Here is a 140073-nt window from a genome sequence, read left to right on the forward strand (position 1 = left end):
ACAAGCGTAATTTCAAAATACAAAAAAGACTCTTAAAAGAATTATATACTTAAGTAAATGTTCTGTTCAATGCAATTTCTAAATTGAAAGAGGTTGTATCGAGATGTAAAGTACAACTCCGATCCAAATAATACCGTTTAAAGGTGGAATTTATAAACGTCGGACGCAACACAATTTAGTACAGGCAAAGGCAGGGCGTCGTGCGCAAAAGGCGGAAGTTTGCGCACGACGCCCTGCCTTTGCCTGTACTAAATTGCGTTGCGTCCGACGTTTATGAATTCCACCTTTAATGTTTATGTCTTTTACATAGATTGCGACTATCAACCATCATTTTATTAACGGTTGTTTGGTTACAGCAACCAGAAGTTAATTTTCGCGTTGCAAAGTACAAAAAGCAATAATTCGAGGATGAAAATCATCAAAGCAATTGCCAAACACAAAACGTATAAGAGAAAAGCGCCACTAATTGAAGCGACGTTTAAATTGTGAAATTCTTCTTGCGGGGTTTTCCATAACATGCGATCCAAGATGTAACCTTGATCTCTGTTCATGTAGGCGAACGGTTTGGTTTCGAAAACTCTCATGATCCTGCAAATAGACCTGTAAATTCTCTGTACGTTGCAATTACGAACTTAATGCCTTTACGGACTTACCCTTGAAGTATATTTTCAGTAGTATTTGAGGCGTTATCAAAGCGATGTATCTTAACTACTTCCAGGAACGTTTCAACACTGTTTGTTGATTTCCGAATTTTAACTTTAATGTTATTTTTGTCTTTCTTGACAAATTTATTGACGCTTTGTTTCAAATCACTGATATGAGTAAATAAAGCAATTTTTCGATATTGTAGTCCATCAAGAATTTGATTCTTTTCGTACTGGTCAACTTTAACCATTTTGTCGAACAAGGAGTCTTGAAAGTCTTTGCTGCTAATTCCTGGAATTCCATCCTTTAGAAACAAAAAAACGAACGTTTACCGCAATTCATAGTTCATTAACTTGATGAAAGTGAAACTCACTTTAGTCCAAAAGAACTTAGTTTCTGGGGAATATCTAACTAAATCCGGTGTTATGTTTGGATATTTCAAAAGATCACTAGCCGTTTCTAATACGTTATATGATTTGACTGAAAAGTCGCTCTTCATGTAACTGGAAACAAAGACGGTAATAACCAAAACTGATAACAACCAAGATGACCACACAATACGAAATGCAAAAATATTGGGTAGATCACTTTGAACTGCCACTGCAATTCATTAAATACAAGTCAAATGAAGATTATCACTCAGTTTCTAACTAATATGAAGCAAAGGCAAACAGAAAAAACAGGAAGTGTGCAGTAAGGAAAGCGTAGGCAATTTGTGATTCACCAACTAAAAAAACTATTGTTTTCATTGTCTTGTTTGAATATAAGCACTAGTACGCCGACAAACAACATTACATTAAACAAGCTGAGGAATGAAGTGTAATATCGATTTTCTTTCTATTTGAGTTACTTGGTAATTAAGCGGAATTGGACGCCTTTTTGCGTTTGGCCTGATTTGAGATCCATTAAATCTACAATAACCCTTACTTTGTTTGAGCAGCAATCCCAATGTCTGCCATACACAATTAAACCAAGTATAAAAGCAGAAGTGGATCATATTACAGCTCCCTAGAAGTACTGGACGATATAACATCGCTGTGCATCAGAATTGTCTCCTAGCACTGAAGAGGAAAGGGTATATGCGAAACGCAGCGGTGAATTTGTGAACTAAACCAGAGGAATGATTTTGCCGCGAAATAAATTTTTAAAAAGTGGGGCAAGCAAACGGAAGTAAGTGGTAGACAATGAGGAAAGGTTTGAGAGAGAAGACCGCGAAAGGAAACAAGTTGTTCCATGCAAAGTGTTGGGTTGTGAATATAATAGTAGAAGTCCACTTTATTTTTCCGATTTTAAAAAATAATTGGCGGACTATAGGTATTTCGCGCGATTTTTAAACGGTTTTGTTGAAAAGGAAATTAATACGAGTTCAAATGTTCAAAATAGCCTTCATCATGCTAGAACATTTATAATGCATCCCTAATACAGCACTGAGCTTCCACTGATTTTAAGGTTTTTAGCGGGGATAGTTAAACCAATTTATTACTAATTATAGGTATTAGGTAATGTGCGTCGACATGGAAATTTGTTTTCCTTTTTTTAAGTACGACAATTTTTTACAATTTTTTACAATACTTTAACGTTTTCCGTTTGCGAAAGATGCTGGTCAATATTTTTCAGTTTTACAAAACGTTTTAGTCGCGTACGGTTAAGTGCTTTTAATATCTTTCATTTGGGCATGCGACGATTGTAATTAGCTACATTGATCCTAGGCGTTTTTCCCAAATAGCAAAGAAACATAAGTCAATCTAAATCAAAATTATTACGCAATAACAAGCTTCACACTAATCACGACACTCACGGCGGTCTGACAGCAATGACCATCAACCGGAACTTTCGAAGGTTAAGGTAACTCCAGATCCAGGTTAATGGGCAAACTATGCCTTTAAAACTGAGCTAGATGGCGGGCTTGGATGTCTTGGAAGAAAACGCTGTTTACAAAAGCATAACCTACGTCCAGTACTTATGGGGAGCTGTAACATGATCCACTTATGACTGTACATAACATTAAAAGTTTTTAATTTAAAAGTGATCTAGATTATTTTGGCCCCTTTCGCCAAATCGTAGAACAAAGATTGCCCATTCTTCAAGAGAGCAGCTGGAGAGTTGAATTCCACAATTCGGCCCTGATCGAGAACTATCACCCTATGAAGAGTTGAGTAACATAAAATTAGCCAATCATTTTAAGCCGGTTTAATAGGTAGGTAAACCAACTTGTCGTAGTCCAAGATGGTGTTTATTCTGTGGGCGATGGTGATGATGGTAGAGTTGACGAATTCCTTCTTGATGGTCTCTTGAATGAGATCGTCGGTGTCCATGTTGACCGAGGCCGTCGCTTCATCCAAGATCAGGATCTTGGTGTTCCTCAACAAGGCTCGAGCCAAGCAGACCAACTGACGCTGACCACCTCCACGTTGTTACCTCCTTCGGCCACGGGGTGATCCAGTCCCTGCTCGAGTGACGTCACGAAGGATTTCAGGTGCGAGTATTCCAGGGCGGCCCACAGTTGCTGGTCATCTTTTTGCCCGAAAGGATCCAGGTTGAGTCTGAGCGTGCCCGAGAAGAGGACGGGCTCTTGGGGGATGATGGTCAGTCGCGAACGAAAATCGGACAAGCCCAATCCCTCCACGACGATCTAACCGTGCACCCCTTCGATGAGACGGAAGAGCGCCAGCGTCAGCGACGACTTTCCGGTACCTGTCCGCCCCAACACGCCCACCTTCCTTCAAGACCAAATCCAATCCTTTGCGGTATCTGGTGCTGTAGTTCTGGAATATGATTTGTCCTCGTTGAGGCTAGTCAGCAGGTGGTTGTGATTCTGGTTTCTCCCACTCGGCCTCGGACTCCAAACGACAGTATTCGTCAACTCTTTCTATGGAGACGAGATTTGATTCAAAAACCGTAGAGCCAGCGATGAAGAATTTCAGGTATTGCACAAGCTGTTAGATCAAAATATTAAATTAGTACTTAATTTGCAGAAAATGAATAATTAGCGCAATTTGGTGATTTAATACTCAAGGGAATTTTTCGTGAGACATTTAAATTAAAAAAAAAATAATATATTTCATTCATAAATATGACCTGATAAAGCCTTAAGTGTAATGATAATGATATTTCACCTAAAGCATACAAATTAAAACAAAAGTTCCGATCAAGTAGGGGATGGGGTACCTGGTCAAGCACGTTTCCTAAATTTCGTACCCTCTTTCCAGGAGGTGTTACCATCCTGACATTACACATACATTATAGTACCCCTCCGTGACGTTTACGTCACTCGGAAAAGTAATAAAGCTTGTCAATGCCATGTCATGAAATGACAATTAAACGGTTTCTTGAAAACGTATCAAAATGTTATCCAAACTATAGCTTCTACAATCTACAAAAATAAAGAAAAACATACAAAAATGCGGCCCTAGGTTTAAAATTACATTGTCGTCTGGTTGCTGTGATATTTTGCTCATTTAATCTGTCATTCAAACCCCCGCATGCAATTCCATCTCTTTGTTAATTAGTCCTTTTCATTCGTCCCACTTTTGAGATCTTTCACAATCAAGCTAGGTTCAAGAGTTAAAAGAAAAACCAGCTGATATTTTGTCATACTGGCTTCGTCTCCACTTACCCGATCGGCATTAGCCAAGATCAATCCTACAAAATCAGATGACAGAGTCTCTTTGCTCAAAATGATGAAAATTGCGGTGCAAAACATCAAGCAATTGCTCAAGATATTGTGTCGTACTGTCAGCCATCTGGAAAGAAATTGCATTTTATTGAATGTCCGAATTGCTTTGCATCCACATTAAGGTTTCAACCCAAAGGTAATAATGAAGTGTAGGTGCGGATAGCAGGCTGTCATCCCAAAACGAAAAAGACGCGATTGAAACCAGGCTTTATTGACGCAATTGCAAAATTACCTTTGTGCCATGTTCATCATGTAGTTAGTGGCAGTGCATTCGTCGATCAGTTTTAAAAAGTGTCCTTCGAAGTTCTGTCCGGCGTCACACGCTCTGATGACAGTGCTGCCAGCCACTGATCCTCCCACATGCGAAAACAAGAAGGAATTTCTCACGCTGGTTATCCGCTTGAATTGACGATTGCTCGACATCAAGAAACGCTGCCAAATATATGGGAAAAGCTTCGGTTTAAATGATATATTGTGAAGTAATTCATTCCAGAAGTGGGCTCGAGCACTCCGCGGTTAAGATGCGGGTGCCTTCTACAACATGTTGCAATAAAATACGTAAAAGACAAAACATTTTAAGATTTAATAATTCAAGGAATGTTATTTCGCTGGGTTAAGAAGTCGTGGCACCAAGTCATCTTTCCCGTCGCTTTGAGGGATTTTCTACGCTTAATAAAACTGTAATTGTAATGCCTATTAAGATCATTAAATGCCCAAAATAATATAGCCTTTTTTCAATGTTTATTTTTATGTTTTCTATTTTACCATAGCCTCCAATGCAACCAACGCCCAGATTACTAAAAATCAAAAGTGGCTACCCCATAATCGTTACGAATTCCGTGTTTAACCACAACAATTAATATTGAGGGTGATACTAGATAATTACTTATGACTGGAGACTAAAATCGAGTTCCTACCTGAAGTAAAAGGTATGCAACTAACACGACAATGCAGTTAATTATGAATAACGGTAAATATATTGCAATTGCTAAGGCGTAAACAACTAAAAATATCAATCCGACATTGGTTGCTCTTAACATCGCAGAAAATTGCTGGTCTAGGGCGTCGATATCTTGGGAGAAGCGATTGAGTATCCTTCCAAGGGGGGTCGTGTCGATGAAGAACATGGGAGAGCGAAATACTCTATCGAGCATTTTCCCATGTAGACAGTTTGCAGCTCGTAGACAGTTTGCAGCTCGTAGACAGCGAAGAACGCTGATGATAACGTACAAAAATGTTTGAATGGCTTGGGTTAGACCAAGAGCGACTAAGACCGCTATACGGGTTGCCTTCAAGTCTAGGTTTGCTTGAAAATCTTTCTTGGAGTCTGCGCACCACAAAGACAGCCAGTACACTGACGTGAAATTAAGGACTACAAAACCGGTGATTATTGCTTCGAAGATCGCGTACCATGTTATACCGTAGGCTTTAAAATATTGTTTGTATTTTGATACGGATATCTGCAAATGCGCAATAACCTTATCAGGAGGAAAAATATGTGTGTAGAGAGTTTTAGTTCTCAAATAGACAAGAAACGTCCAAACTCTCCTCGTATATTATAGAGCGCATAAGTTTCCTTCTTTGAGTGTCTCTTTAGTCATGAGCTTTGCCTCATCTTCATGTGAGGATTTTCCATGGGTTGCACGAAGACTCCTTTTTCACTAAAAAAAGGGGGGAAGGGGGAAATATACGCACGCGCCTTATCATATTTGTATCATTCGACGCAGACTTGTAAATATTGATAATTTCTTCGGGAGCCCTGCGGGTTCCCGACCCCCCCCCCCAAAGCCCAATTTTCTTGGGTACCCGGGGCTCCCTAGTGGACAACTGAGCCTTGAACTCTTGATCCTAGAAACTGCGTCACATCTCGCCTGGGGAAGGGAACAGAGGCTAAGGAGTAAGGGAGCAAGCCCAAAAAAAATTTGAGGGAGAGATGGATGCATTCCGGCTACAAATTTGAGGGTAAATATTCGCCAATTTATTTTCACCCTTTTTTGAGCGCTGTTTTGGTCTGAAGTTATGGGGGAGAGTTCTCATCGCACCGAATTTTTCAGGGTACCCGGGTGGTACCCGACCCCCCATAAAATATTTTTTCAGGGTGTCCTGTGAATTGTCTTGGGTGTCACAGGCTCCCTGGTACCCCCTATTTACAAGTCTGATTCGACGGTACGTTTTGAAATGGCACCAGCTTTTTCCCATGGGATATTGTTCGTCGTTACTTTAAACAGGGATAAGGGAGTCAGATGGATTGGAAAGGATGATGGGCGACCTGCGGCACCATATCTCTCCCAGTGTACCTCGCGCACGCCCCTACCCTTCCGTAGGCGATTGCTAAGTGCTGCCGCGTAGCGCCATTTTATTTGAATGAGAACTAGCTTCTATTTTTGAGATAGAGGGAGCGTCCTTTACAATTTCGTCTGGCACGACCCTACCTAACCGCTGGGGATGATGGGAGGACTATGGTGCCGTAGGTGGGGGTACAAAGGCAACGCTTAAGGTATGGGGGTTTCCACTCCATTACTCTCTCCTTCAAGCTTTAAACCATTAAAAGGTTAATTCTAGGAGAGCGGTCGCTCTCTTAGATAAGACTTGATACTGCCTCTAATGCTAAAGGAGGGTTCTTTGATTGGCCGTAACTTTTTCGTATTGTGTTTGCTGCTTTGAAATTTTGCAAGTGAACTAAAATTTGGACCCTAATTATGAGGTTAAAATTTCAAAGAGATCCAATTAATAGTTAATTCTATAAAGAAAAAAGTTGTTAAGAGTGGTTTTAGAATACATAAAATGAATCCGACATTTTGTGAAAAATACTATATTTTTCCATAGAGATAACATGGGATTTTTTTGAAATATGACCTTAATTGCGCTAGTGTATAAAGAATGCTAATCATTCGTTACGTTTGGGAACCATCTTAAATGAAAGATAATAGTCCATAGATGTGCCTTTCCTTAGTTTCATTAAGATAAATTAAGTTTAAGTATTTATTTTTATCATTGTTAACACATACTTTGACTTACGTTGTTTTGGGTTTTGGAATTACGGCGTTTTACCACTGTTAGAGACACGCATATTAGCCCTAATTTTTTATATTGGACTTACGGCGTTTTTGTCGTGATTCACGCCGTTAGAGGGATATTAAGCAAGAAAAACATGGCGTTTGAGCTCGGGTGCTTGTACTTGTGGGTGTTTTTAGGTACTTGTGGGTGCTTGAAGGTACTTGTGGGTACTTGTAGGTACTTGTGGGTGCTTTTAGGTACTTGTAGGTACTTGTGGGTGTTTTTAGGTACTTGTGGGTGCTGGTAGGTACTTGTGGGTACTTGTAGGTACTTGTGGGTACTTGTAGGTACTTGTGGGTACTTGTGGGTGTTTTTATGTACTTGTGGGTGCTTGTAGGTACTTGTGGGTACTTGTAGGTACTTGTGGGTACTTGTAGGTACTTGTGGGTACTTGTAGGTACTTGTGGGTGCTTGTAGGTACTTGTGGGTGCTTGTAGGTACTTGTGGGTGCTTGTAGGTACTTGTGGGTGCTTGTAGGTACTTGTGGGTGCTTTTAGGTACTTGTAGGTACTTGTGGGTGCTTGTAGGTACTTGTGAGTGCTTGTAGGTACTTGTGGGTACTTGTGGGTACTTGTGAGTGCTTGTAGGTACTTGTGAGTGCTTGTGGGTGCTTGTAGGTACTTGTGGGTGCTTGTGGGTACTTGTGGGTGCTTGTAGGTACTTGTGGGTGCTTGTAGGTACTTGTGGGTGCTTGTAGGTACTTGTGGGTGCTTGTAGGTACTTGTGGGTGCTTGTAGGTACTTGTGGGTGCTTGTAGGTACTTGTGGGTGCTTGTGGGTGCTTGCAGGTACTTGTGGGTACTTGTGGTTGCTTGAAGGTGCCTGTAGGCACTTGTGGATGCTTGTAGGTACTTGCGCCAGGTGCTTGTAGGTACTTGCTCCGGGTACTTGTTGGTACTTGCTCCGGGTACTTGTTGGTACTTGCTCCGGGTGCTTGTAGGTACTTGCTCCGGGTGCTTGTAGGTACTTGTCCCGGGTGCTTGTAGGTACTTGTCCCGGGTACTTGTAGGTACTTGCTCCGGGTACTTGTTGGTACTTGCTCCGGGTACTTGTTGGTACTTGCTCCGGGTGCTTGTAGGTACTTGCTCCGGGTGCTTGTAGGTACTTGCTCCGGGTACTTGTAGGTACTTGCCCCGGGTACTTGTAGGTACTTGCCCCGGGTACTTGTAGGTACTTGCCCCGGGTACTTGTAGGTACTTGCCCGGGTACTTGTAGGTACTTGCCCCGGGTGCTTGTAGGTACTTGCTCCGGGTGCTTGTAGGTACTTACTCCGGGTGCTTGTAGGTACTTGCTCCGGGTGCTTGTAGGTACTTGCCCCGGGTACTTGTAGGTACTTGCTCCGGGTGCTTGTAGGTACTTGCCCCGGGTACTTGTAGGTGCTTGTGAGTGCTTGTAGGTACTTGCCCCGGGTACTTGTAGGTGCTTGTGAGTGCTTGTAGGTACTTGCCCCGGGTGTTTGTAGGTACTTTGCCTCCTCCATAGGATTAACATTACACTAAGTTTTGGAAGCTCGTAACTCTGGTTATATTAGAGATACGGGGATATCCTTTGATTATGTAATAGTCCTATTTGCCCCTTCCCTCCTTCGTTAACATTTGCTCCATAGGATACTCCATATACGGGAAAAACCTGGAAAAACTCAGGGAAGTATATGGGGAAAAGCCTGGAAATCTCAGGGAAATTTGTTTTCCAAAAGTTGTATGAACCTTGTTATGGAACATATCTTATAAACTTATGGTTTTAGTTATATAAAGTTTTACCAAGGAGCGATATCTAGTTTACTAGGGAGAAGGTATAAGATGCCTAAGTATTCGCGCGCCATAGACCCAGTCACACTTTCAAAATACAAGGGGGACTTAAAATGAGGCCGGGCTATTTCGCCTCTCCTCAGTCGGAAAATACTTAGTTTTCGTCATTCGCGTCGCGTTTACGTGAGTTTTCTGGTCCGTGACCAAATAAGGATTTTTTAAACTGGACATTAGGCCAGCGACTTTCCTGACTTGGAATAAATTGGTCTGTGACCATTGACCAGAGCACGTCGTCTGCTAAACTAAAGAAGTGGATAATTAAAATATTAGAATTTTAATGTGTGGAGTCTGGTTACCCTTGAATTTTCTTAGTAGTCTCGTGGACCACTGACCCCCCCCCCCCCTCCGATTTAATTTTTGAACTGGACCAGGCAATTTTTAAACTGGCCATTTGCCCTGTGTCACCGCCTTATTTCCCACGCTGGCGCGAGTTGCTTTGCGTTGTCGAGTGCGTGATGGAGTCGGCTATGCCTGGAGTCTTAACCACCGCGACTTCCAATCACTACCATAGCCCACTCGATCACGCTCTCTTTTCCATGGCTACATATTTTGAAGATGGCACTTTTTAGCCGTATTAACAATCTTGGATCATCTTAGTGAACTTTTAGGGTAGCCCTGACTATATTTTGTTTAAGGTTTTAAGCTAAATATCAAACAGACGTTAGTTTAAGCTACAAAAAAGTTTGAAATTGACAATCTCGGATCGTCTTTGTGAAGTTTTAAGGATATCCGAATTTCATATTGGGCTTATGAAAATTTTGAGCTAAAGCTTAAACGGACATAAATCAGCATTTTTAAAAATTTTCTAAAATTGTCAATTTGGTCCTATTTCTAGGGTAAAAAATTGTATTATGTTAATTACAATAAGAATACAAACTTTTATTGATTTACGTTTTTTAAGTATCATTATAAATAAATGTCTAATCGAGCTAAATTTATGGTCCCCTTTATATATGTTTCTGCTTAGTACAGATTTTAAAAATGTAAAACAGTTTCTTAACATTCTTAAATAAAATGAAGACTGAAGGAACAGATATTAATCAAAAATATCTTGATTAGAATCAAGACCTAAAAAGTATCGATAAGACTGAGGTTTTCACTTGTCTGAAGGATCAGATATTAATTTTTCTTTTTAATTGAAACTTAAATGCATGCTTAAGAAAAAACAACGTTCCATTACCGTTTTCCGTTGAAATAAATTATTTTACTGGTAATCAATTTTAAAAATTTACTTATCTCAGCTTTTCGACCACAATTCCATTCCTTGAAAACATTTTATCATTACATTAATTACTTTTGGGAGATAACGTGTCAAAATAACCTATAAAACAATAAAAAACTGTAATAGCGGTCTGTTTAGCCATGACAAGAACCTTTTAAAAGTTTCAAGCACTATATTACCCTTTCGAGACTAACAGAACCTGAGCAAACTATAGCTTAACCTGCTACTAGTACGACCAGGGAGAATTGATGTAAACTGGAGTTGAAATTTCATCATGTGTGACCTGCGGCCCTGAAACTCTCCCATAGTCCCAATGTGTGTAGAACATAATTTTTTCGCTGTTATCTGCCAAAATCAATCTTTCTTGGTAGTGCCGCCTCCTCACATAAATTTTTCATGATATATTAAGGTTTGAACGAACAAAATTCTAGATTACCATTTTCACTACCATGTCCCTCTGCTAACTTGAAGCAAACTTTCCTCTCTTTTCGCTGCTCATTACCGGTGCCATTCCCTTGACTTTCTGTTCGTTATAACTACTATCATGAATTTATTTATTTCAAACCAAAATATAAAAAAAAATTGGATTTTTTTCCTTTTGTGCTACTTAGAATTAACAAATGTATATAACGTTGTGCCGTGCCATATCAAATAGTCTCTAACCATTGTTAGAAACTAGAGAGAGAAATTGGGCAGTAACACTGATCATGCCCTGAACTATGAGAAAGAACAATACGACGGTTGACTAAAGTACACTTGATATTACATCATTTTGCAAAACCGCGAGTAAAAATCTTACTGTCCCTATTGAATTTGGCGCCATTGGTTTTAGAATAATTAAAATGGTCCACTGCGAAGCGTGCCGGTCACGAATGGGGATGTTACGTCTTTAGGAACAATTTAAAACGCAAAACCATATACGTACTCTCCCAAAAGTAATTAATGTAATGATAAAATGTTTTCGGGGAATGGATTTGTGGTCGAAAAGCCGAGATAAGTAAATTTTTGAAATTGATTACCAATAAAATAAATTATTTCAACGGAAAACGGTAATGGAACGTTGTTATTTCTTAAGCATGCATTTAAGTTTCAATAAAAAAGTTAATATCTGATCCTTTAGACAAGTGATAACCTCAGTCTTATCGATGCTTTTTAGGTCTTGATTCTAATCAAGACATTTTTGATTAATTTATTTTGGTGTCATAAGATCTTCATATATGACTCGTACCCCTTGCGGGAAAATATATCTTAATTGGTTCCAAGTCGGGATAGAGTATGGATGTCCCTGTAAACTTTAAATTGTAGGGTTAGGTACTCCCTCAAAATAAGATCAAAACTAGGCTCGTGATTGATTACCGATAGACATTTTTCTTTTGGGTCTATTGAATTAAATTCCCCTTTAAATTTAATTTACATTATAGGTGCTCACTCAAACCTGTTGCTCCGAAATGCGCTTTAGTTATACTGAAATTATTTTTCACAAAGAACACAATTTTTTTAAATACATTTTAGATACATTGATATTGTTTTTCACTGTGCGTAATACGTGCTAACATAAGAAAATAATATATAGCTCCCTATAAGTATGAAACGTCGTACATTTTCATACTACAGCCGTTGCTCCCAAATTTGGCGCGCATACGCTTTTACGCCCCGTGAGAGAAGCTTCGGTACTACGAGTAAAAAGGGGGCGAAATCACCGCCGCCACCTAAGGCGTAGGCACGATGGGCCGGGGAAATATCGCTGCGCCCGCAGAGACTCAAGATACATCTTACCTCGTACCAGTGTAGGCGCCAACTATTAATTTATTATGATAATTTTGCAATGTACTTAATCAGTTATAATTATCATAATAATAATTTCAAGACTTTTAACTATTTAATTACGATATAAAATTTGAAAATTTTCTAAACAAATATTTCAACTTTTTAACGCCAAAGCTCTTAGAAACTTTTTACAAATTGCAATGGAAGAAAATGCTTTTTACATGGCTTAAATGGAGAGTTTCATACTTATAGGGAGCTATATATTATTTTCTTATACTTAAAATAACGAAATTTGAAATGTTTAGTATTGATCGGTAGGTAGTCGGATATGTCGACCCCTCAACCCTTGTTGTAAATTTGATAAAAACCCATGTTAGTTGGTATGGCGTTGAGCAGCCGACCTAATCCTTCCATACACCAACCAACTTAAAATGTATCTATAAGCCAACTCTATTTGTTTGTTGTCAAGTCCAATTTCAAAGCGGAGCTAGTAACTGAAGTTGGATAAGAGTCGGACTTTAGTTGTAAGTACCGACTAGACCATAAACCGACGAATCTACCTCGAACCGACTCAAACGCGGAAGAAGCTTCATTACAATGAAATCTGAAATGTTCAGTGTGATCGGTAGGCCGTCGGATATGTCGACCTTTAGACCCTTATTGTTTTCTTTTATTTGATAGAAACGCATGTTAGTTGGTAACGAGTCGAGCAGCCGACCTAATCCTTCATTACATTAACCGACTTAAAATACAACTATCAGCCAACTCTATTTTATTGTTCTCACGGCCGACTGCAAAGCGGAGTTGGCAACTGAAGTTGGATAAGAGTCGGAATTTAGTCGTAACTAACGACTAGACAATAAACCGACGAATCTACCTCGAACCGACTCGAACGCGGAACACTCGTGTTACTAGGGAAGTAATTTTTGGCCAATATTAGGAGCAATCTCAACGATACCAAACTCGAAGCCTTTTATTATCGGACTATATCATGGATTGAGTAAACCTCATAGCTGTGTTCAGTTTTTATCTTCATTAGTGACCGAAGCCTCATATCTGGTAGAAAACGGTTTTATTTTAAATGGTGCAACAAAATCAGTCGAGATATTTGGATTTGTATGTGACACTCCAGCGAGGGCATTTATAAGGAAAGTTAAGGGTCACAATGAGTACTATGGTTGCGATAAGTGCACCTAGGCAGGCGTAAGGCGTAGGAAAAGGCTATGTTTCCCGTTAGTTGAGTTTGAGTTACGAACAGACGCTAACTTTAGCAAAAAAAGCTCAACCAGGTCACCACCACGGAACCAGTATTTTGGAAACATTAACAAACATTGATATAGTCGATGACTTCCCATTAGATTATATGCACCTTGTTTGTTTAGGAGTAGTTAAGAAAATTTTGAAATTATGGATGGGTGCTGAGGGCAAAAACTCACTTTATAAACTGAGACCAGATCAGATATTAGAGGTATCCTCTCGATTGGAATCTTTAGCTCCTGTGACATGTTCAGAATTTGTGAGGAAGCCTCGGTCATTGAAAGACTTAGACAGATTTAAAGCTACCGATTTTCGTCAATTTTTGCTTTATTCTGGAATCATAACTTTGCATAATATACTTCCTAAAGTTCATTATGAATTGTTTAGAACTCTACATGTGGCCATTCGTATTATGGCAATGCCCGAGCAAAACATTGAAATGCTTAATTTTTCTGCAGAGCTATTGAAGTATTTCGTGCAAACCTTTGGTATTCTTTATGGCAAACATCTTATTTCTTATAATGCGCATGGCTTACTCCATTTAGCTAGAGACTGTACAAAGTATGGCAATTTAGATTCTTTTAGTGCTTATCAGTTCGAGAAATATCTCTTTACTTTGAAAAATAAAATAGCCAACACAGGTCACGCTTTAAAACAGGCCATTAATCGTATAAGCGAGGAAAGAAGAATTCATAGCCGAAGTGTAAACAAAACAATGTCACTACACATGTTGCACGAGACTGGGCCACTTTTAGAGGGATGCTGTAATCCTCAGTACAAGAAGATTATGCAGCAAGACTATCAACTGTCAACCTCATAGCGAGTTCACAGCTGTATATTGAAAGATTCTTCAATCGTAATAATTGAAAACATCACTTCCGATGAAAATGACACCTCAAAAACACTAATAGTCGGAAGAAAATTCTTGACAGTTCAAGAGTATTTTACATCTCTGTGTGAATCATCCAGAGTCGGTGTCTACCGTGTAACCCAAACATTTGCTCTGATGAAGTGGACTCTTTGTCAAGTAATGGCCAAAGCCATTAAATACCCGATAGATGGCTCAAATGCGTTCGTCGTAAGGAGACTTTTACATAGCTGTACTGAATGAAAGGTAGGGCGGATATTTTATAAAAATGTAAACGTCCCACAACTATCACTTTGAAAAGTTAAAACTTGCAATTTTAAAATTTAATCGATGCATGTATGCATAAGTTTGTTCCTCTAAACCTTTTCAGTTGCTACGAATTTTAGGCACTTATGGGCGGTAACTTTAAACTTGTTGAGTTCGTTCATGGTGGCGTGGCTGTCGTACCGCACTCTTGGGATCCCAAAACGAAATGTTACTGGCCAGGTGATAAGGTTGCGTCACGTCAAGCGATGAAAGAAACTCCGCCATCTATAGACGATGACGATTGGGAAACTTTCAAAATCACCATTATAATAACTTTTGGTTACTATTTTAAGTTAAAGGTTCTCGTGGTACATAATGTTCGTTATTTCAATTATTTGAGAAACCTTTGACGAATCGTGGAAACAATGGACAAATATGTTAAGGGGACGCTTATTTCTACAACTGAAAATAAAACTGGACGCGGCAAAAGGAAAAAGAGAAATCATAGAAGTGTTGCGAGAACTGAAACTGACACAGAATCTGAGAATGGCGATCACTCATAATCTCCTGAAAAAATTCCACTAATTCCAGTTCTAAACTCTGTTCTCACCCCTTTAACAGCTACCAAAGGTATATGGATTTTGAGAATTATTTCTTAACTATTTGTGACATTGAACACCATTTTTATAGGCGATGTATAAAAACGAAATTCAGTTATTTACGTAAGTGAGCCATAAGTAAGAATGACACAGTGAAATCACATAATGGAGTTGTGTTTATGGTAATGGAATGTGCCAATCATATTGCTATTTTGTTACTTATGGGGGCGGGATTTCAAGTTTAAATGAATAAATTCATGGTGCAGCCGCCTAGCACCATTGTATTTGCATGCGAGGCTAACTTCTTTTCTAGAGACGACCCTACCGAAACGCAGCGATGATGGCCGGGTTATTTGTTTTTTTCTTCATACTTATACATTGTTCAGAAACTCAAAAGTAATAGAACAATTCCCTTGCCCAATTTGTCCTAATTTTGTGACCGATTCAGTAAGTCGAAGCTGTGGCAGCACTTTTGCCAAAGTTGTCTTAACAAGCAATTAATAGAAGAAAAAGAGAAGTGCGTCCATAGCATACAAGTTCTTAAGAACGACTTCCAGTAGTATTTAAGACCAAGGCATGGTTTTTTATTTTTTCTTCATACTTATACATTGTTCAGAAATCATAAGTAACAGAACAATTCCCGTGCCCAATTTGTCCTAATTTTGTGACCAATTCAGTAAGTTGAAGCTGTGGCAGCACTTTTGCCAAAGTTGGCTTAACAAGCAATAAATAGTAGAAAAAAAGAAGTTCGTCCATTGCATACAAGTTCTTAAGGACGACTTCCGGTCATGTCATGGTTTTTTGTTTTTTCTTCATACTTATACATTGTTCAGAAATTCAAGAAAAAAGTAATAGAACAATTCACTTGCCCAATTTGTCATAATTTTGTGACCGATTCAGTAAGTCTAAGATGTGGCAGCACATTTGCCAAAGTTGTCTTAACAAGCAATAAATAGTAGAAAAAAGAAGTGCATCCATTGCATACAAGTACTTAAGAACGACTTCCGGTCGTATTTTAAACTATGGCCTGGTTTTTTGTTTTTTTTTCATACTTTTACATTGTTCAGAAATTTAGGAAAAAGTAATAGAACAATTCACTTGCCCAATTTGTCATAATTTTGTGACCGATTCAGTTAGTCTGAGATGTGGCAGCACTTTTGCCAAAGTTATCTTAAGAAGCAATAAATAGTAGAAAAAAGAAGTGCGTCCATTACATACAAGTTCTTAAGAACGACTTCCAGTCGTATTTAAGACCATGGCATGGTTTTTTTGTTTTTTCTTCATACTTATACATTCAAAAGTAATAGAACAATTCCCTTTCCCAATTTGTCATAATTGTGTGGCCGATTCAGTAAGTCTAAGACGTGGCAGCAGTTTTGCCAAAGTTGTCTTAACAAGCAATAAATAGTAGAAAAAAAGAAGTGCGTCCATTGCATACAAGTTCTTAAGAACGACTTCCAGTCATATTTAAGACCATGGCATGGTTTTTTTGTTTTATCTTCATACTTATACATTCTAAAGTAATAGAACAATTCCCTTGCCCAATTTGTCATAATTTTGTGACCGATTCAGTAAGTCTAAGATGTGGTAGCACTTTTGCCCAAGTTGTCTTAAGAAGCAATAAATAGTAGAAAAAAGAAGTGCGTCCATTGCATACAAGTTCTTAAGAACGACTTCCGGTCGTATTTTAAACTATGGCCTGGTTTTTTGTTTTTTCTTCATACTTATACATTCAAAAGTAATAGAACAATTCCCTTGCCCAATTTGTCATAATTTTGTGACCGATTCAGTAAGTCTGTGGCAGCACTTTTGCCTTGATTAACTTTAGGTAAATTCATTTTTAAATTTAATTTTTCTGCTATGAAGTACAACCGTTATGTTAAAGATTTTCAGTGGACGACATACATAGATTATATAAAAACGTCTTGGTTTGGACCAAAGCCGAAAAAACAAACGATATGTGTGAGGTTTATCAATTGACTGAAGTTCAGATATTGAAATTTTTTTCTAGTTCTTTTTATCCACTCAATCCTTAATCAATATTTAATTCAATCAACTGATTTTACTGTTAATCGATCTAGTCCCTCTAAATTAATTGAAAAAATTACATATCTACGCCTTTTCAAGAAAAATTACATTTTCCGAAAACATTTTATCATGAAATTAATTGTTTTGAAGGGAGTACGTGTTTAGGGTATAGTATTGAGTATTTGAAATGTTCTACTGGATGTCTAAAAAGAGCAAGCGAGCTTTGGCATAACTCGAAAGGAAAATGTAAATATTTAATCGTGGATGCCAAACAAGGGTGTTGCGCGAATTTATACATTTAATTTCGTATATCGAAATGCTATATTTTTATTGTCGCCTCTATGATGGTAAAGTTGCACTGGAACTTCCATTTCCGTACGTAAGAACTTCTTGGTCATAACTCAGTCTAAGGTAATATTGGCTGAGTGTGTTACAAAGGCTCAGATGACCCATACACTGAAACCACTGGTGATTATAAAATGCCATATATTGGGAAAATAGAGGAAGGGAGGGGGTGTCGGAGTTAAATGTGACTTTCTTGGCATACCTAGTAATGAATGATGTGTTTCACCATATTATTTCCGCGGGAAATGAATATAACAAGTACTGAGGAGTATTTCTGTTTATGTGATCTTTACCCTTTACCACACAGGATAAACTTTGTTGCTTTGCCTTAAGTAGACGACATTCACTGTAAACGACAGTCTTATCAACAACTTAAAACAGATTTAAACTTCTTTTGGTGCAAACTTGAAAATTTGTCAAGCCAGCGACAATTAAAACTATGTCGGTCAAGGTGCTCACAAGTTAGTGAGCATCGACACGAAATCCCTTCAAAATAATTAATTTTATGATAAAACGCTTTCGGAAAATGTAATTGTTCTTGAAAAAGCGTAGATATGTAATTTTTCAATTAATTTAGAGGGACTAGATCCATTAACAGTAAAATCAGTTGATTGAATTTAATATTGATTAAGGATTAAATGGATAAAAATAACTAAAACAATTGCAATATCTGAAACTTCAGTCAAATGATAAACCTCACACATATCGTTTGTTTTTTCGGCCTTGGTCCAAACCAAGACGTTTTTTATAATATCTGTCACTTCAGTCTTATTGTAATTAAATTTTAATAATTTTATTTTTGCTTTACCGTAATACATTTGGGGTTGATCTATTTCTAATTGCTCAAAGAAGTACTTAAGTATCGTTAATTACATTTAACTTATATTCAAAAACATTGATTTCGATAAGCATATAATGTTGTACCATAAGTCTATTATGGGGACCTAACATAATAGACTTATGGTTGTACTTTATTTATGAAAGAAGTTTAAAAACGACGGTATTTGAAATATGGAAGAAAAATATTTGTTTCGTAACACTGTATACACATACAGTATTGTCGAGATCAGACCAACAGCATTGAATGTTGCCAGATTAAATTGTTGCTGGTGATTTTGCGAACTATGTTAATGATATATTAAAATTTAAATGGGAAAGTTACATTTTGACACATTCCTAACCCTAAAATTTTGTATTTGGAGCCTATTAAATGCATTATAGTGATAATGTAATTAATTTCAGTGTTTAATAGGAAAACGTTTAGGCTGAAAGAACAACTCGCGTAGTTTAATCTTATTTTCTTATTTCAGTTAAAGGTTATCTATAGTTACCCAAAAAACCTATTGTTTTGGGTTAATTTCACATTAATTATACTTAAGTTTAATTTAACGGCTTATCTTGTTTATCTAGCGTGGATTTAGTTTATAATACAAGTTTCAATAAAATATTAACTTTAATTGCAATCACCCTAAAATTTTAATGCATGCGCTTTTGATGTATTTTAACGATCATTTAAATTAATTTGAAAGTGAAATAGGAAACTACTGTGGCTGTACGAAAAACTTGTGATGTTTTAATCTTAATTTGAGCGTGGTTCGTGAGAGTGGATTAAGCTTAAAATTTATTTGAATTTTTTACCCTAATTGCAATGTTTAGTGCAGTTTAATATTTTTTCCGCAAATTCATTTTTTAACCCAAAACTTTTGAATTTCGCGCCAATTATTGTACTTTAAAATAGTTTAAATTAACTTAAGTGTCAAATAGAAAATATTCCACTTTACCAATGGCTCGGGTAGTTTTAATCAAAATTAAAGAGTTTATTTAAAAGTTATTTGAGCCTCTATCCAAAAAGTGTATATTTTGGTTTAATTTCACGTTAATTATATTTAATTAACGTAGGACTGTGTTTTGGCACTATACATTTAGGTTATAAAATGAGTTTAAATGTATACTTCACCTTAATAGCAATTTTTAGTGGAGTTTTCGATTCTCATTTTACGCTAAAGTTTGGAATTTCGCGCCTATTAAGGTACTTTGGAGATAATTTAAATTAGTTTGAGTGTGAGAGAGAAAACATGGGGCTTTCCCAACGGCTTGGGTAGATACAATCTTAATCAAGAACATCATTTAAGAGTTATTTGACTTTTCATCCAAAAAAATGTATATTTTGGTTTAATTTTACCTTAATTACAGTTAATTACGTTGAAATTAACTTGTTGTCAGTGCTCATTAAGCTTATAAAATGACTTTTAATAAATAATTCACCTTAACTCTAATGTTTAGAGGACTTTTTGATTATTTCCAAAACATTGCGTTCAATTTTTATCATATCCTGTGCTAGGTTTGTGGTAAGGTAAAGATTATCTATACAATATGTTAATGAATGATGTTATTCTATAGTTTAGCTTGAATACCAGTAATTAAATCAAATACCTATACTATTCATAGCAATTTAAACCAATAAACAAACGGCAATGTGGACTGTGGAAATAGCAAACAACGTAACCCTCCGTTTCTAACGTGGTTACGTTGAGAGAATCTGTGATGTAAACATGAAAATTATTTGCCTAATTAAAATATATAACGATACTGTCCTACTGCATTAACCAGCACAACTGTTATTGTTATTGTTATTGTTGAAGGGGGTGGCGCGTCGCCGCGCCGAGCACCGATACCAAGGGTATATTGTGCGCCCCGAGCTTGTTAGACTACGAAGAGTCCTGTCGCCTCGATGAATCGGAGAATCCGATTGGCCGAGACAGTAGAGAACTGGTGAGGTTCCATAGTATGCATGTCGAAATGCTCGAACCTCATGGCCGCGAGGTAGTCGCAGCTACAGAGGATATGGGAGGAGGTTTCCTCTACCTCCCGGCAGAACCTACAGAGTGGGTCATCAACGATGCCCAATAAGTGCAGGTGTCTATTCAGCCGGCAGTGTCCAGTGAGGAGACTGGTGACCAGCCTAATTTTGTTTTTGGTGAGGGCAAGCAGTTCCTTTGCCCTAGTGATAGAAGGACCCGGGACAAACTCCTTGGCCTGTCTCTGTCCATCCATGTCAAGCCAGAGCTGCAGTTGAAGTGCAGACATCCGGCAAGCACAACTGTTACTTATGAATTAAACAATCCACTGCTGGTAACAAATAGTTTATAAAATGATAACGTAACATCACAGTACGACTGATTCACTAGGATCAAAATTGTTTTAACGAATAATCTGGTCCTCTACATTGGTTTAGTTTCAGGAATTATACCACACACCTTCACAATTAGTAGAATTTTAGTGAGATTAACAAATAATGAAACCGTTTATACCTGTCCTCAAATGAGAATGTTGACTTAACTGCGTGCTAACATTAACACCACTCTTTTAACTGCCGTAGGGAAAACACATTGAAAATTTTGTCATCTTTCCTGTAATATTTTGAAGTTGAATTCTTCACAGGGTGAAAACACTACCGTTGATTTCTAAACCATAATAATTTCGATATATATGCCATTTTTTACTTAAAACTAGAAGCGCCAACAAACTGTCATAGATACAGTATTAAGTAACAAGTAGCGTAAAACCTAGGCCCTAGGGTTGGGATTTGTAGCATGAATCGAAGCAGACTACGTATTTTGTAATTCCAAACAGAGCTGGAAATTAGCTTTCTTATAATCTTTAAAAGGAAAGACACTATAATCTATAAGCACTATATTACATAGACAAACTAACATACAACTTAAGCCTTGGCCGTAAAGAACGTCGAAAAGCTTACTTTAAATGATATAAAAACCTCTATTAACTGTAATTATTTACCTGAATTACTTTTCTAGACGAAAATTCGACCTGATAACGACGTATTTCTTATTAAGGGTGCTACAGTTAATTAGAAAATACATATAAAGGTGCTCTTGGCCTTCCGGGCCTCCTTCGGATAGGCGCTGGTTCACGGACGGCAGCTGGCCCTCTGGCATGCTCCGGAATTTGTTCTTTGACGGCAACTGGCCCTCTGGCAGGCTCAACAACTTCTACGACTGCAGCATTAACCCGGGCAGGAGCAGGATTAGCAGAACGCGGGGGACGGGGGACGGGGGACGGGGGGCAGGAGGTGGATTTGCTGGTCGGGGGCCACGGGGGGCAGGAGGTGGATTTGCCCGTCGGGGGCCACGGGGGGCAGGAGGTGGATTTGCTGGTCGGGGGCCACGGGGGGCTCGTGGGGGATTAAAATTTTGTGGGCCATTACCAACACGTTGAACCCTCCGTGCCGCTGGGGCTCTCCCTCCATTGAAAACATTCACCGTAAACGTGCAGTTGTTAGCAACAGACACAAATTGTTCCATTTCGTTAACTAGATTTTGAAATAAAGACATTTCTTATTTTGGTAATAGCCTTTTACTTAAGGACTATTTCCACATTAATGGAGGCTGATTTTAATAGAGAAAAATATACATAGTTTACAGGCGTGGAGGGTTCATACCATTTGCACATGGAGACCTGGCAACTTAGAGTGTAAAATAGCAGACGATTTTACACTCTAAGTCGCTTGGTCTCCTGGTGTTAGTGGTAGGAATCTTCTACGCCTCTAAACTATGTATTAAAGGGACCAGGGTGGGAAAAAAGGATTTTTTTAAAACTGGACATTGGGCCAGCAACCCCCCTTGCCTGGAATAAATAAACTGGTCCATGACCATTGACCAGGGCGCGTCGTCTGCTAAACTAAAGAAGTGGGTAATTAAAATAGTTCAGATATTGTCTGGACCCTGGTTACCCTAGAATTTTCTTAGTGGTCCCGTGGACCACTGACCCCCCTCCGATTTAATTTTTAAACTGGTCCAGGCAATTTTTAAACTGGTCATTTGCCCTGTGCCAGCGCCTTATTTCCCACGCTGAAAGGGACTAATCTGAAAAACAGGCTGAAGAAAAGGGTAAGAATCAAACGGCAGCTTTTGAACAAATAATGAGGGAAGTTATGGGAGCGACGAGTATTAATTCTAATTATCTTTCGCGATTTTAATAGAAATAATCGTGGGAAAATCCCCCTGTCGAAAAGGCCAAGGCTTAGTTGCCTCCCCCTTTGGTTGGCTAACACTTGGCTTTAAAGTATGAGAAAAAGCGCAAAATAGTAAGCCTTTGTTGCAAAGACTGTAGTCGATAAAACAACAAGGTTAGCCTGTACTAAGGGGGGGGGGGGCAATATATAGTATTTCACTAAATCGTAACTTACGTTTTTATTTTCGTTTTTTTGGTCCTTTTTCTTAGCTGTTTTACTCGTTTTGTTTTTGTAAAACAATACAATAGCTGAAAATAATAATTAGAACGTTAATTGCTTAGAAAGTCAAAAAAAATAGTCCCTAAAAAAATCACAACTTACTTTTAGATTCAAAATGCTCAAACTAAGCGCGAGATTTGTATTTAAACTTTAAAGTCGCACGTGCCGGCGCGTGATGCTTGGTGGACAAATTCGCGAATTTTTCGATCATTCTCCGAATTTTCCCTTGCTTGGTAGTACAACGTCATTCGCGATTTGCCCAACACTGGATGCTAGTCCGTGAAACGTCCACGTTTACGTCGCTATTATAATTAATTTCAAATAATAGGGGCCTAGCTAGTTTACCTTAATTTTAAAAACATCTAGAATTTTCAACCATTATTTAAAACCAAATTAAAATGCGTGGAAGAAGCGAGAGTTGTCCGAAATTGGACTATAGCCGTTTAACCGGCGATATTGGATTGTGTTTATAAATGCCGAGGCATTCGGAAAATCTACCTTAATTTTTTATATTAATTTGTTTTAATATATATTTCGGTTTCGTGTTCGTTTGTGACTTAAAAGTTTAATTTTAATTTTAAATACGTTTAGATCTAATGAGAGATGTATTTTAAAAATTACGTGATATATCCCAAAACCAAAGTGAGTCATCATCATAATTTATAATTTTTTAACTAAGGAAAAACGTAATTATTATAATTAAAAATCGGACTGCGGATTAAAATAAAATAAAAACAACTAAGAATATTCAAAGAACCGTTACATAAATTTAGACGTATAGAAGAAAAAAAAGCTATTTTAGATGAGAATTTCCCTCAAGTTTTAAATAACTACTCCGAGCCGCTAAGTAATTCAGAAAACCAGCAAAAAGATTAAAAACAAACAAACAAAAATACAAGAAACAACTTTTCTCAAAACACATAGTTTACAGGCGTGGAGGATTCATACCATTTGCACAAGGAGACCTGGCAACTTAGAGTGTAAAATAGCAGACGATTTTACACTCTAAGTCGCTTGGTCTCCTGGTGTTAATGGTAGGAATCCTCTACGCCTGTAAACTATGTATACAACTTCGTAGAAACTAAATAGAAATACATAGATAACTGCATCCGTTCAATAAGATTCTGTCCCTTGTAAAGTCAATCGGATACCATAACCAAAAGAAGCCATAGGAAATGGTATGAACAAGGTAAGATTATGTTTTAATTATATTCCATTAGATTGCAGATAAAGGGTTGGAAATTAACAAAAAGGTTTCTTCATATAATAAAATGCATTGTACTTTATTAAAACTCAGCAACTATTTAGTTATGCCTCAATTCAAATAAACGCTAACTCCAACTGACAGTTGGCAATTTTCATTGATTTCATTTGAGACTTATCAATTCTTCCTTCACTCGTTACCGATACCTTTCATCCGTACGGGATTAAGTACATAGTATCCTTCCGCGGATGGGTTTCACCTACAGACATATCAAGGTGTACAAATAGGTTTATCGCGTCCACCTTAACTATAAAAAATTCAGCACAATTTAAGTTTAAGTCGACAACGAAGGTGTAGTCCGCCTAAATACTGAAAAACTCATTTTTTCAAAATTATGTTCAAAAATGTTTGGGTGTGTGAATACGTTTGTTAGGCTTAAGTAAACACAATCAGAAATCGATTATACATCAGTGATAAACGTATTCCTGAAATAACTATCAAACTAACCCTGGAAAATATCTTATTTCATAGATCCTCCTATGTTAGATAAACAAACAAGCCCGCATAACTGCATTTCTATAAAATTCATAATATATAGTTAATCTAAAACATGTGGCACGCGCGCTATGTCCCATTATGGAATCTACCCGTACCCTAACTGTCTCTCTTCATGTCCCTGCTTCCCTGGTCTGGTCTCTCTTAGTTTTTGGGTGAAAAATGAACGAATCCAGCCCCTGGCGCTTAGCCCCTCTTATTCCGCAATGCAGCAGCCAAGTGGGGGTCTTGAATTTCCCGATCAGAAATTCGGGATTCCCTTCACTGGAGTGGAACCTTGGCTCGCTCCATCTCGCATTCCCGAGTAGCTAGCTACCATCACCGGGACACGGTTAGGGTACAGGGGGAGAATGGGGGATGAGATACACAGGCAACCGATTGCTAATTATAAAAGACATTCGACTGACATTTATTCATTGAAAGCAGCGCTCTCCCGTGTTTGGATCATGCTCTATCGAAAGATCTTTTTACCTCTCCGAGTGACGTATGTCACGGAGAGGTTCTAATTTCGACGTGTCTGTGTGTCTGTCTGTCCGTTGTTACACCCACGTGACCGCGTTCGCAGTTTTCAAATCGGAGCAAACGTGTATTCAATTTCCAGACCGCATTTACTGTCCCGGAAATTGAATTCCACTTACAGGCTATTACTCCATTGCCTGTCTAACAACTCTGTTCATTTGTCCACCCCTCATTGACACCAGTCTGAACTTAATGGCTTCTAAACACCACCATCTTCTAGTCTTTCGCCCATTCCACATGGACACCAGTCTGTACTTACTGGCTTCTAAACACCACCACCTACTCGTCTTTGTCCATTCTACATGGACACCAGTCTGTACACCTGGCTTCTAACACCACCATCTTCTGGTCTTTGTTTTTGTCCATCCCACATGGACACCAGCCTGTACACCTGGCTGCTAACACCACCATCTTCTGGTCTTTGTTTTTGTCCATCCCACCTGGACACCAGTCTGTACACCTGGCTTCTAACACCACCATCATCCTTAAGGTTAAGACATACGCGGCGATCGGCTAGGGTTAGGAGAAACGTTTAGCCTTCCAATGAAGGGGTCTTCCTCCAAGGTTCACGCAATTGCGATGTTCTTATCTACAGCTGCGATTCGAATCCTTTATATACTACCTATTTGAGTAAGGCGAAACAACAGTTATATCCTTCAATTCAAACGTCAATATTAGTCAAGTCTCTCAAGTTTGTTTAATTATTCTTTTTTAAAACGATGTAACGCTCAATAAGGCGAACAACTAACGAAGACAATATTAAATATTAATTATATTTATTTTAATATTTAAGCTAATCTCTTTTCTCAATTCAAAATTAATACGGAAAGAGTTAAAAAGCAGTCTCTTTTTTTGTCTGTGTGTGTCTGTCCATTGTCACACTAGTGCACCGAGTTAGCAGTTCGCTTTGTTTTAATGTGTTAAGAAATCCTACAGAACCTTAATATTCACTTTTTCCATAATATAAAGTGAATATGTGGAAATCTCTTTCGTAATTACGATGCATTTAATACTTTTGTAGCTTTACAGCTCTGTTTCATTTTGATATTCCAAGGATGTTTTTTAATATTATTATTTGAAATGTATGTTTATATATTACTTAAGCTATACTACATCTGTTTATAGGATAATCCTTTCTAAAGTGATTACAAGAAGAACTCTACTTTATTGGTCAAATGAACTTTTATTTGTCAATAGGCTTAGGGAACCAAAAAGTAAACGCTTGGGTTTGGATTTCGTTTCTGTAATGCAGAGACATTAACGGTTCAGAGTGAGCCGAAAGTTAAATACACTTTTAAATAATTAGGCTTAGATTTTATAATCATGGTTGAAATCTGGGCCGCGTTCAGCAGAGCCAAGCGCTGTTAGCATTGTCCTACATAACGGGATTTTGTTTTTGAATTTTGACGTCACGGTGCTTAGCGCTGAGCTAGCGCGGTCTTCAAAGAAAATAGTCGGCTTTTTGGATAACGTGACGTAAAACGCGTAGTTCTCAGCTTGGCGAAAAAACCATGGAGGAATTAATACAAATAGCTCTATGGGACTATAGCTATTTAATTGGCGTGGAACCAGTTGATCACTCGAGAATTTTAAGAGATATGTTAGTTTCTAGTTTTAATTATAAAAGTTGTTCTCTATCTCTATAAATATGTTATCATACAATTTTTGTTAAGCCTTGGTACCTTGCACGCTTTATTGCGCTAGCGTCATTTGTAAAACGCCGATGACCGGAGAAAAGCTATGACGACAGAGCTCACCGGTAAACATTTCCAAAATCCGCTGTCTTTTTTGGTGAGCTCTGCTGAACGCAGCCGACCAGTGAAAGGTATGATCGTAATCGGATAATAGTTTCGTGTTTTCATGCTTTTTATGGTACGCATTTACTTTCAGTGTGTGTAGCCACAAATAAGCTTTGGTGTTATGTAACGTTAACAGTCATGTTGACAAACTAAGAAAGTCGTTGAGGTGAAACGAGAGGATAGTGTTTATATGGCAACCCTGTTGTGAATATGGCTTTGAACATAGAGGGCATACAGTTGAGGAGTAGAAAATTGGGCCTTTACAAACTCGTAAAGGTAATATCCCTCCAAAGTTTTATCTCTTCATTTCCCGTTTTTCCCCCAACGGATGATTTTATTGTGTACAAGTATATCATTATTGGATGTAAAATGTCGTCTGATTTATGGAACTTGCCCGTACGAAATGTTTTAACGACTTGTATTTTCTTTAACCATATATACTGCTTTAATATTTCATAAATTTTAACTTAAGAAACATTTCCAAATCTGGGTAAATAAGTTTGTAAGTAGTCGTCTTGACTCGGAGAGGTAATATTTTGGTTTTCCCAACTTGTATTTAGTACAATTCAAACCTGCAGTAATAAGGCACTGCTTTGTAGTTTCAACAATTTAACTGGAATTTACACTAAAGAGCTGATTTAACTTTTACACGTAATTTGCCTATAATGTTTGCTATTATACAGCAATGCGCATCACACATGGCCCTTTTGTCAGTTCCGCATGAACAGCATAAATTAGAGGCGCTCGGAAGTGGTTTAGCTTTTTAACTCCACCCTACTTTCATCATGGACTTAACACCTACGTCAATTTGCGCCCAGAGCTCTTCCATTGGCTTGACCTTTCAGCATAATGAGACGCCTCTAGACTATAAAAGCTGTAGGGAGGTAACAGGACTGACCTTGAAACGTCACACCCTTCTATCTCTTAGTGGAGTTTCATCCCCCCCTAACGTTTGGAAACAGTATTTTACATGCAAAAATGCCAGCCAGAAGGGGGCTGCGTGACGTCAGACTATCTCTTCCCCGTAGCCAGTTGTTAGCTCCCTAATCAATACACAGAATCTCACGAGAAAAACTATATATCAATATGTTTGTTTCCTTTTATGGAATTTTCAATCTCCCTTTTCTTATTCCCTGATTATTCATTTCATCTGAATATTTTATCAGTTTCAAAGTATCTATTATTAAAAATTGATATGGATTTTAATAAGAAGTAAAATAAAAAAATTATGAAATGTTCTTATTAACTTTGGTTAATTATCACTACCTCGAGACGCGACTTGAAATAATCTGTATATCAAACTTGGAACATCTTAAGATTTTCAATAGACAAATTCGGAAATTACAAAAAGAACAAGTTGGGAAAACCAAAATATTACCTCTCCGTGTCGAGAAGATTATATAAACTTAAGTATCCAATGGAAACGTCGACCTTTTTGCCCTCATCCTTTCCCGCGCTTTGCGCTTCCGCATTTCATCCTTACTTTCAAAATTATCTTCCTCCATTTTACATACAAAAATCAAATACTCACAAAAAGAAGCGGCAAAAACCTGCTGGCTCTTTACAACCACTTAATTTGACTTAATATCCAATTCCCAACAACAATAATATACCGGTAGTTTAATTGACAACCTACTAGCATCGAAATTCTCATTAAGAATGGCTCCCGCGGATAAAAAAGGGCAATTTTCAACTAGGTGGGCGTTATCTCATTAGATTTGAAAAATATCATTTGTCTTTTTTACCAATGCCTAACCGCTTGGATTTTTTTAAAGCAATCTTAGCACCAAAAATATTTTTTGATACAAAATAAATGTTTTATATTCTTATTAAGAATAAAACAAGAGGATAAAAAAGGTCTGTCCTCTCGTAATTTTTTAAGCTTTTATCATGATTACTCTATACAACAGTAACAAGGAGTATAAACCCATTAGTGGAAGCAGTATTTTCTTTCCGAAACAATCTCGCTTATGTTTATCCTCTCTAGACTTCGCTAAAAACGTATTACTCCTACGTAAAATATTAATAGACAGGCAAGGATTCATACCATTAAAGAAGGAGCGCAATATTATCCATATTTTCATTTCATAAACAGAGAAAAGAAATTATTATGTTTCTGAGAGGAGCTTCCCATTTTTGTTGTTGTTTTGAAAAATATATCGCAATGCACGGGCCTTGATAGATATAGGACGCAATGAATGAATTATTTCACAATGCACGCGCCTTGATAGATATAGGAGGCAATGAATGAAATATATCACAATGCACGGGTCTTGATAGATATAGGAGGCGATGATAATCTCTCTCTTTGCACGAGAGGTTTATCTTTAATATTTAAGTAAATATAATTATTTTTAATTATTTTAATCTTCAATAATTAACATTAATAATAGTTAAATCGTTTAACATAAACTTATACCTATTATCATCTCAAACTTTGCTAATATTGACGTTTAAAGTGAAGGGTACCCCTCTTGCCCGCTTTCTTCAAATTTTGGGGTATATATACGATTCGTTTCCTTTATAATAGTAAGGAAAAAGCGAAATTGCGAAAACCTTTGGTGGCCGATCTCACCTTAAGGAGGCTAGACGTTTCTCGTAACCCTAGCTGATCGCCGCGTATATCCTAAAACCAAACGATGATAATGGAATAGAAGCCAATGATACAGATTGGTGTCTATATGGAATAGACGGAAGACCAGTGGATGGTGGTGTTAGAAGCCAGTGTAAGTGCAGACGGGTGTCAATGTGGGATTGACAAAGAACAGAAGATGGTGGTGATTAGAAGCCAGTATGTACAGACTGGTGTCCACGTGGAATGGACGAAGACCAGAAGATGGTGGTGATTAGAAGCCAGTAAGAACAGACTAGTGTCCGTGTGGGATGGACAAAGACCAGAAGATGGTGGTGTGAGAACTCAAGTAGAGGAGCCATTTCCGTGACTGTGAAAGCAGTTCGGAAATGGCGAACACGTTTGCTCCGATACGCAAACTGCGAACGCGGTCACGTGGGTGTAACAAAGGACAGACAGACACGGCCGTTACAGAACCTCTCCTGGACTACGTCACACGGAGAGGTAAAAAGAGTAATTAAGGTATATGCCAATGTATTTATTTTCCAAAAAAAATTTAAACCGGTTACATTCACTTTACATAATGTAAATTAAGGCCAACATAATCGAGAAGTTGTAGGGCAATTTTGGAATGGTCTACATTAGGTTGAAGGCAGTTAGCTTGATAGTTAGTTACCGCTACCTTATATCTTTCATTAAGTTCAACGTATTTAGTGTTAGGAACGGTAACGCGTTTGCCAAGATCAATATCAATTTTCTTGCTGCTGTACTCGATTTGGAGATTTTTCAATTCAAGCAAAAACTTCCGGAAAGTCGGCATAGATGCCAACTTAGAGTTTAACTTATGGTGAAATCCTTCGAGATGATTGTTAGTTCCCATTTGGAAATTGCCATAATGATTCCACATAGCAGGGGGACGAAGGCTATTATCGCACAAGTTCTCCACAAAATAGTCCTTGAAGTCGGTTACTCCAGGAACGTCATCAGGAAAGCTCTCTTGTATTGTACACCAAAGATCTCCCTGTCTTTCAATCGGAACCAGAGCTAGGCTCATAATGCGTCGAACCATTTGCCGTACGTCAGGATTACTCCTGTAAGTTGTGGTTAAACCTCTTGAACTTACAGCTCGCCATATGGCTTGCGTAAAATGAAAGAGACAACCCTTGAGTGTAGCAGACGGGTAAATCTCTCTTATTGTGGTTATCGTGGCAGACTCAAAGTCTATTTGGAACATCGCAGGTGAAAATACCAATCCCCTTAGCAACGCAGCTTCTTCAATTGCATGAAACAGACGAGAATAGACCTCTCTGGAATGACTTGGTAGTAAGGCGTAAAGTAAAGGAAGCATATATAATTTGTAGACGACGTGCAGAACGTAGAGCTGATTGAACTGTTTCGGGCATGCAAAATGCGTACCGTCCATGAAAACACAAGGCGCTTTGCAAAGAATTTCTAAGAACTCGTTAGTGCAAAACGCGAGAATTTTATCGTCTTCACCGTCATTTATGATCAAAAGGTTTTCCTTGTTGTCTCCTACTAACTTTCCATTCTCCGTCAATAAATACTTCTCTTCGTGTCTTAGGATTGGCTGGTAAATGTTTACTTTGATTTCTATATAGAGCTGAACGTACAGACTTGAAATCGGGAACCATTGCTTGAGCTTCGACCTCATCAACACCTAAAAACGGACAATTTTCAGTAAATTACTACTATACTATACTATTAGACCCAAAATTAATGTAAATATATATACCTGAGGCCACAGCTCTTTGTTTTTCGGCTACAACGACATCCGTATAAATATACCTGACTCGTTTCGAACATCTTTCAGAATTTACTCTCAACATCATTTCTTCTTTAGCCCGCAAGTGCAAAATGTACTTCGTATCAGGTTCATGGGCTGAGTGCGTTTCCGGAACGTTGCTGACAACAATACCGCGACGCGTTGTAATTTTAACTTGACAACTCTTATTTCTACAAACATAATAGGCCAACTCTTTATTTCTCCTATTCAGACGAAACAAATAGTCATTTTTAACGTATAAAAATCTTCCTTTGTTAGCTACACGCTCCATACTGATACACTAACTTCTTTCTTACGATGTTTGCTTCGAGATGATAAGGTGAAAAATATACCAAGACTTATATAGCTTGTACTTGATTTTTTAAGATTTCAAACCCGGAACATAATATTTTTTAAGCATGTGAAGCAATTTATAACTATAGTTTTAAGCGCGTAAAGTGCAAACCCACTAATAGATGAATTCATTAAGTACAAGAAGAGAAACCAACCGTATATGGGGCAAGCAGCCATTCTCGTTCTGCCAAGAGCCAACGCTAGAGGTAGTGAACGATGACAGGCGTAGCTTTTAAGCCCAAGCTTGAAGCTGCTGTTAACGAGAATTCCGGCTTATTTGTGGAATAAATGAATTCGTCTATATCCGATGCCACACACCGAACCGAACCGAACCTAAACTAACCTAACCTAACCTAACCTAACCTAGAAAATAAGAATATTTTGGAAAAGGCCCATGTTTATTTTTCAAGGACCTTAATAAATATAGCATTATAAAATGCGAAATCGCGCCAATGGGAAATTCGCTCCATCGAGACTTCTGTCCAACAGGAATGGGAAGTCTGTTCAATGGGAATTAGGTCCATTGGGAAAAGCCGGCTAGCTTCGGTCAATTAGAACAACTTATTTTTTATTTCGGTCCAATGGAATTTCGTTCCAATGGAACTCTGTTTTATACCCCTCAGAATAGGGCTCCAACTTCCTGTGGAGCATTTTTTGTGTGAAGGATTGCTAGCCTCGCCATTCGCGCAGCATTTCTTTGTTGGAAAGAATTAAAATGTCACCAGTCTTGCAGGCTTTTTTTGTGGGAAAGGTCGCAAATCTTGCCATTCTTGCAGTATTGTTTTGAGAGAATTGTCGCCAAAGTCGCCATTCTTGCCTGTATCTCTCGCCTGTATCCAGAATTGGTAAGAAAGTTTTTTGATCAAAACTTCATTAAATTGGTAATAATAGTATTATTTAGTTATGAAAAGAAAATTGCCCGAATTTCTAATACATAAAACGATTGTTTTTGTCAATTTTGGAGTGATGAAAAATAAGACATTCTTTTAAGAGCTCGAGCAGTTTCCACGTATAGCTTGTATATATTATGGTGACCATGTTAAGATTATTATTTGGACCTTATACCGGTTGAAACCAAAATTATTCAGTTAAATACCAAATTAGCGGAGAGGAAAAGCAACGGCATCTAGCTCATAAAATCTTAATTATGTAGTAGAGAATAGACTTAACGGCAGTTAACGGTCTCCTACAGCGGCAGCGCTGGTTAAATACCAAATAGTTTTGTCCAAATTGTGCTATGGAGGCCCTAAAAGTCGAAAAATGCCTGGTTTTAAATACTATTTTGCCAGCCTGAATCAATTAAACATAACTTGTTTCACCACTTTAAGAAAGTTGAATTTGTAGAACGCTATTTTACGCCTAATACTGTCGAACACAAAAATCAACTAGGATGTTGTAGGTTTAATTAATGTCTCTGCACTTCGAATTCTCTCAAGTAAAAATTCGTTGTCTCATCACTTCACTTTCTATTTAATCTCGGGATAGGAAAAGCCTTATATATTTATATATTATTATACAACGAAAATGTAAATTTTGGGTTATATTTGATACAATTATTATCAGCAGGTATTCTAAACATATTGAGTGAAATCTCGTATGTAATTAAAAAAGTACTTACATTCAAGTAAATATAAATTTATCTTAATTCTTTTTATAAAATATGTATAGTGTCATTTTAGGAAAAAGGCCTCGGAAAAACGGGTTTGCGAAATGTTTTGGGATATTAGATTTTATTTACATAAACCAAAATACAAAAACAAAACAAGAAGAGTAGTGTTATGTTTGGTAAAAGAGGAAGAATATCCCTTTAACATTTTGCTTTTAAAAACCGGAAATGACCATATCATTCATCCCTTAAACTATGATTAATATGGAGGGAACTTGAAATTTTTCTCTAGTACACAAGAAGCGATAACTAGTTTTCTAGGGAGAAGATATAAATTCGCTACATTTCTAGCTTCATCTCCAGTCCAAACGTAGGTCTGGAGTTAAGCCCCGCCTCTAAATTACAACCAGCATCTCATTGGTTCTTGAAAACTCACGTCAGCGCGAATAACGAAAATTACGTATTTTCCGACTGAGCAGGGGCGAAATAGCTCGGCCTCCTTTTACGTCCCCCCCTTGTATTTTTAAAGGGGGACTGGGACTATGGCGCGCGAATACTTAGGCATCTTATACCTTCTCCCTAATAAACTAGATATCCCTTCTTGAGTACACCAATGAAACCTATAATTTTATGTTGGCCATGACATTCTTTGTGTGTACAATATGTGGACTGAAGCGTTTCACACCTTTGAATTGGCTAAACCACACGAGACTGCTTCACTCTAACGAACCAAATCGACAATTCAAATGCTGTTTTACTGCTTGCTTAAAAATGTTCAATAGTTACGTGTCTCTTAAAAGTCATGCATACAGAATGCATATGGAGAAAAATTTGATTACCCAAGTAAATTTGCACTATGATGATGGGAATGATATCAAGAATGATGCAAGTTCATTTTTAAATAAAAAGTACGCGGATATTAAAAAGAAGCATACAATAATTAAAAAAACTGACCAACTGGCTCTTGTCACAATATAAATTTTTGTAATTTTTTTTTTAAGGTTGTTTTTGGTAACAACTTATTTTTAAACGTCTTTAAAAACCTTGTACACGAATTCTTTGGCGGAGTTGTAGTTTTCGATGCCCTTTAAAAAAACGTTTCATCCTTTCGGTTGAAGTATTGTCTTGTTTCAAAAGATGTTTATGACGATCACTCAACCTTTTCACCTATTGACTGAAACTGTGAAACACTTACTTTTCGTCAATCAAGGTGTCCAATAACACCACATTCTCTTGCTGACAAATCTTTAAACATTTTTGTTCGGACGTCGTTTTTAGGAATGAGGACTGTTCACGAGCTCGAGCCAGCTTGGGCTCGTGACGAGCGAGCCGAGCCGCCACTAAGGCGGCTCTATTAATTAACGAGCGAGCTTTTTATGGTCGAGCCGAGCCGAGCTGACAGTCATCGAGCCACTACGACTCGCGAGAGTGCTTTCCTTTTAGACTTTATTCTCTCCACCAATAGCGTTCCGTTGTGTTTTTACATGAAATAAAGCGTGGGAAAAATCTCTCGTCTCTAACCTTGAGCATATTTTACCGAGCGGGTTTTAACGAACCACTACATTCCTAAACATGGGATGGCATTTATAGTTGTTCTCAAGTTTGACGTTGGTAGTAGCATTTTCTTTTAAATTGTATATATTAATCGAGCCAGCTCGGCTCGATCATTTTCGAGCCGAGCCGAGCTAGAGCCGATCCAAGACCCAGCTCGGCTCGAGTCGAGCCGAGCCGCCGTTTTTTTGACTCGAGCCGAGCCGAGCTTTTAAAAAGCTCGCTCAGCTCGGCTCGTGAACAGTCCTACAAGGAATATGTCCCACACATCTTTATACTAAAATATGGAAATAAAATGTTTTTTCAAATGGAAACGAAGGGTTAGACAGGATTTCATAGGCTCATGATACAAATTCTTACATTCATTTCAGAGGAAGAAGGCTCATTCATCTCAACCTGAAACAAGATTAATTTAATATATTACATAACCAAATTCAGTCAAGTTTACCCGTTGTTAAACTAACCTTGGATTGTTTACCACCTTTTTCCAAATCCATAGCAGTACCATCGACTACCACATCTTGGTCCGCTTGAAAACAAAACAAACCTCATAAGCAATCTTTCGATTACAGTAAATAAATACTGGTTTCTCATTACCAATGGTCGCATCCCCAGACGGGTCAATGGTTGCATCCTCAAAACTGTTATTGGATGCTTCGCTTTCAATTGAATTCTCTTCATTTAATAATTCCATAAACATTGTTCTAAGTCCTTTTTCTTTAAATTCACTACTCTTGTAATTGGATACAAATCGCCTGCGAAACATACGAGCCGCGTTTTCTTGGCTTCTTAAACTTACACCGATTTCTCTCGCAATTTCGCGAAAGTGAACTATTTTATCCATTTCGTCGAGGGGTATTTGTAAATTACGGTGCCGTTCAAACATGCACTTTGCTAAAACGCTTTTGCTTATTTTCGTGTGTTGGGCTTCGAAAACCATTGTAAAATATCCTTGCGTCTATCAGCGGAGAAAAGTGAGACAACCTTCTCGAAATGGCCTAGCAGCAAAAATAACTTGATAACATAAGAAACGCCTTAAATTTCAAGTCGGTTAAAGGGATAATGAAGTGGTCAGACAATCATTTTTATCGCATTATATCTATATATAAAAAGGACTTGGTTTGACCAAGCCTTAAAAACAAAATGATAAGAGTTTTTTCAGTTGACTGAAGCGCGGATATTTTTTTTCCATATTATTTTAAAGACAATCCGTATTTTACTACACTTTAGAATTTAATTCAATCTCCTGATTTTACTGGTAATGGATTTATTTCCAATAAATTAATTGAAATTAAAAATTACTTATCTCAGATTTTTCAACAACAATTCTATTTTCCAAAAACATTTTATCATGTAATTTATTTTTTTCAAGGGAGAAGGGGTCTAACTTTCAAATAATTCTCTCATTAAAAACATATTATAAGCGGTCTATTCGACTACAAAAGGGAGGACTTTTATAACCTTTAATATATTTGAGAAAGGGTTTTGTTTCTTCTTTATGCACAGGCACAATTATTGGATGGTTTAGGGAAGATTTTAGAAGTGTTGGTTGAGTTGCATAAAGCAACACAGGGTAGCTTAGTTAATTCATCATAATGGTGAAACAAAAAGAGTAAAGCACAAATGAATTAAAATAGAGTTTTGTAGTTGCGGGGTCAAAGATGACTAGAAATCAAACTTTAGTAGCCAAACAATATTTATTTTCAAGAGACCTGGGTTAATTACAGTTGAATAGTCAGAAAATACATAAGATCCAATATTTTATATTGTTTAACCTTGAGGTACGAAATATAAAAGTTCGTGTTTATGAAAATTTCTTGAGTTTGAAATCTTTCGAGAGGAAAATCCTCAGAAATTAGAAAAGAATGTGTCAATTAGATAAATTAAATTTACACGATATCCCTTGAAAATAAATTTCATGATAAAATGTTTTAGGAAAATGGAATTGTTGTTGAAAAATCTGAGATAAGTAATTTTTTATTTCAATTAATATATAGGAAATAAATCCATTACCAGTAAAATCAGGAGAATGAATTAAATTCTAAAGAGTAGTAAAATACGGATTGTCTTTAAAATTATATGAAAATAAAAATATCCGCGCTTCAGTCAACTGAAAAAACTCTTATCATTTTGTTTTTAAGGCTTGAGCAAACCAAGTCCTTTTTATATAATATCTGTTCCTTCAGTCTTTATTCGTTTTAATCTATTAAATAATAATTTTTTGCCTCTATAACGTCATTCATTCGAGGATTCAGTAAGATGTTCGTGAGCATATTGGCTCAAACCAAGTGTTAGAAATAATTTTATGGAAATTTTAAATAATTTGGTAGGCGATTGGTAACTTAATTCACCATTGATAGGCTAGTGGTAAATTAACTCCTCATTGGTAGGCGTCTGCTAAACTAAAGAAGTGGATAATTAAAATATTTGAATTAATGTCTTGACTCTGGTTACCCTTAAATATGTCCTTCAAAGCTTTTACAATCGCCCATTACATAGACTCACCATGGATTAACTAACGCCATTTTTAAAGAGAAGAATTAAGTAAAGATACAATTGGAATGGAGGGGCCTGCTATAAGGGGGTCTCGTACATAATCCCCCTGGACATAATCCCCCCGGACAAAATCCCCCTATTTTGGATTTGCCAAGACTTTTTCCCCCCGATTTTAGACGTGTTTGTACAAAATCCCCCCAGAGAAAACGTCCAGGACAAAATCCCCCAAAAGGAAAACTGTTCATCAAAATCCTACCGAAAGGATCATTTTATTGAAAATCCCCCAGATAATAGGCATTTAGAAGTAAAGCCCAAATCCAAAGATTATCTTTAATAATAATGCAAAAGTATAATTCACAAGAGTGAAAGGTATTGCAAACAATGTTCCTAAACCAAAAGAAGTAAACTACTGATTTTGTTTTAACTTATTTCCAAAATTCCAATATTTTGGAAAAGGCGGCATTTTATGGTTAGTCAGCAATATTTTGGAAAAGGCGGAAATTTATGGTTAGTCAGCGATATTTTGGAAAAGGCGGAAATTTATGGTTAGTCAGCGATATTTTGGAAAAGGCGGAAATTTGTGGTTAGTCAAAAATATTTTGGAAAAGGCGGAAATTTATGGTTAGTCAGCGATATTTTGGAAAAGGCGGAAATTTATGGTTAGTCAGCGATATTTTGGAAAAGGCGGAAATTTATGGCTAGTCAGCGATATTTTGGAAAAGGCGAAAATTTATGGTTAGTCAGCAATATTTTGGAAAAGGCGAAAATTTATGGTTAGTCGGCAATTCATACTATTTTCTCCATCATTGGTTCCGCTTTTCCTCGTAGGGGGAATACTACTATTTTTACTACTATCCTACTAGAAATATTTCCACTGTGGAAAACGACCTCTAAAATAGGAATGACCCCTGAAGGGTTCGTCTCCAAGGTGGGGATTTCGTTCCGTAAGCGGGGGATTTTGTCTCCAATTTGGGAGGGATTTTGTCTCCAGTTTGGGGGGATTTTGTCTGCAAATGGGGAATTTTGTCTTATGCCCATTTGGACGGGGGGGGGAATTTTTGGGGGGATTATGTCCAGGGGGATTATGGGAGTCACCCGCTATAAGGGGAGGCAAGTATGGCGAAACAAACGATCAAGAAACTAAGCTAAGTTAAAGACTTAAAATACTCGGATAATTTACGGCGAAATTGGGACTTATTGGTAATAGTAACGAGATCAGGGGGTATAGAGTTCCAGTCATCAATGACGGCAGTAGTAAAATGAGTTTGACGATAGGTAGTTAGAGCCCTAGGCTTAAATAATTTGTGAGAGTGACCACGGGTGCGAGTGCTTGAATTACGGGTAAAATAGTCGGAGAAGGCGGAGGCAAGGTGACCACGAATAAAGTCGTGAACGAGGCAGAGATTATTAATTTTGAGGCGGGTGGGGACAGGGTCAAGGTGTAGTAATGAGAGCCTGAGCGGGGCTGGGCGATTGCAGATTTGATTGGGGAGCTTCGAGTGCGCATTTTGAGCCAATTGTAGTGTGTGAAGGTTAGTAGAGAGGTGGGGTGACCAAATTGGGGAGCCAAAGTCAAATATAGGGAGAACAAGGGAAGAATAAAGCGTTTGTATTAGGGGTAAGGAGCGGAAATGAAGATTGCGTCGTATCATGCCCGTGAAGCTCCGCACCCGTTTAGCTACCTTTGAGCAGTGGGCTGACATTTTAAGCAGGGGGTCTATAAGGACGCCCAGATCGCGTTCGCTGGTGGACATAGATAGAGCCTCATTATTTATCGTGTAATCAAATAGTGGATTTTTACGGCCAAGGTGGAGAATCTTGCATTTCGCAATGTTAAATGTTAGCCCGTGAACCCTACCCCAATAAACAACCGCGTCGAGGTCGCTTTGGAGGGCTGCGCAGTCTGCTGAATTATCGATGAGATGGTAGAGTTTGGCATCGTCAGCAAATAGGACTAAGGAAGAGCTAGCAACAACTGAGGGCATTGGGTTAATAAGCACATTGAAAAGTAATGGTCCTATAATGGAGCCCTGTGGGACCCCTTTTTCAATGCACTGCCAATCAGTTGTGAATCCGTTGAGAACTACGCGCTGCTTGCGGCCAGTAAGGTATTGGGAAAGTAGGATATTAGTTAGTGGGACAAATTAATTAGTTCATATGGCCATTAAATAGTTTAAAAATGGATTTTTGTAAGTGGTATTAGATTGGGTCGGGTACACATTATTGATAAGTTATACAAAGAAAAGGTTATATTAATAAATAATATTTAAACACAAAATCTTCGCTACAGGGGGTTGAAATTAAAACAGTATAATATTAGATTAAATTAATTTAGTTTATAAAATCGCGTGGATTATTTTGAACGGTTTGAAATTGCTAATGCAAAAAATTTATGGGCGTATTAATGTAAAAAAATATAGCGCGCTTAAAAGAGAAAAAAATGGAAGATGCGAAACTGATATTTAGAAAACTCTTCGAATATATTAAGTTTAATCAGTATTTATTTAAAATTTGGATACGAGTGTCTAAATCTCAGTTCTTAAAATCTGTTCAATGTTAACTAATAATATGAGTTTGTCTCAATAGTATCACCAGCTTATTAAAAAATTATATTTAATCACATAGCATTACCAACAGGGGCTACGTTTTTAACTTATTTTACATAAAATACCATTGGGGCAAGACTAATACAGAGTATTAAAAACCCTTCACTAGAAAATTTACAAATTAATGCAAGAATCATCGCCTTTTTTCATAACAATAGCATGGCCCTACAATCCTCCCTCCTCTCCCATTCACGGTTTTTATAGTCTGGGCAACATCAAAATTAATCTCAAACCATTGTAAACCTTACACATGCTCTAGGGCCACCAATCTTACCCAGCATAAATTACTTTAAAGTGAATATGAAACTATTAGTATATCTTTGACAGATATGATGCTCCTTTCTGGTACGAATATTGAAATTTTAAGCTTTACCCGGGGTAAATTTGATGTGGATTCTTCAATCACGTTAGATCCTTTAATGTGTCTGGACTCTTTCCAAGAGCAGAACAGTGACGTCAGTCAAGTTACTGACGAATCTCTCCCTTTTTCTGATCATTGCATCACTGACCTCGTACCAGCCGTTGTCTTTTCTCTCAAAGTTCACATAATGTCCCTCGGCCAACGATTGACCTTTGTGAATAATCACCCCTTTAGTTTTAAAAAGCATCTTGCTCAAAGTGACATTTTGATTTTCAAAACTTGATATTTTGGTCTAAATCTTAACTGGACGACCATCTTTGTAATCGCCACGGAGAAGACACAAAAATACGTACTTCCCGCTGGATATCAATACATCACGCTCTTGTATTTTTGGGTTGTTACAAAATACGCATGGCACCTCTGTTAATCTCATCCTTTTTTCTAGAGATTTCCAATCAATTTTATCTTGGTTTTCTAGTGGAAGATTGAAAATGTTGCTTTCAACAATATTTTCCGAATTTTGTTCAACTTGACATTTGGGGCATTTGGTAAAGTTTCGCGACTTTGACCAAAAAAGATCTTTTAGAGCCTTAGAGTAATTGGCTTCCATTTCTTGGCTTAGTATCGTCAAGAGCACCATCAAAAATTCACTGGTGTCTTGTTGATCATTTTGCGTAAAATGATTTCCAACAGCCATTCTCAGTTCCAACCCTTTACGACTGAAACTTCCTTGAGAACTCTCGATGTCGTTTATTCTAGGAGAGCGATAGCTCTCTTAGATAAGACCTCATACTGCTCTTAATGTATAAGCAGGGTTTTTTGTTTGGATGTAGTTTTTTTGTATTGTATTAATTGTTTTGAAAAAAATCCACTGAACTAAAATTCGGACCCTGAATATGTGGTTAAAATTTCAAAGAGATCCCTCCATTAGTTTTTTTATAGAATCTAAAGTTGCTAAGGGTGGTTTTCATTTGCATAAAATGATTCAGCCCTTTTGGTGAAAAAATAAATTTTCCCATAGAAATAACATGGAGTTTTTCTCCATTTCACCCATTTTGTCGCAAACCCTTTGCAATGAAATATACGTTTGGGAACGGTTTTATATCAAAATTTAAACCTTTTTCTATGACCATTTCTAAGGTTTTTGAGAAAAATTAAGTTTAAGTGCTAAATTTCATGTTTTTTAATCATGCTTTGACTTACGTTATGCAGGCTACGTCATTTATGACGTAGGTATGAAAACTATGTATAGAGGGAGAAACGATATGTTTTGGGCAATGGCCGCGTTTTGTCACCTTAAAGATTATTTTTAAACTTTGAGAACGTTGTTGAGCTTTAAAAGATCTGATTTTAATATTTTTCGTAAGTAAAACTTTATTTTGATTCAATACAAAAGAAATTTAAGGGTACGATTTAGTCAATAATTTATGAAATGAATTTCATTTATTATTGCTAAGCCTCGGTCTTAGCAATAGTAGTTTTCGGCTGTAGGTAGTACGGTAAGTAGGAGATATTAGAGATGGGCCGATACCAGTTTAAACCGATACCGATATGATCCGATACTTGGGAAACCGATACGTACCGATACCGATATTTTACCCGATCCTTCGATTAAACCGATATCAAACCGATAACGATATGGTATCGGTATCGGCCCATCTCTATTGATGATTCTCGATCCAATTTCGGTACTTGAAACTATAAAACTGGCTTATCATACGAAAAACCCATTTTAGACACTAGTTACGTTATCCAAAAATAGATGAAAAACTGTGCTGTCTCAGAGTTTAGGTCTTATGACGTCATCTACTCTCAACATAAGTATTTATTTTCTTCAGAAAATATCGGGTAGAAATATCGGTTCATTTTTAACCGATACCGATTTATCGGTTAAGGCCAAATATCGGTACCGATACCGATATGGCATCGGTATCGGCCCATCTCTAGGAGATATACAGCTATAGACATTTTTTGTATAGGCAATACGTCGTCCGACCCATAGTCCGCTCTGCCTATCGCTCGAGCTTGAGCCTTAAGGGAAATATTTCCACTTTTTATGTAAAAGAAGGGGCTAATTAGGTCTAATTTTATTTTTTTCGTAAGTAGAACTTAAATATAATTTATTTCAAAAAAATTTAAAGTTAGGTTTTAGCCGATAATTTATAAATTCACTAGCTGTTACCCGCGGCGTCGCTCGCGTGTAATAAGAACTTCCATCTAAAATGATATAAAGAATGGGTAGATTTTACTTATGACTTATATTTTTGTTACACCCTAGGAGCGAAGGCACTCGGCACAGTCCGTCAGCCCGTCGGGATAATTTTTATTACTTTTCACGCGAACATTATTCCATAATGAAGGGTTTTTAAGTTTTGGCCGCCATTTAAAAAGATGGCAACAAATCGAACCCAAAAGACCTTTCAGCCCGTCTATAGGTTAAAGGAAACCATTGTACTTAATATTTGTGAAATCGGTTGAAACGCGCGGACTTTATTGCATAGAGAATATTTTCTTGCATTTCTGGGCGCCATTTTAAAAGATGGTGAAAAATCGAACCCGAAAGACCATTCAGCCCGTCTATAGGTTAAAGCAAACCAGTGTACTAAATATTTGTGAAATCGGTTGAAACGCGCGTACTTAATTGCATAGAGAATATTTTTTACATTTCTGGGCGCCATTTTTTAAGATGGCGGCGGATTGGAAAAATCTTTCTTAGTACGCGCCTACTACTTATGAGTAACGTTCCTGCAAATTTTCAGCCTTCTAGGGCAAGCGGTTTGGGCTGGGCGTTGATTATCAGTCAGTCAGGACTTTGATTTATATTTATAAATTCATTGATTTTAGTAAGTATCGGTCAATGGTTCAAGACAGCTGTCTGCTGTCAGTGTCAGCTGGTTGTTGTAGTTAGAAGACCAATTGGCCGTATAGGGTTCGTTTTTAGGTGTCTCACCCAGTGCCCTCGGCCAACGATAACCGCTGATTAGGATTAATTTTTTGCTTAAATTAAATAAATGTTTGGTGTTTAAAGTAGATTATTGCAAACTCTAGGCATAAGGGTTCGTTACCAGGTTTCTTAACTGGTGCTACGTAGATCATTTTGTTCGTTTAAATTGCTGGTAAATTAATCGATAGATCACACGATCACTAAACCCTGTCAACAAACCAAATAATATTTTTTATTCGGCTCTTCCAATCATTTTTGTTGGGTAACTATTAAATTTTAATTAATTATTTTTAAGTGCTTATTTTTAAGTTACCTAAGAAAAAATTAAACGATGGCCAGTTTATTTATATAATGCTTATTTTAACATTGCCCAAGAAAACAATAAGCAATAGCCGGTTTTTTAATTCTCACCAGGTGCCAATGATAACCGCTACCAAGATAAATTGTTTGTTAAATTGCTGGTAGAATAAATGATTGCTTAAATCACACGATCACAAAACCCTGTCACCAAACAAACCAGAGCTGTGCTAATTAACTGGGAAATAATTGAATGGGAATTAGCAATTGGGAATTATGACTTAATTAGCAATTAGGCATAGAGGCTAATTAAATCCCTTAACACACTGATAAACAAATAAGCCCTGTCAACTCCGCTCTTTGACTACGGGAGAATCTAGTGGCTGAAATAAACTCTCACAATTAAATGTGTGGGAGACGCTAATTATGACCTTATGATTTTATTTCGTGAACAACAGAAAATGCATTTTAACAAAATTTACGCTGCGTCTTTACATCGCGGACACATCTTGATACTAGTTTATTTTTTCTCTCCTTTTCTTCTATTCCCCCTTTTAGGGACTCTTCTTTTCTCTTCTTCCCCCTTTTAGGGTAGGTCCGATAGGGTGGTCGCAAGTTCCCGACCTTCGGACGGCTAAAGCCCCCGCGACACCACTCCTTTTTCCAAGTAAAACTCGCTCCTTAGTTCAAAAAAACTTAAATCTAACAAATGATTTCAAAATTATTGTAAATCCAACTTTTTATTCAACTCCTAGGTATTTTTCCCAACACTCTCCCCATGAACGTTTACGTTCATCCTTAACAATCATAATTATTATTATATAATTAATTTCGAGGGGGATAGATTAAGTTTATGGCAGTCTAAATACACTGCCATTTCCTAACTGAAGTGTACATGAGCGTACTTTCCCGTCTCTGCCGGGAAAGAGCTCCTTAATCCGCGCTAATTTCCACAATTGTCGTGGGGTGTTCGTATCACTTAAAAGAACTACCTTGCCTTCTTTAATTATTTCTTTTACATCGCTAATATTATTGGTATGAACTTTATGCGTTGTCGGAATATATAATTTTACATAATCCTCTCCTTGAAATGAAGCGTCTTAAGGCCATAAGAAAGGATTCTGTGCTTACGCTGGTTACCAATTCCAGGTGTATTGCTCTGGTTATTGTACAGGTAAATAAGCATATGTAAGCCTTTTCTGTCCCTTTAGCACCCCTTTCCTCTCGCACATAAAAAAGGCCCGCAAAATCTACCCCCGTGATTTCAAAAGGGGGTGCTATGAACACCCTATCTTCAGGTAAAGGGGCGGTAACCTTCTTTAACGGTTTTGAGTTCCACAATTTACAGGTGATACATTTGATTAATCTTTTTTTAATTACTTGTCGGCCGCTTAAAATCCAATATTCGGACCAAAGTTCCGCTAGGGTGCTCGCTAATCCCGAATGAAACAATTTATTATGCACTTGATCAATCAGTAAGTCCGTGATGCTATGATTCGGGAGGATGACGGGGTGCTTTTCTTCTCTAGATAACGTAGCTTTTTGCAATCTCCCGTCTAACCTTAACAATGCATTCTCATCAAGAAATGGATTAAGCTCCGCTATTTTCGATGATTTTTCTATTTTTCCCCTTTTTTTAAGTCTCGAATTTCCGAGTAAAATACTTCCCCCTGCACCTGACGCAACCAATATCTCTTTCCATCTTTAAGTTCTTTCGCTGATAAATGGGAAGTGTCTCTTTCTGATTTTGTTTTAATTCACGCATTTTTTGCAAAACGCATCACCCATGCCGTTACTCTAAGTACCTTTTCAAGGGAACTATGATCTTCTAATTTTAAAAACGGCTGAGTTTTCTCTATTGCGCACGCTAACTGACTTATCTCTAAATGTGATTTTCTCGTGGCCGCTGTCATTGAATTTTTCTCTGTTTCATTTAACTCTCGCTCAAAATTTAAAGGCCAATCTTCTTTTTCCCTTGTCAACCACCAAATATCGCTACTTGCCAAATTCGTTACCGAAATACGGCGCGAAAGCAAATCCGCAGGGTTATCTTTACCCGAGCAATGATGCCAACTTTTCGGCTCGCTTAATTTTTGAATTTCCGATAGCCGGTTTGCCACGAATGGTTTTCGTTTTCTCGCAACGTCGCGAATCCCGTAGATGGTCACTAATGAGTCCGACCACATGTAAATCTTGTCGTCATCGAAGGGTTGTATTATTCGAACGCGGTGTACTAATCTAGCACCGAGTAAGCCGGCCATTGTCTCTAATTCCGGTACCGATCTTTTGTTTACAGGCGCGGCCCTTACTTTAGAGATCAACATCTGACTTTTAATTTTACCGCATATAGCAAGGATTCTGACGTATAATACCGCACCATACGCGCTTTCACTGGCATCACAATAACAGTACAACTCGCTCTCTAGAATCTCCCCGTTTTCGAAGGGACCGATAACAGAACGTGGAACCTCTATTTTTTCCAAATCATTCTTCGCTACACCAGTTTTGCCAGATTGCCAGCAGCTCACTATTTAATTTGTCATCCCATTCCTTTCCACTTAATAAAATTAATTGGTACAAGATTTTTACGCGTATGGTATACGGCGTTATTAAACCGAGTGGATCATACAACCTGCTGGATAATTTCAAGACGCCGCGTTTTGAATTTTGAATTTTGCGAATATCGCTAATTACTTGACCGACGTCGTACATGAAAATGTCATTTCTGGGAATCCATTTCATCCCAAGTATTTTTAAACTTTTATGTTCGCTGGAGATAATCATTAGTTCAGGGTTTTCTTCGGCCCAAGGAAGGGTGACCTGGTATCTTCCATCGACAAATTGAATGTCATCTTCAAATTTCTTCCTCTCGAACTCTTCAAGAGGATCCTCGTTTTCTTTTGCAGGTTCTTTAATACCTAGGTTCTCTAATTCCGAAAATGCCTTAACACGAGCATCTAAGGACTCTTCTGAATCTACCAAGGTAACTTTCATAACCTGAACTGAATCTCTAGGGCTATCCTTTTCCTCATTAATTATTGTCATATTTGTGATGGTACTTGACGGCCCTTGAACTACCCATCCAAATAAACTATTCGTTGCAACAACAGAAGGACTTAATCTTTCATATTCAGTGAACATTATTTTCCAATAATAATCAGAGCCTATCATGATCGTAATTTGGTCATCTTCTAAGCCCTCGCTATCATCATCCGCTAATTTTAGGTTTTTCTCATTTAATTTCTCTCTAATCGTTAAATTTGGAATTCTTATTTTTGCTACGCTAATAACAGGTGTGGTGATGGCCTCCACACAAATACTGTTCTCATTGTGCAAGCTTGTCAGTTCAAGTTTCACCCTTTTCGATTGTAAAACGGTTGGGTCGCTGCTGCCAAATGTGTTAACTTTTATATTCTCCCTACCCGTTTCTTCTAACTCTAGTTTTTGGGACAGATCTTGTCTAACAAAGGTAGCCTCACTCCCACCATCCAATAAAACTCTTGCCGGTACCCACCCATTTTTCGCTTTAACTCTAACTCTAGCTGTTTGCAGGAGAATGCCCTTGTTCTCCCCCCGTTTCCCCGTCGCCATGTTAACATGAACCTCTTGGTTCTCAACGGATGGTCGCGTTTCGTTAGCGTTTTCAGGGTCACTATTGGGCCTTTTATCGCTTTCCTTCTCGTATATTGACGAGTAAGGCGCCTCCCTATACACCCACTGCAAACTATTCTTGACCAACAATCTCTTGACGTATGATTTCCTTTCAGGCAACGAAAGCACCGACGTTTTGTTCTAAGAATTTCTTTTCTCTCCTCTAGGCTAAATTTCGAACAATCTACCGTTTTATGTCCCTCCTTTTCGCAGTAAAGACAAGATGGCTGTCTTTCTACTACTGCTGTTGTTAACGTTGAAGCCGAAAAAGGCTTGTTTCTGTAGTTCTTTGAACGCTCGAAACTTTTACCCCGATGCCCTTCTCGTTCTTTTTCGCGCTCTTTCTGTTTGCTTGTTGAGTCTTGAAATTGCAATTTCGACAACGCGGCGCACCTTTCACGGCTGCGTAGCTCTCCTCCTATGAAATCTAAGACATATCGGACATCATAATTCTTGCTTGATTTATTTAGCTTTGTATACGTTAATCGGATTTCATTCGGTAGAAGCTTAAGTAGCAGTGGGCATAAGAAATTCTGGAAGGTATTAGGGTTGACGCCCATATTCTCTAAACATCTGACTTCTACTTCGCATGACGAATATAATTTTCTTAATCCAACAAGATCTTGGGGTGATTTCACCTCTCTTAACATCAACAGTTTGTCAATATGCGCATTAATTAGGACGTCTTCCTCCCCATAATTCTCTTGTAGCGTTTTTATGGTGGAGTCATAATTTGACTCAGTTGGGGTGTACCCAGATATGTCTATCGCTGCGCTTCCTCCAAGGTAACTCTTAAGGAAATTAAATTTATTTACATTGGATAAAGTTTCCCTTTTGTGAATAACTGATTCAAACTGTGTCCAAAATTGAGCCATTTTGAGCTATCTCCATCGAATCTTTCAATTTGGAGTTGGGGTAGGGTCACTTGAATCTCGCTTTGGGTGTGGTTGCCACTTGATCCGCTTGATACGGAAGCTTGACTAAGCTGATTTTGACTCGCTATTTCATCTTTAATTCCGCTCTCCAACGACATTGTTAGGATGATTATTCTCTCTTCAAAATCCTCTACGCTTTGTAACTCATCTTGCAGATCCGCTATTGGTGTTAAAGGTTCGATTTCGTCATTCATTCTTTTAAGGCTCCCATGTTTTTGCTTGACAATCGCTAAAGTGGTCTCCAATTCTGATAGATTGACTGGGCTTTTGTTGAGTAGTCGCCCCGTAGCAATTTCTAAATTCTCCAACGCTACTCTTAGAAGATCTCTCTTCAGTGTTGCTCGGGCGAGGTTTTCCGCGTCGGTGGCCATGTTTCTCTTAACTTCGCTAACTTTTAACTTTTTAAATCGCTATTATTGTTGTTCACTTTCCGCTAAACTATCTAAAGGTCCCTGGTTTCGGCACCATGAAATAAACTCTCACAGTTAAATGTGTGGGAGACGCTAATTATGACCTTATGATTTAATTTCATGAACAACAGAAAATACATTTTAACAAAATTTACGCTGCGTCTTTACATCGCGGACACATCTTGATACTAGTTTATTTTTTCTCTCCTTTTCTTCGATTCCCCTTTTTAGGGACTCTTCTTTTCTTCTTCTTCTCCCTTTTAGGGAAGGTCCGATAAGGTGGTCGCGAGTTCCCGACCTTCGGACGGCTAAGGCCCCCGGGACATCACTCCATTTCCCAAGTAAAACTCGTTCCTTAGTTCAAAAAAAACAAAAATATAACAACTGATTTCAAAATTATTGTAAATCCAACTTTTTATTCAACTCCTATGCATTTTTCTTAACAATATCAAAATGACAACGAAATAAAACCCACTGAACTTTTCTCCCTTAAAGAAAAATGGTGGCGAAAAAAGGAGTTTAAAAGGCGAAAAGAGCTATCCAAATGACGGTTTGGCCGGTCATCTGGCTGCCCGAATGTTTGGATAGAGTTTGAACCAAATGAAAACGGATTTGGAGTTACAGAATACCGATTAGTGTCATTTGGGAATGAATCGACCCCAAATCCAAATCATTTGGATTAGGAACCATTCAAATGTAGTTAGAGAATAAGGTCCCAGATCCTGAAGACAGGGAAAGGGAGCGAGCTGTCAAAGTGGAAAAAAAGCAGATCCTGAATTGAATACCCAATTAGATGTATTCTGCTTTTCGAAATCGCTAAAAAGCGATTATATCGTCTTGCCTGCCAATTCGTCCTTTTTCACTAACCCGATCTTTGGTGAAAATTACGAGAAAGGGTAATTGATATGCGCTCCTTTCATAAATTTTTCAGCGCAAACTAATTTGGTTTTAAATTTTATTTAGAATGCTCGTCTTTTTCGAGACGAAAGCGTTTAGTTACTATGATTTCCCAAGCGATTACGCCATGGATTTCAGAAAATGGGAACGTCCAATAAAGACCACGTGAGACCTGACGTTATTAGCCGTTTGAAGCGTCTTTTACCTCACTTTATCGGCTTTATCCGTTTACGTCGCCATGTTGTTTGATGAAATAATCCTCGATTGGAAGAAATATAGAATCAATTAAAGGGAAAATTGATTTCGAAATAATGGCAAATATTTGCAACGACATAAAGTCCTACAACTTTTAACTGAAAATTAAATTTTTTTATTGTTGTTGTTCTAACAATTCTACATTATTTAATTATATTAAACCATTTTTCAAATGGCTTGTAGATTTCATATCAACAATAAAACGTAACCTTAAGTACGATGACGTAATTAGTAAAGACCAAGCAATCTCTCGAAAAATGTAGGAATTGAAACAATACGTTAGAATAAAAATGCTTCTATATCCATAATTGTGTTTAACGATTTTCGAAAAAAAACAAAACTCTATTCATTAAGGACATTGAGAGGAATTGAATATGCTTTGGAGGTATATTATTACTTCAAAGGCAATCACACGACGTTGTCCTCTATTGTTTCGTTTTGGCTACGAAAACTAGTCAGGTCAAGCGCAAAAGTAAGCGAAACGCGAAGTGAGTAAATACACATAATGTAAGATGTTATCTGCAAAACATTTCTTGTCATAGTAATGATTTCGGGTAATAGGAGTTATTGCTATAAAAAATAACGCCTACGTAAAAAAACCTTATTTACTTGGCGCTTGGTTCACAAGAAGGCCAAATAACGCTTTGTCGCTTTAGCAAAAATCACTTCATCTACAGATTCTACACAGTGTAGAATCTGTAGATGAAGTGATTTTTGCAGTTAGTTAAAGCATGGCTAAAGGGAAGATAATCTCTCCGTAGTCTTGTTTGGGTCTGGTTTCTAGGGAAAGGCAGACTCCTGCCTTTGACTGTATAAAGAGTCTATGGGAAGATAACAATGGAGTGTCAACTCCCTCCCTACGGGCCGAATTTTTTAATTTAGCATTACTCAATAAAGACTTATAGTTTTTAATTTAAGACTCCAATATTTTTAAATACCCATAACTATAAAAAGTAACCTACTAAGCCTACGCCCTAGCAAATATTGTCCTGAATAGATAATGTGGTCCTAAATTACGAAAGCCTGATTTTTAAAATATTTTGGCTCTACTGGCCACAGGTCCAGTTTTAAAAGAACCTTATATCCCACACTGCTGTTCGACCGCCTGTAAGATCACGTGGGGTTGCAGCCTGTTTTCCGCTTCACGATGGTCAAATGGGTAAGCTACTTAGTAAGCAGACGATTCATTTTTTAATTATTTTTTCTAAGATAGAAAAATGCGGGTTGTTTAACTTGTTTAGTTCGCGGTTCCGGCTTCGCATATATTTAAATTTAATTGAATAGATTTAATCTACATTACGGAAGATGGCAAACTAATGAGAAACATACGACCTGGCAGGGCGCTCAAAGTTTCACGCAATGCACAGCGTGTCTAATCGACCCATGAACCCAATGATCCACCGAATACATTCTCAAAATTTCCTTTTCAAAATAGGTCCGGGTCAAAAAGTCAAGTCAACAAAAAATTGGGCACGGTTGATCAATTTTAAATTCGGTGATCCAACTTCCGTTGGCGAGACCCAACTAGTTTCCTCACTCAAGTTGACTCAACTAAATGAGTCAAAAAGTTCTATGGTCCGAAAAGGCCTCAAGGCGATGAAATTGTTTTTTGATTTGCTGATAAAAGATACTAAATAAAAGGCCTAACACAAACTAAGGACCGAGGTAATGAAAATAAGGACTTACCATTTCAATAAGGCGCGTCAATTTAAACACTTTTTAAATCTCCGCCGCGACTAGAGAGTGACTGAGAGAGAGTTGAGGAAGGAGACTCGAAATGACTTTGTCTGGCGAAAGCGAGCTATTCGTGACGTAATAGATCATCACGTGACACGTGTCGGTGCCTTATCTTATCTATATCGCGTGTCCACCAAGGTCTATTGTAGACCACTTTTACGTAACGAGGAGGGAAATACAAGGGGGTGAAACTTTGCCTTCCGTAGCGCGTTTTAGCGCCTGCGCCGCGGGTATTGGGAATTTGCGCTATTGTAACCTTCCGCCGCCGCCTTATTTATGGATACTCGCGAGTTTCCGCTCAAGGAATGTCAGGTAGAATAGAGGATTAACACCCCGCGCGTTACCTTTGACCTTTCCCTAACTATAAAAGGTTCTCTCTCTGTTAACTAATCATTCAGTATCTCACCACTTTCCTGATGGCTTGGACCTTCTTCTATTGGATGTAGTCGTAATTAGCAATTATTATGCAGTTCTTTTGTTTGAAGAAAACCTAGATTCAGTACAAACCAAAGTTTAGTTTACCAGGATAAGCGCGTTGAGTCGGAGCTCAAAATCTTTCTTTTAAACTTTTATTTACTTTTATGATCACGGTGTTCCATTTAACTTCTTCAAGGGCGAGTTAAATGACTCAATACACGCATCTCTTGGGGAGCTGAGCAAAATTCGGCCCACCATCTCCGACTACGGCATCATTCCGAACGCGTAGAAACTGGAAGAAGAGCAAACACTGGCCTGCTTTCATTAATCTTGCACCGTATTTATCCGCATTATTGTAATTATCATTTATGTAATTTAAAATTATATTAAGTAAAACTGCTGTACAATTTTTGCGTTTCCAGTTTGTCGTGGTAAAATTCAATGTGGGGGGGGGGGAAATAACCATCAGAGGAACTCTTCTTTTTTACCCGCCCGCTATGCTCAGCTCACTAACTTATTCTCACTGACGGTACCGCACTTGTGGGTCTTACCTTAAGCTTATTGATAGCGTCGAACTTATTTAAAAGTTATGTCAAATCTAAGTAAACCTTACTTTGTTGAGAGTTTAAACTCTTCTGAGTCCAAAAATATGCTTAATAAATTTTAAATCTGAGGGAAAACACAGAAAAACACTTCGAAAACATGAAATTTGGGGGCAATAGTTTCATTGAAACATTAGTGGAACTATTGAGTTTTCAATAAGCCCAAATAAGGCCCCATTAAGAAATTTTAAATGTTTTTCCTGCATGGAAAAAAGTAATGAAATTTCCTACGTCCATAGTCTTTGGTCTCCAATTTATTTCCCGCACATATTAACCTTTCCAGTTTACCTTAAAAACATAACGATAATAGCATTCAAGTAAGCATTCGTGGCAATTTTGCTTAAATTATCAGTATATAAAGTGATTTGACTCTTTGGCTCATTTTAGTCAGAGTTTTTACTGAATCTTGCGTAATCCAAATTCAAAATATTAGTGAGTGGGAAACTATTTTATTTATTACTTCCAATTTAAATAATTTTGAGCTTTCGTACATAATAAAGGTATATTTATAGGAATAATAGGGTGTTTCCAGAACAACACTGGTAATAATTGATGTCGAAATTATAATTGTTTTCCAGCAAATAAGTTAGTATGGTATTTATTGGTAGCGTAACATGATAAATCTTTGTTTTATACATGTATACTTTAAAATTGTGTATTCCCATATAAATCTAATTCCTTTACTATTCTAAATCCTTATTTTAAATACTACCTGTTCTAGATCCTGGATTTTACCCTTTATAGGATCTGTCAAATACTATAGGTGTGTGTTTCGTCAACGATTTCGAGTCGAAAATATTCAATAACATTTTGTCCAAAGGGACACAGTTTCCAAGTTACGATTGGGGTGTTTTACGGATGATCCCTTAAATTTGATTTGAATTGTCTTTCGGTTTCTTAAATAAGGAGTCATCCGTAAAACACTACAATTATAGCTTGAATATGGTGGTTCGGTCTGGAAAATTTCATATAACATTTTATATTCAAAGTCGCCCAAAAAACCACCCCCACCACAATTTCTGACGGACTTTTCAGAAGTTTCCTGTATAATACATGAACCGTGGCCATCCGTTTTTGATGCCACTGATCTTTTTGCGTTTCTATCCAAAATGTGACTCTAAACGAACATGCAGTAACAGCAAAACCTCTCGCGTGTCAAGGGCCTTGAAATGACAAAGAAACGCGCTCTTATAGACGACTTTGAGGGGAGAAGATTACTGAACAAAACCCGCGCAGGCAATAGAGGAGAGTTATTATTCATAGAAAAATTATATGTACCCCTGGTAGCAATAAATGCTACAGAAGGAGAGAAACGCGTCAAATTTTCAGACTGAACCAAGTAACAGTGGCAAAACCCTCAACTCAGTCGTTACTTATTTGTTTTTGACAAAGTAGACCCTTCTAGTCCAGTTAATTTCTATTTTATACAAAATACAAATCCAAATTCAATAAGTCACGTTATGAGGAAAACCAAACCTTAAATTTTCGTCACGTTCCTAATTTCCGTTGACCTCCCCACGGATAGAGATTGCATGGGTAGTTTCGCTTAGTTTCCTACGGTTTAGACATGTCTAATACTGCAGTATTATTACTATGAAACAGACGATAGGTTTTGATAATGCAAAACAAGTTAAATAGCCATAAGATTATTTATCCTAGAGGGAGATGGGAAGAATTCTTACGTAAAAAAGAGATGGGGCAGTTTCTCTTTTGGGTTGGTTTTTTTTTGTTTCGAGGTACCATAGTTCCTTGTTGTGACGCTCTTCAATTTTTTTATAATGGTCTTTAGTCAGAAAATTCCAAGTCAAATTGGTATGTCTTGGTATTACGCATATAATTTACTTCATTTCAATGAGAATGGATTTAACCCAAGCAAATATAAGCCTAAAAAATCCATAAAATTGATCTTTCCTTACTTGTTACGATAATCAATGTAAAATGGAATTTAAACACGACTAATTTGCATTAGGATTGAATCTTAGATTGAATATAATTTTAGTCTTGTAATTTACTCTACTTGTATGAACGGTAAGTGGAGTGAATTCTGTTGGGTACCTCTATCATAATCAGTTATTGGGGAAATAGTATAAAAGTATTAAAAGAAGGCAGTTAGCCTTTAAACTGAAAAATAATATAAGAGTCGTATTTCTTCAAGGTAGCAGCAAAGGTCCATTACTTTATACCATATAGAATAAAGTAATGGACTTATGGTAGCAGTAGTAACAAATTTTAAATTGTTATTGTCAATTGAAATTGAACCAAGTTATTAAAATGACGGAACCAGTGTCACCAAGCTCAAAAGGTGAGCACAATCCACCTTTGACTGTAAAAAGGGATTACACTTAATATTAAATGCTCTATCATTGAACGCGTTAAAGAATGACCAATTAAAGGGAGGGTGGAAAAAAATTAAGTGATTTTTTTTATCAATTCTTCTGTTAATTATAACAGTAATCTGCCTAGTATAACATCCAGAAAATATCTCCAATTGTTTTTAAAATTATTTGAAATCAGCACATCCGTCCATAAGCGTAAAGCCCTGCCTTCTTGTTAACAAAATGTACGAGACGCTCTATATGGAATAAAATTTAGCGAGATTTGATAAAAATTGAGAGCCATGTGACAATAGTAGTGCGAGATATATAGTCACTCTATATCTTGTGCCACTGAAAATTTTGTTAAGAAAAAGGTAGAGGGTTACGCGGTTGGTCGGAGGTGCAAATTGAAAATTTTCCAACTAATTTGAATTTTAAAATCATTCCGAGATATTTCCTCGTTGTTTCACTATGCAGATTGGCCTTATGATTAGTAGAAGAATCTATTAAAAAACTACTTCATCTAACTATTCACCCTCCCTTTAAGAAGTTTTATTCGAAAAAATTTTGCCGGGAGTAGTGCTTTAAACTGAACATGAATATCCGATTTCTGATCCGAACAGATCAGATATAATTCCTTCCTTTCAGCTATCGGTTATAAAATTGAAAGCCAGTATCGACTCAGATCAGATGCATTTTTTTAGATAAACATTCAGATTACATCGTATCTGACATCAATACGAAGTTGTTGGCATTTCTATCGGTTATCTGTGGTATCTGACGTAAAATCGGATTACGTCACGTTTCGCTTGTATCCTGGATAGGTGAAACTCTAATAGGCATTGAGGTGTTCGTTTTTTCATAAAGAAAGGTTTTGAAGGCCCCTTTTTTTCAATTAACTAAAATACGCGGTATAGGCCAATATTAGGAAAACGGCTGCGTCCCTAAAAAACTTACGCTCATTGTTATATAGGGCCGTGTTTAGCAGAATCACCATTTAGTTTTCAACGGCGCGTTTGAACGTGAAGTGTAGGTCTCTGTACCTTAGGTATTTGCACCTCCTAAACGTATTTCGGAACGTTAATGTTAATGGCGTGCGTTAGGAGTGATATTATTGACGTGCCGGAACTTGCTCCAGCCTCTGCGCGATGCTACAGAAGTTATGTGTGGAAGCATTTCAGACTCGAACGCGTAGTTCTTATAGACGGTGTTACCAAAGACTTTGCAAAATGTCTATATTGTGACAAGTAAGTATGGCTTGTTTCCATTTGTTTTTAATTCTTCTTTAGTTAGACATGTAGCCCTTCGGTGAGATTGACAAAATAGATATCCAATTTGTTAATATGGTGTTTATGGTAAATTGGTTTCAAGTTTTTTAGATAATTTTATGAAGTGGCGTTAAACATTTTATCATTGTGTCTTTGTCAAAACAAAACAATTTAAGAATGTAAACGCTTTGTTCAGGGGAAAGTATGTTCAGGATAAGAAATCTAACCAAAGTACTGGTAACATGCGAACCCATTTACTTAAAAACATCCAGACAAATTGTATATTTGTTGGGGATTGGACGTCGAGGGAAACTATGAAGGTCCTGCCATATCTGCGAGGATTGTCCCGACGTCAAACCAAGTATAGGCCTACCGTTGCAGAATCGTAGACCTAGGCATTGTTTAATTACTCACTCTTATCTTCTACATACAGGATTCGGTCCCTAACTTACATTATCCTCGGTCTAAATTATTACGTTTTATCATATTAACTCACCAACCATTTCAAGTTGTCGAGGACGAGAGTTTTAGAGATTTACTTAGATGTTTAAATCCCGTAATGTTTGACTCTTGCTTAAAGGTCACAGGACCTACTATTAAGACTGATATACTAAAAGCGTATTCGGTCGAGACGGAAAATATTAAACGTCTTCTTCAAGTAGGTCTTATCAATACCTTCTTCTCAGACCTATTTCCGATAGCCACCTTTAATGTCGATTGCAGAAAACCACTGGCGTATTGTCTTTTACACATGACTGCTGGACATCTAAAAATATGTTGCCCTTTATAGCTTATCGCTTAGCTGCATATACTTTGAAAAATAATCGCTAGGTTTCTTTGAAACATAGTCTGTGATTCCAAGTAACAGTCGTTGGTGTCCAAGTTGAATTTCAAAATCATTAGGACAGTCTACATAATTTCCGTAATAGTCTTCTGGGTTTTCGCCGTCCTTGATAAACTTTACAATTTTCGTTTTGACAAACTGTTCCATTCTTGTTATATCTTCGCTTGTCAGTGTTCTCATGGACAATTGGTTGTCAAACCCCATTATTCTTAAAAGATTTTTTAAATAAACTGGTAGTTCTATAGAGAGATCTGAACAAACTATGGACCAAAATCTATCTCCTGGTTTAGGTGATGCCATATCTGACCCGATCTGACCCTAAAATCACCAACAGGAACGATATAAAGATTAGAACAATGCTGCGCAATGTCAGATAATACGCGAGTTCGAATGGAGAAACCGAGGGTCTTTACTTAAATTTAGAATGAAATGGACAAACAGTTTTATAATCGATTTAGATAGGTATCAAAACCAATGAAAAATCTTACCAAATAGTTTTGGTTAGTTTTATATAAATTTTCAATGTCTCCAAATATCAAGTGCAAAGTTTTTTAGTTGAAATAGTGACCAACTACTTTGAAAAAGTGACTAAATAGCAACTAAATTATAACTAAAAATCAACTTAATATTAAATCTTTAACTAGGAAACTTGAAAGAAAACATTGACAAGGCTTAGCATAAAAAACCGCCTGACTGACAATTAAAAATTCCACAACCAAACGAGTTAATAATGTAAAGAAATTTACAGTTTGTCTAACCGACTCAATATAATTTAAGGTCATTTACAATATTTCTGATTTAAATTACCAGTTTAATCTAGAAATAGTTAAGAGAAACTGACCTGTAAGCTTTCTAAAACTAGAACCTCTCTCCAAAAAATAGCATACTGCGCGAAAAGCGTACTCTATTACGCGGCGCTTTAGCCCACTCAATCATGCTGGCAGCGCAACCGAAAATACCGCGAAAACCAGTGTGAAAGAGATTTTTTTTTCATTTAAGGACTATCTTTTTTACTAATACAAGAAAACTTTGGAATATTGCCCTATTACACCCGTTTTTTGTAATAATATACCATAATACGTGAGACTTGAGAAATTTCCGATACTACATTGTATTATAAAAAAACAACACCGTATTACAGAAAATACATAGTATTACAAAATAATACACCGTAATACAAAAAATACACCGTAATACATGAATCTTTTCAAAAATTACTTCGTATTACAAAATATTTCCTTGTATTACACGAATCCCAGCATATTACCTAGTAATACATAGTATGACAGGGAATACATTATACTACTTCGTATTACTTAAATATTACAAATATTATTTCGTACTACAATCTAAAGCGTACACCTAATACACAAAGTGGTTTCCCCCTCGATGAAAGGGTTCACACAGACACATTTATATTTACTCTATTTTCGAAGATATTTAATTTGGAAGAATTCCATTTAACTGTTTCTACTACTATACTTTTTTTTGTCAAGATTGCCTTGAGCATGACGAAGGCGAGACTTGATTCCATCCTCCACTTCTTTCTTTGTGCATGAAAATGCATAGGTCTGTTGACATAGATGCCGCTATTTTAATAAAGTTTATCGTACATTTACTTAGTTATTGAAATGCGATAACATTTTGGGGATTAAAATTGGACTCGCCGATTATTTGGGAAGTCATAATAAAATGTTTAAACCTTTTTTGGCTATTCTACCCTCCCAATTAAGCAAAACCAAAACTTCGTCTGTCAATATTTGCAAAAAAATTCTTTTGACAAAGCTCTTGACTTTGGACCCTCTAATACTTTTCAAATATTGAAGCTAGATGTGCAAAATAGATAATTTGTTAATATCTAAATCAATCCCGGCGAGAAAAAGAGAAAGAATGAAGTCTTATTTCACTTTTACCTCAAAGATTTGTGATATAGTTCGGACGGTTCATAAACTACAACACTCAATTATTTAGGATTGGGCTATTGGTTTTTGTTACATCACTTAATGGGAAGGAGCAGGTTAAAATTTCTTTAAAATTGATGACCCAGCTTTTGAATGGTCCCTTGTTGAAATATGCATCATCAAATAGTAATTCGCATATTAGAAAATATGTCAAGTTTTGATCTGTTTCATATACTTACAAATTGTCCCCTTGACTCTGTTGATTCGAACTTTTCTTCAAGCTTTTCAAGCTCGTAAAGTGTTTGAATCGTTAAAAGATGAAACGTTGGAAGGTTCTCCATAATGTGTCGGCATTGTGGACTGGACATTGAATTAGTGCAGCTGAAATCCGGCTTGACAGGAATTGTTTGAACCGGAACGTTTTCGTTTGAAAAACAACCCGTACTTGCATTTCACTATTGGTACCGGTGTCTAACACATTTTCTGGGATGATTGAAAGATCGTCGTGACCTGGTGACTGAACGGAAGCTCTGCTGTAAGCTGATGAGGAAAGGTAGATTCATTATCCCGCGGCAGTTTATGTCAGGGAACAAACGGGTTTTCCGTGAGATCCATGACGAGCCCCGAAGGGCCAAAGCCGGGAGAAAGGGAAACTCCGCGTACTTTTCTGCGCAAACTAAAGCCGAAGAGAGAATTCCGGTAAATTAAACTAAGTTTTTTAAGACGATAATTACTAAGTTTAAAACACTACAAGATAATTAAGGATAAAACTATACGACGAGAGAGCTTTAAAATGCGACCGCTCGCGAGGAAAAAATTATTTTATCAAAAAATTTAATTCATGGACATTTTCTACAAAATTGTTTTCTATTACAAAGGAATACTTTCTCGTTATGTCTAAAGCACGCTTCTGTGATGAAGAAGTCTTCATTGCGAATTCAGAGATCCCTGTTTGGCGACGCTTTGTAGCATTGAATTTTCCAGCATAATCTTGGTCCAAAATCTATAGGTGATGGAGTCTCAGTTCTTGCATCACTCAAACTGCTTGAAGGCCGTGAGTGAAAAGAGGACTGTGATTGCGTTGAATCAATGTCAAGATTAAAAAGTATGACCCCATCATTAGGCGAGTCTAAAATGTTGCTTGAAATTTGTTTCTTGGGACATTTCGACAAATGTGTTTTAATACGTTCTGGTCTTGCACTAACTTCACATGAACAGTATTTACATTTAACCTTAGTTGATGTTGATGAGGATGATCCAATCCTTAAAACTTCACTCCAAACAGGATCTTCTTTCCTTCCGCTTGAACTAGTTTTCGGCATCTTTTATCTTCTTTAATTCTTTATTTCATTATTTTATTGAATTTAATCTGATATTCATATGTAAACTTATGAAGTAATAGTCTAACGCTAAGTAGAAACTTCAAAAATAGTCTCAGAAATTTGTAGCAGATGATTTCTCACTTCGAAAAAGTGCGTGACACAAGAAAAATCGGTTGTTTTTATTTTAGCCGGTTATAACCAATAAAAGCCAGTTATAACCAATAAAAACCACTGGCCTGGCTTTTTTTAAAAAAAATCCGGCTTTTTTCCAACCCTGCCCCAAGGCCTCTAATCATTCGCTTTGCCGGATGAGACTGCATTCTCCTAGTGCCAGCTATCCTGAATGAAACTTTGGAGGGAACCAGCTACTAGATGGTTCGATTAGTCTTTTGCCCCTATACCCAGGTCTGACGATCGATTTGCACGTCAGAATCGCAGCGGACCTACACCAGAGTTGCCTCTGGCTTCGTCCTGCCCAGGCATATATCACCATCTTTCGGGTCCCAACGTGTACGTTCTTGCTCCGCCCCGTAAACGAGGCGATCGGGACGGGCCCTTGGTGCGCCCACGAACGCGAGGCTCGCGGGATCTCAAGGCAACCGGCCGAACCGGTGTTCACTTTCATTTCGCCTTTGGGCCTATTCAAGACCCAATGACTCGCGCACATGTTAGAATCCTTGGTCCGGGTTTCAAGACGGGTCGGGTGGGTTAGCGACCTACTCGCTGCTGACCACTTGAGCATCGACGAGTGCGAACGGAAACCAGCGGAGATCGTCGGCAGCCGCCCACGCAAAGGTGAAACGACAAACCAAACGACATCACCTGTCCCGCCGCTTCGTTCCCGGTAAAGGGAGTGCTCGGTGTAGCCCGCACAGGGCTAAAATCGTCCCCGGTCTGGCGAAGGCTCACTCGTGAAACGAGCTCGCTAAAACACTGGTGGAAACTCCGCGATGGAGAAACCACCCACCACCTTCCGGCGCCCGCTTTCAAAGACGGACAAATTTCAGTGATCAGCGTAGTTCGAACGGAAGGAAATGCGCCAAACGGCCCGCAGCTATCGCCCGCCTGGCCGACCGAGGTCCGCACCGTTAGAGACGAACGACGCACGCGGCCACGTCCGACTGAACCCCTCCGACGATGACCTTGGAGGGCCCACCCGTTTACCTGTAAACGGTTTCACGCACTCTTGAACTCTCTCTTCAAAGTTCTTTACAACTTTCCTTCACGGTACTTGTTCGCTATCGGTTTCGTTGACGAATTTAGCTATAGATTGAGTTTATTACCCACCTAAGGCTGTATTCTCAATCAATTCGACTCCAAGGAGTTTTGCTTGACTATGGGTCTTGCACCCTCTATGGGCGAGAGCCCCAGTCAGGGGGACTTGCGCTTAGGTCAACCTTCGGTCGCGCTACTCCTAAACACCAAATAGCACTCCCACCCCATTCGAACGGGTGCTTGGGTGCTGGGCTTCTCCCTGTTCGCTCGCCACTACTAAGGGAATCTCTGTTAATTTCTTTTCTTCCGCTTATTTATATGCTTAAATTCAGCGGGTTATCTCGTCTGATCTGAGGTCGACAGTTTTAATAAATCGTGGTGGCTAGCGTAACTTCCTATTAACCCGCCCGCAGAATCCTTCGGAGAGAACCCTAGGGCGCGCTTTCGAAAGCATCGAGACGCGTAGCCGAACGCCATTTCATACGAAAACAAGCGTAAAACCGACCACGTCGAACGAATTAGATCGAGGACCGAAATCGTTCGAATGGCCCGGACCATCGCGAGACGAACTTGCAGAGAAAATGTTATAGAGCATTACTCGGAAGCCGCTCTGGTTCTTATGGTTTTTAAGGCATAGCACGAATCGAACGTGCGACAACGCCACGGCGAGTCGACGAACAAGACGAAACACGAGATTTAAACCGATCTCGATTCCCGAAAGGTAAACTTTCGTGAACAAAGAAACACGGTCACGTTAGAACCGACTAATCGTCTTCGAATTACTGAGTACGAAAAGCGGTCGCAGTGGTCAGTAATCCGACCCTCAGACAGGAGAAACCTCGGGAAAGACCCGAGGTCGCAATGTGCGTTTGAAAGATAAGTGCTCAATGTGTCCACCAATTCGCACCAAGTCTCGCAGCTGGCTGCGTTCTTCATCGACCCACTAATCGAGTGATCCACCGCTTAGAGTTGTATATTTTTATATTTTTCAAAAATACAAACCCTTGATATGAAGCACTTTCTGTCAAGAAAGGCGGAGGCTTGGTACGCCCTATGATAGAGGTTATACGGATAGTGCCGGGAATTCACCGCGGAAAAAGGTTAAACTCCCAAAAATGGAATCGAGCTGCGGCGGATTTGACTTCCGCGGCCCGAGACCTCTATTTTCCATGCCCTCAAACACTAAAGATTCCGCACTCGAATAGTCTGGTCCGCCGAGATTTTCTTGATTCCACCGGAGAGCGATTTCTACCCGTCGCGACCCGTTCGACGGAAATAACGACGCGACTAAGCCAGCCAGGGACTTTCGAAGGGAGCACCACGATGGTGAATCCAAACTTCGGTCTGTACACCCGTTAATCACTCGTCGACGCCGTAAGAAAAGTTTACGGCGCTTCTCGTGTCGTGAAGGCACTGCTATGTCGCGAAGGAAATTGCATCGTGAACAGATCAACCGTCGAAACCTTGCCGGTGGGGGTTTTGGGTAAAGAACGCGACGAAACGTTCTTTACGGTGACGAAACCCTTCTTCCCAAGAAGATTAAAAAAATTTTGAAAAGTTATTTCGCCGAGTAACTCGTTTTAATAAAAACTCGTACCCATACAATGGCGCCGGTTAAACCTTTTCGGAACGGCAATTTTTCGATAATGATCCTTCCGCAGGTTCACCTACGGAAACCTTGCTACGACTTTTAATTCCTCTAAATGATTAAGTTTGGTCATTTTTCCGGTACGTTGGGGCCACTCGAAAGTCGCTCCGAGCACCAGTCCGAAGACCTCACTAAATCATTCAATGGGTAGTAGCGACGGGCGGTGTGTGCAAAGGGCAGGGACGTAATCAACACGAGCTTATGACTCGCGCTTACTGGGAATTCCTGGTTCAAGGGGGACAATTACAAGCCCCTATACCTATCACGAAGGAGGTTCATCGGGTTACCCAGTCCTGCCGGACAGGGGTAAACACACACTGATTCCTTCAGTGTAGCGCGCGTGCGGCCCCGGACATCTAAGGGCATCACAGACCTGTTATTGCTCTGCTTCGTGCGGCTAAACGCCGCTTGTCCCTCTGGGAATTCCTGGTTCAAGGGGGACAATTACAAGCCCCTATACCTATCACGAAGGAGGTTCATCGGGTTACCCAGTCCTGCCGGACAGGGGTAAACACACACTGATTCCTTCAGTGTAGCGCGCGTGCGGCCCCGGACATCTAAGGGCATCACAGACCTGTTATTGCTCTGCTTCGTGCGGCTAAACGCCGCTTGCCCCTCTAAGAAGGAAGACCGACACAATTGATCGGTCGCCTATTTAGTAGGCTAGAGTCTCGTTCGTTATCGGAATTAACCAGAAAAATCGATCCACCAATTAAGAACTGCCATGCACCACCACCCACCGAATCACGAAAGAGCTCTTAATCTGTCAATCCTTCCAGTGTCCGGGCCGGGTAAGTTTTCCCGTGTTTAGTCAAATTAAGCCGCAGGCTCCACTCCTGGTGGTGCTTTCCGGCAATTCCTTTAAGTTTACTTCTGCAAAAGCTCGGGTCCGTCCGGGATTTGAACCCGGGACCACTCGCACCCTAAGCGAGTATCATACCCCTAGACCAACGGACGAAGTATCACACTGAAACATGCTTAACTCGTAGGCCTACAATTTAACTAGTTGCATTTAAATAGTCACCAAATTACTTTTGCAAAACTCGGGTCCGTCCGGGATTTGAACCCGGGACCACTCACACCCGAAGCGAGTATCATACCCCTAGACCAACTGACCATGTATGACACCGAAACATGCTCAACTCGTAGGCCTACAATTTAACTAGTTGCATTTAAATAGTCACCAAATTACTTCTGCAAAAATTCGGGTCCGTCCGGGATTTGAACCCGGGACCACTCACACCCGAAGCGAATATCATACACCTAGACCAACGGACCATGTATGACAGTGAGACATGCTCAACTCGTAGGCCTAAAATTTAACTAGTTGCATTTAAATAGTCGCTAAATTACATCTGCAAAACTCGGGTCCGTCCGGGATTTGAACCCGGGACCACTTGCACCCAAAGCGAGTATCATACCCCTAGATCAACGGACCATGTGAGCAACAAAAACATGCTCAACTCAAAGGCCAACCCTGTAGTTAAATGCATTTAAATAGTCGCTAAATTACAACTGCAAAAACTCGGGTCCGTTCGGGATTTGAACCCGGGACCACTCACACCCGAAGCAAATATCTTATCCCTAGACCAACGGACGAAGTATGACACTGAAACATGCTCAACTCGTAGTCCTACTATTTAACTAGTTGCATTTAAATAGTCACTAAATTACTTCTGCAAAAACTCGGATCCGTCAGGGATTTGAACCCGGGACCACTCGAACCCTAAGCGAGTATCATACCCCTAGACCAACGGACCATGTGCGTAACAAAAACATGCTCAACTCAAACGCCAACCCTGTAGTTAAATGCATTTAAATAGTCGCTAAATTACAACTGCAAAAACTTGGGTCCGTCCGGGATTTGAACCCGGGACCACTTGCACCCAAAGCAAGTATCTTACCCCTAGATCAACTGACCATGTGAGCAACTAAAACATGCTCAACTCAAAGGCCAACCCTGTCGTTAAATGCATTTAAATAGTCACTAAATTACTTCTGCAAAAACTTGGGTCCGTCCGGGATTTGAACCCGGAACCACTTGCACCCGAAGCGAGTATCATACCTATAGACCAACTGACAATGTACGACCCTGAAACATGCTCAACTCGTAGGTCTACAATTTAACTAGTTGCATTGAAATAGTCGCTAAATTACTTCTGCAAAAGCTCGGGTCCGTCCGGGATTTGAACCCGGGACCACTCACACCCGAAGCGAATATCTTACCCCTAGACCAACGGACGAAGTATGACACTGAAACATGCTCAACTCGTAGGCCTACAATTTAACTAGTTGCATTTAAATAGTCACCAAATTACTTCTGCAAAAACTTAGGTCCGTCCGGGATTTGAACCCGGGACCACTCGCACCCGAAGCGAGTATCATACCCCTATACCAACGGACCATGTGAGCAACTAAAACATGCTCAACTCAAACGCCAACCCTGTAGTTAAATGCATTTAAATAGTCGCTAAATTACTTCTGCAAAACTCGGGTCCGTCCGGGATTTGAACCCGGGACCACTCACACCCGAAGCGAATATCATACACCTAGACCAACGGACCATGTATGACAGTGAGACATGCTCAACTCGTAGGCCTACAATTTAACTAGTTGCATTTAAATAGTCGCTAAATTACATCTGCAAAACTCGGGTCCGTCCGGGATTTGAACCCGGGACCACTTGCACCCAAAGCGAGTATCATACCCCTAGATCAACGGACCCTGTGAGCAACAAAAACATGCTCAACTCAAAGGCCAACCCTGTAGTTAAATGCATTTAAATAGTCGCTAAATTACAACTGCAAAAACTCGGGTCCATTCGGGATTTGAACCCGGGACCACTCACACCCGAAGCAAATATCTTACCCCTAGACCAACGGACGAAGTATGACACTGAAACATGCTCAACTCGTAGTCCTACTATTTAACTAGTTGCATTTAAATAGTCACTAAATTACTTCTGCAAAAACTCGGGTCCGTCAGGGATTTGAACCCGGGACCACTCGAACCCTAAGCGAGTATCATACCCCTAGACCAACGGACCATGTGCGTAACAAAAACATGCTCAACTCAAACGCCAACCCTGTAGTTAAATGCATTTAAATAGTCGCTAAATTACAACTGCAAAAACTTGGGTCCGTCCGGGATTTGAACCCGGGACCACTTGCACCCAAAGCGAGTATCTTACCCCTAGATCAACTGACCATGTGAGCAACTAAAACATGCTCAACTCAAAGGCCAAACCTGTAGTTAAATGCATTTAAATAGTCACTAAATTACTTCTGCAAAAACTTGGGTCCGTCCGGGATTTGAACCCGGAACCACTCGCACCCGAAGCGAGTATCATACCCGTAGACCAACTGACAATGTACGACCCTGAAACATGCTCAACTCGTAGGTCTACAATTTAACTAGTTGCATTTAAATAGTCACCAAATTACTTCTGCAAAAACTTGGGTCCGTCCGGGATTTAAACCCGGGACCACTCACACCCTAAGCGAGTATCATACCCCTAGACCAACGGACGAAGTATGACACTGAAACATGCTTAACTCGTAGGCCTACAATTTAACTAGTTGCATTTAAATAGTCACCAAATTACTTTTGCAAAACTCGGGTCCGTCCGGGATTTGAACCCGGGACCACTCACACCCGAAGCGAGTATCATACCCCTAGACCAACTGACCATGTATGACACTGAAACATGCTCAACTCGTAGGCCTACAATTTAACTAGTTGCATTTAAATAGTCACCAAATTACTTCTGCAAAGACTTAGGTCCGTCCGGGATTTGAACCCGGGACCACTCGCACCCGAAGCGAGTATCATACCCCTATAAAAACGGACCATGTGAGCAACTAAAACATGCTCAACTCAAACGCCAACCCTGTAGTTAAATGCATTTAAATAGTCGCTAAATTACTTCTGCAAAACTCGGGTCCGTCCGGGATTTGAACCCGGGACCACCCACACCCGAAGCGAATATCATACACCTAGACCAACGGACCATGTATGACAGTGAGACATGCTCAACTCGTAGGCCTACAATTTAACTAGTTGCATTTAAATAGTCGCTAAATTACATCTGCAAAACTCGGGTCCGTCCGGGATTTGAACCCGGGACCACTTGCACCCAAAGCGAGTATCATACCCCTAGATCAACGGACCATGTGCGTAACAAAAACATGCTCAACTCAAACGCCAACCCTGTAGTTAAATGCATTTAAATAGTCACTAAATTACTTCTGCAAAAACTCGGGTCCGTCAGGGATTTCAACCCGGAACCACTCGAACCCTAAGCGAGTATCATACCCCTAGACCAACGGACCATGTGCGTAACTAAAACTTGCTCAATTCATAGGCCTACCCTGTAGTTAGTTGCATTTAAATAGTCACTAAATTACTTCTGCAAAAACTCGGGTCCGTCACGGAATTGAACCCGGGACCACTCGAACCCTAAGCGAGTATCATACCCCTAGACCAACGGTCCATGTGCGTAACTAAAACATGCTCAACTCATAGGCCTACCCTGTAGTTAGTTGCATTTAAATAGTCACTAAATTACTTCTGCAAAAACTTGGGTCCGTCCGGGATTTGAACCCGGAACCACTCGCACCCGAAGTGAGTATCATACCCCTAGACCAACTGACCATGTGAGCAACTAAAACATGCTCAACTCAAAGGCCAACCCTGTAGTTAGATGCATTTAAATAGACACTAAATTACTTCTGCAAAAACTGGGATCCGTCCGGGATTTGAACCCGGGACCACTCGCACCCTAAGCGAGTATCATACCCTTAGACCAACGGACGAAGTATGACACTGAAACATGCTCAACTCGGAGTCCTACAATTTAACTAGTTGCATTTAAATAGTCACCAAATTACTTCTGCAAAACTCGGGTCCGTCCGGGATTTGAACCCGGGACCACTCGAACCCTAAGCGAGTATCATACCTACAGACCAACATAACGTGTGCGTAACTAAAACATGGTCAACTCATAGGCCTACCCTGTAGTTAGTTGCATTTAAATATTCACTAAATTACTTCTGCAAAAACTTGTGTCCGTTCGGGATTTGAACCCAGGACCACTCACACCCGAAGCGAATATCATACCCCTAGACCAACGGACCTTGTATGACACTGAGACATGCTCAACTCGTAATCCTACAATTTAACTAGTTGCATTTATATAGTCACTAAATTACTTCTGCAAAAACTCGGGTCCGTCAGGGATTTGAACCCGGGACCACTCGAACCCTAAGCGAGTATCATACCTATAGACCAACAGAACGTGTGCGTAACTAAAACATGCTCAACTCATAGGCCTACCCTGTAGTTAGTTGCATTTAAATATTCACTAAATTACTTCTGCAAAAACTTGGGTCCGTCCGAGATTTGAACCCGGAACCACTCGCACCCGAAGCGAGTATCATACCCCTAGACCAACGGTCGAATTATGACACTGAAACATGCTCAACTCGAGGCCTACAATTTAACTAGTTGCATTTAAATAGTCACCAAATTACTTCTTCAAAACTCGGGTCCGTCCGGGATTTGAACCCGGGACCACTCGCACCCAAAGCGAGTATCATACCCTTAGACCAACGGACGAAGTATGACACTGAAACATGCTCAACTCGGAGTCCTACAATTTAACTAGTTGCATTTAAATAGTCACCAAATTACTTCTGCAAAACTCGGGTCCGTCCGGGATTTGAACCCGGGACCACTCGAACCCTAAGCGAGTATCATACCTACAGACCAACATAACGTGTGCGTAACTAAAACATGCTCAACTCATAGGCCTACCCTGTAGTTAGTTGCATTTAAATATTCACTAAATTACTTCTGCAAAAACTTGTGTCCGTTCGGGATTTGAACCCAGGACCACTCACACCCGAAGCGAATATCATACCCCTAGACCAACGGACCTTGTATGACACTGAGACATGCTCAACTCGTAATCCTACAATTTAACTAGTTGCATTTATATAGTCACTAAATTACTTCTGCAAAAACTCGGGTCCGTCAGGGATTTGAACCCGGGACCACTCGAACCCTAAGCGAGTATCATACCTATAGACCAACAGAACGTGTGCGTAACTAAAACATGCTCAACTCATAGGCCTACCCTGTAGTTAGTTGCATTTAAATATTCACTAAATTACTTCTGCAAAAACTTGGGTCCGTCCGAGATTTGAACCCGGAACCACTCGCACCCGAAGCGAGTATCATACCCCTAGACCAACGGTCGAATTATGACACTGAAACATGCTCAACTCGAGGCCTACAATTTAACTAGTTGCATTTAAATAGTCACCAAATTACTTCTTCAAAACTCGGGTCCGTCCGGGATTTGAACCCGGGACCACTCGCACCCAAAGCGAGTATCATACCGCTAGACCAACGGACCATGTGCGTAACTAAAACATGCTCAACTCATAGGCCTACCCTGTAGTTAGTTGCATTTAAATAGTCACTAAATTACTTCTGCAAAAACTTGGGTCCGTCCGGGATTTGAACCCGGGACCACTCGCACCCGAAGCGAGTATCATACCCCTATACCAACTGACCATGTATGACACTGAAACATGCTCAACTCGTGTTCCTACAATTTAACTAGTTGCTTTGAAATAGACGCTAAATTACTTCTGCAAAACTCGGGTTCGTCCGGGATTTAAACCCGGGACCACTCACACCCGAAGCGAGTATCATACCTCTACACCAACGGACCATGTATGACACTGAAACATGCTCAACTCGTAGGCCTACAATTTAACTAGTTGCATTTAAATAGTCGCTAATTTACTTCTGCAAAACTCGGGTCCGTCCGGGATTTGAACCCGGGACCACTCACACCCGAAGCGAGTATCATACCTCTACACCAACGGACGAAGTATGACGCTGAAACATGCTCAACTCATAGGCCTACAATTTAACTAGTTGCATTTAAATAGTCACCAAATTACTTCTGCAAAAACTCTGGTCCGTCCGGGAATTGAACCCGGGACCACTCGTACCCTAAGCGAGCATCATACCCCTAGATCAACGGACCCTGTGAGTAACTAAAACATGCTCAACTCAAAGGCCAACCTTGTAGTTAAATGCATTTAAATAGTCACTAAATTGCTTCTGCAAAAACTCGGGTCCGTTCGGGATTTGAACCCGTGACCACTCACACCCGAAGCGAGAATCATACCCCTAGACCAACTGACCATGTATGACACTGAAACATGCTCAACTCGTAGGTCTACAATTTAACTAGTTGCATTTAAATAGTCACCAAATTACTTCTGCAAAACTCGGGTCCGTCAGCGATTTGAACCGGGGACCACTCACACCCGAAGCGAGTATCATACCCCTAGACCAACGGACCATGTATGACACTGAGACATGCTAAACCCGTAGGCCTACAATTAAACTCGTTGCATTTAAATAGTCACTAAATTACTTCTGAAAAAACTCGGGTCCGTCCGAGATTTGAACCCGGGACCACTCACATCCGAAGCGAGTATCATACCCCTATACCAACTGATTATGTATGACACTGAAACATGCTCAACTCGTAGGCCTACAATTTAACTAGTTGCATTTAAATAGTCGCTAATTTACTTCTGCAAAACTCGGGTCCGTCCGGGATTTGAACCCGGGACCACTCACACCCGAAGCGAGTATCATACCTCTACACCAACGGACGAAGTATGACGCTGAAACATGCTCAACTCATAGGCCTACAATTTAACTAGTTGCATTTAAATAGTCACCAAATTACTTCTGCAAAAACTCTGGTCCGTCCGGGAATTGAACTCGGGACCACTCGTACCCTAAGCGAGCATCATACCCCTAGATCAACGGACCCTGTGAGTAACTAAAACATGCTCAACTCAAAGGCCAACCTTGTAGTTAAATGCATTTAAATAGTCACTAAATTGCTTCTGCAAAAACTCGGGTCCGTTCGGGATTTGAACCCGTGACCACTCACACCCGAAGCGAGAATCATACCCCTAGACCAACTGACCATGTATGACACTGAAACATGCTCAACTCGTAGGTCTACAATTTAACTAGTTGCATTTAAATAGTCACCAAATTACTTCTGCAAAACTCGGGTCCGTCAGCGATTTGAACCGGGGACCACTCACACCCGAAGCGAGTATCATACCCCTAGACCAACGGACCATGTATGACACTGAGACATGCTAAACCCGTAGGCCTACAATTAAACTCGTTGCATTTAAATAGTCACTAAATTACTTCTGAAAAAACTCGGGTCCGTCCGAGATTTGAACCCGGGACCACTCACATCCGAAGCGAGTATCATACCCCTATACCAACTGATTATGTATGACACTGAAACATGCTCAACTCGTGTTCCTACAATTTAACTTGTTGCATTGAAATAGTCGCTAAATTACTTCTGCAAAACTCGGGTTCGTCCGGGATTTAAACCCGGGACCACTCACACCCGAAGCGAGTATCATACCTCTACACCAACGGACCATGTATGACACTGAAACATGCTCAACTCGTAGGCCTACAATTTAACTAGTTGCATTTAAATAGTCGCTAATTTACTTCTGCAAAACTCGGGTCCGTCCGGGATTTGAACCCGGGACCACTCACACCCGAAGCGAGTATCATACCCTTAGACCAACGGACGAAGTATGTCACTGAAACATGCTCAACTCGTAGTCCTACAATTTAACTAGTTGCATTTAAATAGTCACTAAATTACTTCTGCAAAAACTCGGGTCCGTTAGGGATTTGAACCCGGGACCACTCGAACCCTAAGCGAGTATCATACCCCTAGACCAACGGACCATGTGCGTAACAAAAACATGCTCAACTCAAACGCCAACCCTGTAGTTAAATGCATTTAAATAGTCGCTAAATTACAACTGCAAAAACTTGGGTCCGTCCGGGATTTGAACCCGGGACCACTTGCACCCGAAGCGAGTATCATACCCCTAGACCAACGGACGAAGTATGACACTGAAACATGCTCAACTCGTAGGCCTACAATTTAACTAGTTGCATTTAAATAGTCACCAAATTACTTCTGCAAAACTCGGGTCCGTCCGGGATTTGAACCCGGGACCACTCGAACCCTAAGCGAGTATCATACCTACAGACCAACATAACGTGTGCGTAACTAAAACATGCTCAACTCATAGGCCTACCCTGTAGTTAGTTGCATTTAAATATTCACTAAATTACTTCTGCAAAAACTTGTGTCCGTTCGGGATTTGAACCCAGGACCACTCACACCCGAAGCGAATATCATACCCCTAGACCAACGGACCTTGTATGACACTGAGACATGCTCAACTCGTAATCCTACAATTTAACTAGTTGCATTTATATAGTCACTAAATTACTTCTGCAAAAACTCGGGTCCGTCAGGGATTTGAACCCGGGACCACTCGAACCCTAAGCGAGTATCATACCTATAGACCAACAGAACGTGTGCGTAACTAAAACATGCTCAACTCATAGGCCTACCCTGTAGTTAGTTGCATTTAAATATTCACTAAATTACTTCTGCAAAAACTTGGGTCCGTCCGAGATTTGAACCCGGAACCACTCGCACCCGAAGCGAGTATCATACCCCTAGACCAACGGTCGAATTATGACACTGAAACATGCTCAACTCGAGGCCTACAATTTAACTAGTTGCATTTAAATAGTCACCAAATTACTTCTTCAAAACTCGGGTCCGTCCGGGATTTGAACCCGGGACCACTCGCACCCAAAGCGAGTATCATACCGCTAGACCAACGGACCATGTGCGTAACTAAAACATGCTCAACTCATAGGCCTACCCTGTAGTTAGTTGCATTTAAATAGTCACTAAATTACTTCTGCAAAAACTTGGGTCCGTCCGGGATTTGAACCCGGGACCACTCGCACCCGAAGCGAGTATCATACCCCTATACCAACTGACCATGTATGACACTGAAACATGCTCAACTCGTGTTCCTACAATTTAACTAGTTGCTTTGAAATAGACGCTAAATTACTTCTGCAAAACTCGGGTTCGTCCGGGATTTAAACCCGGGACCACTCACACCCGAATCGAGTATCATACCTCTACACCAACGGACCATGTATGACACTGAAACATGCTCAACTCGTAGGCCTACAATTTAACTAGTTGCATTTAAATAGTCGCTAATTTACTTCTGCAAAACTCGGGTCCGTCCGGGATTTGAACCCGGGACCACTCACACCCGAAGCGAGTATCATACCTCTACACCAACGGACGAAGTATGACGCTGAAACATGCTCAACTCATAGGCCTACAATTTAACTAGTTGCATTTAAATAGTCACCAAATTACTTCTGCAAAAACTCTGGTCCGTCCGGGAATTGAACCCGGGACCACTCGTACCCTAAGCGAGCATCATACCCCTAGATCAACGGACCCTGTGAGTAACTAAAACATGCTCAACTCAAAGGCCAACCTTGTAGTTAAATGCATTTAAATAGTCACTAAATTGCTTCTGCAAAAACTCGGGTCCGTTCGGGATTTGAACCCGTGACCACTCACACCCGAAGCGAGAATCATACCCCTAGACCAACTGACCATGTATGACACTGAAACATGCTCAACTCGTAGGTCTACAATTTAACTAGTTGCATTTAAATAGTCACCAAATTACTTCTGCAAAACTCGGGTCCGTCAGCGATTTGAACCGGGGACCACTCACACCCGAAGCGAGTATCATACCCCTAGACCAACGGACCATGTATGACACTGAGACATGCTAAACCCGTAGGCCTACAATTAAACTCGTTGCATTTAAATAGTCACTAAATTACTTCTGAAAAAACTCGGGTCCGTCCGGGATTTGAACCCGGGACCACTCACATCCGAAGCGAGTATCATACCCCTATACCAACTGATTATGTATGACACTGAAACATGCTCAACTCGTGTTCCTACAATTTAACTTGTTGCATTGAAATAGTCGCTAAATTACTTCTGCAAAACTTGGGTCCGTCCGGGATTTGAACCCGGGACTACTTGCACCCAAAGCGAGTATCATACCCCTAGATCAACGGACCATGCGAGCAACTAAAACATGCTCAACTCAAAGGCCAACCTGTAGTTAAATGCATTTAAATAGTCGCTAAATTACAACAGTAAAAACTCGGGTCCGTTCGGGATTTGAACCCGGGACCACTCACACCCGAAGCAAATATCTTACCCTTAGACCAACGGACGAAGTATGTCACTGAAACATGCTCAACTCGTAGTCCTACAATTTAACTAGTTGCATTTAAATAGTCACTAAATTACTTCTGCAAAAACTCGGGTCCGTTAGGGATTTGAACCCGGGACCACTCGAACCCTAAGCGAGTATCATACCCCTAGACCAACGGACCATGTGCGTAACAAAAACATGCTCAACTCAAACGCCAACCCTGTAGTTAAATGCATTTAAATAGTCGCTAAATTACAACTGCAAAAACTTGGGTCCGTCCGGGATTTGAACCCGGGACCACTTGCACCCGAAGCGAGTATCATACCCCTAGACCAACGGACGAAGTATGACACTGAAACATGCTCAACTCGTAGGCCTACAATTTAACTAGTTGCATTTAAATAGTCACCAAATTACTTCTGCAAAACTCGGGTCCGTCCGGGATTTGAACCCGGGACCACTCGAACCCTAAGCGAGTATCATACCTACAGACCAACATAACGTGTGCGTAACTAAAACATGCTCAACTCATAGGCCTACCCTGTAGTTAGTTGCATTTAAATATTCACTAAATTACTTCTGCAAAAACTTGTGTCCGTTCGGGATTTGAACCCAGGACCACTCACACCCGAAGCGAATATCATACCCCTAGACCAACGGACCTTGTATGACACTGAGACATGCTCAACTCGTAATCCTACAATTTAACTAGTTGCATTTATATAGTCACTAAATTACTTCTGCAAAAACTCGGGTCCGTCCGGGATTTGAACCCGGGACCACTCGAACCCTAAGCGAGTATCATACCTACAGACCAACATAACGTGTGCGTAACTAAAACATGCTCAACTCATAGGCCTACCCTGTAGTTAGTTGCATTTAAATATTCACTAAATTACTTCTGCAAAAACTTGTGTCCGTTCGGGATTTGAACCCGGGACCACTCACACCCGAAGCAAATATCTTACCCTTAGACCAACGGACGAAGTATGTCACTGAAACATGCTCAACTCGTAGTCCTACAATTTAACTAGTTGCATTTAAATAGTCACTAAATTACTTCTGCAAAAACTCGGGTCCGTTAGGGATTTGAACCCGGGACCACTCGAACCCTAAGCGAGTATCATACCCCTAGACCAACGGACCATGTGCGTAACAAAAACATGCTCAACTCAAACGCCAACCCTGTAGTTAAATGCATTTAAATAGTCGCTAAATTACAACTGCAAAAACTTGGGTCCGTCCGGGATTTGAACCCGGGACCACTTGCACCCGAAGCGAGTATCATACCCCTAGACCAACGGACGAAGTATGACACTGAAACATGCTCAACTCGTAGGCCTACAATTTAACTAGTTGCATTTAAATAGTCACCAAATTACTTCTGCAAAACTCGGGTCCGTCCGGGATTTGAACCCGGGACCACTCGAACCCTAAGCGAGTATCATACCTACAGACCAACATAACGTGTGCGTAACTAAAACATGCTCAACTCATAGGCCTACCCTGTAGTTAGTTGCATTTAAATATTCACTAAATTACTTCTGCAAAAACTTGTGTCCGTTCGGGATTTGAACCCAGGACCACTCACACCCGAAGCGAATATCATACCCCTAGACCAACGGACCTTGTATGACACTGAGACATGCTCAACTCGTAATCCTACAATTTAACTAGTTGCATTTATATAGTCACTAAATTACTTCTGCAAAAACTCGGGTCCGTCAGGGATTTGAACCCGGGACCACTCGAACCCTAAGCGAGTATCATACCTATAGACCAACAGAACGTGTGCGTAACTAAAACATGCTCAACTCATAGGCCTACCCTGTAGTTAGTTGCATTTAAATATTCACTAAATTACTTCTGCAAAAACTTGGGTCCGTCCGAGATTTGAACCCGGAACCACTCGCACCCGAAGCGAGTATCATACCCCTAGACCAACGGTCGAATTATGACACTGAAACATGCTCAACTCGAGGCCTACAATTTAACTAGTTGCATTTAAATAGTCACCAAATTACTTCTTCAAAACTCGGGTCCGTCCGGGATTTGAACCCGGGACCACTCGCACCCAAAGCGAGTATCATACCGCTAGACCAACGGACCATGTATGACACTGAAACATGCTCAACTCGTGTTCCTACAATTTAACTAGTTGCTTTGAAATAGACGCTAAATTACTTCTGCAAAAACTTGGGTCCGTCCGAGATTTGAACCCGGAACCACTCGCACCCGAAGCGAGTATCATACCCCTAGACCAACGGTCGAATTATGACACTGAAACATGCTCAACTCGAGGCCTACAATTTAACTAGTTGCATTTAAATAGTCACCAAATTACTTCTTCAAAACTTGGGTCCGTCCGGGATTTGAACCCGGGACCACTCGCACCCGAAGCGAGTATCATACCCCTATACCAACTGACCATGTATGACACTGAAACATGCTCAACTCGTGTTCCTACAATTTAACTAGTTGCTTTGAAATAGACGCTAAATTACTTCTGCAAAACTCGGGTTCGTCCGGGATTTAAACCCGGGACCACTCACACCCGAAGCGAGTATCATACCTCTACACCAACGGACCATGTATGACACTGAAACATGCTCAACTCGTAGGCCTACAATTTAACTAGTTGCATTTAAATAGTCGCTAATTTACTTCTGCAAAACTCGGGTCCGTCCGGGATTTGAACCCGGGACCACTCACACCCGAAGCGAGTATCATACCTCTACACCAACGGACGAAGTATGACGCTGAAACATGCTCAACTCATAGGCCTACAATTTAACTAGTTGCATTTAAATAGTCACCAAATTACTTCTGCAAAAACTCTGGTCCGTCCGGGAATTGAACCCGGGACCACTCGTACCCTAAGCGAGCATCATACCCCTAGATCAACGGACCCTGTGAGTAACTAAAACATGCTCAACTCAAAGGCCAACCTTGTAGTTAAATGCATTTAAATAGTCACTAAATTGCTTCTGCAAAAACTCGGGTCCGTTCGGGATTTGAACCCGTGACCACTCACACCCGAAGCGAGAATCATACCCCTAGACCAACTGACCATGTATGACACTGAAACATGCTCAACTCGTAGGTCTACAATTTAACTAGTTGCATTTAAATAGTCACCAAATTACTTCTGCAAAACTCGGGTCCGTCAGCGATTTGAACCGGGGACCACTCACACCCGAAGCGAGTATCATACCCCTAGACCAACGGTCGAATTATGACACTGAAACATGCTCAACTCGAGGCCTACAATTTAACTAGTTGCATTTAAATAGTCACCAAATTACTTCTTCAAAACTCGGGTCCGTCCGGGATTTGAACCCGGGACCACTCGCACCCAAAGCGAGTATCATACCGCTAGACCAACGGACCATGTATGACACTGAAACATGCTCAACTCGTGTTCCTACAATTTAACTAGTTGCTTTGAAATAGACGCTAAATTACTTCTGCAAAAACTTGGGTCCGTCCGAGATTTGAACCCGGAACCACTCGCACCCGAAGCGAGTATCATACCCCTAGACCAACGGTCGAATTATGACACTGAAACATGCTCAACTCGAGGCCTACAATTTAACTAGTTGCATTTAAATAGTCACCAAATTACTTCTTCAAAACTTGGGTCCGTCCGGGATTTGAACCCGGGACCACTCGCACCCGAAGCGAGTATCATACCCCTATACCAACTGACCATGTATGACACTGAAACATGCTCAACTCGTGTTCCTACAATTTAACTAGTTGCTTTGAAATAGACGCTAAATTACTTCTGCAAAACTCGGGTTCGTCCGGGATTTAAACCCGGGACCACTCACACCCGAAGCGAGTATCATACCTCTACACCAACGGACCATGTATGACACTGAAACATGCTCAACTCGTAGGCCTACAATTTAACTAGTTGCATTTAAATAGTCGCTAATTTACTTCTGCAAAACTCGGGTCCGTCCGGGATTTGAACCCGGGACCACTCACACCCGAAGCGAATATCATACCCCTAGACCAACTGACCATGTATGACACTGAAACATGCTCAACTCGTAGGTCTACAATTTAACTAGTTGCATTTAAATAGTCACCAAATTACTTCTGCAAAACTCGGGTCCGTCAGCGATTTGAACCGGGGACCACTCACACCCGAAGCGAGTATCATACCCCTAGACCAACGGACCATGTATGACACTGAGACATGCTAAACCCGTAGGCCTACAATTAAACTCGTTGCATTTAAATAGTCACTAAATTACTTCTGAAAAAACTCGGGTCCGTCCGGGATTTGAACCCGGGACCACTCGCACCCCAAGCGAGTATCATACCCCTAGACCAACTGACCATGTATTACACTGAAACATGCTCAACTCGTAGGTCTACAATTTAACTAGTTGCATTTAAATAGTCACCAAATTACTTCTGCAAAAACTTGGGTCCGTCCGAGATTTGAACCCGGAACCACTCGCACCCGAAGCGAGTATCATACCCCTAGACAAACGGTCGAATTATGACACTGAAACATGCTCAACTCGTAGGCCTACAATTTAACTAGTTGCATTTAAATAGTCACCAAATTACTTCTTCAAAACTCGGGTCCGTCCGGGATTTGAACCCGGGACCACTCACACCCAAAGCGAGTATCATACCGCTAGACCAACGGACCATGTGCGTAACTAAAACATGCTCAACTCATAGGCCTACCCTGTAGTTAGTTGCATTTAAATAGTCACTAAATTACTTCTGCAAAAACTTGGGTCCGTCCGGGATTTGAACCCGGGACCACTCGCACCCGAAGCGAGTATCATACCCCTATACCAACTGACCATGTATGACACTGAAACATGCTCAACTCGTGTTCCTACAATTTAACTAGTTGCTTTGAAATAGTCGCTAAATTACTTCTGCAAAACTCGGGTTCGTCCGGGATTTGAACCCGGGACCACTCACACCCGAAGCGAGTATCATACCTCTACACCAACGGACCATGTATGACACTGAAACATGCTCAACTCGTAGGCCTACAATTTAACTAGTTGCATTTAAATAGTCGCTAATTTACTTCTGCAAAACTCGGGTCCGTCCGGGATTTGAACCCGGGACCACTCACACCCGAAGCGAGTATCATACCTCTACACCAACGGACGAAGTATGACGCTGAAACATGCTCAACTCATAGGCCTACAATTTAACTAGTTGCATTTAAATAGTCACCAAATTACTTCTGCAAAAACTCTGGTCCGTCCGGGAATTGAACCCGGGACCACTCGTACCCTAAGCGAGCATCATACCCCTAGATCAACGGACCCTGTGAGTAACTAAAACATGCTCAACTCAAAGGCCAACCTTGTAGTTAAATGCATTTAAATAGTCACTAAATTGCTTCTGCAAAAACTCGGGTCCGTTCGGGATTTGAACCCGTGACCACTCACACCCGAAGCGAGAATCATACCCCTAGACCAACTGACCATGTATGACACTGAAACATGCTCAACTCGTAGGTCTACAATTTAACTAGTTGCATTTAAATAGTCACCAAATTACTTCTGCAAAACTCGGGTCCGTCAGCGATTTGAACCGGGGACCACTCACACCCGAAGCGAGTATCATACCCCTAGACCAACGGTCGAATTATGACACTGAAACATGCTCAACTCGAGGCCTACAATTTAACTAGTTGCATTTAAATAGTCACCAAATTACTTCTTCAAAACTCGGGTCCGTCCGGGATTTGAACCCGGGACCACTCGCACCCAAAGCGAGTATCATACCGCTAGACCAACGGACCATGTATGACACTGAAACATGCTCAACTCGTGTTCCTACAATTTAACTAGTTGCTTTGAAATAGACGCTAAATTACTTCTGCAAAAACTTGGGTCCGTCCGAGATTTGAACCCGGAACCACTCGCACCCGAAGCGAGTATCATACCCCTAGACCAACGGTCGAATTATGACACTGAAACATGCTCAACTCGAGGCCTACAATTTAACTAGTTGCATTTAAATAGTCACCAAATTACTTCTTCAAAACTTGGGTCCGTCCGGGATTTGAACCCGGGACCACTCGCACCCGAAGCGAGTATCATACCCCTATACCAACTGACCATGTATGACACTGAAACATGCTCAACTCGTGTTCCTACAATTTAACTAGTTGCTTTGAAATAGACGCTAAATTACTTCTGCAAAACTCGGGTTCGTCCGGGATTTAAACCCGGGACCACTCACACCCGAAGCGAGTATCATACCTCTACACCAACGGACCATGTATGACACTGAAACATGCTCAACTCGTAGGCCTACAATTTAACTAGTTGCATTTAAATAGTCGCTAATTTACTTCTGCAAAACTCGGGTCCGTCCGGGATTTGAACCCGGGACCACTCACACCCGAAGCGAATATCATACCCCTAGACCAACTGACCATGTATGACACTGAAACATGCTCAACTCGTAGGTCTACAATTTAACTAGTTGCATTTAAATAGTCACCAAATTACTTCTGCAAAACTCGGGTCCGTCAGCGATTTGAACCGGGGACCACTCACACCCGAAGCGAGTATCATACCCCTAGACCAACGGACCATGTATGACACTGAGACATGCTAAACCCGTAGGCCTACAATTAAACTCGTTGCATTTAAATAGTCACTAAATTACTTCTGAAAAAACTCGGGTCCGTCCGGGATTTGAACCCGGGACCACTCGCACCCCAAGCGAGTATCATACCCCTAGACCAACTGACCATGTATTACACTGAAACATGCTCAACTCGTAGGTCTACAATTTAACTAGTTGCATTTAAATAGTCACCAAATTACTTCTGCAAAAACTTGGGTCCGTCCGAGATTTGAACCCGGAACCACTCGCACCCGAAGCGAGTATCATACCCCTAGACAAACGGTCGAATTATGACACTGAAACATGCTCAACTCGTAGGCCTACAATTTAACTAGTTGCATTTAAATAGTCACCAAATTACTTCTTCAAAACTCGGGTCCGTCCGGGATTTGAACCCGGGACCACTCACACCCAAAGCGAGTATCATACCGCTAGACCAACGGACCATGTGCGTAACTAAAACATGCTCAACTCATAGGCCTACCCTGTAGTTAGTTGCATTTAAATAGTCACTAAATTACTTCTGCAAAAACTTGGGTCCGTCCGGGATTTGAACCCGGGACCACTCGCACCCGAAGCGAGTATCATACCCCTATACCAACTGACCATGTATGACACTGAAACATGCTCAACTCGTGTTCCTACAATTTAACTAGTTGCTTTGAAATAGTCGCTAAATTACTTCTGCAAAACTCGGGTTCGTCCGGGATTTGAACCCGGGACCACTCACACCCGAAGCGAGTATCATACCTCTACACCAACGGACCATGTATGACACTGAAACATGCTCAACTCGTAGGCCTACAATTTAACTAGTTGCATTTAAATAGTCGCTAATTTACTTCTGCAAAACTCGGGTCCGTCCGGGATTTGAACCCGGGACCACTCACACCCGAAGCGAGTATCATACCTCTACACCAACGGACGAAGTATGACGCTGAAACATGCTCAACTCATAGGCCTACAATTTAACTAGTTGCATTTAAATAGTCACCAAATTACTTCTGCAAAAACTCTGGTCCGTCCGGGAATTGAACCCGGGACCACTCGTACCCTAAGCGAGCATCATACCCCTAGATCAACGGACCCTGTGAGTAACTAAAACATGCTCAACTCAAAGGCCAACCTTGTAGTTAAATGCATTTAAATAGTCACTAAATTGCTTCTGCAAAAACTCGGGTCCGTTCGGGATTTGAACCCGTGACCACTCACACCCGAAGCGAGAATCATACCCCTAGACCAACTGACCATGTATGACACTGAAACATGCTCAACTCGTAGGTCTACAATTTAACTAGTTGCATTTAAATAGTCACCAAATTACTTCTGCAAAACTCGGGTCCGTCAGCGATTTGAACCGGGGACCACTCACACCCGAAGCGAGTATCATACCCCTAGACCAACGGACCATGTATGACACTGAGACATGCTAAACCCGTAGGCCTACAATTAAACTCGTTGCATTTAAATAGTCACTAAATTACTTCTGAAAAAACTCGGGTCCGTCCGGGATTTGAACCCGGGACCACTCGCACCCCAAGCGAGTATCATACCCCTAGACCAACTGACCATGTATTACACTGAAACATGCTCAACTCGTAGGTCTACAATTTAACTAGTTGCATTTAAATAGTCACCAAATTACTTCTGCAAAAACTTGGGTCCGTCCGAGATTTGAACCCGGAACCACTCGCACCCGAAGCGAGTATCATACCCCTAGACCAACGGTCGAATTATGACACTGAAACATGCTCAACTCGTAGGCCTACAATTTAACTAGTTGCATTTAAATAGTCACCAAATTACTTCTTCAAAACTCGGGTCCGTCCGGGATTTGAACCCGGGACCACTCACACCCAAAGCGAGTATCATACCGCTAGACCAACGGACCATGTGCGTAACTAAAACATGCTCAACTCATAGGCCTACCCTGTAGTTAGTTGCATTTAAATAGTCACTAAATTACTTCTGCAAAAACTTGGGTCCGTCCGGGATTTGAACCCGGGACCACTCGCACCCGAAGCGAGTATCATACCCCTATACCAACTGACCATGTATGACACTGAAACATGCTCAACTCGTGTTCCTACAATTTAACTAGTTGCTTTGAAATAGTCGCTAAATTACTTCTGCAAAACTCGGGTTCGTCCGGGATTTGAACCCGGGACCACTCACACCCGAAGCGAGTATCATACCTCTACACCAACGGACGAAGTATGACACTAAAAACATGCTCAACTCGTAGGCCTACAATTTAACTAGTTGCATTTAAATAGTCACCAAATTACTTCTGCAAAAACTCGGGTCCGTTAGGGATTTAAACCCGGGACCACTCGAACCCTAAGCGAGTATCATACCCCTAGACCAATGGACGAAGTATGACACTGAAACATGCTCAACTCGTAGGCCTACAATTTAACTAGTTGCATTTAAATAGTCGCTAAATTACTTCTGCAAAACTCGGGTCCGTCCGGGATTTGAACCCGGGACCACTCACACCCGAAGCGAGTATCATACCTCTACACCAACGGACGAAGTATGACACTGAAATATGCTCAACTCATAGGCCTACAATTTAACTAGTTGCATTTAAATAGTCACCAAATTACTTCTGCAAAAACTCTGGTCCGTCCGGGAATTGAACCCGGGACCACTCGTACCCTAAGGGAGCATCATACCCCTAGATCAACGGACCCTGTGAGTAACTAAAACATGCTCAACTCAAAGGCCAACCTTGTAGTTAAATGCATTTAAATAGTCACTAAATTGCTTCTGCAAAAACTCGGGTCCGTTCGGGATTTGAACCCGTGACCACTCACACCCGAAGCGAGAATCATACCCCTAGACCAACTGACCATGTATGACACTGAAACATGCTCAACTCGTAGGTCTACAATTTTACTAGTTGCATTTAAATAGTCACCAAATTACTTCTGCAAAACTCGGGTCCGTCAGGGATTTGAACCGGGGACCACTCACACCCGAAGCGAGTATCATACCCCTAGACCAACGGACCATGTATGACACTGAGACATGCTAAACCCGTAGGCCTACAATTAAACTCGTTGCATTTAAATAGTCACTAAATTACTTCTGAAAAAACTCGGGTCCGTCCGGGATTTGAACCCGGGACCACTCCCACCCCAAGCGAGTATCATACCCCTAGACCAACTGACCATGTATGACACTGAAACATGCTCAACTCGTAGGTCTACAATTTAACTAGTTGCATTTAAATAGTCACCAAATTACTTCTGCAAAAACTTGGGTCCGTCCGAGATTTGAACCCGGGACCACTCGCACCCCAAGCGAGTATCATACCCCTAGACCAACTGACCATTATGACACTGAAACATGCTCAACTCGTAGGTCTACAATTTAACTAGTTGCATTTAAATAGTCACCAAATTACTTCTGCAAAACTCGGGTCCGTCAGGGATTTGAACCGGGGACCACTCACACCCGAAGCGAGTATCATACCCCTAGATCAACGGACCATGTGAGCAACTAAAACATGTTCAACTCAAACGCCAACCCTGTAGTTAAATGCATTTAAATAGTCGCTAAATTACTTCTGCAAAACTCGCGTCCGTCCGGGATTTGAACCCGGGACCACTCACACCCGAAGCGAATATCATACCCCTGGACCAACGGACCATGTATGACAGTGAGACATGCTCAACTCGTAGGCCTACAATTTAACTAGTTGCATTTAAATAGTCGCTAAATTCCATCTGCAAAATTCGGGTCCGTCCGGGATTTGAACCCGGGACCACTCGCACCCAAAGCGAGTATAATACCGCTAGACCAACGGACCATTTGCGTAACTAAAACATGCTCAACTCATAGGCCTACCCTGTAGTTAGTTGCATTTAAATAGTCACCAAATTACTTCTGCAAAAACTCGGGTCCGTCCGGGATTTGAACCCGGGACCACTCACACCCGAAGCGAGTATCATACCCCTATACCAACTGATTATGTATGACACTGAAACATGCTCAACTCGTGTTCCTACAATTTAACTAGTTGCATTGAAAAAGTCGCTAATTTACTTCTGCAAAACTCGGGTCCGTCCGGGATTTGAACCCGGGATCACTTGCACCCAAAGCAAGTATCATACCCCTAGATCAACGGACCATGTGAGCAACTAAAACATGCTCAACTCAAAGGCCAACCCTGTAGTTAAATGCATTTAAATATTCGCTAAATTACAACTGCAAAAACTCGGGTCCGTTCAGGATTTGAACCCGGGACCACTCACACCCGAAGCGAATATCATACCCCTAGACCAACGGACGAAGTATGACACTGAAACACGCTCAACTCGTAGTCCTACAATTTAACTAGTTGCATTTAAATAGTCGCTAAATTACTTCTGCAAACCTCGGGTCCGTCCGGGATTTGAACCCGTAACCACTCGCACCCAAAGCGAGTATCATACCCCTAGACCAACGGACCATATGCGTAAATAAAACATGCTCAACTCGCAGGCCTACAATTTAACTAGTTGCATTTATATAGTCACTAAATTACTTCTGCAAAAACTCGTGTCCGTCAGGGGTTTCAACCCGGGACCACTCGAACCCTAAGCGAGTATCATACCCCTAGACCAACGGAACATGTGCGTAACTAAAACATGCTCAACTCATAGGCCTATTCTGTAGTTAGTTGCATTTAAATAGTCACTAAATTACTTCTGCAAAAACTTGGGTCCGTCCGGGATTTGAACCCGGGACAACTCGCACCCGAAGCGAGTATCATACCCCTATACCAACTGACCATGTATGACAGTGAAACATGCTCAACTCGTGTTCCTACAATTTAACTAGTTGCTTTGAAATAGTCGCTAAATTACTTCTGCAAAACTCGGGTTCGTCCGGGATTTGAACCCGGGACCACTTGCACCCAAAGCTAGTATCTTACCCCTAGACCAACGGACCATGTGAGCAACTTAAACATGCTCAACTCAAACGCCAACCCTGTAGTTAAATGCATTTAAATAGTCGCTAAATTACTTCTGCAAAACTCGCGTCCGTCCGGGATTTGAACCCGGGACCACTCACACCCGAAGCGAATATCATACCTCTGGACCAACGGACCATGAATGGCAGTGAGACATGCTCAACTCGTAGGCCTACAATTTAACTAGTTGCATTTATGTAGTCACTAAATTACTTCTGCAAAAACTCGGGTCGGTCCGGGATTTGAACCCGGGACCACTCGCACCCAAAGCGAGTATAATACCGCTAGACCAACGGACCATGTGCGTAACTAAAACATGCTCAACTCATAGGCCTACCCTGTAGTTAGTTGCATTTAAATAGTCACCAAATTACTTCTGCAAAAACTCGGGTTCGTCCAGGATTTGAACCCGGGACCACTCACACCCGAAGCGAGTATCATACCCCTAGATCAACGGACCATGTGAGCAACTAAAACATGCTCAACTCAAACGCCAACCCTGTAGTTAAATGCATTTAAATAGTCGCTAAATTACTTCTGCAAAACTCGGGTCCGTCCGGTATTTGAACCCGGGACCACTCACACCCGAAGCGAATATCATACCCCTGGACCAACGGACCATGTATGACAGTGAGACATGCTCAAGTCGTAGGCCTACAATTTAACTAGTTGCATTTAAATAGTCGCTAAATTACATCTGCAAAATTCGGGTCCGTCCGGGATTTGAACCCGGGACCACTTGCACCCAAAGCGAGTATCATACCCCTATACCAACTGATTATGTATGACACTGAAACATGCTCAACTCGTGTTCCTACAATTTAACTAGTTGCATTGAAATAGTCGCTAATTTACTTCTGCAAAACTCGGGTCCGTCCGGGATTTGAACCCGGGACCACTTGCACCCAAAGCGAGTATCATACCCCTAGATCAACGGACCATGTGAGCAACTAAAACATGCTCAACTCAAAGGCCAACCCATTATTTAAATGCATTTAAATATTCGCTAAATTACAACTGCAAAAACTCGGGTCCGTTCGTGATTTGAACCCGTGACCACTCACACCCGAAGCGAGTATCATACCCCTAGACCAACGGACCATGTATGACACTGAGACATGCTCAACTCGTAGGTCTACAATTTAACTAGTTGCATTTAAATAGTCACCAAATTACTTCTGCAAAACTCGGATCCGTCAGGGATTTGAACCGGGGACCACTCACACCCGAAGCGAGTATCATACCCCTAGACCAACGGACCATGTATGACACTGAGACATGCTAAACCCGTAGGCCTACAATTTAACTCGTTGCATTTAAATAGTCACTAAATTACTTCTGAAAAAACTCGGGTCCGTCCAGGATTTGAACCCGGGACCACTCGCACCCCAAGCGAGTATCATACCCCTAGACCAACGGACGAAGTATGACACTGAAACATGCTCAACTCGTAGGCCTACAATTTAACTAGTTGCATTTAAATAGTCACCAAATTACTTCTGCAAAAACTCTGGTCCGTCTGGGAATTGAACCCGGGACCACTCGTACCCGAAGCGAGTATCATACCCCTATACCAACTGACCATGTATGACACTGAAACATGCTCAACTCGTAGGCCTAATATTTAACTATTTGCAGTTAAATAGTCACCAAATTACTTCTGCAAAACTCGGGTCCGTCCGGGATTTGAACCCGGGACCACTCACACCCGAAGCGAATATCATACCCCTAGACCAACGGACCATGTATGACAGTGAGACATGCTCAACTCGTAGGCTTACAATTTAACTAGTTGCATTTAAATAGTCGCTAAATTACATCTGCAAAACTCGGGTCCGTCCGGGATTTGAACCCGGGACCACTCGAACCCTAAGCGAGTATCATACCCCTAGACCAACGGACCATGTGAGTGACTTAAACATGCTCCACTCATAGGCCTACCCTGTAGTTAGTTGCATCTAAATAGTCACTAAATTACTTCTGCAAAAACTCGGGTCCGTTAGGGATTTAAACCCGGGACCACTCGAACCCTAAGCGAGTATCATATCCCTAGACCAACGGACGAAGTATGACACTGAAACATGCTCAACTCGTAGGCCTACAATTTAACTAGTTGCATTTAAATAGTCGCTAAATTACTTCTGCAAAACTCGGGTCCGTCCGGGATTTGAACCCGGGACCACTCACACCCGAAGCGAGTATCATACCTCTACACCAACGGACGAAGTATGACACTGAAACATGCTCAACTCGTAGGCCTACAATTTAACTAGTTGCATTTAAATAGTCACCAAATTACTTCTGCAAAAACTCTGGTCCGTCCGGAATTTGAACCCGGGACCACTCGTACCCTAAGCGAGCATCATACCCCTAGATCAACGGACCATGTGAGTAACTAAAACATGCTCAACTCAAAGGCCAACCTTGTAGTTAAATGCATTTAAATAGTCACTAAATTGCTTCTGCAAAAACTCGGGTCCGTTCGGGATTTGAACCCGTGACCACTCACACCCGAAGCGAGTATCATACCCCTAGAGCAACTGACCATGTATGACACTGAAACATGCTCAACTCGTAGGTCTACAATTTAACTAGTTGCATTTAAATAGTCACCAAATTACTTCTGCAAAACTCGGATCCGTCAGGGATTTTAACCGGGGACCACTCACACCCGAAGCGAGTATCATACCCCTAGACCAACGGACCATGTATGACACTGAGACATGCTAAACCCGTAGGCCTACAATTTAACTCGTTGCATTTAAATAGTCACTAAATTACTTCTGAAAAAACTCGGGTCCGCCCAGGATTTGAACCCGGGACCACTCGCACCCCAAGCGAGTATCATACCCCTAGACCAACGGACGAAGTATGACACTGAAACATGCTCAACTCGAAGGCCTACAATTTAACTAGTTGCATTTAAATAGTCACCAAATTACTTCTGCAAAAACTCTGGTCCGTCTGGGAATTGAACCCGGGACCACTCGTACCCGAAGCGAGTATCATACCCCTATACCAACTGACCATGTATGACACTGAAACATGCTCAACTCGTAGGCCTAATATTTAACTATTTGCATTTAAATAGTCACCAAATTACTTCTGCAAAACTCGGGTCCGTCCGGGATTTGAACCCGGGACCACTCACACCCGAAGCGAATATCATACCCCTAGACCAACGGACCATGTATGACAGTGAGACATGCTCAACTCGTAGGCTTACAATTTAACTAGTTGCATTTAAATAGTCGCTAAATTACATCTGCAAAACTCGGGTCCGTCCGGGATTTGAACCCGGGACCACTCGAACCCTAAGCGAGTATCATACCCCTAGACCAACGGACCATGTGAGTGACTAAAACATGCTCCACTCATAGGCCTACCCTGTAGTTAGTTGCATCTAAATAGTCACTAAATTACTTCTGCAAAAACTCGGGTCCGTTAGGGATTTAAACCCGGGACCACTCGAACCCTAAGCGAGTATCATATCCCTAGACCAACGGACGAAGTATGACACTGAAACATGCTCAACTCGTAGGCCTACAATTTAACTAGTTGCATTTAAATAGTCGCTAAATTACTTCTGCAAAAAACGGGTCCGTCCGGGATTTGAACCCGGGACCACTCACACCCGAAGCGAGTATCATACCTCTACACCAACGGACGAAGTATGACACTGAAACATGCTCAACTCGTAGGCCTACAATTTAACTAGTTGCATTTAAATAGTCACCAAATTACTTCTGCAAAAACTCTGGTCCGTCCGGAATTTGAACCCGGGACCACTCGTACCCTAAGCGAGCATCATACCCCTAGATCAACGGACCATGTGAGTAACTAAAACATGCTCAACTCAAAGGCCAACCTTGTAGTTAAATGCATTTAAATAGTCACTAAATTGCTTCGGCAAAAACTCGGGTCCGTTCGGGATTTGAACCCGTGACCACTCACACCCGAAGCGAGTATCATACCCCTAGAGCAACTGACCATGTATGACACTGAAACATGCTCAACTCGTAGGTCTACAATTTAACTAGTTGCATTTAATTAGTCACCAAATTACTTCTGCAAAACTCGGATCCGTCAGGGATTTGAACCGGGGACCACTCACACCCGAAGCGAGTATCATACCCCTAGACCAACGGACCATGTATGACACTGAGACATGCTAAACCCGTAGGCCTACAATTTAACTCGTTGCATTTAAATAGTCACTAAATTACTTCTGAAAAAACTTGGGTCCGTCCAGGATTTCAACCCGGGACCACTCGCACCCCAAGCGAGTATCATACCCCTAGACCAACGGACGAAGTATGACACTGAAACATGCTCAACTCGAAGGCCTACAATTTAACTAGTTGCATTTAAATAGTCACCAAATTACTTCTGCAAAAACTCTGGTCCGTCTGGGAATTGAACCCGGGACCACTCGTACCCGAAGCGAGTATCATACCCCTATACCAACTGACCATGTATGACACTGAAACATGCTCAACTCGTAGGCCTAATATTTAACTATTTGCATTTAAATAGTCACCAAATTACTTCTGCAAAACTAGGGTCCGTCCGGGATTTGAACCCGGGACCACTCACACCCGAAGCGAATATCATACCCCTAGACCAACGGACCATGTATGACAGTGAGACATGCTCAACTCGTAGGCTTACAATTTAACTAGTTGCATTTAAATAGTCGCTAAATTACATCTGCAAAACTCGGGTCCGTCCGGGATTTGAACCCGGGACCACTCGAACCCTAAGCGAGTATCATACCCCTAGACCAACGGACCATGTGAGTGACTAAAACATGCTCCACTCATAGGCCTACCCTGTAGTTAGTTGCATCTAAATAGTCACTAAATTACTTCTGCAAAAACTCGGGTCCGTTAGGGATTTAAACCCGGGACCACTCGAACCCTAAGCGAGTATCATATCCCTAGACCAACGGACGAAGTATGACACTGAAACATGCTCAACTCGTAGGCCTACAATTTAACTAGTTGCATTTAAATAGTCGCTAAATTACTTCTGCAAAACTCGGGTCCGTCCGGGATTTGAACCCGGGACCACTCACACCCGAAGCGATCATCATACCTCTACACCAACGGACGAAGTATGACACTGAAACATGCTCAACTCGTAGGCCTACAATTTAACTAGTTGCATTTAAATAGTCACCAAATTACTTCTGCAAAAACTCTGGTCCGTCCGGAATTTGAACCCGGGACCACTCGTACCCTAAGCGAGCATCATACCCCTAGATCAACGGACCATGTGAGTAACTAAAACATGCTCAACTCAAAGGCCAACCTCGTAGTTAAATGCATTTAAATAGTCACTAAATTGCTTCTGCGAAAACTCGGGTCCGTTCGGGATTTGAACCCGTGACCACTCACACCCGAAGCGAGTATCATACCCCTAGACCAACTGACCATGTATGACACTGAAACATGCTCAACTCGTAGGTCTACAATTTAACTAGTTGCATTTAAATAGTCACCAAATTACTTCTGCAAAACTCGGATCCGTCAGGGATTTGAACCGGGGACCACTCACACCCGAAGCGAGTATCATACCCCTAGACCAACGGACCATGTATGACACTGAGACATGCTAAACCCGTAGGCCTACAATTTAACTCGTTGCATTTAAATAGTCACTAAATTACTTCTGAAAAAACTCGGGTCCGTCCGGGATTTGAACCCGGGACCACTCGCACCCCAAGCGAGTATCATACCCCTAGACCAACGGACGAAGTATGACACTGAAACATGCTCAACTCGTAGGCCTACAATTTAACTAGTTGCATTTAAATAGTCGCTAAATTACTTCTGCAAAACTCGGGTCCGTCCGGGATTTGAACCCGGGACCACTCACACCCGAAGCGAGTATCATACCCCTAGACCAACGGACCATGTATGACACTGAGACATGCTAAACCCGTAGGCCTACAATTTAACTCGTTGCATTTAAATAGTCACTAAATTACTTCTGAAAAAACTCGGGTCCGTCCGGGATTTGAACCCGGGACCACTCGCACCCCAAGCGAGTATCATACCCCTAGACCAACGGACGAAGTATGACACTGAAACATGCTCAACTCGTAGGCCTACAATTTAACTAGTTGCATTTAAATAGTCACCAAATTACTTCTGCAAAAACTCTGGTCCGTCTGGGAATTGAACCCGGGACCACTCGTACCCGAAGCGAGTATCATACCCCAATACCAATGGACGAAGTATGACACTGAAACATGCTCAACTCGTAGGCCTACAATTTAACTAGTTGCATTTAAATAGTCGCTAAATTACTTCTGCAAAACTCGGGTCCGTCCGGGATTTGAACCCGGGACCACTCACACCCGAAGCGAGTATCATACCTCTACACCAACGGACGAAGTATGACACTGAAACATGCTCAACTCGTAGGTCTACAATTTAACTAGATGCATTTAAATAGTCACCAAATTACTTCTGCAAAACTCGGGTCCGTCAGGGATTTTAACCCGGGACCACTCACACCCGAAGCGAGTATCATACCCCTAGACCAACGGACCATGTATGACACTGAGACATGCTAAACCCGTAGGCCTACAATTTAACTCGTTGCATTTAAATAGTCACTAAATTACTTCTGCAAAACTCGGGGCCATCCGCGATTTGAACCCGGGACCACTCACACCCGAAGCGAGTATCATACCTGTAGACCAACAGATCATGAATGACACTGAGACATGCTAAACCCGGAGGCCTAGAATTTAATTAGTTGCATTTAAATAGTCACTAAATTACTTCTGCAAAAACTCGGGTCCGTTCGAGATTTGAACCCGGGACCACTCGCACCCTAAGAAAGCATCATACCCCTAGATCGACGGACCATGTGAGCAACTAAAACATGCTCAACTCAAAGGCCAACCCTGTAGTTAAATGCATTTAAATAGTCAATAAATTACTTCTGCAAAAACTTGGGTCCGTTCGGGATTTGAACCCGGGACCACTCGCACCCTAAGAAAGCATCATACCCCTAGATCAACGGACCATGTGAGCAACTAAAACATGCTCAACTCAAAGGCCAACCCTGTAGTTAAATGCATTTAAATAGTCAATAAATTACTTCTGCAAAAACTTGGGTCCGTTCGAGATTTGAACCCGGGACCACTCGCACCCTAAGAAAGCATCTTACCCCTAGATCAACGGACCATGTATGACACTGAAACATGCTCAACTCAAAGGCCAACCCTGTAGTTAAATGCATTTAAATAGTCAATAAATTACTTCTGCAAAAACTCGGGTCCGTCCGGGATTTGAACCCGGGACCACTCACACCCGAAGCGAGTATCATACCCCTAGACCAACTGACCATGTATGACACTGAAACATGCTCAACTCGTAGGTCTACAATTTAACTAGTTGCATTTAAATAGTCATAAAATTACTTCTGCAAAAACTCGGGTCCGTCCGGGATTTGAACCCGGGACCACTCGCACCCGAGGCGGGTATCATACCCCTAAACCAACGGACCATGTGAGTGACTAAAACATGCTCAACTCAAAGGCCAACCTTGTAGTTAAATGCATTTTAATAGTCACTAAATTGCTTCTGCAAAAACTCGGGTCCGTTCGGGATTTGAACCCGTGACCACACACACCCGAAGCGAGTATCATACCCCTAGACCAACGGACCATGTATGACACTGAGACATGCTAAACCCGTAGGCCTACAATTTAACTCGTTGCATTTAAATAGTCACTAAATTACTTCTGAAAAAACTCGGGTCCGTCCGGGATTTGAACCCGGGACCACTCGCACCCCAAGCGAGTATCATACCCCTAGACCAACGGACGAAGTATGACACTGAAACATGCTCAACTCGTAGGCCTACAATTTAACTAGTTGCATTTAAATAGTCACCAAATTACTTCTGCAAAAACTCTGGTCCGTCTGGGAATTGAACCCGGGACCACTCGTACCCGAAGCGAGTATCATACCCCAATACCAATGGACGAAGTATGACACTGAAACATGCTCAACTCGTAGGCCTACAATTTAACTAGTTGCATTTAAATAGTCGCTAAATTACTTCTGCAAAACTCGGGTCCGTCCGGGATTTGAACCCGGGACCACTCACACCCGAAGCGAGTATCATACCTCTACACCAACGGACGAAGTATGACACTGAAACATGCTCAACTCGTAGGTCTACAATTTAACTAGATGCATTTAAATAGTCACCAAATTACTTCTGCAAAACTCGGGTCCGTCAGGGATTTTAACCCGGGACCACTCACACCCGAAGCGAGTATCATACCCCTAGACCAACGGACCATGTATGACACTGAGACATGCTAAACCCGTAGGCCTACAATTTAACTCGTTGCATTTAAATAGTCACTAAATTACTTCTGCAAAACTCGGGGCCATCCGCGATTTGAACCCGGGACCACTCACACCCGAAGCGAGTATCATACCTGTAGACCAACAGATCATGAATGACACTGAGACATGCTAAACCCGGAGGCCTAGAATTTAATTAGTTGCATTTAAATAGTCACTAAATTACTTCTGCAAAAACTCGGGTCCGTTCGAGATTTGAACCCGGGACCACTCGCACCCTAAGAAAGCATCATACCCCTAGATCGACGGACCATGTGAGCAACTAAAACATGCTCAACTCAAAGGCCAACCCTGTAGTTAAATGCATTTAAATAGTCAATAAATTACTTCTGCAAAAACTTGGGTCCGTTCGGGATTTGAACCCGGGACCACTCGCACCCTAAGAAAGCATCATACCCCTAGATCAACGGACCATGTGAGCAACTAAAACATGCTCAACTCAAAGGCCAACCCTGTAGTTAAATGCATTTAAATAGTCAATAAATTACTTCTGCAAAAACTTGGGTCCGTTCGAGATTTGAACCCGGGACCACTCGCACCCTAAGAAAGCATCTTACCCCTAGATCAACGGACCATGTATGACACTGAAACATGCTCAACTCAAAGGCCAACCCTGTAGTTAAATGCATTTAAATAGTCAATAAATTACTTCTGCAAAAACTCGGGTCCGTCCGGGATTTGAACCCGGGACCACTCACACCCGAAGCGAGTATCATACCCCTAGACCAACTGACCATGTATGACACTGAAACATGCTCAACTCGTAGGTCTACAATTTAACTAGTTGCATTTAAATAGTCATAAAATTACTTCTGCAAAAACTCGGGTCCGTCCGGGATTTGAACCCGGGACCACTCGCACCCGAGGCGGGTATCATACCCCTAAACCAACGGACCATGTGAGTGACTAAAACATGCTCAACTCAAAGGCCAACCTTGTAGTTAAATGCATTTTAATAGTCACTAAATTGCTTCTGCAAAAACTCGGGTCCGTTCGGGATTTGAACCCGTGACCACACACACCCGAAGCGAGTATCATACCCCTAGACCAACGGACCATGTATGACACTGAAACATGCTCAACTCGTAGGTCTACAATTTAACTAGATGCATTTAAATAGTCACCAAATTACTTCTGCAAAACTCGGGTCCGTCAGGGATTTGAACCCGGGACCACTCACACCCGAAGCGAGTATCATACCCCTAGACCAACGGACCATGTATGACAGTGAGACATGCTAAACCCGTAGGCCTACAATTTAACTCGTTGCATTTAAATAGTCACTAAATTACTTCTGCAAAACTCGGGGCCGTCCGCGATTTGAACCCGGGACCACTCACACCCGAAGCGAGTATCATACCTGTAGGCCAACAGATCATGAATGACACTGAGACATGCTAAACCCGTAGGCCTAGAATTTAATTAGTTGCATTTAAATAGTCACTAAATCACTTCTGCAAAAACTCGGGTCCGTTCGAGATTTGAACCCGGGACCACTCGCACCCTAAGAAAGCATCATACCCCTAGATCGACGGACCATGTGAGCAACTAAACCATGCTCAACTCAAAGGCCAACCCTGTAGTTAAATGCATTTAAATAGTCAATAAATTACTTCTGCAAAAACTCGGGTCCGTCCGGGATTTGAACCCGGGACCACTCACACCCGAAGCGAGTATCATACCCCTAGACCAACTGACCATGTATGACACTGAAACATGCTCAACTCGTGGGTCTACAATTTAACTAGTTGCATTTAAATAGTCATAAAATTACTTCTGCAAAACTCGCGTCCGTCCGGGATTTGAACCCGGGACCACTCACACCCGAAGCGAATATCATACCTCTGGACCAACGGACCATGTATGGCAGTGAGACATGCTCAACTCGTAGGCCTACAATTTAACTAGTTGCATTTATGTAGTCACTAAATTACTTCTGCAAAAACTCGGGTCGGTCCGGGATTTGAACCCGGGACCACTCGCACCCAAAGCGAGTATAATACCGCTAGACCAACGGACCATGTGCGTAACTAAAACATGCTCAACTCATAGGCCTACCCTGTAGTTAGTTGCATTTAAATAGTCACCAAATTACTTCTGCAAAAACTCGGGTTCGTCCAGGATTTGAACCCGGGACCACTCACACCCGAAGCGAGTATCATACCCCTAGATCAACGGACCATGTGAGCAACTAAAACATGCTCAACTCAAACGCCAACCCTGTAGTTAAATGCATTTAAATAGTCGCTAAATTACTTTTGCAAAACTCGGGTCCGTCCGGTATTTGAACCCGGGACCACTCACACCCGAAGCGAATATCATACCCCTGGACCAACGGACCATGTATGACAGTGAGACATGCTAAAGTCGTAGGCCTACAATTTAACTAGTTGCATTTAAATAGTCGCTAAATTACATCTGCAAAATTCGGGTCCGTCCGGGATTTGAACCCGGGACCACTTGCACCCAAAGCGAGTATCATACCCCTATACCAACTGATTATGTATGACACTGAAACATGCTCAACTCGTGTTCCTACAATTTAACTAGTTGCATTGAAATAGTCGCTAATTTACTTCTGCAAAACTCGGGTCCGTCCGGGATTTCAACCCGGGACCACTTGCACCCAAAGCGAGTATCATACCCCTAGATCAACGGACCATGTGAGCAACTAAAACATGCTCAACTCAAAGGCCAACCCTGTATTTAAATGCATTTAAATATTCGCTAAATTACAACTGCAAAAACTCGGGTCCGTTCGGGATTTGAACCCGTGACCACTCACACCCGAAGCGAGTATCATACCCCTAGACCAACGGACCATGTATGACACTGAGACATGCTAAACCCGTAGGCCTACAATTTAACTCGTTGCATTTAAATAGTCACTAAATTACTTCTGAAAAAACTCGGGTCCGTCCGGGATTTGAACCCGGGACCACTCGCACCCCAAGCGAGTATCATACCCCTAGACCAACGGACGAAGTATGACACTGAAACATGCTCAACTCGTAGGCCTACAATTTAACTAGTTGCATTTAAATAGTCACCAAATTACTTCTGCAAAAACTCTGGTCCGTCTGGGAATTGAACCCGGGACCACTCGTACCCGAAGCGAGTATCATACCCCTATACCAACTGACCATGTATGACACTGAAACATGCTCAACTCGTAGGCCTAATATTTAACTATTTGCATTTAAATAGTCACCAAATTACTTCTGCAAAACTCGGGTCCGTCCGGGATTTGAACCCGGGACCACTCACACCCGAAGCTAATATCATACCCCTAGACCAACGGACCATGTATGACAGTGAGACATGCTCAACTCGTAGGCTTACAATTTAACTAGTTGCATTTAAATAGTCGCTAAATTACATCTGCAAAACTCGGGTCCGTCCGGGATTTGAACCCGGGACCACTCGAACCCTAAGCGAGTATCATACCCCTAGACCAACGGACCATGTGAGTGACTAAAACATGCTCCACTCATAGGCCTACCCTGTAGTTAGTTGCATCTAAATAGTCACTAAATTACTTCTGCAAAAACTCGGGTCCGTTATGGATTTAAACCCGGGACCACTCGAACCCTAAGCGAGTATCATATCCCTAGACCAACGGACGAAGTATGACACTGAAACATGCTCAACTCGTAGGCCTACAATTTAACTAGTTGCATTTAAATAGTCGCTAAATTACTTCTGCAAAACTCGGGTCCGTCCGGGATTTGAACCCGGGACCACTCACACCCGAAGCGAGTATCATACCTCTACACCAACGGACGAAGTATGACATTGAAACATGCTCAACTCGTAGGCCTACAATTTAACTAGTTGCATTTAAATAGTCACCAAATTACTTCTGCAAAAACTCTGGTCCGTCCGGAATTTGAACCCGGGACCACTCGTACCCTAAGCGAGCATCATACCCCTAGGTCAACGGACCATGTGAGTAACTAAAACATGCTCAACTCAAAGGCCAACCTTGTAGTTAAATGCATTTAAATAGTCACTAAATTGCTTCTGCAAAAACTCGGGTCCGTTCGGGATTTGAACCCGTGACCACTCACACCCGAAGCGAGTATCATACCCCTAGACCAACTGACCATGTATGACACTGAAACATGCTCAACTCGTAGGTCTACAATTTAACTAGTTGCATTTAAATAGTCACCAAATTACTTCTGCAAAACTCGGATCCGTCAGGGATTTGAACCGGGGACCACTCACACCCGAAGCGAGTATCATACCCCTAGACCAACGGACCATGTATGACACTGAGACATGCTAAACCCGTAGGCCTACAATTTAACTCGTTGCATTTAAATAGTCACTAAATTACTTCTGAAAAAACTCGGGTCCGTCCGGGATTTGAACCCGGGACCACTCGCACCCCAAGCGAGTATCATACCCCTAGACCAACGGACGAAGTATGACACTGAAACATGCTCAACTCGTAGGCCTACAATTTAACTAGTTGCATTTAAATAGTCGCTAAATTACTTCTGCAAAACTCGGGTCCGTCCGGGATTTGAACCCGGGACCACTCACACCCGAAGCGAGTATCATACCCCTAGACCAACGGACCATGTATGACACTGAGACATGCTAAACCCGTAGGCCTACAATTTAACTTGTTGCATTTAAATAGTCACTAAATTACTTCTGAAAAAACTCGGGTCCGTCCGGGATTTGAACCCGGGACCACTCGCACCCCAAGCGAGTATCATACCCCTAGACCAACGGACGAAGTATGACACTGAAACATGCTCAACTCGTAGGCCTACAATTTAACTAGTTGCATTTAAATAGTCACCAAATTACTTCTGCAAAAACTCTGGTCCGTCTGGGAATTGAACCCGGGACCACTCGTACCCGAAGCGAGTATCATACCCCTATACCAATGGACGAAGTATGACACTGAAACATGCTCAACTCGTAGGCCTACAATTTAACTAGTTGCATTTAAATAGTCGCTAAATTACTTCTGCAAAACTCGGGTCCGTCCGGGATTTGAACCCGGGACCACTCACACCCGAAGCGAGTATCATACCTCTACACCAACGGACGAAGTATGACACTGAAACATGCTCAACTCGTAGGTCTACAATTTAACTAGATGCATTTAAATAGTCACCAAATTACTTCTGCAAAACTCGGGTCCGTCAGGGATTTTAACCCGGGACCACTCACACCCGAAGCGAGTATCATACCCCTAGACCAACGGACCATGTATGACACTGAGACATGCTAAACCCGTAGGCCTACAATTTAACTCGTTGCATTTAAATAGTCACTAAATTACTTCTGCAAAACTCGGGGCCATCCGCGATTTGAACCCGGGACCACTCACACCCGAAGCGAGTATCATACCTGTAGACCAACAGATCATGAATGACACTGAGACATGCTAAACCCGGAGGCCTAGAATTTAATTAGTTGCATTTATATAGTCACTAAATTACTTCTGCAAAAACTCGGGTCCGTTCGAGATTTGAACCCGGGACCACTCGCACCCTAAGAAAGCATCATACCCCTAGATCGACGGACCATGTGAGCAACTAAAACATGCTCAACTCAAAGGCCAACCCTGTAGTTAAATGCATTTAAATAGTCAATAAATTACTTCTGCAAAAACTTGGGTCCGTTCGGGATTTGAACCCGGGACCACTCGCACCCTAAGAAAGCATCATACCCCTAGATCAACGGACCATGTGAGCAACTAAAACATGCTCAACTCAAAGGCCAACCCTGTAGTTAAATGCATTTAAATAGTCAATAAATTACTTCTGCAAAAACTTGGGTCCGTTCGGGATTTGAACCCGGGACCACTCGCACCCTAAGAAAGCATCTTACCCCTAGATCAACGGACCATGTATGACACTGAAACATGCTCAACTCAAAGGCCAACCCTGTAGTTAAATGCATTTAAGTAGTCAATAAATTACTTCTGCAAAAACTCGGGTCCGTCCGGGATTTGAACCCGGGACCACTCACACCCGAAGCGAGTATCATACCCCTAGACCAACTGACCATGTATGACACTGAAACATGCTCAACTCGTAGGTCTACAATTTAACTAGTTGCATTTAAATAGTCATAAAATTACTTCTGCAAAAACTCGGGTCCGTCCGGGATTTGAACCCGGGACCACTCGCACCCGAAGCGAGTATCATACCCCTAGACCAACTGACCATGTATGACACTGAAACATGCTCAACTCGTAGGTCTACAATTTAACTAGTTGCATTTAAATAGTCATAAAATTACTTCTGCAAAAACTCGGGTCCGTCCGGGATTTGAACCCGGGACCACTCGCACCCGAGGCGGGTATCATACCCCTAAACCAACGGACCATGTATTCCAGTGAGACATGCTCATCTCGTAGGCCTACAATTTAACTAGTTGCATTTGTCGCTAAATTACTTCTGCAAAACTCGGGTCCGTCCGGGATTTGAACCCGGGACCACTCGCACCCCAAGCGAGTATCATACCCCTAGACCAACGGACCATGTGAGTGACTAAAACATGCTCAACTCAAAGGCCAACCTTGTAGTTAAATGCATTTAAATAGTCACTAAATTGCTTCTGCAAAAACTCGGGTCCGTTCGGGATTTGAACCCGTGACCACACACACCCGAAGCGAGTATCATACCCCTAGACCAACTGACCATGTATGACACTGAAACATGCTCAACTCGTAGGTCTACAATTTAACTAGATGCATTTAAATAGTCACCAAATTACTTCTGCAAAACTCGGGTCCGTCAGGGATTTGAACCCGGGACCACTCACACCCGAAGCGAGTATCATACCCCTAGACCAACGGACCATGTATGACACTGAGACATGCTAAACCCGTAGGCCTACAATTTAACTCGTTGCATTTAAATAGTCACTAAATTACTTCTGCAAAACTCGGGGCCGTCCGCGATTTGAACCCGGGACCACTCACACCCGAAGCGAGTATCATACCTGTAGACCAACAGATCATGAACGACACTGAGACATGCTAAACCCGTAGGCCTATAATTTAATTAGTTGCATTTAAATAGTCACTAAATTACTTCTGCAAAAACTCGGGTCCGTTCGAGATTTGAACCCGGGACCACTCGCACCCTAAGAAAGCATCATACCCCTAGATCGACGGACCATGTGAGCAACTAAAACATGCTCAACTCAAAGGCCAACCCTGTAGTTAAATGCATTTAAATAGTCAATAAATTACTTCTGCAAAAACTTGGGTCCGTTCGGGATTTGAACCCGGGACCACTCGCACCCTAAGAAAGCATCATACCCCTAGATCAACGGACCATGTGAGCAACTAAAACATGCTCAACTCAAAGGCCAACCCTGTAGTTAAATGCATTTAAATAGTCAATAAATTACTTCTGCAAAAACTCGGGTCCGTCCGGGATTTGAACCCGGGACCACTCTCACCCGAAGCGAGTATCATACCCCTAGACCAACTGACCATGTATGACACTGAAACATGCTCAACTCGTAGGTCTACAATTTAACTAGTTGCATTTAAATAGTCATTAAATTACTTCTGCAAAAACTCGGGTCCGTCCGGGATTTGAACCCGGGACCACTCGCACCCGAGGCGAGTATCATACCCCTAAACCTACGGACCATGTATTCCAGTGAGACATGCTCATCTCGTAGGCCTACAATTTAACTAGTTGCATTTGTCGCTAAATTACTTCTGCAAAACTCGGGTCCGTCAGGGGTTTAAATCCGGGACCACTCGAACCCTAAGCGAGTATCATACCCCTAGACCAACGGACGAAGTATGACACTGAAACATGCTCAACTCGTAGGCCTACAATTTAACTAGTTGCATTTAAATAGTCGCTAAATTACTTCTGCAAAAACTCGGGTCCGTCCGGGATTTGAACCCGGGACCACTCGTACCCTAAGCGAGCATCATACCCCTAGATCAACGGACCATGTGAGTAACTAAAACATGCTCAACTCAAAGGCCAACCTTGTAGTTAAATGCATTTAAATAGTCACTAAATTACTTCTGCAAAAAATCGGGTCCGTTCGGGATTTGAACCCGGGACCAATCACACCCGAAGCGAATATCATACCCCTAGACCAACGGACCTTGTATGACACTGAGACATGCTCAGCTCGTAGGCCTACAATTTAATTAGTTGCATTTAAATAGTCACCAAATTACTTATGCAAAACTCAGGTCCGTCCGGGATTTGAACCCGGAACCACTCACACCCGAAGCGAGTATCATACCCCTACACCAACGGACGAAGTATGACACTGAAACATGCTCAACTCGTAGGACTACAATTTAACTAGACTGAGAGAAATGTCTGTGATTTAAACTGACATCTTTTACAGTGTCGAAATGCACGAAACTTTCACAGAGATTTTCGGAGGAATTTTTAAACAGTAACATAATTATTATGTAGTACTGTATCAATCTTTACTATTTACAAAGAAAACTGTAATTATAGTCTAAACTGTGAAAATTATAGATCCAATTTTGTAATTTCTGACCCTCAGTTTTACACTGTAAATTTTACACACCTGTTTTTCCGGGGCAAACTGTATATTTTAGCAAGAACAGTACAAATTACAGATAAACTTTATAATTTCTTTATTCGCCTTATTTCTGTAAATTTTACAGACCATTGCCGCGGTTGCGATACTGTATATTTTAGAAAGATCTGTAAAAAGTACAGTTATTCTACTTTATTCTTAATCAACCTTATTTATGTAAATTTTACACACCTGTTCTGCCTGGTGAAACTGTATATTTTAGCAAGAACAGTTCAAATTAGAGATATACTATGCACTTACTTTACTTATCTTATTTCTGTAAAATTTACAGATTTGTTTTGCCGGCGGATACTGTATATTTTAGAAAGAACTGAAAAAACTACAGTTATTCTACTTCAATCTTTAATACAACTTAATTTTGTAAATTTTACACATCTGTTCTGCCATATTTTACCACGAACAGTATAAATTACACTTCTTATTTAATCTTTAATATAACTTAAGTCTGTGAATTTCATAGCCATTTTGATAGTTTTTACACTCGGAATGACATTTTGCGGTTAGTGTTTCTTCTCATTATAATATATTCCTGCGGCTTTGTTTGCTTTTCAATTTAAGTTGAAAATTGAGCTATTTAACTGTAATTTTTGGAAGAATCAAGCTGCCCAAAGAATAATTTTCCATTTACCGTGGTAACCATGGAAAACCGTGGAATGGATGGTTTTCCTAATAATGACACATATTGGGATCGGGAATGGACGGAAAAAAACCAATATGGAATGGAAGTGGTTAAAGGGAGGGTGAAATCGAAAACAATCGATTTTTTATCGTCTTATAGTTCATACACGAGATTCACGGCTATAGCTGCAATCAGTCCATTGTAAGTTTTCGCGCCAAATTCTCGGAAAATATATTTTGGAAGTGACTCATACTACTTGGCGACTTGAGAGCAAGTAGGCCTCAGTCCAGGCCAGGCGTTGTTCATATATAATATTGAATTTTGCTAATGGTATTTAAATGCATTTCTTCTATTGTTGATTTCGGTAATGGTTGGAAAAGAAAGAATGTTTCTTAATTTGGAAAAGAGAATGGTTGGTATTTGGAAACCACGGATCGGCAACGGATGGGGAATTTGATAAAATGTATGGGTGGAATTGGTAAACATAAACACTTTCCCCCTTTTCAAGCCATAGTAAAGTTTCTAACCATTTCTAAGTTATATTAAGAAAGAAGCGCTTGCTTTCACGCGTGAAAAGTATCATCAAATAAAACTTACATGCCATCTTTATATTTTACGAGTTATTATAATCTAACATAATTTCATAAGATAGGCTGCAAATTTGTAGAGTTATCGTCAGTGAATCACACTCCTAATTTAAATGAAATCCAAGCCTAATTTGGTTTAGCTTAACAATTTTTTTGTTCTGAAATATTTGTTGAAAATTTCCCAGTGTAAACTGATGGAAATACATATGGAAGTAAAAATATATAGGGCTGGCATTTCTATAGAGCGCAGAGAAAAACAAAATTGAATGGAAAAGAGAGATTAAAGTTCGAGCAAATAGAAGCTACCCATTATATTTTAAAATCCTACCAGTTCAAGGTCGGCCACCCCTAAAATTATAACGAAAAAGAAAAAAAACCACGTACACTCCTTTATCCGAGGAAGCTCGATGATGCTTATCTACTGCTTCTATAGAAAATAGCCACAACCAAAGGCTATTTTGACTTTTATGGGCCTAGTGGTTTTATAAGACTTTCACGACAAGTATATAGTGTTCTTATTGTCATCCCCCTACCAGGTGGGATTGGAGGGAGGGAGGTGGGATTTTAGCACACGTGGCTAGAAAGGGTTTTCCATAGTGCTCCCATGTATGCGCACCAGTCTCTTTCTCTTCTTCATCTTCGAGAAAACTGATAACGGCTGCCATATTGGCTATTTTTCCGCCTAATTGGGCTCCTTGTGATTACCAGTTGCGGAAATAATAAATACTTGGGCGTGAGGTGCATTTTTCCATTCAAAGATTTCGGTTCAAGTACTTGAGAAGCCCAGGGCTACAATAGAGGAGCGGTGAAAACGGAGGATAGGTCGGGTTAAAAGGCCTTCTCAAGGATTTGAAATTGGGCGAAATTTTGGGTTGATTGATATGTATAGTTGGCGATTTTTGGCCTATTTTTCAAACGTGTTTTGGCTGAAAATCACAAGTTCTACCTGGCAGCCTCGACTCTGCGTGTTACGACTTTCGTTACGAGTCGCGTCGCCACTAGCTTGTCCTGTGCCACCAGAATCCCAAATAGTTCCGACTTCCGACTCCCGAGCGGCGCGTCGTTAATAGTTTTTCAAACAAGACCGTTTGATAAAACTTGTTAAATGTAAGTAAGCTTTTCTTTTAAATTCATAACTAATATTTTAAGCTGAGTTCGCTCATTTTTTACTTTTAATCAATTTAACCAAATAATTTTAAAAATGGAATGTAACGCGTTTAGCTGCGTTATGATTTTTTGATTTACACAGTTTTTTATAAGTCTTGATTGAAAGTATTGGTTTTATTTTAGGTTTTTTTACCATCGTGAACTGAAATTTGAAAACATAACCCAGTAAAACCATGAGTTGTACAAGGGTAAGTTTTCTATTTAATCCTCTCTTTTACATATTCTTATGTTCATGCTATGACTAGTACAGAAAAGTCAGTTGCGGCTTATGCAGCGGGCGCTAGCATGTATTAATTGGTTAAGCCTAATTGATTTTTAATTGAAACTGATGCTCTTTAACAATTTGCGTTAGCAAACCAACAACCCCAAATTTAACGAAACCAATGCTGACCTAACGGTTTTGAAGGTCGATATAAAGCTCGGGTTGTTAAAAGGAGTTGGAAACGTATCTTATAAGAGTTTGTAGAAGAGTAGAATCATTAACCACATCGTATGATGAACATCTACGATGTGGGTCTTAGTTTGACCTGGCCTGTTGGTGGTGGTGGCGGCGTCGTGAAAGAGAACTGCCTTAGACAGTATAAAATTTTTCGATCGTCATTGAAGGGAGAGCGAATGGGAGAGAATTGTGGTCAGGTGATATTTTTCGTTCGTGTATTTTAAAAGGAAGGAAATTATGATAGTTAGGTTAAGCCATATACCCTCCCTTAAAAATTCCTCTTACCCGTCGACAATAAGAGTTTCACGCTCCCATATTTTAACATTCAAAGAAATCGAGGGAAATTTTGAAAGCAAAACCAAGTATTTACTGACGTTCTTTTTAGAATGGTCTTAAGGCACCGGGATATTACAATTATTGGGTGTTTTACCGAATTCTTTCTCTTTCAAACTCTTCTGACAATAAGTTCATGTTAGAAATTTATAAGAAGCGATAAGTGTGCATCGGCATAAGTCTATGTTGTAAACTCATCGAGGGGATAATCACTAAAACTATCTGTTCTTCGATTCGCCGGAATATTACAATTACGGCATAAGTAAATTTATAGGGGTAATAATTCTTTCACCGTTTAGGGCAGGGCATCGAGGGGCTATTCACTCTGATTTTATGCACGGTAAATTATTTAAGCATTGTAAAAGATAGCGCTATCCACTCATTAAGGTAAGGTATAGAGGGGTTATCCACTCATTAGGGTAGGGTATAGAGGGGTTATCCACTCATTAGGGTAGGGTATAGAGGGGTTATCCACTCATTAGGGTAGGGTATAGAGGGGTTATCCACTCATTAGGGTAGGGTATAGAGGGGTTATCCACTCATTAGGGTAGGGTATAGAGGGGTTATCCACTCATTAGGGTAGGGTATAGAGGGGCTATTCACTCGTACGATGTGGCTACTATTGCGACTCTTTTGCGAGCCCTTGGGTCGCCTTGTTTTTAAACTCGTACGGAAATGAAGAATGTCTCATTGTTTGATAGTCCCTCCCATATGAGTATTTGTGGTCCCTGACTTCCACCAGTTTTACGACTTCAGAACCAGTTTTCGTGTGCATATATACATGAAGATACAAGTTACATACAAGGCTATAGCAACATCGGTTTTCTATACTGTGTTGCAGTTCTTTCTCATATAACCGTGGCTAATCATATAGCTGTTAAACTGCCAGCTTCAAGAGAGGAAAGGTTTAGCACTTCAAACTATTAGCTATAAATCGCGACAACTTTGGGAGAAAATAGGTAGGCTAAAGACATATTTATACCATTTTCTACGAACGAAAAACAAAATATGTATGCTAAACTAGAAATGCCATCTTATAGTGTCGTAGTTAATGTATCCCGCGAATATTGAATTGAATAGGCATTTTTGAAGTTTATGTGGCACCATACACACATTTATAATGTATGGGAGCCACTGTATATCCTAAGATCATTGTTGGGTGCTGTACAACCTTACACATTGGAAACCACACGTAGTATTGCAAAATGATTTTTAACCAGGTTGAATAGCGTGTATTTTACTCTATTGGCTTATAAATCAGCGAGAAAGAAAAGATACCGATAACACTTGTTTGAATTGCAGGTTACCGATGCAATATTTAATTGCCCTGTCTCGGGATGTTTCTCAACAGATAATTTTAAAATTTACCTTAATCACCTATCGTTTCATAAATACATTCCGAACATAAAATTTACATGTGGCATTCCAAAGTGTAACAAAATATACTCAAATTACACGTCTTTTAAAACCCATGTTCGGCGCATTCATAAAGATCAGTTGAACAGTCAGAACACTGCATGCGCTTCTAAGAGCTCAGTTACAGAAATACATCCATATAAATGCAACGTACAAGACTGTCGCGGTACTTTTAAAAACTTAGCTCAACTAATCGCTCATCTAAAAAATCACATTAAAAACTCGACACCAGTGCGCTGTCCGTATTGTAAGATCTCTGACGTCAAATATACTAAAATAACATCTCTCGCAAGCCATTTCACAAGAAAACACAAGGGGGAGCATACTAATCGCCAAATTCAGAGCACACGTGCAGTAGCCAACCAAGGTGATGAATATCAGGAATGTGAAAAAATTACCAAAATTCAGATTTAGAGTCGGTGCAAGACTCAATTCCTATTGAGAGGGAGACAGCAAAAACAGTTGAGTGGACTCAGGAAAATAAAAAAAACATGGAAGATTTATACAGAAGAAATTTAGGGTTGTTTTACTTGAAGCTACAAGCTGAAAAATATGTTCCAAGTTCAACCATCCAAATAATTGCTGAGGAAATGGCAAATTTACAGTCGCATGAAGAATCTCTTGCCAGAGATAATTTAATTGTGGATATGAGAACAGCTGGTTTAAAGGAAACAGTTATTAGACAAATTTTAGGAAAACGTTCGGCGCCTAACATTGCTGAGAAAATAAAAGAAGAGTTAAAATCTATTCATAGGCGACATGAATATTACAGAAGGGAATTTGCTTATATTGCCCCAGTTGCTGTTTTTCTTGGATATAAAAATTTGAAAAAGACATTTTTACATTATGTACCCATTAAAGATTCTTTGATGGTGCTTCTCGGAAATAACGAAGTGCAAAAAACTCCTAACGTATCCCAAGCCTACCTACAAAGATGATGGAAATCAAGTTCTCAGTGACATTTCTGACGGGAAATTATTTTGCCAAAAATATCTAGCTAATGAAGACAAATCGATCCAACTGCTAATTTTCCTAGATGCTTTTGAAACGGTTAATCCTTTGGGATCAGCTAAGTCGAAGCATAAAATTTTAGGCGTGTATTTTACACTTTTAAATATACCACCGGAGTACCGTTCTACGATAAACCATATTCAACTGGTAGCGCTGTGCAAAATGAAATACATCAAAGATCATGGGATTGATGCTTGCTTAAGAATGCTTATAAATGAACTAAAGAGGCTTGAGATCGAGGGGATCTATTTAAAAAATGGAATATTCCTAAAAGTACGGTTGCTCTGCTTACTGGGAGACAATCTTGGTCAACACGAAGTAGGTGGATTTCAAATGAATTTTTCGAAGGGATTTATTTGCCGATACTGTGTTGCAAAATCTGAGGAATTGTGCATCAACGACGCGTTTGAACGTAGAACCATCAAAAATTACGATGAAGCCGTAGCTGAACTTCGGAACAATCCGAATTTAAAGTCGTTTAATGGGATCAAAACAAATTCGCCTTTTAACGAGTTACAAACATTTCACATTTGTGCTCCAGCTATGGCACCCTGCCTTGCTCATGACCTGTTTGAGGGGGTGGTCGCGTACGACATCTATCAGTTCTTAACTTATTTTATTGAAGAAAGGAAGTGGTTCACATGGAACAATTATAACTGGTTTGTGTCGCAGTTTTCATTTCAAGGAAATGACTCCGGTAACAAGCCATGTCAAGTAAATCCCGGGAACCGAAAAGTTTCTGGCTATGCTTCCCAAATCTGGTGTCTTCTGAGATTTTTCTCTGCTATCCTTGAAAACAAAATTCAAGACTTTTGTGATTGTATATTCAACTAAAGCGCATTGTGGAAATGGTTACCAGTCCAAAGATTTCAAAGAATGGCGTAGCGGCATTAATGTTTATGTTAGCCGAGTACAAAAGACAACTATTAAAGTCTTTTACTAGCTATACCCTAAAGCCGAAACACCACTACCTAATTAACCATTACCCTGAATTAATTTTGCAATTTGGACCCCTTATAAGACTATGGACCTTAAGATTCGAAAGTAAACACAGTGTTTATAAGAAAATGGCTTTGAACACGAAGAATTTTCTAAATATTACAAAGACATTAGCAGAAAAACATCAGTACCAACAAGCGTACTATTTGTCTGGCTCACCATTTCCTATTGAAATTGAATATTCGAAGTCTTTTCCCTTTGAAGAAGAGAACTTCAACGAATATGTGAGAACACAAGCAAACGATCTGGGATTTAAAACGGAGAATACTGTATGTACTGAAAAAGTTAATATTAAAGGAACCACCTACGAGCAAGGAAAATTTTTAGTTTATGAAACGTCTGACGATCATATGCTTTTGGGCAAGATAATAACCAACTTTGTTAAAAATGGAACTGAACCATACCATTTGATATCTCTGCATAAAACCAACTATTTGTCATGTCTACATGCCTACGAGCTTTACGATATATGCACAGACAAAATTGCCAGCAATGAAAGCTTGGTCGACTACTACCCTCTCTCCGGTTACTATATTTCCGGAAAGTTACTCGCCGTCGCCACCCTCAAACATGATGTCTTCTACCGATGATAACACGCTATACTTTCTGAAGTATTGTCGATTTTAAAATTAAAGCACCTAAATGTTTAATGTAATTTTGTGTAACTTTTTAAAATTTATGATAACTAAATGTCCAATAGAAATAATTGGAATTTCATTAAAAATTAATGGATTCAACTAAAGACCCTATCAAGTAAAAACTATCGGGAAAATTAAATGAAACAGAAAGATAATTGCATAACAAACCATTTCTAAAACCTAAAACAACTACCGGAAGTAATAAACCGAACTTTGAATTGATTACGAAAATTTAACAGCTTATTTGCTGCAAATTAATATTTCAATTAGTAAGGGTTTCCCGAGGGTGTACTAAAACCTACTAAAACTCGATATTAGCTGATAAGAAAAATTTGAAATGTAATAAATTGTCAACATATTTCTTAACTATAGATGTTTATTTTGATTCGTTCGTTCTTTAAATTCAATGAGATTATCAAGCATTTTTTCTTCTACCCTAAACAAACTTCCCAAAACCTTTTTTAATTCCAGTAAAAGTGATATTTTTCTGAATTTTTAATACGTAAAAATGTTTCACTTCCTATAGACTAATGAATCAATCTGTTCTTCAAATGTTGGGGAAAATGACGTCACTGACGCATTGATTAAAACTATTTCCGATTATTGCGAATCATTTTCCTCGGAAATAGTTTCCAACATAATTTTGGAATTAAAAGAAATTGGCGTTGACGCTGTAAATGACTTGGAGTTCGTAATCGAAGATGATTTGAAGAAAATAGAATCACTGAAGCCAGTACATATCAGGAAACTTCTGCAACTGGTGGATTCAATTAAAAAAAGTGCGTTCTAAAATTGTTGGGTTGGGTTTTACATGATTGCAATGCAATTTATGAGTCATTCATATATATTGTAATGATTAATTTGGTTTAGAGAAAAAATTGGATTTCAATCTTTCGGGTTCTTCGGGATCCGACCAATATATAGATCAGCAAAATACGAGCTCCTCTGCTAGTATTGGAAATGTATCTATTTCACAGGTAGTCGAAATTTTAACTAAAGATATTGAAAACATGATACCTGGTATTTATTCCTTTACCACTGTATTCCGACAGAGGGTAATAAATGGCTCGATATGTATACCATTTTGGATGACGTTTTCCCAAAAAATGTACAAAATACCTTGGCGAAAGGGAAAAAGCTTAATGAATCAACGAAACACGTTATCATAAGGAGTCTATTCACAGATATACTTAAGAAGTGTGAGCGTCCAAGCAGGAGCGATATGCGCCATGTAGCGAAACTTTTTGTTGCAAAATACCCAAACGCGATTGATGATAAAATTGATGGGAAGCGTTGTGGAAATGGCTATGAAACCTTTCTAACGCAAATATTTTATAAATTGGACAACATGTCCAGACGATCAGAAAATTTAATGCCAGCTGTCAAGAGGAGAAGCAGCGACAAAATCTCCTGGCCAAAAAGACCTCGCGAAACCGATCCGTCAAATCCAAATTTTGAGCCGGAAATTAATGACGTACAAACTAAAAGTTGCGAGGTGTTATTTGAAGAGATGAAGACTGAATATTTGAACATTAATCCAGACTACAATCTCGTCAAAGAAAAAATGAAAATAAGCTTTTCGCTGCAAAGATCACATATCAACAAAAACATGACTGTTGGGGAACTAAAAGTGAATTGGCCCTTTCTGTTTGAAACCGTTGTGCTGATCATTCACTTGAATGCGCTCTTAGTGGTCAATATTAACGATCGGTTCATTGCATTTTTTCAAGAAAAATGCAATCAGATTTTAAATTACTTTGCCAAAAGCACAAAAAAAAAGGTAAATACCATCATCACTGAGCTGAAAGACCATAACTTGGAAGACAAAAATCAAGTTAGAGTAGCAGCAATTGTTCATCTTTTAATGGATTATTTTAAAGAAGATCCAAAGAATATATTTCCTGTTTTTGAGGTAAATAATAGTAAAATAATGGTCGCTTATTTAAAAAAAGGAAAGTTTTGATTTTGCATCCAGGTAAGAAATAAAAAATAATTAGCGAATGTTGCTTACAATTATAGGCCAGGACAGATAGGCCAAAAAAGGGCTTGACCTAGAACATTTGAACATAAAGATGAAAATTGGTACATGTGTTGTTTTTGACCCAACAAAAAATATACTAAAAGTCCCCTGCTGTAGAGCGCGAGCTTTCGCCGCCATCTTGGAAAATGGCCGCCGGGAATTACAGCTACAATGTATTCCACGTTCTTCGTCAAAAATTTTGAAAATTGGTACACATTATGATTGGAACCACATGAACATCATGGCAAAATGTTACAGCTCTGTGCTCAATAGTTTGGTCGCCATATTGGAAAATGGCCGCCGTGAATGCTAGGTACAGTATGTTTCACCATTTTGTTGTAAAATTATGAAAATTGATAGGTATTATAATCAGAGCTGTGTCAATCTCATAGTAAAATATTGAAGCCATTAGTCAGATAATTTGCCCGCCATGTTGGAAAATGGCCGCCATGAATGCCATTTAGATACAGTATATGGTTCAAAAATTATGAAAATTGGTAATTATTATGTTGAAGACCGTCTAAATATCATACATGAATATTGAAGACGTGCTACTGATAGTTTGGGCGCCATCTTCGAAAATGACTGCTCGAAGTGCCAAATATATTACCGATATATAAATTTTTTCTATATTTTTTTATATATTTTCATGAACGTATAAAACGCCATAAAAATAAATATTTTCGAGTCTAAATTATCGACCCATCTTCAAAAATGGTCCCTTAAATTTTACTATCCTAAAATCTGGAAAAAAGAAAAGGAAAGCCATATTACTCGGATTTTGGTTATGAAAAACCGTTTTATATGTGGTATTTACATTCTAGTGTCGTTAAGGATTAGTTTTAAGACACATTTTTTACATTTCGTTCATATTTCTCGTCCACCTGAAGATTCTTTATTACGGCTTATACCTTGAAAAGGACCACACATTGCCCAGCAAGCTAATACAGATCGTCTACATTCACAGTTCTTTATACAAGATGTTCTGCAGACTGTAGGTACAAATAATGAGTGGAATAAGTTCATCTGATGCCGGAAGGAGAATGGTGTGAATGGGTCTTCGACTTTTGTGATAGCGAACCAATCCCCACTGTTCGGGATTAAATCGTTTTCTAGCTGTTGTTGGACTTGAAGATACGCTCGGAAAGAATGTAGTTTTGCGACGTCGGTTGTTGGATGAAGCTTGACGAGATCAAATGAGGACAGTATGTGTGGCAACGGTTCCATTATACGTGTAATATCTACATAAATAAAGCGTGACGTGCCAATTATCACCCTAAAAAAAGCGAAAAGAAATCTCTCTTCGGCAGCAGCTATGGCTTCCCTAGATGCAATATGGTCATTATAAAAACGCAACAAATTTGTAATATGTTGATTATCTGTCATTACTTTAAACCACGCCTTATCATAACCACACCCAATTACAGCACGTAAATGAAAGAAGTGTTCTCTTAACCTTTTTAATTCAAAGGACTTGTCGTGGCGGAGGGGGCCCGAGTTTGGTGTGACGGTTCGGGAGTTCCTTGGGTTCACCCTTGGTTCAGACCGTTCCTTGCCCCATTCCGTAAAGGTTTTGCTGGGCCGTTTCGGCCCCACCCAGGTGCTGCCTTGGCTCGCCCCCGCTATTGGCAAGCCTCTAGGGGTCGCGGATACTCTATTTGTTTGGGCCGTATGGCACTTTTGTGCTTGGAGAGAACTCCCCCGTCCCCTCGAGCCTTCTGCTTCTTTAATCCTTCCCTGTCACCCACCACCCTCTGACTGGGCTTCTGTCACTTGCTCAAGTGGCGTTTGTCGGTCCCACTGGCCGATCTCGTGTGCCATGACGGCGGTTCCGCAGGTTCAATTTGGAATATGATGGGGAGGGGCGCTGTTAAGGCCCCCAGCTATGTGTAGAGCCTATTCAGGGGTTGTGACATGCAATTATTATGAAAAATCTTCAGGATGACGATGAATATGTATGAAATGCTAGAGATCTGTCTAAATTCTAATCTTAAACAACAGTAGAATGTATAAACCCCATATTAAATCATATTCTCTAATCAACATGTTGAGAATAACAGCTTAGAATAACTTTTCTTTCTTTCAGAATTTAGGGCTATGATTTTCATGTGGCCATTTTTAAAGATGGCGTCGATAATTTCGACTTCGAGATATCCATTTTTTGTTGTTTATTACGTTAAGATTTATATATTTGAAATATATTTAGCATTTCCAGCAGTCATTTTCGAAGATGGCGCCCAAACTATCAGTAGCACGTCTTCAATAGTCAAGTATGATGCTTAGACGGTCTTCAACATAATTATTACCAATTTTCATAATTTTTGAACCATATACTGTATCTATATGACATTGATGGCGGCCATTTTCCAACATGGCGGCCAAACTATCCAATTAATGGCTTCAATATTTTACTATGAGGTTCACAAAGCTCTGATTGTAATACCTATCAATTTTCATAATTTTCCAACAACATGGTGAAATATACTGTACCTAGCATTAACGGCGGCCATTTTGCAATATGGCGGCCAAACTATTGAACACAGAGCTATAAAATTTTGCCATGATGTTCAAGTGGTTCCAATAATAATGTGTACCAATTTTCATATTTTTTGAAGAAGAACGTGGAATACATTGTAGCTGGCATTCCCGGCGGCCATTTTCCAAGATGACGGCGAAAGCTCGTGCTCTACAGCAGGGGACTTTCAGTATATTTTTTGTTGAGTCGAAAATAACACATGTACCAATTTTCATCTTTATGTTCAAATGTTCTAGGTCAAACCCTAAAAGTCCTGGGCTATTAGTTTTATCAGCGAGTCTAAAGAAAGGTCGAGGGGCAGGTCACTCCCATTATTAAAATTTCACTCTTGTTCAGTTAAATCAGATTTAATCATGATTCAATCGTGATAATGAATTAAACTCATTAAACATCGATTAAATTGACTAAAGGTGGAATACATAAACGTCGGACGAAACGCAATTTAGTACAGGCAAAGGCAGGGGGTTGTGTGCACAACGCCCTACCTTTGCCTGTACGAAATTGCGTTGCGTCCGACGTTTATGAATTCCACCTTTAAATCACGACCTAATAAGTCAATCGGATTTAAACCTCCTTATCATGATTAACTAGATACAATGAAGAATAATTACATTTATTAAACAGTGATTAATTCTTGATAAAACTAACATTTATTAAACAGTGATTAATTCTTGATAAAACTAACATTTATTAAACAGTGATTAATTCTTGATAAAGCTATCCTTAGGTTCGAAAGGATAACGTAAAATTCAGATTTAATGGGACGAAAAATATAAAAACCAATTTTCCAATTTTTTTCAGGCCGGAACTCTTAACAGCGATATAGAGACAGGGCCGGATTAACCACTAGGCAAGTTAGGCAATTGCCTAGGGCCCGGATATCTGAGGGGCCCGTAATCAGCTAGTTTTCCAAAATTGAGAAAATGAAAAACCAAAAAATATATTCCCCCTCTTTCTCTACCAAAACATAACGTCACTGACACCATGGAAAAGCCAGGTGAGATGTAACGGCAGCGTAATGTTGGAAAAACCGTTACCCAAAAACATTATGGCAATTTATAAAGGAAGAAAGAAAAAGACGAAAAGAAACTTAAAAATTCAATGGAAATGTATTTTGAGAAGTCGTAATCCTCGGAGAAAGAAATTTCATTTTGAATCGTGTTGTTACTGACCGTCATTAAACACTGGGGTTGCATTGTATGATTCCTTGAGAAGCTTTATTCGGGGTGGTCGTGATAATTTGAAATATTTTAAATAATTGCTCAGCTCACAAAAGAGATAATTTACAAAAGTAACGAAGAAAGGGGAAAAAATACGTAAATATGTTAAAGGCGCAGGAAAGAACAAGGCGACCCAAGGGTTGGGCTCGTAATAGTAGCCACATCGTACAGTACTTGACAGGCGTACAGAAAATTTAAGTGAATAGCCCTCGATGCGCTACCTGAACTGTTTTAAAATGATTACTTCATTTTTTACTTCTGTTATAATTATAATAGTGTGACACGAACGAAAAACGTGAGTACCCCCACGATGAGCATCCTTTATCAGTGTTTAAACGAAATACCCGTAAATGCCCATTAAAAGAAGTACAGAAAATGAGAGTGAATAACCCCTCGTTGCCCTAACAAAAATAATAACCCTTAATCCTTACTTCAATAAATTTACTTACATTATAATTGTAATATTTAGGGCCACAACTTAGTGCTTTTTTTAAATTCTTCTCGATTTGTGGAGAAATACACGTAACTTCTAATAATTAACATCTCCTTAAGGCCATTCTAAATTTAACGTCGGTTCTTTGAATTTTGATATAGGGGAGCGGGATTGAAAGCGTGAAACCCTTATTGTCAACTGGTGACAGGAATTTTAAAGGGAGTATTAAACCTTCCATTTTAATTAAGGTAACACCATAATCCTTTATCTCGCTTTAAATATGTCGAGCAATCGTAAAACACAATTCAAAATGCTAACCCTTACTGATACAATTAAATGCAGGGGCGTCGGAAGTGTTTTGAAGTTGGGGGGCTCGGGCTCCGATGAAGACCAGGGAGGATGTATGGGATAACGCCCCAAACCTGCTCCGGAGCGTCTTTTGAAAGCTGTTGTCGTAATTTACACAAGTATTATTTTAAATAGTATAATTATAGATATACACCGGGGATGAGGCATGAGACTGTAAGACGATATTAACCTGGAATGAGACTATGCATAAGGTATTCAGGGGTGATACTCACTCATACGCTCAATTTTAGTTGAATAAGTGACTAATTAATTTAGAAATAGAAAGCAAAAAGGGACTAAATAGGGGTAAATCAAGCTATAAAAAGGGCCACTTGAAATGAAATGTTTTCAGAGATGACCGATTTAAAAGATATTTTAAAGGTCGGAGTCGTAATTAAGCCCAATCTATGGTCTTAGATATTTCCAGTCAAAAGAAAGGTCACCTCATAAAAGGTCTACGGCGAAATTCAATTACAGAATGCAAAGCATTCAAAAATAAAACAAACATTCATTTGAATTGGATTAATTTTAAATAATAAGTTAAAAATTTGCTGAGCGAGCGAAGCGAGCTCCACGATTTTGGACTTTGATCAACTGTGATCTCGCTATTTTTTCGTTTAAACCGTCATAAGACAAATATATTACGTTTAACTTTGTGGTCGAGAAGATAAATAACACCGAAAGACTCAAAAATCCAAAAAAAAATGGCAAATAGTAACTAATTTTTGGAAAAGTGACTTTTAGTAACCGAATTTGAAAAAAGTGACTTAGTATCAGCCCTGGACCGTATTTCTCAAGGGGTGAGACTACTATTAAAGAAATTCAGAAAGTATAGCTAAAATATGCTTTACAATTTTTTGTAATGCAGTAGGTCTTAAAATATAGCAATTTTTTATTTTTAATCTAAAATTTAATACCTAAATGAATACAAAGTAAGAAAATTAAAAACCAAATGTGAGGGGGCTGCGCCCCCTCACATTTCGTTAGAGCAGGGGCTTGAGCCCTCCCTGCCCCCCGGTTCCGACGCCACTGATTAAATGCAATGCTTAAAGTTACTATTAAAATGCCCATCCTCTTAAAATACACGAACCAAACGAGGCCAAACTAAGAGCCTCATCGTAGATGTACATCATACGATGTGGCTAAAAACAAACTGAGTGGACGGGGCGCTTTCAAAATAAAAGTGTTTTACGTCGTATCTAATGACAAATACTAAAAAACAATCTGAAGTTAACAAGGACACTGATGAAAAGTTCAAACCTATTTTTAACATTCATGCTCCCGATGAATCTTTCTCTGGAGCTTTCCAAGAATTGGCAGAAACGTATTGCAATGATTTAAATTTTGAAGAGCTTGAAAACGAACTGCTACATTTCAAGCATTTCGTGAAGAATGAAGAAAGCAAAAACCCAGAATTCTTTCATTCCTTCATTCGTACCAATAATATCATTTCAACTTTTCCAAACTTAGAAATTGTTTTGAGAATTTAGTTGTGTTTGCAATGCAAGTGGCGAAAGATCCTTTTCAGCTTTAAAAAGAGTGAAAAACTACCTAAGAACCACATTAGCCCAGTAAAAATTAAATTCTTTATCTTATATATATTGAAAAGGATTTACTAAACAACTTCATAGACTATGAAGAGATAATTGATAAATTTCTTGAGTTAGAATGAAAGAAATTTAACTATTGAGTTCAAAAAGAAATTTAAATATGCAGTTAAGTGTTAAGTCAATTAAAGGTATAGAAAATAGTATGTCTCTTAGATTCTCTTAAACTGTGGTCTGTTGGGGGGCTGGGGGCCCGGGTCTAAGGCCTTGCCTAGGGCCCAAAATATTGTTAATCCGGCCCTGTATAGAGAAAAAGTTACGCTCTAACCCATGTTTCATAAGCATAGGTATTTAATTCAAAATTGTATTATCTATATATTATCTATATATTGTTTTTATTAATGTCATCTCTTTCACAGGAGGAACTTTGGGAAAAGCTAATCACTATATGCTATCTGTGGACCGTATTATTGTGAATGATCACATCGCCCCTGAAGATTTATGCACAGGACTTGCATGTTTCTTTGGCTTGTACTATGTGTTAAACATACGATACCCAAGCTCTTCAGCGATTACTTTGGAGTTTTCTCAAAGGTATGATTTATCGTAGCGTGGCTTTTTGGCTTATATGGTCTTGACCATAGAGAATCTAATTGGTTTACTATAATCTGCACTCAGTCATTTGGTTAAGCTCTATTGTCAAGATTCTAATTTCAGAAAACTGAGCAAAACAGTACTTATATTCTGTTTCTTTATAGATGCATTGCAAAAATAAACCCAGAAAATCCAAAGGACAAAGTCAACGTTAAAATAATATTTTTGATTAATAAAATGTCCGAATACGACTGGATGTAAACAAATGCTTTCAGTACGATATTTCAACTTGAAGTGACATTATAAAAGTTCCACAATGTTTTGGTTTTAAAGTAGTTAGGAAGTTTTTCTTTATTAAATCTTTTATGATACAGTAATTCAGATCTTTCTTGGTACAAACCACCCAACGACCCTTACCGATTTATTTCCCTACAAAATTATCAGTATTTATTACACGATGAAATCGTTTAGACGACGAAAGTGCTGTATTAGAAATAAATATTCATGCAATATTTCAGAATTTTTGTATTTAGAAAACTTGTTCTGCAATATTTATTAAAGAAACATTTAGTAGATTATACAGAAGATTAGCTTTAGAGGCTCACATGAATTTGTAGTAATTACGGAATGCAATATTTCATGGTTACCGATTCATCTGTTATTCCTACTTAAATATATTATAAATATTACATAATTCAATACTATTGGGGATGCAGTTTGTCTGTTGTTAGCACAAAGTATTTCTGTAAGTATGACAGAGTTCAATAATTTATGGTTACCGATCCTCCGGTTTTCTCTACTGATATATTATGTAATTATTATTTAAGAGAATGTGTTAGAGGCTGCAGTTTGACTGTTATTTACACATATTATTTCTGTAATTATGACAGAATTCAATAATTTATGGTTACCGAACCGCATGTTTTACTTACTGAAATTCTTTGTAAAAAGTACGTAAATCAATATTTGCGGGTCTACAGTTTGCATGTTTTGTTCACAGAATACTTCTGCTCTTATTACAGAATTCCATACTTTACTGTTACCGAAATGCCTGTTATAATTACCAAAGGATTTGTAAATATAACATAATTGAACGTTTTCTGGGATGCAGTATGTCTGTTAATTCCACAGAATATTTCTGTTATTATGACAGAAATAAATATTTTACGGTTACCGATCCGCCTGTTTTCTCTACTGAAGTATTATGTAAATATTACATATTTAAATGCCTTAGGGGGCTGCAGTTTGCCTGTTATTCCAACAGAGACTTTCTGTTATTTTTACTGGAGTAAATATCTTCCAGTTTACCGCTTGTCTGTTGAAAACACGGTTTCTCCTCAAAATGTTAATCTCAGACTTACCTGTAAATAACACTGAATATTTATGGACTCTTAAGTTGCCAGACATTTTCTGTAATTTTCACAGGCTATTTTTCTCTCAGTGTATACCCGTACAAAAATTTTAAGCTGTAATTCATCTGCATACGCGCTTTTTTATCGCTACCACGCTGTAATATGTATACATTAAGGCTACATTTTCTGCAGCTCGAAAAACGCGAAAATTTCACAGCAATTCCAGAACTGTAAATTGTCTGCCGTTTCTACATTTTCTGTTTATTAACTGTTATTTGTCTGTACTGGCAGAAAGATGCAGCGCGATTCTGCAAACGCGATGCGAAAGTAGAAATAACAGCTGCTAGTTTAAAACTGTAATTTGACCACCTTAATAGACATGTTACAAGTCTGCAAAAGTGATGAAAAAGTAGAAATACCAGCTGCTAGTTCAAAACTGTAATTTGACCATATTTATAGACAGGTAACAGGTCTGCAAAAGTGATCGAAAAGTAGAGATCCAGCTGCCAATTTAAAACTGTAATTTGACCACATTTATAGACATGTTACAGGTCTGCAAAACTTATGGAAAAGTAGAAATACCAGATGCTAGTTTAAAACTGTAATTTGACTACATTTATAGACATGTTACAGGTCTGCAAAAGTGATGGAAAAGTTGAAATCTAGCTTAAAATTTAAAACTGTAGCTATTCCACATTTATTGCAGGTATTCAATTCAAGTAAAATGTCCTACTTTTGAATACCTGCAATATGGCTCTAAATGTGGTCAAATTACTGTTTCAAATTAGCAGCTGGATTTCTACTTTTCCATCACTCTTTCAGACCTGTAACATGTCTATAAATGTGGTCAAATTACAGTTCTAAATTAGCAGTTGCATTTCTACTTTTCCATCACTTTTTCAGGCCTTTAACATGTCTATAAATATGGTCAAATTGCAGTTTTAAATTAGCAGCTGGATTTCTACTTTTCCATCACTTTTTCAGGCCTTTAACATGTCTATAAATATGGTCAAATTGCAGTTTTAAATTAGCAGCTGGATTTCTACTTTTCTATCACTTTTGCAGACCTGTAACATGTCTATAACAATGGTCAAATTGCAGTTTTAATCTAGCAGCTGGCATTTCTACTTTTGCATAGCGTTTGCAGAATTGCGCTACATATTTCTGCCAGGCTAGACAGTTAACAGTTAACAAACAGAAAATGTCAAAACGGCAGTCAATTTGCAGTTCTAGAAATGCTGTGAATTTTTCCCGTGAAAATGAAGCCTTACATATTACAGCGTGGTAGCGATAAAAAAGCGTGTATGCAGATGAATTACAGCTTAATATTTTTGTAAGGGATGAGTACAAGTTGGGAATCCAAAATAAACCTCTTCAAGTCGAGACGCAATTTAGAGGCTATTTTTAAATATTTGAATAAATATAATTGATATTTATTAATTTAATCGTCATTAATTTACCTTAATTCTAGTTAAATCGTTTTAAGAAACTTTATACCTAAAATCATTTTAAACATAGCTATTGTTGATGTTTGAACTCAAGCGTAAGCCTCTTTAGCAATTTTTGGAAAGTTTGTATATAAGGCGACTGATTAACAATAATAAATTAGAAAACACGCAATTGCGTGAATCTTTGGTGGAAGCCTTGCCATTTGGAAGCTATCGTTCTCGTAGCCTTAGGCGATCGTCGCATACACCTCAATCCTTACGACGATAGTGGAGTAGAAACCAATGTATGTATCTACGATCACGCTTGCTCCGATTTGTCAACTGCGAACGCGGTGACAGGCACACAAAAAGACACGTACAGTGTTATACCTCTCCGTGACGACATCGTCACTCGGAGAGGTAAAAATTTATTAAATTTACAAATTGAAAATCCAAAATTTCAGCACTACAAAGTAACTGAAACGCGCCTGCAATGACCCTGCAAAGTATCTGAAACACGCCTGCAATGACCCTGCAAAGTATCTGAAACGCGCCTGCAATGACCCTGCAAAGTATCTGATACGGGCCTCCAATTATCCTAAAAATATCTGAAAAGCACCTTCAATTATCCTACAAAGTATCTGAAACGCGCCTGTAATTATCCCACAAAGTATATGAAACGCGCCTGTAATTATCCTACAAAGTATATGAAAAGCGCCTGCAATTATCCTACAAAGTATCTGAAAAGCACCTGCCCTTATCCTAAAAAGTATCTGAAAAGCACCTGCCCTTATCCTAAAAAGTATCTGAAACGCGCCTGCAATGATCCTGAAAAGTATCTGAAACGCGCCTGCAATGATCCTAAAAAGTATCTGAAACGCGCCTGCAATGATCCTAAAAAGTATCTGAAATGCGACTGCAATAATCCTAAAAAATATCTGAAACGCGCCAGTAATGATCCTGAAGTGTATCTGAAACGCGCCTGCAATTGCAATTATCATACAAAGTATATGAAAAGCGCCTGCAATTATCCTACAAAGTATCTGAAACGCGCCTGCAATGATCCTGAAAAGTATCTGAAACGCGCCTGCAATTTTCCTACAAAGTATATGAAACGCTCCTGCAATTATCCTAAAAATATCTGAAAAGCACCTGCAATTATCCTACAAAGTATCTGAAACGCGCCTATAATTATCCTACAAAGTATCTGAAATGCGCCTGCAATGATCCTAAAAATTATCTGAAAAGCACCTGCCCTTATCCTAAAAAGTATGCGAAACGCGCCTGCAATGATTCTAAAAAGTATCTGAAAAGCACCTGCAATTATTTTACAAATTAAAGTCTCTGAAACGCGCCTGTAATGGTCCTGAAAAGTATCTGAAACGCGCCTGCAATGAACCTAAAAAGTATCTGAAAAGCACCTGCAATTATTTTACAAATTAAAGTCTCTGAAACGCGCCAGTAATGATCCTGAAAAGTATCTGAAACGCGCCTGCAATGAACCTAAAAAGTATCTGAAACGCGCCTGCAATGAACCTAAAAAGTATCTGAAACGCGCCTGCAATGAACCTAAAAAGTATCTGAAACGCGCCTGCAATGAACCTAAAAAGTATCTGAAACGCGCCTGCAATGAACCTAAAAAGTATCTGAAAAGCACCTGCAATTATTGTACAAATTAAAGTATCTGAAACGCGCCTGTGATGGTCCTGAAAAGTATATGAAACTCGCCTGCAATTATCCTAAAAAGTATCCGAAACCCGCCTGCAATTATCCTACAAACTTAGCAATTTCCGACTGTAACATGCATATAAAAAATCTGAAAGGTACCTGTAATGAGCCTACAAACATCCTGATTTCTTACGGTAGTTACTATTTCCCCTCTGTTTTCTAGCTGTAAGGTAACTATTTTATGACTCTAGAGTAGCTAAATTTTGTATACTGCTGTACTGAGTTTTCCAACGGAAGATATTTTTTCTGCAAAACGTCTAAAATGTTCTGCATTGCTCTCTGGAATGCATCTTAATTTTGTCTGAAGTTGAACCTTTTTCAGGTTTATTCCAGTATTATTCCAGAATATTCCAGTTTAATTGCAATCTACTTAACAGCAAAATGCAGGCGTAAATTTTTGTACGGGTAATGTCTAGAAAATTTCCACAGCTATCAAATCCCTCTTATTGAATAAAATTTTTTTCTATAAGCTTTTGAAATATCTATAATGTACAATTACAGTTTTAAAATAGCTGTCAGACATATTTCTACTTTTGAATACCTGCAATATGTCTGTTAGTGTGGTTAAGTTAGTTTTAAATTGGCAGGTAATATTACAGTAACCAATTTCACAATTTCATTTGCCAAAAAACTAATCTAATATTTTACTGGTTTTCTATTGACGGGTTTTCCGATGGCAATTTAATTTCGAATAGAACCCCACCGCAACTAATCCGCTTCCAGTGAGGGTGGTAGGCTTTCATTAATGTTTTTATATGTATACGAAAACTGGTTATGATGTCGTAAAAATAGTGGGTCAGGGACAATATATTCAAACAAGACTATGAAACAATGTGAAACTCTTCTTTTACAATAGGAGTATAAAAATAATTCTACACTATTACTAACTTCTGTAAGATGCGTTTCACAATTCGTTTTGGAACCCCTTCTTTTTACTGAACTTCAAAACCGTCCTGGCGCTACGATTTTTGAACTATCAAAGCAGTCACTTTTACAATGCCCTTTAGGATTGCAATATAAACCCATTCTGGACTAGCAAACAATAAGAAATTTTTCACTTCTAGGACGAGGTAAAATTAATTCTACACTTCTACTAATTCTTATAAGTTTCACAATTCGCTTAGAACCCGAGCTTTATAATCAACTTAAAAACCATCCTCGTGCCACGAATTTTAAACTAAAGCCGCAACTTTTACCAGTCCCCGTTACGATCGAATTATGCCTTGGTACGTTTACACTGACTACATAACTGGGTACCAGCGCTTTACTCGGTTGTTTAATACTTAACCACACGGAGTAAAAACTAGCATATTAGCCACGTTCTCTCTGGGTTGTGCCGCTGCCTTTGGTCCTTTGTTGAAGACTAACTTTAACTTTAACTTCATTTTAATTGAGAAGAAATAATGGTAGATCAAAAACTTATTGAACTTTTATTAGCATATAATTATACAGAACGGTAAGAGAGGTGAGCTTAAGCGATGATGACTATATCCTCACTAAGTGTGAATGCAAATGTGTTTTAACAATGGAAAATTAATTTTTGTTCATCCCCTGTGGGATGCTTACTCTCTTCTGCAAAAGGGAAAAAGTTTGGTAACAGGAGAGGACTAGATGTTTGGGATCGAGTTAGTTACATAACGGCAGTGGACTGAGCATAAACCAAAGGTCTAAAAATTGACGCTTCAGTACACTGTCGTCTGCAACGGTAGGCCTCAACCGTTGAATTCTTCCAACCCCAAAGAAAAAAGTTTATACATTGTTATAAAATTATATTTAAATTAAAGTTTAAATTGTTGAGGATTGAGGCTTCGGTTGAGATGGTGGTGCGTTCGTCCCGTGGCGTAGGATAAATTCGGAGAGTTTCGTCGCTGTGGTCTGTGTTGGGTCTGAGCTATGTTTGGACTGTCCTTGGTGGATATGGTTTCGAGATGTTGATATGAACATGCTCGCAGATGTTCCCAAGTCGTTGTTTCGATCCAGAAGTTAAGGTCTCTTGTACACAATCGGGTCTCGGAAGATTCACCTTTCCAAACTTGCTTGAATATTAAACTTCATTAGTCTTTGTGGTATATATTACCTAGTGTGGATTTCTTCATCAGTTCTTGATGAAAGTCGTCTGAGGTATGTCTTTTCCGGGATCATTCTGATATGCGGTGGCGATTTCAGTTGGAGGTACTTTTCGATGTGGTTTTCCTCTCCGGGGTCTTTCTGAGCTGCGGTGGTGATTTTGATTGGAGGTCTCCACTTCTTGTCTTTTCGTACGATTTTCCGGGTTCGGTCGAATCAGGAGTCGTGACGATGACAATAGTTAGGGAATGGGTATTTGTATTGCACTTCTTTGCTGGCGATTGTTAAATCTGCAGACGTGCGATTTTCAATGAATGGGGAACTATAGCTTTACACGCAGTACTGTTCCGTAAGAAGTTAACGATTGTGGGCCATGTTGCTATGATACATTTAGTCTGGATAGTGGAGTGATCCTTAATTTACGTGAGAAGTTTGTTATTAGCAAGCTATGTTAGGGCACTTTCATTTATTCCCACATTGTTTTTCTGCGAATGTTTGTCAAGTTTTTCTATTTCCGAGATAAAATGTTGTCTTGATTTACATTTAAGCGAAAGGTCTCGTTAAAATTTTTTAAGTTTACACCGAATTTTAAATTTCCGAAGACTAACTATGTTAAAAGATGGCCATATTGGCTTGTCCAAGCTTGAAAAAGTGGGCGTATCTCGCCACGCACCAGGAGGCTATTAGGTTTAACGATCCGATACTGGAGTATGGGAATTTGTCGAATTCCGCTTCGGGAAAATTAAACGCAGGCGTCGGCGGCCGTAGTGATTGATATCATTTTTACAACGAATAGTTTTGGGTACGATTAGATTTTGCTTTTAGATTAAAAATTTAAATCCGTAGGTTTAAAGCGAAAATCCGTAGAAATGATAAACGAAATAATTTATCCACGACCGTGTAAATAGATATAAATTAGGCGAGATTTTAAACGCGGACGGAATCAAAATATCGGACCGTGACCGACCACCCCGTCGAAAAAAAGACGGCGGTGATGCAGCGCACAGGGCATGGCGCGGCGCATGTCACGGCACCATTTTGTAACCGTATTAATTTTGGAGTCGTCCACATTGGAACTTTATTCCGATCACAAAGACGTTCAGTCAATCCTTGTAAAGGAGGACCGTAGTCACAATCATAAGTTTTAAAAACTAGCATACTACTCAGGTTTTGTCTTGGTTGTGCCGCTTTCGTTGGTCCTTTGTTGGAGCAACGAAAACGAGATTTATATAAATCTCGTAGGCGTTGGTTGGAGACTAACTTTTACTTTATTTAAAATTAGAGGAGATAATGGTAGATAAAAAACTTAAAGAACTTTTATTAACATAAAATTATAACATAGGTGAACCTGAACCGCGCGGTTTTTTTGCTGAGTGTGAATGCGAATGGGTTGAAACAATGGAAAATTCCCCTTTTATAAACTCCCTGTGGGATGCTAAATCTCTTGCGCAAAAGGGGGAAGGGTGGTAACAGGAAAGAACTAGATGTGGACTGAGCATAAACCAAAGGTATAAAAATTTAAGCTTCGGTACATTGTCGTCTGCAACCGTTGCAACGTCATTATCACGAAAATTAATCAAAAACATACCGTCCTGTGACTCCTGTAACAAGATAAGAACTTTTTCAAATTAATAAAAAATGTCTTTGTACACAAAGACGCGAAAAAGTAAGAGATAAGTGTTGAAAATTAGTTGTTTGAAGTAACAGATATTCAAATTTTCATTTTTGGAGACGTGATTATAAAACATCAATTATTTGAAAAAATTTCTTATCTTAGTTTTTTTCACCAAAATTCCTTAAGTAATATATTTCATCCTTAAACACGTGCATCATTTTAAAAATAGAAAACGTATGCATTTTATTTTCTTTTAAAAATTTAGACATATCGGGCCTATAAGGAGAATAAAATGGAGAGAAAATCGTTCATAGCAGACAAAATAAAATAAGCATGAAAACTTAACAAACGTGTTCGTTAATTTTAAAGTTTTCGAGTTTTCAAAAATTGACGTGTTGTATCTCTCTCAAAAGATCACGATCGAGCTACATATCCTTTTGACTCTAATAACTACATCACAGTCAAAGGACGAATGTAATTTTCGGTTCGCAATATTTTCAATTTTAAAATATAAAAATAAATTCTTCTAGCTCTATTTTTCAAATATCCGAGTATTGGAACTTCCTCGAAGCAAATAATTGACAATTACGAGAAAAAATTGACAATAGGTAAGTCATCTTGATGTTAGATAAAATTTTAAATTTTATCATTTGAGATAATTAACAAGAATTATTGGTATCATCTATCACAACAACTTTATGTTATAGAGTTTTGGTGCAAAATTATGGTTTCTTATTGAATTTCGTTACACTATGAATGTGACTGAAACTTTTATATTTCAGAATCATCACTTACATATCCACAGGTCAAGAACTGGGTTGTCATCGAGAAATTATGATGAAATATAGAGAACATCTCTGTGACAAAACATCTAGTTTCTCTGTGTCGTCCGGAATTAAAAGATGCTCGATTGCTTATTTGACCCCAGTTTTTATGATTTTCGTTATTGGTCTTTCCATATCGGGACTCTCTTTTATTTGTGATCATATCGTTCGAGCGTGTTTGGCTGAAGCAAATAGTATTTAATTTGATACAAAATATTTTTGTATAAAGTAAAATAATTTTGAGTATACACAAACGAAATTAATAAAAACTGTCCTTTGGGGATCTTTGTGGACAAAGATGGGGAAAAGTGAGAGATAAGTGTAGAAAATTAATTGCCTGAAGTAACAGATATTTAATTTTGGCTTTTGAACACATTATTTAAACAACAATTAATTGAAAGAATTCTTATCTTAGTTTTTTTTCACCAAAATTACTTTAGTAAAAATATTTTAACATGACACATATATCATTTTAAAAATATTACGGGTTTTCCTTTTATTTTCTCTCAAATATTTACAATAAGGTTGAGCCCTGTAAGGGGAATAAAATGGACAGAAAAATGTTAATAGCTGATAAAGTAAAAACCGTATCAAAACAAAAAGTGTGCGTTAATTTGAAAGTTTTCGAAGTTTCAAAAATTGACGTAATGTCACTCTACAGATCTTTTCGACACTAATATCAACATCACAATCAAACTGCCTATGTTACTTTCCGCTTCGCAATATTTCCCATTTAAAAATATAAAAATTAAACTCATAAATCTCAATTTTTCAGATATGCAAGTATTTGAAGCTTCTTAACACTGCCTTCTCTAATACTAGGCCTTGCGATAGGAATAAAAGGGGGGTGGCAATTAGGATTTCATAAATGGCACTAGATGTCGCTTTTCTGAGGTTTTAAACTGGCGGCAAATTCAAAACTATGGGAAATTGTTAGCAACGACGAAGTTTAATCTGCTAAGTTCGGCTCGAAAAAAAAAGCAAAAAACCGGTCAATAAACCGGTTCATGATGCTGAACAGTTTCCGAGTTCGAAAAATACTAGTTTAAATTTGGTGTACGTTTTGACACGTGTCAATGGCGTCTGCATGGAAATTTCAACCTATCACAGCTCTTAAGTTTTTCCCAAAAACAGCCACTGCCAATGAAATGCCTTAAGTTTGATTTGGATTGACCAATGAGCGAGCTTAGGAGAGGTAGGATGATATTTCTTTGGCAGATGAATTCGGACACAGACATTATAAACTCCAATATTTTATTTACCCACTTCTCTAGTTAAGCAGACGATGTGCCCTGGTCAATGGTCATGGAAACATGGACCAGGTTATTTAGTAGTTTAAAAAAATCCTTATTTCCTACCATGGTCCACCATAAGCGAAAGACGTGACGTCATGCGAGACTGCGCAGTACGATTTTACTTTCGTCATGGCGAAAAATCGCCTCAGAAAAGAGCCATCTAACGGTTACTGAGCGGAAATTCAAAATGTCACATAAAAAATGCTTCTATCGTACATTTCAAGGCCTAGTATTAGAGTTGGCAGGGGGGTTCCCATTCAACCGAATCTCATTGAACAGAATCGCATTCGACAGAAACTTTTAGGCTAGAATTTCAAAATCTAGCCCAACGGCTGGTTTCAATTGAGGTGGAATATTTTATAACATTTTTAAAGTCAGTTTAGGTTAGGTTTGGTTGTAATTGGTTTATTGATAGGTTATAGGTTTGGTTTGGTTAGGTTTGTAATATTTTATAAATCATTTAACTATGGTACGCCTTTTCCAAAATATTGATGTTTAGTTTCTTTGACTTCTCAAATAATATGCCTTTTCCAAAACATTACTGTTATGTTATGTTAGGTTAGAAATATTATATAAATCATTTAACTATGCTACGCCTTTTACAAAATATTTATGTTTAGCTTCACTGACTTCTCAAATAATATGCCTTTTCCAAAACATTACTGTTATGTTATGTTAGGTTTGGTTTGGTTAAGTTAGGTATTTCGGCAGTTATATACTATATATATATCTTTGGGAACGAATTGGTTTTTAAAGGGTTATTTTTTTCATATCTAAAAACCAATATTCGAAAATGTCTAGTTTATACTCTAAAACTGCAGCTAAAACCATGTAACGTGATAAATATGACTTAAAATAAAAAAACAAAATCTACAATTCCCTTTAGAAAGTAAATTTTCGGGGATCTGAAAGCATTTGGTTCTTCTAAACTAAAATATTTTACCGAATGTTCGCGTATGGTACTCAATTTCGTTGACCATTATTTTATTATAAGTTCAAGAAATTGTTTGCTTGCAAAGTTGCATCTTTGCGCTCCTGGGAATTAAATTCATTTTAGTTCCATCGGTTGTATATGCGCATGCATTCTTGTCCCAATAGATAGTATCCGAAACCGGGAGAAGTGCGGGTTTTCGCTCCAATGGGAATGTCCCATTGGACCGAATCCGCAAAAAGTGCGGGGTTTTTGGTTGATTGGGACTGGTTTCGGCCAATGGGGCTGAGCCGAGTTGGCAGTGTTCTTAAAGACCATGTCAGTCGAAAGTAAAACGTAGTATCAAGCTTGTACCCCTTAAAAATTCTTGATGAAGCCTTTTTCTAGAGATAATATTGAGAGCAAAATACTAGGGTTAATAATGTTGAAAAATATTTATCGCAAATGAAATTTTGGTGAAAAAAACTAAAATAAGAATTTTTCAAATAATTGATGTTTTATAATCATGTGTTCAAAAGTGAAAATTAAATATCTGTTACTTCAGGCAATTAATTTTCTACACTTATCTCTTACTTTTTCCCGTCCCCAAAGACAGTTTTTATTAATTTTAAAATAGGAAATATGGCGAAGCGGAAAATAACACAGGCCTTTTCATTGTGAGGTAGTTATTAATGTCGAAAATATCAGTAGAGTGTTCGTGATCTGTGAGAGCTATACAACACGTTTATTTTGAAAACTTTCGAAATCTTCACAATTGACGAATACGTTTTATTAATTTTTCATATGGTTTATTTTTTATCAGCTCTTAACGATTTTTTGCCCATTTAATTCTCTTTATAGTGCCGATTTCTCAACCTAATTGTAAACTTTTAAGAGAAAATAAAATGCAATGCTTAACTTTTTTCAAATAATTGATGTTTTATAAATTTGTCTTCAAAAGTGAAAATTTGAATATCTGTACTTCAGGCAATTAATTTTCTACATTTATCTTTTAGACTTTCCCGTCTTTGTCTACAATGACAGTTTTCAGTAATAATAAGTATGATATGATTGGATTAATTAATGTGAAAAAAATAAAACAAAGGTCTCGATTTTTTTTCAACTTCATGCTCTTCTCCCTCCTTTTTTAAAATACCTGTGTTTCCGCGCGAATCGTGGCGCCAACTACATGGTAATATCTTCGATGAAAACGTTCTTCTGCACTGGTAAAGCTCTATCCATATTCTACGTCATTTTTTCTTTATCCGCACTCGAAAATTATCCATAGCACTTACACGTTAAATCGTATTATATCCACAACTTTCTTTATAAATAATCGGTTATCCACTAATTTGTGGATAATGGATAGAAAACGCCGAGCTCTACGCACTTTTTTGCGTATAATTTAAGTACGACGTTTTTGACGCTTAATTACGCGGCGTTTTCACCGGTTAAAACAATCTCTCCCTGCGAACGTTTTCAATCACTTTTTAGCCACATCGTATGAAGAACATCTATGATGTGGGTCTTAGTTTGACCTGCCCTGTTGTCGGTTGGGGTGGTGGCGGCGGCGTTGTGAATGAGTACTGCCTTTGCCAGTGTAAAATTTTTCGTTTGTCATTGAAGGGAGAGCGAATGGGAGAGAATAGTGATGAGGTGATATTTTTCGTTCGTGTATTTTAAAAGGATGGGCATTATAATAGTAAGTTTAAGCATTGAATTTAATTGTTCTAGTAAGGTTATACGTTTTGAATTGTTTTTTACGTTTGCTTGATATATTGAAAGCCAAAGAGAGGATTATGGTATTGCCTTAATTTAAATTGGAGGTTTCAATTACTGTCACCTGTCGACAATAAATAAGGGTTTCACGCTTTCAACTCCGCTCCCCTTATTTCAACATTCTAAGAAATCGATGGGACGTATATATACAACGATGTATTTAGGATTATCTTAAAGCGGTGTTTATTATTAGAAGTTAAGTGTATTTCTCAACAAATCGAGAACAGTTTTAAAAGAAAGTACTAGCTTGTGGCCCAGGATATTACAATTATAACCTAAGTAAGTTTATTGAAGTAAAGATTATGTGTCATAATTTTTATTTAGGGCATAGAGGAGCTCCTCAGTCTTATTCTCAGTACTTCTTTTAATAGGTATATAGTTTTACCAATGTCAAAGGATGCTCATCGTGAGGGTACTCACTCAAGTTTTTCCGTTCGTGTCACCGTATTATAATTGTAAGTAAAATAAAAATTAAATAGTCATTTTAAAACAGTTAAAGGTAGCTCATCGAGGACTATTCACTGAAATTTTCTGTATGCCTGATGTGGCTACTATTACGGGCCCAGCCCTCGGGTCGTCTTGTTTTTGTAAAATCTATATCTATACAAATTAAATTCCTGACTGACTGACTGATAATCAACGCCCACCCCAAACCGCGTGACCTAAAAGGCTGAAAATTTGCAGGAACGTTACTCATAGGTAGGTGCGTACTAAGACAGATTTTTCGAATCCGCCGCCATCTTAAAATATGGCGCCCAGAAATATAAAATCATCTCTATGCAACAAAGTCCGCGCGTTTCGACCGATTTCAAAAATATTTAGTACACAGGTTTCCTTTAACCTATAGATGGGCTGAATGGTCGATTTTTTGCCATCTTTTTAAATGGCGGCCAAAACCTTAAAAACCCTTCTTTATAGAATAATGTCCGCGTGAATAGTAATAAAAAATGTCCCGACGGGCTGACGGGCAACGCCGAGTGCCTTCGCTCCTAGGGTGCTACAAAAATATTAGTCATCAGTAAAATCTACCCATTCTTTATATCCTTTTGATGGAAGTTCTTATTACACGCAGAATAAAAGCAAATGTTCTATGTTCAATAGAAACAAAAATTATTTTTGTTTTCGTTTAGGCTTGAAGTGCAGTAAATGTTTTGGAGAGCCCAACGAAACAAAAGGTTCTTATTGTCTCTTTAGGTAACTAGCAGAATACAATACCTTATGTTTATGACGTTTTTCATGAAAGTGGTTGCATTGGTTTTGGTTGCAGTCCTTTTATAAAAGAAAACAACGAAACTCATCCTACATTTGAAACGTCACCACCTATTGCTACTTTTAGGTACTTCTTGTTCACTGGCTACGGATTACGCGTAATAATTTTAGCACTGTCAAAGGGAGGGTTTTATAGATTACGCGTAATCTTTTTCCAATGTACCGCCGTGTACAACGACCACACTTAGTGACTAGCCCCTCGAATGTAACGGATGTCAAGCCATAATCATGGCAACGATATCATTACTCGTCCTTAATTAATATTTTCCATGATTTGTAAAGCTATTGTGACACGTCTTAATTACTTGCTTTATATTGACTATGAATTATGTCGGGTTTTTCTAACAGTGTATAGGGGTCTACATTCTCACACGAACAACTTAGTCTAATCGAGCGTGGGATTTAGATTTCAAAAATTGGGATAGAAACGTAACCATTTCAATCGAAAGGGGGATCCGATTCATCCTCGCTAACATTATTGGCGAATAACAGCGGGAGTTAAAGCATAGCCCACTCGATCATGATGGAACATAAATTTTGGTAAATAATTGTAGACATTGGTTCCAAGGTGGACTTTGAAATATTCCGTTTTCTTAATGACTTCTTAACAAGATTAATGTTAAATGTGACGTCACGTATAGTAGAACTCCACCCCTTTGTCTCGGACCTATCAGAAATTTAGAAACTCCCTCCTCCCTTTGGAGTGTGACGTATTTTACGGACCATCCCTCGATGGATTTTTGAAAAGTCCATCAATAATGAAGGAGCGTGTTTATTGGGCCCAACTGAGTGGAAAATATCAATGAACATGGGGTGCACAACATATGGCTACAGAGATATGTCCCCCAAACAATTTCCCCTATAACAAAGAAAAATCCTGCATTTTTAGTACGACTTTAAACCGAGTAACCAGCTTGTTCAGAACTATTAGACAATTTCAATAGCCTTCAAAGTTCAATCAAAAAACGTTTTGTATCTTATCTGCGGAAGGTAATTAAATGTGTAGAAATATGCCTACAACGGGAATGTTAAGCCAATCCCAAGTTTCATGGTGTTTAGCTAATTAATTACCGTGCAACAATGAATTCAAAAATTGAGTAATCGTTGCATCACAAACGAGTATTTTCTCTACCTCTAGAACCTAACTATTTCCTTAATAAAATTTAATGAGTATAAAAGTCACCATCTTCGCAGTCAGACTTTCTCTCTAGTTCAGGGGAGCGAAAAATTAAGAATGCGCTTAACAAAAAGCGACTTTTTACCTTAATGGAATAATAGAGTTCGAAGTCAGTAGAATCAAAAATAATGGGCATGTCGGGGTATTTTAAGATATCGTTTAAGTTATTTATGTTGCGATCAATGTCCACGGTCAGTTTAGTCGACAGCTTGGCTTTAAAGTTTTCCACCAAAATGAAACAACCCATAAAATAGATAGCCAATACAATGTTCTTGACAGTTTCGCATTTGTTCTCAAAAACATCAGAGACACCAAGGAATACCCGGGGTAGTAGCGGCACGAATTGTTTTGCAATCGCAAAGATGAGTTGAAAAGTGCAACTGATCTTCTGAAAATAACCCGTTTTAGCATGCTCTAGTCTAGTATAGTCAGAAGCCGATTAGGCTTTACACATGAAGTACGTAACATGTGTCATTGTGCCTGGAGGAGCTACATTCTCGTCTGAACGTACGTGAAAGGGTCAAGCTGATAATCCCTCTTTAAACATCTAGTATCCCTGGTAAGGCGCGGCGCTGGTAAAACTCCATAGAGTAGATAAACAATTTTCAAAATGTTTTTCGAAGCACAAGTATAAATTAGTCTTATGGGTTAAGTCGCTCTCATAGTTTCCTAATTTGGTGATTTTCCCGAGTTTTGAAAGTGGTCTCGAAATTATTGTGAGGATTTTTACATTCGAATTGTAATGCGCAAATACGGATAAATTTGTTTTAAAACGGCCTAGATTATCTTAAGAGGAAAACATAGTACATTTATATACTTAATAAATATACTATACTGTATAATGTAGTATATATAAATTTAGTACTTAATATTCGTTAGGAATTTATATACATCATATGCATGCATCATTGGATGTATTGGTCCAGGCCGGTTGGGCCGGGCCCCACCAAAAATTTACGAAACTCTACGCCTATGAGTGGGAAAAGATTCTGAACAATCATGAAGGACCAGAGCTACTCGATATAGATGATTTGAGGTAAAAACAACAAGTAGGCGCATATTTTTAAGGGTCTGTTATTAGCAAGTGTAGTTTGGGCATCAAACTGATACTGGAAACCACAAGTGCAGTATATCACGCTTTTAAAAATTTAACATAAAGTCGATAAATTCCTCTGAACAACTAAATTAATCTGTTGGTTAATATTTTTTCCAAAAAAATTTATAAATAAATATTATTTTAGTGTAAAATTTTTTTGAATTATAAGAATCGAAAATTATAGCTATTATGTTTGTTATAAGAAGATTAACTCTTAGTGTTTTTAAAATGTGAACTGGGAACTATTTAGCTACATGCAATAAAAAATTATTTTTTTTGATACAGTCTCGCGTTACGGTATTTCCTTTGTCAAAAATAAAGATTTAACTAAATGTGCCCAGAACTAATTAAGCATTTTTATTTACTTACCGAGAAAGAAATGTCCATTTTGTCGTAATTTTTATCCTTGTGGTTATATCCTGGACCAAATGGACTGCATTGTTTCAAAGACATATTAAAAAGATCATCCCAATATTTTGATCTCTTAAACGCACAAATCGCCGAAAATCCTATCCTGAAATATTTTACGATATTCAAATTTAGACTTTCTTGTAACCTGTAAAAGTTCTTAAAAAATATTTTCGAAATATCGGTTCTAATCTGTATTCGTCATAAACTGAGCAGCAACATTTTACGACTAAACAGTGAATATTTTGATGATTTTTGGACAATCAGGATATTAACAGAAATGGATAAATTCTAGCTTTATTTAAAACGGGGAGTGCGAACAAATAGTGATAGTGAGGGAAAATTAAAATAACTTTTGTCAAGGTATAATACAAAGGCACTTTCGAGTTTAAATATATTTCATCACATATTCAATTAATATGCCACTTTTATTATTTTTATTTTAATTTTTTATGCCATCAATGTCGTAAACTTGGTCTATATTAAAAAATCCTTAATGAACTGCTTTTGTTTAACTTTAAATTTTAAATTATGTACTTAATTGTGAAGTGACGAGTTCGCCATTTTCATCCACTGCTTCGCTAATCGAAGAGGACCAACTTGACGAGTCCGACGAACCCGACGAACTCGACGAACTGGACGAGCCCGACGAACTTGACGAGCGAGATGATCTCGAACTAGGTGTTCCAACGACAACTCTATCATCGTTGTTATCCGCAACTTCTTTATCCGAGCAAGACGATCTCGAACCCGGTGTTACTACATCATCTCTATCATCGTTGTTATTAGGAGCTTCTTGCACTTGTTCTTCCCTTTGAATTTGGCTTGAACTGCGTGTATCTTTTTTGGATTCTTCTAAATTATCAACGTTAACTCGTGTTTAATAATTACACAATGACTCGCAGAAAATATTTACCGTCTAGTTTCTGCTTCAAAAATGTAATCAAATTTGACACCGGTGTAAAGTACGTCTCCGACAACGTTCTCATGCTTGTCACCAAATTAACCATATTTTCGACCGAGGTCTCCAAGGGTTCTTTATCACAAACGTTTTTCAGAGTGGCCAAAACTCTGGTCTTCTTGTTCCTTTTCAATTATTTTTTTGGTTTTAGAAATTTCTAGATCGGTCATTTCTATTTCCTTTCTCAGAGCTTCCAATTGCTTTTTAAGTTGATCCAATTTGTTCTTAAGTATCTAAAAAGTTATTAACAATAATTAAAATAAATAACCAAACAAAATGATGCCTTTTAGTTCTTTACTTCTTTCTCCTTCTCTAGGTTTGCAAGGTGATCCGTTGCATTTTCGTGGAAATTTCTTGGGAGAAGGATTGAGGGTTCATTAACTTTTCCGGAACACGAAGAACTCTCTGAAGTTTGGGACGCTTCCGTTTGGGTGTTCTCTGAAAAAATAAATTTTTGAAGTTGTAGCCCTAATGTTAATAATATCTAAATTAAAAGCTTTGATAATTCTTAATTTTACGAGCAATAGGCTTCACATAAAATCATTATGTTGCCGGTGGAAAAAGCCGAAAAGAAGGGCATTCTAACTTCCCGCCGAATTAATTTATGTAAGGGACTAAAGACAAGTTTGAACAACATTTGGTGGAATTGATAATCGTCGCACGCAATTCATTTTTAGTACAGGCAAAGGCAAGGGACTGTTGGCATTACGCTAGCCTTTGCGTCTGCAAAATTTCGTTGCGTCCGACGGTTAAAAATTCGACCATTAATCGATAAAATATTTTAAAGTATACCTTCAATTAGCGTATTAGCGTTGCTTGTGCCACTACCGCTTGCCCCCGGAAACCGCTTAAGGTAAGCTCTCGGCAAGAGCAATTGCTTTTTAATGGAAGAATCTCTTTTGGAGACTTGCGCGTACTTTGTAAGGATATATCCATCCAATTTTGTTCTCCTTTTTTTGGATGGTTTACTTCGGTGTTTACAATCTAACCAATTCCATTTATTAATATATTTTCAAATAGCTCTCCCTTTAAATCCATTACCAAATAACTTGACAATGAAGGTGCATATAATATTAAAATAATGCGGGAGCTTCTTTGATTGGAAATAGGAGGCCAAGCTGTTGCTGTAGGTTTTAAGGTAGTCTTTTTTTGCTGGAAGAAAACAATAAGTTAGCAAATCTGCGTGTTTTTCACTTTAATCCATTAAAGAGAGGATGAAAATTAATTTCTAGACTTTTTTCTAGTAATTTTAACTTCTATATTTATTAGAAAAAATACATAACAATCATCCTCACTTTGAAGATGACTACTCACAATCCAGAAAGTCTCATTGCTTCGTGGGCGATCCAACGCCAACCAGTTGGTGTCTCGGTTAGCTTGTGGTTTGGCTTATCAGTTAGAGTGTCCCATTCCTTTACAGGGAATGTTGCGCAAAATTCGACAATGGCGTACAATAGGTGCTTCACACTTATGTTTTCGAAGGAAGGGGTTTATTTACTTTTGGAATTGTTTTTATGCTGCGCGGCCAGAACTTCAATGAAGTGTTCAAAAGTTTCTACCTCCAACTTTAGATCGGTGTTTTTAAATGAAGAAGCCATGACCTTCGAAAATTAATGTCATATTCATAATTAAAAGTTATAATTATTTAGCCGCGTGTACACCAATGACGTTAAATATACAACTAGACTGAGCGCTGCGTGCTTCAAATTTAAGAAAAGTGAAGCTCACTTTTGTTTTTATGGATAGGACGTAATGTAGAACAATGACGTCACTGACGGCTGACAAGGAGCCTCTAAGCCTAATATTTCATTGCCGCGTGCACGCGAGCGAGCTATATTCAAATCAATGACGTCATTGTTCTACATTTTGTCATATACATAAAAACGAAAGTGAGCTTCATCTCAAGCCTATTCAGCGTTCGCTCTAGGGGTATTATTCCTAACTCATTGGTGTACACTAGACTTGTGAGCATCAGCGTTTCAAAGTAAACAATCCACCTTATTCCCTTTCACCGGAAGTTAGGCTTATCTCGGGATTCATGGAGGGGAGTACTACACGGGAAGAAATTTCTCTGTCGTCTGTTACATATTTTGCAGAAGACAGACTAATTTTTCCACGCTACTCCCCTCCATGAATTCCGACGTAAGGCTAATTTCCGGCAAAATGTCCACGCTCTTACTTAGCGAATGGCAAACTAATAGCGATAAAAACAAATTTAGGCTGTAAAAGTAACGAAATGAATTAAGTCATGTTGAGTAAGAATGCGATGACACCGCGCGTGTTCCGTTTATAAACGCCTAAAGCCAAAAACTATTTGCATACAAATGAATCTTGTGTCTTTCTCAAACTGGGCGATAATGTCCTCCTGGTGGGCGCTGTAGGCTTTCAAGGGGCCGTTGAAGGCTCTGAGTAAATTAGGGGCATTAAGGTGGTCTAGGTGGCTCTAAGGATACCGTTCCATATCTCAGAGATCTGTTATTTAGCACAATTACGCGGTGTGCCAAAATATGTTTATAATTAAATTCAAGCCTTATATTATCATATTCACCCTTGACATTAAATATGGATTAAAACAAAGTAAAATTTGAAATATAAGCTCATAGCATAAAAAAACTAAATGTGATTAAATACGTTTTTTAATTCCTCTTATTTAAGTTAAAAATTTTGTGGGGCACTAGAAAATTTAATTCCCCAAAGTGGGCGTTGGACGAAGTAAGTTTTGACAACCACGGGCGTAAATGCTACCGCGATGTGATAGCGATTAGTAATAACTTCGCCAACCGTGACGCGATTGCGGTTAGAATTTTGTTTACGAAGCTTTCATCATTGGAAGTAAAGTTTCAGTTCCCAGTTCGTAAATATCCACGCTGTCACTTATCGAAAGGCGAACTAATAGCGATATAACACGAATACGCCATTTTTAATACAATACGTCCATATTAGAGCTAAAAGCAAAACCTAAAAACCCGAGTATTTGCCAAGGCTTACATTGTTAGTGAGAATTAGCAAATAAAAGCGTTTCAAAGTAAACAATCTACCTTATTCCCTTTCGCCGGAAGTTATTCTTACCTCGGGATCCATGGAGGGGAGTAACGGGAAGAAATTTCTCTGTCGTCTGCTACATATTCAAAAATATACCTATTTTAGCAGGCGACAGTTAAACTTTTCCCATTACTCCCCCTCCATGAATCCCGAAGTAAGCCTAGCTTCCGTCGAAAGGAATTAAGGTGGACTAATCGGTATGATTGCACTTTGCGATACCCCATCAACTAACAATTGTTTCTGACTAATTAGACCACGGGGAGTTCAAAAAAAATAGTGAAAAAATTCCTAGCCCGCCGCAAGTGGGTCAAAAAGTTTTTGAAAATTTTAAAGTTGCATGTACTTACCACCATTAACACCGCTGCGCGCCTTAACGCGTTCTGCACTCATGCACTCAATCTTGAAAAATTACTAGGGGGGAAACATCATAACAAGGACTCGCGACGGAAATATAGCTATGCAATTTTAAACACCCGCTGAAACATTTACAATTCTCATACCAGGATAGAAAAATATTTGAAGAAAACTCCAATTTTAAAAATGAACTCGTGACGACATTTTGGTAAAATGCGTAAATTATTTTGGAAGTAAATGAA

General features: G+C 39.4%; 5 protein-coding genes, 58 non-coding genes and 1 pseudogene across 64 annotated transcripts; 1 reads left to right on the plus strand and 63 right to left on the minus strand.

Annotated features, from left to right (window-relative positions):
* Positions 1-350: 350 nt before the first annotated feature.
* LOC149653658 (uncharacterized) lies at positions 351-2466 on the minus strand. The gene is made up of 4 exons (XM_089847029.1): positions 2444-2466; positions 1019-1148; positions 654-949; positions 351-588 (listed from the first exon to the last, which is right to left on the minus strand). Exons 1-4 carry the CDS (start codon positions 2464-2466, stop codon positions 351-353), a joined length of 687 nt encoding a protein of 228 aa, XP_089703155.1.
* A 209-nt stretch (positions 2467-2675) lies between these two features.
* LOC149653659 (ATP-binding cassette sub-family C member 2-like) lies at positions 2676-6520 on the minus strand. Its single transcript, XM_089847030.1, has 8 exons — positions 6473-6520; positions 5239-5781; positions 4554-4753; positions 4262-4388; positions 3327-3410; positions 3037-3277; positions 2857-2977; positions 2676-2787 (listed from the first exon to the last, which is right to left on the minus strand). The coding sequence occupies exons 1-8, from the start codon at positions 6518-6520 to the stop codon at positions 2676-2678; spliced, it is 1476 nt and encodes a 491-aa protein (XP_089703156.1).
* A 31832-nt stretch (positions 6521-38352) lies between these two features.
* On the minus strand, positions 38353-39192 carry LOC149653660 (uncharacterized). The gene has a single exon (XM_089847031.1). It carries the CDS (start codon positions 39190-39192, stop codon positions 38353-38355), a length of 840 nt encoding a protein of 279 aa, XP_089703157.1.
* A 4777-nt stretch (positions 39193-43969) lies between these two features.
* On the minus strand, positions 43970-48372 carry LOC149653661 (uncharacterized). The gene is made up of 8 exons (XM_089847032.1): positions 47882-48372; positions 47255-47840; positions 45944-47207; positions 45221-45885; positions 45080-45156; positions 44588-44976; positions 44321-44514; positions 43970-44095 (listed from the first exon to the last, which is right to left on the minus strand). Exons 1-8 carry the CDS (start codon positions 48370-48372, stop codon positions 43970-43972), a joined length of 3792 nt encoding a protein of 1263 aa, XP_089703158.1.
* Positions 48373-55344: 6972 nt separating this feature from the next.
* LOC149653662 (uncharacterized) lies at positions 55345-56690 on the plus strand. Of its 2 annotated transcripts, XR_016370907.1 has the most exons (4): positions 55345-55881; positions 56099-56263; positions 56336-56560; positions 56626-56690. XR_016370907.1 is itself a non-coding variant. In XM_089847145.1 (3 exons), the coding sequence occupies exons 1-3, from the start codon at positions 55718-55720 to the stop codon at positions 56391-56393; spliced, it is 387 nt and encodes a 128-aa protein (XP_089703271.1). In that variant the 5' UTR covers positions 55345-55717; the 3' UTR covers positions 56394-56599. The 2 variants fall into 2 exon arrangements, 1 of the variants encoding a protein (XP_089703271.1); XM_089847145.1 differs by lacking the exon at positions 56626-56690 and having other exon boundaries at positions 56336-56599.
* Positions 56691-62001: 5311 nt separating this feature from the next.
* On the minus strand, positions 62002-62155 carry LOC149653663 (5.8S ribosomal RNA). The gene has a single exon (XR_016371448.1). It is a non-coding gene; the product is annotated as a 5.8S ribosomal RNA (ribosomal RNA).
* Positions 62156-62836: 681 nt separating this feature from the next.
* On the minus strand, positions 62837-63717 carry LOC149653664 (small subunit ribosomal RNA; annotated as a pseudogene; the record flags this gene model as incomplete).
* On the minus strand, positions 63716-63789 carry TRNAP-AGG (transfer RNA proline (anticodon AGG)). The gene has a single exon. It is a non-coding gene; the product is annotated as a tRNA-Pro (tRNA).
* Positions 63790-63877: 88 nt separating this feature from the next.
* TRNAP-CGG (transfer RNA proline (anticodon CGG)) lies at positions 63878-63949 on the minus strand. Its single transcript has one exon. It is a non-coding gene; the product is annotated as a tRNA-Pro (tRNA).
* A 1215-nt stretch (positions 63950-65164) lies between these two features.
* Positions 65165-65236, minus strand: TRNAP-CGG (transfer RNA proline (anticodon CGG)). The gene has a single exon. It is a non-coding gene; the product is annotated as a tRNA-Pro (tRNA).
* Positions 65237-66449: 1213 nt separating this feature from the next.
* TRNAP-CGG (transfer RNA proline (anticodon CGG)) lies at positions 66450-66521 on the minus strand. Its single transcript has one exon. It is a non-coding gene; the product is annotated as a tRNA-Pro (tRNA).
* Positions 66522-67572: 1051 nt separating this feature from the next.
* TRNAP-AGG (transfer RNA proline (anticodon AGG)) lies at positions 67573-67645 on the minus strand. The gene has a single exon. It is a non-coding gene; the product is annotated as a tRNA-Pro (tRNA).
* Positions 67646-69178: 1533 nt separating this feature from the next.
* Positions 69179-69250, minus strand: TRNAP-UGG (transfer RNA proline (anticodon UGG)). The gene has a single exon. It is a non-coding gene; the product is annotated as a tRNA-Pro (tRNA).
* A 570-nt stretch (positions 69251-69820) lies between these two features.
* Positions 69821-69892, minus strand: TRNAP-AGG (transfer RNA proline (anticodon AGG)). The gene has a single exon. It is a non-coding gene; the product is annotated as a tRNA-Pro (tRNA).
* A 731-nt stretch (positions 69893-70623) lies between these two features.
* TRNAP-AGG (transfer RNA proline (anticodon AGG)) lies at positions 70624-70695 on the minus strand. The gene has a single exon. It is a non-coding gene; the product is annotated as a tRNA-Pro (tRNA).
* Positions 70696-72549: 1854 nt separating this feature from the next.
* Positions 72550-72621, minus strand: TRNAP-UGG (transfer RNA proline (anticodon UGG)). Its single transcript has one exon. It is a non-coding gene; the product is annotated as a tRNA-Pro (tRNA).
* Positions 72622-73191: 570 nt separating this feature from the next.
* On the minus strand, positions 73192-73263 carry TRNAP-AGG (transfer RNA proline (anticodon AGG)). The gene has a single exon. It is a non-coding gene; the product is annotated as a tRNA-Pro (tRNA).
* A 2819-nt stretch (positions 73264-76082) lies between these two features.
* Positions 76083-76154, minus strand: TRNAP-UGG (transfer RNA proline (anticodon UGG)). The gene has a single exon. It is a non-coding gene; the product is annotated as a tRNA-Pro (tRNA).
* Positions 76155-76883: 729 nt separating this feature from the next.
* On the minus strand, positions 76884-76955 carry TRNAP-AGG (transfer RNA proline (anticodon AGG)). The gene has a single exon. It is a non-coding gene; the product is annotated as a tRNA-Pro (tRNA).
* A 408-nt stretch (positions 76956-77363) lies between these two features.
* TRNAP-UGG (transfer RNA proline (anticodon UGG)) lies at positions 77364-77435 on the minus strand. Its single transcript has one exon. It is a non-coding gene; the product is annotated as a tRNA-Pro (tRNA).
* Positions 77436-78324: 889 nt separating this feature from the next.
* TRNAP-GGG (transfer RNA proline (anticodon GGG)) lies at positions 78325-78396 on the minus strand. The gene has a single exon. It is a non-coding gene; the product is annotated as a tRNA-Pro (tRNA).
* Positions 78397-78645: 249 nt separating this feature from the next.
* Positions 78646-78717, minus strand: TRNAP-UGG (transfer RNA proline (anticodon UGG)). Its single transcript has one exon. It is a non-coding gene; the product is annotated as a tRNA-Pro (tRNA).
* Positions 78718-79287: 570 nt separating this feature from the next.
* On the minus strand, positions 79288-79359 carry TRNAP-AGG (transfer RNA proline (anticodon AGG)). The gene has a single exon. It is a non-coding gene; the product is annotated as a tRNA-Pro (tRNA).
* A 408-nt stretch (positions 79360-79767) lies between these two features.
* On the minus strand, positions 79768-79839 carry TRNAP-UGG (transfer RNA proline (anticodon UGG)). The gene has a single exon. It is a non-coding gene; the product is annotated as a tRNA-Pro (tRNA).
* An 889-nt stretch (positions 79840-80728) lies between these two features.
* On the minus strand, positions 80729-80800 carry TRNAP-GGG (transfer RNA proline (anticodon GGG)). The gene has a single exon. It is a non-coding gene; the product is annotated as a tRNA-Pro (tRNA).
* Positions 80801-81049: 249 nt separating this feature from the next.
* TRNAP-UGG (transfer RNA proline (anticodon UGG)) lies at positions 81050-81121 on the minus strand. Its single transcript has one exon. It is a non-coding gene; the product is annotated as a tRNA-Pro (tRNA).
* A 570-nt stretch (positions 81122-81691) lies between these two features.
* TRNAP-AGG (transfer RNA proline (anticodon AGG)) lies at positions 81692-81763 on the minus strand. Its single transcript has one exon. It is a non-coding gene; the product is annotated as a tRNA-Pro (tRNA).
* Positions 81764-82173: 410 nt separating this feature from the next.
* Positions 82174-82245, minus strand: TRNAP-GGG (transfer RNA proline (anticodon GGG)). The gene has a single exon. It is a non-coding gene; the product is annotated as a tRNA-Pro (tRNA).
* Positions 82246-82494: 249 nt separating this feature from the next.
* On the minus strand, positions 82495-82566 carry TRNAP-UGG (transfer RNA proline (anticodon UGG)). The gene has a single exon. It is a non-coding gene; the product is annotated as a tRNA-Pro (tRNA).
* Positions 82567-84420: 1854 nt separating this feature from the next.
* On the minus strand, positions 84421-84492 carry TRNAP-UGG (transfer RNA proline (anticodon UGG)). Its single transcript has one exon. It is a non-coding gene; the product is annotated as a tRNA-Pro (tRNA).
* A 249-nt stretch (positions 84493-84741) lies between these two features.
* On the minus strand, positions 84742-84813 carry TRNAP-UGG (transfer RNA proline (anticodon UGG)). Its single transcript has one exon. It is a non-coding gene; the product is annotated as a tRNA-Pro (tRNA).
* Positions 84814-86986: 2173 nt separating this feature from the next.
* Positions 86987-87060, minus strand: TRNAP-GGG (transfer RNA proline (anticodon GGG)). The gene has a single exon. It is a non-coding gene; the product is annotated as a tRNA-Pro (tRNA).
* A 249-nt stretch (positions 87061-87309) lies between these two features.
* On the minus strand, positions 87310-87381 carry TRNAP-CGG (transfer RNA proline (anticodon CGG)). The gene has a single exon. It is a non-coding gene; the product is annotated as a tRNA-Pro (tRNA).
* Positions 87382-87469: 88 nt separating this feature from the next.
* TRNAP-AGG (transfer RNA proline (anticodon AGG)) lies at positions 87470-87541 on the minus strand. Its single transcript has one exon. It is a non-coding gene; the product is annotated as a tRNA-Pro (tRNA).
* A 410-nt stretch (positions 87542-87951) lies between these two features.
* Positions 87952-88023, minus strand: TRNAP-AGG (transfer RNA proline (anticodon AGG)). The gene has a single exon. It is a non-coding gene; the product is annotated as a tRNA-Pro (tRNA).
* Positions 88024-88754: 731 nt separating this feature from the next.
* On the minus strand, positions 88755-88826 carry TRNAP-CGG (transfer RNA proline (anticodon CGG)). The gene has a single exon. It is a non-coding gene; the product is annotated as a tRNA-Pro (tRNA).
* Positions 88827-88914: 88 nt separating this feature from the next.
* On the minus strand, positions 88915-88986 carry TRNAP-AGG (transfer RNA proline (anticodon AGG)). The gene has a single exon. It is a non-coding gene; the product is annotated as a tRNA-Pro (tRNA).
* A 410-nt stretch (positions 88987-89396) lies between these two features.
* Positions 89397-89468, minus strand: TRNAP-AGG (transfer RNA proline (anticodon AGG)). Its single transcript has one exon. It is a non-coding gene; the product is annotated as a tRNA-Pro (tRNA).
* Positions 89469-90199: 731 nt separating this feature from the next.
* TRNAP-CGG (transfer RNA proline (anticodon CGG)) lies at positions 90200-90271 on the minus strand. The gene has a single exon. It is a non-coding gene; the product is annotated as a tRNA-Pro (tRNA).
* An 88-nt stretch (positions 90272-90359) lies between these two features.
* TRNAP-AGG (transfer RNA proline (anticodon AGG)) lies at positions 90360-90431 on the minus strand. The gene has a single exon. It is a non-coding gene; the product is annotated as a tRNA-Pro (tRNA).
* Positions 90432-90841: 410 nt separating this feature from the next.
* On the minus strand, positions 90842-90913 carry TRNAP-AGG (transfer RNA proline (anticodon AGG)). The gene has a single exon. It is a non-coding gene; the product is annotated as a tRNA-Pro (tRNA).
* A 408-nt stretch (positions 90914-91321) lies between these two features.
* TRNAP-GGG (transfer RNA proline (anticodon GGG)) lies at positions 91322-91395 on the minus strand. The gene has a single exon. It is a non-coding gene; the product is annotated as a tRNA-Pro (tRNA).
* Positions 91396-91483: 88 nt separating this feature from the next.
* TRNAP-CGG (transfer RNA proline (anticodon CGG)) lies at positions 91484-91555 on the minus strand. The gene has a single exon. It is a non-coding gene; the product is annotated as a tRNA-Pro (tRNA).
* An 87-nt stretch (positions 91556-91642) lies between these two features.
* On the minus strand, positions 91643-91716 carry TRNAP-GGG (transfer RNA proline (anticodon GGG)). Its single transcript has one exon. It is a non-coding gene; the product is annotated as a tRNA-Pro (tRNA).
* Positions 91717-92929: 1213 nt separating this feature from the next.
* Positions 92930-93001, minus strand: TRNAP-CGG (transfer RNA proline (anticodon CGG)). The gene has a single exon. It is a non-coding gene; the product is annotated as a tRNA-Pro (tRNA).
* Positions 93002-93090: 89 nt separating this feature from the next.
* On the minus strand, positions 93091-93162 carry TRNAP-CGG (transfer RNA proline (anticodon CGG)). Its single transcript has one exon. It is a non-coding gene; the product is annotated as a tRNA-Pro (tRNA).
* Positions 93163-93410: 248 nt separating this feature from the next.
* TRNAP-GGG (transfer RNA proline (anticodon GGG)) lies at positions 93411-93484 on the minus strand. Its single transcript has one exon. It is a non-coding gene; the product is annotated as a tRNA-Pro (tRNA).
* Positions 93485-94697: 1213 nt separating this feature from the next.
* Positions 94698-94769, minus strand: TRNAP-CGG (transfer RNA proline (anticodon CGG)). Its single transcript has one exon. It is a non-coding gene; the product is annotated as a tRNA-Pro (tRNA).
* An 89-nt stretch (positions 94770-94858) lies between these two features.
* On the minus strand, positions 94859-94930 carry TRNAP-CGG (transfer RNA proline (anticodon CGG)). The gene has a single exon. It is a non-coding gene; the product is annotated as a tRNA-Pro (tRNA).
* A 249-nt stretch (positions 94931-95179) lies between these two features.
* TRNAP-CGG (transfer RNA proline (anticodon CGG)) lies at positions 95180-95251 on the minus strand. Its single transcript has one exon. It is a non-coding gene; the product is annotated as a tRNA-Pro (tRNA).
* A 410-nt stretch (positions 95252-95661) lies between these two features.
* On the minus strand, positions 95662-95733 carry TRNAP-CGG (transfer RNA proline (anticodon CGG)). The gene has a single exon. It is a non-coding gene; the product is annotated as a tRNA-Pro (tRNA).
* A 1051-nt stretch (positions 95734-96784) lies between these two features.
* On the minus strand, positions 96785-96856 carry TRNAP-CGG (transfer RNA proline (anticodon CGG)). Its single transcript has one exon. It is a non-coding gene; the product is annotated as a tRNA-Pro (tRNA).
* Positions 96857-96943: 87 nt separating this feature from the next.
* Positions 96944-97017, minus strand: TRNAP-GGG (transfer RNA proline (anticodon GGG)). Its single transcript has one exon. It is a non-coding gene; the product is annotated as a tRNA-Pro (tRNA).
* Positions 97018-97426: 409 nt separating this feature from the next.
* TRNAP-AGG (transfer RNA proline (anticodon AGG)) lies at positions 97427-97498 on the minus strand. Its single transcript has one exon. It is a non-coding gene; the product is annotated as a tRNA-Pro (tRNA).
* An 890-nt stretch (positions 97499-98388) lies between these two features.
* Positions 98389-98462, minus strand: TRNAP-GGG (transfer RNA proline (anticodon GGG)). Its single transcript has one exon. It is a non-coding gene; the product is annotated as a tRNA-Pro (tRNA).
* An 88-nt stretch (positions 98463-98550) lies between these two features.
* Positions 98551-98622, minus strand: TRNAP-CGG (transfer RNA proline (anticodon CGG)). Its single transcript has one exon. It is a non-coding gene; the product is annotated as a tRNA-Pro (tRNA).
* An 87-nt stretch (positions 98623-98709) lies between these two features.
* Positions 98710-98783, minus strand: TRNAP-GGG (transfer RNA proline (anticodon GGG)). The gene has a single exon. It is a non-coding gene; the product is annotated as a tRNA-Pro (tRNA).
* Positions 98784-99996: 1213 nt separating this feature from the next.
* On the minus strand, positions 99997-100068 carry TRNAP-CGG (transfer RNA proline (anticodon CGG)). Its single transcript has one exon. It is a non-coding gene; the product is annotated as a tRNA-Pro (tRNA).
* Positions 100069-100157: 89 nt separating this feature from the next.
* On the minus strand, positions 100158-100229 carry TRNAP-CGG (transfer RNA proline (anticodon CGG)). Its single transcript has one exon. It is a non-coding gene; the product is annotated as a tRNA-Pro (tRNA).
* An 89-nt stretch (positions 100230-100318) lies between these two features.
* Positions 100319-100390, minus strand: TRNAP-CGG (transfer RNA proline (anticodon CGG)). The gene has a single exon. It is a non-coding gene; the product is annotated as a tRNA-Pro (tRNA).
* Positions 100391-100473: 83 nt separating this feature from the next.
* Positions 100474-100545, minus strand: TRNAP-GGG (transfer RNA proline (anticodon GGG)). Its single transcript has one exon. It is a non-coding gene; the product is annotated as a tRNA-Pro (tRNA).
* Positions 100546-100794: 249 nt separating this feature from the next.
* Positions 100795-100866, minus strand: TRNAP-CGG (transfer RNA proline (anticodon CGG)). The gene has a single exon. It is a non-coding gene; the product is annotated as a tRNA-Pro (tRNA).
* Positions 100867-101598: 732 nt separating this feature from the next.
* On the minus strand, positions 101599-101670 carry TRNAP-CGG (transfer RNA proline (anticodon CGG)). The gene has a single exon. It is a non-coding gene; the product is annotated as a tRNA-Pro (tRNA).
* Positions 101671-101914: 244 nt separating this feature from the next.
* TRNAP-AGG (transfer RNA proline (anticodon AGG)) lies at positions 101915-101986 on the minus strand. The gene has a single exon. It is a non-coding gene; the product is annotated as a tRNA-Pro (tRNA).
* Positions 101987-140073: the final 38087 nt, after the last annotated feature.

The sequence above is a fragment of the Phalangium opilio genome, unplaced genomic scaffold (genome assembly GCF_054372755.1).
Source record: "Phalangium opilio isolate 3A_F unplaced genomic scaffold, DU_Popi_V2 ptg000082l_1, whole genome shotgun sequence".
Taxonomy (NCBI): Eukaryota; Metazoa; Arthropoda; class Arachnida; order Opiliones; family Phalangiidae; genus Phalangium; species Phalangium opilio.

Coding starts and splice junctions, on each gene's coding strand:
- LOC149653658 (XM_089847029.1), bottom strand. CDS start 2,466: ATGGTCATTGCTGTCAGACCGCC. Junction 1,149..2,443: donor GTCATTGCTGTCAGACCGCC/GTGAGTGTCGTG, acceptor CTTTGTTTCCAG/TTACATGAAGAGCGACTTTT. Junction 589..653: donor ACTGAAAATATACTTCAAGG/GTAAGTCCGTAA, acceptor GTCTATTTGCAG/GATCATGAGAGTTTTCGAAA.
- LOC149653659 (XM_089847030.1), bottom strand. CDS start 6,520: ATGGGAAAAAGCTGGTGCCATTTCAAAACGTACCGTCGAATCAGACTT. Junction 4,754..5,238: donor TTGCATACCTTTTACTTCAG/GTAGGAACTCGA, acceptor TATATTTGGCAG/CGTTTCTTGATGTCGAGCAA. Junction 4,389..4,553: donor ATGATGAACATGGCACAAAG/GTAATTTTGCAA, acceptor ATTTCTTTCCAG/ATGGCTGACAGTACGACACA.
- LOC149653660 (XM_089847031.1), bottom strand. CDS start 39,192: ATGCCCTCAGTTGTTGCTAGCTCTTCCTTAGTCCTATTTGCTGACGAT.
- LOC149653661 (XM_089847032.1), bottom strand. CDS start 48,372: ATGGCCACCGACGCGGAAAACCTCGCCCGAGCAACACTGAAGAGAGAT. Junction 47,841..47,881: donor AAAGGGAAACTTTATCCAAT/GTAAATAAATTT, acceptor CCTTGGAGGAAG/CGCAGCGATAGACATATCTG. Junction 45,157..45,220: donor ATCATAGTTCCCTTGAAAAG/GTACTTAGAGTA, acceptor AAACAAAATCAG/AAAGAGACACTTCCCATTTA.
- LOC149653662 (XM_089847145.1), top strand. CDS start 55,718: ATGTTAATGGCGTGCGTTAGGAGTGATATTATTGACGTGCCGGAACTT. Junction 55,882..56,098: donor AAATGTCTATATTGTGACAA/GTAAGTATGGCT, acceptor CGCTTTGTTCAG/GGGAAAGTATGTTCAGGATA. Junction 56,264..56,335: donor TTGTCCCGACGTCAAACCAA/GTATAGGCCTAC, acceptor TTCTACATACAG/GATTCGGTCCCTAACTTACA.